Source organism: Thunnus thynnus, chromosome 8 (genome assembly GCF_963924715.1).
Source record: "Thunnus thynnus chromosome 8, fThuThy2.1, whole genome shotgun sequence".
NCBI lineage: Eukaryota > Metazoa > Chordata > Actinopteri > Scombriformes > Scombridae > Thunnus > Thunnus thynnus.
This window is the reverse complement of record NC_089524.1, coordinates 17,413,939-17,558,117: the sequence shown is the minus strand read 5'-3', so window position 1 is coordinate 17,558,117 and position 144,179 is coordinate 17,413,939. Positions and strand designations below refer to the sequence as shown.

Below are 144,179 nucleotides of genomic sequence, written 5' to 3'. Positions count from 1 at the left end.
TATAGTCTAAGTGCTTAGTGTACATCCTCATTACAGCATGATCGTGTATCTGAATTTAAAAAAAAAAAAAAAAAGATAATAATGCTTAATTTTGTAGTATATACTTTCATTGTCAGTAACCTTTACAAAAGAGCTCAGGTATCATGGTAGGCGTAAATGTGAAATTACACAAATCAAAGCAGCAGCAAATGTTAACTTTGCAAGAGAAAAAAAAGAAAGAAAAACAATGAATCAAAGACATGAGTGCCTAAAGTCAGCCCTTTTCTCAAGTGGAAGATTGTGTTCTTTTACTGCGGGATACAAGTGCACACATGATCCACTCCTCATCCTGCACTGCAGTTCCCTGGCCAAGTTCTCTGAATCTAACCCGCTACAGTGTCAAATGAGACCAATTACGTCTCCCACCAATCAATCATTCCCAGCAACTGAACCAACATCAAACTCATTGATTGAGAACAAGGCCCCGGTCGACGTAAGGTGATCAACCCCTCACAACTGCTCTCAGCCACATTGATTTTTTTGCCACTGCTCTCTGGGCAGATAAATAGATATTGTTAGATAAAGTACAGTAGATAACACTTACTGTTATCTGTAACTTCAGACTTTTTTTTACATAACTTCTAGGAAAATTACTTTTGAGAAAAAAAGTTGGACCATTCCCAGGAAAGTCTTATGAGATGAGATTAAAGACAGACGGACTACAAAGTATGATTTTGCATTCAGCATGATGTTGCTACATGTTGCTATTGACCTACACACCAAAAAGAATATATAAAACCATACCAGGTTTCATTTTAGATACTTATCTCATGCTTTAAAACAAAAACAACAAAAAAAAAAAAACTAATGATCCTCAACCAAAAGAAGTTTTACTAATTTGATGCTGAAATTAACCACTGTAAAAATCATTTTAAATGGCAAATAGACAGACAGAGCAAAAAATAAATGTTGTAGTGTGGTGTTTGATAAAGAAATAAGAGTCAAAGGGGGAAAAAAAGTTAAAAGTTTATCTGAAAGCTGAGATGATCTACAAGTGGAGAAGAAATGGTGGGCGAAGGGATGTGGGAGAAGGCTATATGAAAAATGTTCCCTCATTTCCTAAGCTTAATAAGTTTCAAAGATACATGAGAAGTATTGTTTTATCATTTTCACCAGGCTCCAGTATGTGTTTTTGTTTTGTTGTTGAAGATTAATCCAATTTCTGATTGATAAGTAGATTACAGATACCGTAGGCACACCCGCTTCTCCCTAAGCTGCTTACTTAGTGGATTCAGCAAGTCAACAGTTACAATGATAATAGGTCTGGTAGCTAATAGTGAAAGGGTTAACCGTTGAATTATTATGTGCACACAAACACAATAAGTAGGCTACAATACAGAGACTATTAAATATTATGCATGTGTATTAGAATTTCATATACCCAATAACATTTCATTGCATTGTGTAATGATGGTATGAATCATTTTTCCTGCATCCTGGATGGCAGATGATTGTATTAAATACATCTATTGTTACCTTAAAATATTTTCTACCCTCTAATGTCTCGCTCCATTGATCTTTCACTTCTTTCAAAAGTAATAGTTAATAATGCACTCAGAGAATTGTCAGCCTTGTCACTCAAAAGAATCGCAGTGACTGTCTACAACCAGAGTAAATTTTTTTCTGCTTTGCATCATACGGACTCAGGAAACAAATCTCTTGCCCTTGTTGACGTTCAAGGACACACAATGCTGTGTGACCAGTATTATCAAATTGTTACAAAGACAAACCTTGAGAGCCTCAGGCTACAGCTGCCTGGGTAAGTGTTTTGAATTTTTTATGAAGCGTACCTGACACAGAGTGCTGGATTCTGTGATAGTGTCACAATCATAGGTGGGTGCCAAATAACTATAACTGCTATATTACTTTAATTATAAGTAATTTTACTCAACTGCTATTGTGCAGTAGTAGTTGACATTGATTTTTCAGACTGGAATACTCAGCTATATTTTATGTCCAATTTATGGAGATTTACTGTGGAATATCATGTCGCATTGCCACTAGGATAATATATATTTAAATACTTAATTTGTGTATCCCTTTTTGAAAACTCAGGAGAGAAATTCCTGGAAAATTCTTTCCAGGATGCTTGTCAAAGAGATAAAACATGTTGACGTATTGATATAATTACTATTTCTAATTGTCACTTCAAAATGTTTCATAAGGTTAAAAAAATGCTACTGTACTGTATAAAAGACAAAGTTTCAAATTACTGTTGTGGTTGACATAAATTCGAGATGACCGCAGCTGCAGTTTTTTGATAATAAATCCACCTTTTTACAGCGAGTATTATATATTCAAAAGATTTTCGGTAGATTATCACTTCATACTAAACAGTAGAGACAATTCTATACCCATGCTAGTTGGGATGGTTTTTAGGTCACACTTACATTGCATTTTGAGGACATACCACTTCCTGAAATTGGTAATATGTATCTCATGTTAAAACAGGATCTTGGAGTGGAACATAACACAAGGAGAGCAAAAGAGAAAAGTTGATTTATTTTATGGGAGGAGAAGAGAGGTGGAATTGCTAAAAAAAAAAGATGTATGTGATTTTAAAAAAAAATGTAATCAGCATTTAATCGATCTGTATAATAGCAATTCTGAAAACACAGGCAGTTGGAGCAAAAGAACAAACATATCATTAATAATACTGTACAACATAATGATACAACCCCTCCTGTCTCACTGGACCAATATTACAAGGAGATGACTTTCCTATTATAATAAATCATGTATATCACAGATACAGCATACATCATGCATTTATCTACATGCATTTTATTAAAGACTTGTTTCCTATCTTTCTTAATGCCCTCTTAATTATGAGGATTTATATTGTTCTGAATGAGTTTTTTGTAGGTTACGTCCATCAGCACAGCTTCACAGTACTATTAGAGATAAGCAACATATTCAAGGGAATTACAGCTGTAATGTATATACTATGGCACAGAAAATCTGAAAATAAGATGAAACACTTCTCTTAATTGTATATCTTTCATGGCTCTGTAAATGAATGTGGTGTACTTTTTGAAAGAGGGAATTCTGCTCTTGCATTTTTCTTTGAAACGCAGAGGAGACATATGGAGGCAAAGTGGTGGAATCTAATCCAAGACTAGTTAATGAGCACATGTTGCTCCAGAGGTGGTAGACTGAAACACTGAAACATCTCCTTAGTACACAAGATGCCTGATATCACATCATACAGATGTGAACAATAAAGTAAACATCTGTAAGAGATATTCGTCCATCTTAAATTTCCATACTGCAAACAGACTCTTCACTGTTAGACCAAACAAAACTTGCAGAACTTCCTTCCTGGCCTTTTTTTTTTTTGCCATGGACCATTATCTGTTTTAAATGCACTTCCAATTGAGCCTGGAAGCTGTAAAACTGGAGTCTGGCTGAGTGGATATTCTGGGACTGATCTTAGAAACAGTCAGGTTTTCCTTTAAAATCTGCATCTAGTGGTCCACTAAGGTGGCCTGAAATACAGCTCTCATGCATGGTAATTAGATAAAAAGGTTCAGAAAATGTTGGAAACCATGTGATGACCATTTTATAACAGATAAACCAGATGATACAATGAGACGAAATTGTCTGTAATAACAGGAAGGAAAATGTTGGACTAACAAATGTCAGATGAATGTGTGGCATTAATCCCCTTCCTAAACCAAAGTTAAATCCTGTGTTAAAATATGTATAATCCCCTAAAATTGCAATAAGCTTACTTTTTGCTAGATTAAACCTACTTATTCTACAAAGTCACAATAAGGAACAGACATTTGTTAGGGTATTGTCTAAAGTATAATCTTTTGATAATTATCAGTTGTAACTTATGGACACTTCTTTGGATCACAGAGACTTTTATGGAAACACTGTTTATGAGTTTTTGTTAATGCCAAGCACTAACTGTCAAGTTCTCACTTTCAGTCAGGTTATAGATTAGATATTGGTTTTATTTCTTCTTTTTTTGTAAATGTGTGTTTAAGATTTAAATGTTCAAATATCATATCATACAGACAATGAAGAGGCAAATACAATAATGATATATGTTTAATTTTAAGTGAGAAAGACCTCTAGCAGCCGTAGGAATTATTACTCTTGTCCATTGGGAGTAAATGACGGGGCAGGGTGATGTTGTTATAAAGCCACAACTTCCAAAGGAGGATGTGAAGGTGGATGGGTGGATCGAGAAAAAAATCTAACCTTGACACGAGGGACTGAAGTTGGTTTCCATGATGTTTCTGTTCCCAGCTGGAATCAAACAGTGGACATTGCAGTTATGTGGTATGCGCTTTAACCTTTCTGCTATCAGGACAGTCAAGTAGTCATTATTTAACCATGGATATGAAGTTCTACTAACCTTAACAAAGCAGCTATTTAACCCAGACAATGATCTTTCCCAAACCTTAACCAAGTGGTTTTTATGAGTGATAGTCATAGAGTGTCAGATGAGATCAGAAAACATTTGTATTTTTGCAACAGTGCTTTGAAACGATTTTGGAAGGCTTCTTTGGTATCATAGTAAAGTACATTCTGATAATTAACTCTATAGCATCAGCCACCTTTTTGTTTTTCTGGCATCTCTGTTCAAGACAGAGTTAATTGATTGGATGGCGAAGGGCGTAGCATGTTGGAATATGAGAACCAATTAAAACTCTTGCTTTAATACTGCACAATAAATTGTGATTACCCAGACTAAATGGAAACAACATGCTGTGCCATGCACTTAGTGTTAGCCAGACAGTTAAATGAATTAAACTGAATGAATTTGAATCACTGTCACAGACATTAAAGTCACGATATTGAACTTTGAATGGCTGACAAAACCAACTTCTCTAATTCAAATGTGGTGAATCTGATTAGAGGCTTTTCATGGTGCATGCTGCAGACAAGCCTAACTGGAAAGAATTTGGTAATTGTTTAGTGTAAGGAGCCAATTGAGGCCAAATGTAGTTGTGATATGTGTATTTGACTAAGTCTGACTTCAAGCACATAAGTAAAATCAAAATTTTGACCATTGCTCACATTAGATTTTTAAGTCTTGGTTCAGAGGAACAAAATATCTACATGCAACTCACTGAATCTTTCCCAGAGATCCCCCCGCTGATAGTGCTTAAACATAGTCTTGGCACATATAAAAATACTTTTTTCTGTGCCCAGAAGATGAGTTGAGGGCACATTCTTGGCTAAGTTGGTGGGCATCATGAAAAAATGCACAGTGGCTGTTTAGAATGGTATAATGCCCCCTTTGTAGATAAGGAATTAAATAAATCAGTGGTGAAGAGATAAATGAATTTGGGTGATAGGAACGATTTATCTTCACTGCTTCACTGCACTTATTTACCAAATCTTTGCTCTTACAAAGGGCTGCAACGTGGCCTTTAACCAAGAAGGACATGTCAGTGTGGCTTCGGTGGCAGCTGTGGTCATCAGTCATCTCAGCTGGATTTAAATACTTCAGACAAACCCATACATCTGAAACGGTTCAGGGCAGATGCTCATGGTGCCTTACAACATATGTTATTTACACACAATTATGGGAATGAACTCATGTCTGGTGACTGTTTTTCCATACACACAACATTTAAACATTTATAAGGAAAATATCTGCATTTCAGTGAGCAACATACTGTACATTACACTGACTGAACCACAGATCCACAGATCTGAAAAAAAAAATAGTTTCAGTAAAAGGGACTGTTTGAATGGTCTTTTAACACTCTCCTCTCTCAGTTGTCTAATTTGTTCTGGCGTAAGGGTAGTGGATAATTTAACTAAATTAATTCGATTCAGAAACAGGCTCTGGGACTGGCAGTGGAAACTGTTCTGGCATTCTGATGTAGAAATACTTAGAGATCAAACAGGATGAAGAAATATGAAATGAAACAGGTTGTTTAAGCACTGGATGGAGCAGATTTGAAATAATGAATACCAACAAGTGATAACCAAAGTATTCTTATTACTGCAGTTTAAGTGAGCATCAAAGTAAAAGCAAACTTAACTCTTTTGTTACATATAAATTTATGTACAGCATTTACTTGAATTTTGAACAAGATAATAGTTTTCAGCTATGGGACACTGCATGTCAAAACTAAAAAGCCTCATTGGAGTACTGTCTCATTTTTTAAAAGATGATTTTGAGGCATTTTTGCATTTAATTGATAGTATATATACAGTAGTTGAGACATACACAAAAAATGTGAGGGGGAGATAACATGCAACAAAGGTCCCCAGTCAGATTTTAACCAGGGGCGTTGCACTTTATGTGAAATGTGTCATAACCACTGTTATTCCTGATGTTACGGTGTATTTATAATCTTCATTGTTTTATTTTTTAATTAATTGTCCTTTCAGTAAAGAGAATCCCAGCTGTCATCACAATGGGTCAGCTCAGTGTATCAAAATGAACCCCTCTGATGAGTAACCTGAGTGTGTGTCCAATGCGCTACTTGAAAGAACAACCACATGTGAGGGCGTTAGTCTTATCAAAGATCTATTGATCACTTTGTGTGGACATTTTTCAGCCAAGAACAGCAGCATGCCAGCGCTTCACCTCCTGCTGCTGACAACACAACTTCAGCAGCACCACCTCCTCATTAATGGATGATTTTTTTTCCATTTAAAGTTGACCAGGCTCCCCACATTCTCAACCATAAATCCTGCCCGGGTTTTCTACACCCATTTGTTCAGAGGCCTCCCCGGAGCAGCGCTGGCAGGGGCCCAGTCCTGGGGGTTCGATCGCCCTCGCCAGACAGATGGCCCTCGTGCTGTAATGGCAAAGTTCTTAACAGAGCCTTAAGCTTCCATCAACAAGGCCTTGACTGATGAAGACACTCATTATTCCAGGTTTGGGGCCATTAGTCTAAGATCATGCCATCTATCTTATCTTGTATATGGCTGCATATTTCAGAATGATGTCTTGTGTTTTCATACACAGATTTTTAAGTGTTCTTGGCAACCACAAATAATCTTGCAAATGAGATCATCCACCCTGAGAGAATGCATGCAAATCATCCACTATATCTATTTATATAGTAAACACTTAGCAGAACCCTGACTTTTCACTAAAAAGGACTTGACAGATGAAAATACTCAGCTTTCCACTTTAAGCAGCCTTTGATCTGGTCTCATTTTCTTGTGTTCTTCAGGTGCAGTGAAGATCGAAGCTGAAATACAGCATTTCATAAGAAAGGCTTTTGCTGACTTTAATGATAAAAGGAAAGTATAGTTTATTTTCTACACACATTCACGTAGTATATATTTGTTGCAGTGTGTGTTTAAGGTGGATAAGATGTGTCTGTAAACAAACCTAGTATATGGCTGGACTGTGTATGCTAGATGCTAGATGTGGTGACATGTGGCAACCAAGCCCCCAGGAGGTGTGCTGGGCTTTGACGGAAGCCAATGTGACATAGAGCCTTTCTCAATACTGAGTCCACCAAGTTCAGATTTGTGTACTTGCTAGTTCAGACTTGGCAAGTTTGACTCAGGAGTACAAACTTCCGAGGACGGGAGGACGCTATACGATCACTCTGCAACTGGAACAGCAGCGTACCTGCTGACAGCAGCAACTCAGCTTCAACATAACGACCTGACTATACTGTGATAAAATAATCTCAACTCAAAGCTCCAATAACAATCCCCCCCCCAAAAAAAAAATACATTCATATGTATTAAATGTGGTGATATCGGTACTTATAGAGCCAGAGAGGCAGTGCTGTTGTTCTGTCCAGTAAAAACATGAAGCTTCACTTTACATTCAGACAAACTAATGTGGCAGCTACAATTGTTAGATTTCATCTGTGAGACCAAATCCTCCAAAAGGAATTATATCATATATCAAAATGCTACAGAAACATTGGAGCCAGTGGTAAATTAACAAAGAGCTGCACAGATCAGTTCATCGGATAATATGAACTGGGCCTTGTACAGAGTCAAGCTGTAGATACAGAAGAGAAGAAGGTAACTTTCATTAAATGAAATCACCATACAGAAATATAAGCCTAGAAAAGGTAAACCTCGAATGCCAGTATAATGGGACATAGGACTCAGCAGGCAGACAGCCGATGGGAATGGATTGGGAATCAAGTAAACAACCAAACAAAAATAAAGGTAAAATAACAGAAAACCAATGGCTGGCCTGGTCTCATTTGAGAAAACAAACAAAGCACATACGTTGCCAGCCCCAATGTTATAATGTGTAAAATATTGCACATATTTAAAAGATGAAGAAGATAATAAAATATGCATGCAGCAAAGTCAAAGAGGTCTCTACTGAGACTGGTAAATTTTTATCACTTCATGATTACCTGCTGGTAATGTGACTATGCATGTGCACCATTCACCTAGATTCCCACATTAATAAAGCGACGTGTTAACCATCCTACGGTGAAAATCACGACAGCAGTTGGTGTGAAATGCACTCTGGGATACTTGGCTGTCCCAAGCTTTAGCAGCATTCAGAGCCTTCATCCGACCAATGGTGTAACTTCATCACTCAGTCAGTTACTCAGTCACAGACATTCATGTTTATAGGGCAGGCCCTTCTGTTGTGGTCCAACCAAAAAAGATCACTGAATGATTTGCGTAAAATTCATCATCTTTCCAGATTCAATGGTTTTCATTATGGTCTTGCACCAAAGGGTTTGACAGACATTTTGTCACATAGACAACTTTAAGATGGTGAAACTCCAACATGCTATTTTTGTACTTGTGGCTTTTCCTGCTCATCCTGCTTTTCCTGCTTATCTAGATAAAGCAGATTACAGTAAGGCCCAGCATTAATCTTGCTGAATCTCTGCAGGAGTGAGGCTAGCAACACCAGGTCAGAAGGTTACATTAGTTGTTGATTTCTGTGGGAGCAGTGAGGGATTTTGTCAAATTTTAATGAAAGCTCAGGTCATGTCAAGTCATGACTTAAGTCATCTGACCTGCACATAAATCTAAATTATCATTCAGCTTTTATCTGTCAGATACGCTAGGGTTTTAGATATAGCATTCATACTCTATGACATAACATCAAAGTGGATTTGCAGCCAAGAATTAAAATAGAGAACACACCACTTACCAGAAAAATAGACTCAAAGAATAAAACCAAAATACTTGCAATCCCATACCATGAACTCATTTAGGTAATAGAGAAGCTGCAAAATCAGTAAGACCTTGGAGTTGTCACCCCATAACTACAACATAATTAAATGAAGATTACAAAGCAAGTCAAGAGTTGATCATCAGAGGGTTATGGGCTAATTTAAGTCATTGACTGATGAATATCTATCAAGATACAGAAAGAAAACAACATGCCTCTCTTGATCATTCTGAAACTTTTGGCAGAAGTTGAAAGTCTCAGTAAAAACTGCGGACTCCTCTTGATCACTCTGTGGTTTGCTTAGGGATGCCAATGTTTACAGAGAGGAGTCTGATGAAAAACCTTTGATTGCATGATGAGCATCCGCATACTCACTCTCTCAGTGTTTTGGCACTTCATATACTATATCTCTAACTTCATACCATCAAATGACTGTCCAAAAATGAACTAAAAATCATGAGGGATTCCTTTCTAGCTTTCCTGATTAGTGGTTGACAAACCCAAGCGCTTAAACCAAACAGCACCTTTTGTGGTATGAAAATCATACTGAGCTGACTTGGCAAGTTGTTTATCTTCTATTTCCCTTTGTGCCATGACATCACTGGAAGAGACGCTAACAAACGAAGTCTTTGTTCAAAAAGCATTCTTTTATATTTTCAAAATCAGATACTACCACAAGACTGCATATTCCAATTTTCTTTAAAATGACAAAAACATTTTTTTTCCAGGTGATGTATAATGTTCACATTCTAAGTGATATACAGTACATTGACTGTGTACTGCCTCTTCACAAAGTTTAAGACAGATGTATAAAAGATGAATGCACAGATTAAATAAAAAGCATGAAAAGGTGTATACACATCTTAAAAAGTTGCTGCACCTTTGGGAGTGTGAAATAAAGGGCTGGCTGCACAGTGGAACCAGAGTAGCACTGCAGTGCTGAATCAAGAAAATCTAAACAACTTTGTGCTTATTGGAAGTGGAAGTCTAGTGTAGCCTGTTTACAGCATCACAGTTCCAATAATAGATAGTAAAGAGGAAATGTCACACAGAAAACAAACAACAAAGTAAATTAAATTTCATCCAGCTGTTGTAACTAAGGTGAATATGTATATGACAGAAGACAATCATATTTAATCTCCTCTTTACATACTTAACAAGAATCCTCTGATTTATTTTGTTCGTTTTTTTTCCTGTTCTGTCCTCTACTCTTTAGGTATTTTGCCTCTTTTTGATGAGAGTGCATCTTTTAAAATGCTTTCAGAAGCAGAAAATGATGCCATGTACAGGTGTACACAATGAAGAAATATAGCTGAAATTTTAACTTAAAGACTCTCTTTTCCTGAAAAGGGGTTCAAATGCACCTGTATGTAAGTCTAAACTGTTGGCACAATCATGTATGCATGTGTTAAAAAAAAAAGAAAAAAAAAGAAAGAGAGTTTCCCAATGAAGAGTCCAGGTACGGTCTTTCAGAGAAAACTGCCACAGCATCTCAAACAAACAAATATACAGCCCCCTAAACATGTTTCCAATGACAGATGATGTCCCTTTTGTTTCAGGAAACACTGAATTCCCTGTCTGTGTGTAATGATGCACACAAAACCTTGCAGTTGTGTTTGCGTGAGTTGCATGAGTTGCATCTGCATAAACTCAACCATAAGCAAGTTTGCTCTGAGCCATGAAAATAACAGATGCAAATGCAAAACATGGATTTGCACCTGGGAAACATAGTACTGCAACTGTGTATGTGGTAATCTTCCTTATTATTTGCATGAAAATAGAGCCCTCAGTACAGTACAACATTTTTTCAAACCAAGGACCCCTAAACTAACACACATTAGACCACGGTCCCCCATCTGATAAGATGTTTGCTTTTAGATGTTTTATTACAGAAAGAGTATGAAACCCATGACTAAAATAGTCATACATTCTGTCATTGTGTTACTTATAGATAGAATTATAGTGTAGTGCTAGTTTGTGTGCGTGTGTGTATGTGCATGTTTCATTATGGCTAAAAAGAGAAAAAACAAGTTTATCTTACCAGATATTGCATATATTATAAATAATGTGACAAAAAAATATGAAAATGTCTTAAATTGAGTGAAATAGGTTGTGAAATTATTTTAATTTTCAATTTAGACAGTTGCAAGTCTCATTGGAGACACTTCAATAGCAACTGTAACAAGATATTCTTTAATGCATGACTGGTCCTATTCTCCAAATGGAATATAAAGTGGTTCAAATGCCTGAACACACCATTTGCTGTTGGCAAAAGCAGACACTCCTACCAATACCTGGGTATTTACGGGTCACCTCCTGATTAGCTTCCATCGTCATTAATGATCCCTTCATCTGAAATATCATTTCAAGACTTTGACAGTGTGTGCACCAATTTTCAACACGTTGTTAGGGGCACTGTCGAAACAGAAATGAATGACTTTCACGGTTCCCCCAAAGCAAATGGCACCACAAGTCATGTTAGACTTGTGAGGCCCAAATGACTGACTGAGTGAAGGAAGGACTGCAGGAGAGAGTCATTATTTTTAAGCCTCTGGATCTGAGCCCAGATATTTTGAATTGGTGCCTAACAGGAGATTAGGACAAAACCTACGAAGGACTTGTCATTTCACAGAACTTTTTATGAGGCTCTGCAATGTATGGTGAGTGATGAGCAACTTTAACTGTGGCCTAACTGCGTGTCAGACTGGACCATGTTTTATCTTAGCATGACAAGCACCTGCCTGCATACAGATGTTACTGGCAATATTTAACATCATCTCTGGCTTTGACTTTGACATAGCAGATTTTCCAGTTTGACAAATGCAAATTCCTAACACCCTGTCCTCAACCACAAGTGTAACTGGGGATCATTAACCGCACTCCGCATCATTTAGTGCTTTCCGAAAAGTCTTGCCATTTTAAAACTCCCTGCTTTCAGGCACATACATCTCTCCATATGTTGGAGGCCATTTGCTGGGATCGCCTGAGGGCTCTTAGAGAAATGCAGCACCGGCCAGAACTCTCCCTTGCAGTCAGGAAAAGAGGGGTCAAATCTGTTAATGATTGGCCCATTTCGCTGGACGAGGTGTGCAACTGGCCCCGCTGCCCCCCATGCTCCCTTGTTTTTCAATTTGCTGTCCATCTGGCTGAACCGCTCAAAGACTTTCCACCAGGAATGCGGGTTATACTTATGTTAGGAACAGAAGAGTGGATCATTGTTCAGATCTCTGCATCACAAACCTCAGATGGAAATAATTTCTTTTTAAGCTGGTATAAGCTGCTAAAGATATTGTTATGAATCACACTTTGATACGCAAACACTTCTTTGAAAGTTTTGAACATCAAAATACATACGGTATAAATGTGCATATATTCTATTAAGAATTACACCAGCTAATTCACAGGATAATGAATATAAAAGCAAATATTCTCAGACAATAAAGGTCTGTGATTCCTGTGAAGCGGAAACTCCAGGCATACTGAAGTCTGCACAAACAGTCCTCCCTTTGACGAGGAAAACACTGCTTTGTGTTTGATACGAATTATAGCCTAATCCCTACTCTACTCCATCCCTGTTTTCAAGACAGATATACCAATATTCACACACATGGGTGGATCCAACACGGAACAAATGAGACACAACAAAAACATGATGATTATGTTGTTTTTTTCCCCCCATCACATTGAATTACATCTTTCATGCCTCCACTTCAGCTCCCAAATGTATCCAATCCAAGTTTCTCCCCGTCAAAGTCGTATATCCATTGCTCTTCTCATGTGTGATGGACAATGTTTACCATGGCCATGATAAACTATTTCCTCATAAACGATTTTGTCACGGCCTTCTGCTGGCTGTCATGTGGGATTCCGCCTGCAGACTAAAACAACCATAATTCACTGGGTGTATTTACCTCCTCAGAGGACAGAAGCTTGACAGATGATAAATGGCCACTGCTGACAATCATCAACACATACCACCCTGTGTTTGCCTTGAGTATAAGTGGCGCCAGGACATGGAAATAAGACTTTGACATATCACACATGTGGAGAGAGACATGGAGAGAGGGAAAGAAAGAGAGAACAAGAAAAGAGAAAGAGAAACCGAGACAAAGAGCTGGGGAGCCAAGGCTCTATTAGAGACTGGGAGAAATCTCTGATATGTATATTGGGCATGTTTGTTTCTCTGTTTCCATGCGTGTTGACTGTGTAATATTTTCCTGCTGTGAATGGATTGATGCTGTACATGCAAACCCAGCAGGGGAGATGCACATCTGTAAATTGAAGATGTTTTTTTCTCCCTGTTGCTTCTGTGCAGTGTAGTCTCACAGCATATGAGCGAATGGCTCAGAAGATAAGACAGTCAGGGTGATGAATGTGCATCTCCTTACAGCATATTTTTGTATAAAAAACATTTCCACATGTCCTAATGGTATGTAGAGAAGTCACATGCTGCACAGACTGTGCAATCTTTTATGTTTTTCCGCTACATTTCTGTGCTTGTTGACAGTGTACATACTGTATGACAGCTCTGTGTGTGACAGGGTGATGGTGACTCCTGTAACTGAAAGCTCTCTACAACAGTCAATGTGTCCATCAACTTCCATATGTCCTTGAAAAATACCATCAAATTCCTTACAGTACCTCCTTGGTTGGTAGAAGTTACTCAAAATAAAATCTTCACAAACAAGGAAGAGTCTGCAGTCACGTCAGGGGCTCTATGAGGCTGTGCTGCTAACATGCTCCAATGACAATGTTAACATGCTGATGTTAAGTAGATGTAGTGCTTACCATCTTAATTTAACATGTTAACATGCTAACATGTGCTGCTGTAATTCTCACTGAACACAAAGTGCAACTGAGGCTGATAGGAATGTCATATTTGGTCACAAACCAAAGTTTTGGACGAAGGGATCATAAAAGTTGTCACACATCATCCTGAGGGGAACATGAATATCTGCACCAAATTCCACAGTAATACATCACCAAAGTAATTAGGAAACACTGACCATGACTGTCTGCAAAAAACTTTGTGGCAATCCATAAAGGATAGCTTCACATTTTTCAGGTCTATCTTAATTCAATATACTCGTGCCCATATGTACATACTAATAGGTCATCTTATAGTAAAAAGACTAAAACTTTGACAAGTCATTGTGCGTCTAATTTAGATTGCTGAAGCCTCATATTGTCTTAAGCTGTACTTTTGACTGCATTTTACATAGAAAGAAGACTTTGGATTTTGCCCCCTATCACATATGTGTTAGGATGGGATTTCTTCAGGGCCAGCATGGATAGGAGGAACAATTACAGCAACCAAAGAATCTTTCAATGTGCATACGGGCGTGTGAGTATTGTTTCATGAGAGACTTGAATAAATGTTAGCTTAACCTTTAAGTTGATGTGGATATGTAAATGCTTTGACTTGCTGGTGGAGCTAGACGAAAAGTCAGAGGATCACCGAAATCAGTAAGATTCCCCTTCTGGGGATCATAAATGTCTGAGTGTGAATTATACAATGAGGGGGTCAACTTTTTCTCCAGGGCATAAAGGGAGCCCAGTACAGCGCAGGCGTGTGCTTCAGTGAACTGAAGTCTTGCAATCCTTACAGTATCTTGCATATATAATGTAATGTCTGCAGTCTGTACATAATGATAAATCAAATCCATTACACCAACTCATGGGGCATGTACCACACAACAACTTTTCTTTTCCACTCAAACACAGACCCACAGAATGCTGTATCAGAATGAAGATTATAATATTGTAACCCTAGTTCTATAGGCACAGGCAGAGCTCCCTACTGGACTCTATGGGTAATACTCTCTTCCAATCAAACGTACGCAATCACCCACTGAAATTTGCATGTACATAGCCGGCCAATCAGGACACACCTACCGATTATGTGTGTCTCGCACACTATATAAGCGGTATCTCAACGCTGCTCGCTATCCAGAACCACTTCAGTGGACGGCTTCAGAGCGGCAGGGTCCATAGGTAGAGGGCTCCGCCTGTGCTTATCAAACTAGGGTTACAATATCGTAAACTTTGTTCTATCTCACACAGGATCCACCCTCTACTGGACTCTATGGGTAAAGTAGGCAGAGCCCGATGAATGTTCGCCCTGCTGACAACGTTATTCAGTGCTGTTACGTTGGGTGAGGTGTGGTTTCCGACAGCATCACACCGACCATTACGTACATGAACCGGCACAGCGCCGTGATGTCTCTGGACATCACTGCCTAGGCTGGCACAAGTGTTGTGCAACACTGGCCAGCTGTGACACGCTGTGTGATTTATTCAGTACTGTTACATCGGGTAATGTGTATTTTCTAACAGCATCGCACTGACTGTAACGTACACACACTGGCACAGTGCCATGATGTCTCTGGACATCACTGCCTAAACTGGCACAAGTGCCCCGGCCCTCCGCCTCCTTCGCAGGAGGAGGGCAGGGTCAACATCTGTGTGTGTTGTACAACACTGGACAGCCATAACACATCATGTGAAATGGAATGAACTGAATTCACCTTGGCAGCATGGAGAATCGCGGAGGTGGGGAGAGTGTGGGAACTTGCTCTGTTAGAAATGTATTATCTTAATCAAAACATTGTAACAGGCAAAGATCACATCATGAACAGCATAATGGAAGGGGGAGGGAAAAACCTCGCCGTCATGACGCAGGGGTGCTGGGAAAGCCCTCACCATCGGGACGCGCACTTCTGCGCTGTCGTGGAGCCCCATCCATGCTCTGCACCCATAGTGCTGCGGTGCCTCCTTCGGCGTAGCCTGAGAAGAGGGGGTGGCAGGAGCTATTGGTGCTCTGTTCCAACGCCACTCTCTCCTTCTCTCTGTCATGCTGTTATGCCTCGCTTCATCCCTGGGCAAGTGGCCGATGACTGCTAAGCTGTGACTACTCCTAGTCGTTCGAGGAGCTGAGTAACCAACAGTCGGAATAGTGGTGGTGGGGGGGCGTTTTACTGTGAAGACGCCAGCGAAAAGCCCAGCACACCCAAACTGTTGGCTGTTGCAGTAGCTGTGTGCTCCGCTGGAGAATCTTGTCAAATATTCCAGTGTCTCCTTGCCACACAGTAGCAATTCTAGTGGCTTCATGCTCGCTAACCAGCCAGCCGACTGTGTAACCAGGTGGGCAGCGAGGGCTGCATCGAGGGGGGCACACCAGGGGAAAGTAGCATCCATGCAGTCCTACACCGTGAGAAATCCTGCCAAAACCTGCGACTGGGGCTTTTGTCTAAAATGGCTGCTGCTAGGATGCCTCCACACACTTCCAGATGTCTGGGAGGGTAGGCAAGACAAATGCTGCCTGAGCCAGGTGAGACTCTCCATAGAAACCCTCACAAAGACGGCTCAGCAGCTTGGGTGGAAGTGGGGTGGGGCATTGAGATAGAACCAAAGACACTATCAACATGCTAGAGTTAGGCAGTTGTGTTCCTACCATACAGCATCTAGGCCTGTGCCTAACTAACATTAAAGGCATAGACCTCTCAATAATATAAATTTGTCATCTGTTTCCTTACTTTGAAAATAGTGTAGTAAAAAAAAAATCAACATTCCACATTTGATTTCCTGTACCGTACACAATATCAAAATGAATGGATAAGATAGGACTCAGTCTGTAGGCTCAAAAGCCTAAGCTAGAGTAACTCATATTTTTTTCCATTAATTCAGAAGTGAGAAACATATGGCTCGTATGGAAATTGATCCTGTAGAACATGGGTTTATTTTTTTCTATTAGACTATTTTCGAGGTAAGAAAACAGCTGACAAAATTTAATTTTTGGGTGGTCTATGCCTTTAAGTAGTAGCTAGGCTAATTTTTCAGTCTTCAAAGTAGCCTAATGCAAAAGATTCGATCAAATCAGTCATTGTCTTTCTGATCAAATCAGAAAGACAATGGCCAGCTTTCAACCAAGATGTCACAAATGGAGTAGGGTCAAAGATCTCCAAAGGTAGTCCATTGATGTCCACAAAAAGAAGAGAGGACAGACTAGCTAGCTACTGACATTAACCTACAGCATCTCCATTGGCTTGCACGATGCACACGAGCACAGACTTTAACAAGGACGCGAGCCACTGCGGTGATGGGAGTGAGGCAGGCAGACTAACTAACGTCAAGGTTAAGAAATAGTATGGTCCTCTTTAGGGGTGTCTGAAATTGTATTACAAGATTCTTCCAGGCATTATTATGGGAAATATATTGTAATATTTAGGATTACAGATAAGAAGGACATATAAATGTTTCGACCCCCCTGCCCCCTCCGACATGTTGTGTTTACCTCTTTTGGGGGATCAAAGTCAAAAGTCAAAATTGAGTGACTGATCGACATTGCCATCCATAGAGCCACACTGCTAGCTTGGCTAAAAAATGTAAAAATTATTTTGTCTTTCTATGTGCTTACAACTGTAACTTCAGATACCTGATGCAAAAGAAGCACTACTCAGCCATACTTAAACCATGACACAACAATTTTAAATGCAGGCCTACTTTTTACCTTCAAACGGCTCCTTTTAAATGTAGCACAAAAACGGTTTTTTTTCTGCCAATAAACATGGCTGTGCAACATATTTTGAATGCACCTCCATCCCCTCACCGCATAAAACAAGGATAATTCCCAATCATCAAGCCTTTCATCCAGGTAAAGTGCACCCCTGAACACAATATTAATTAGCACCAAGTCTTTGATCTTCTTCTAACAAGGAAGTGTATAGTGTTAAGAGTCTTGCATAAAGTGTAGAAAAACACCACTTTTTATGGATTGAGGTCTTTTCTATTTTCCTCAAACTTCACTGTCTCATTGCAGCTGATGCTTACCCCAGTGTTTTATGTTAAGTTACATCTGTGGATGGTACTATTCTTGGTAACCTTGTCCAAAGATGTTTTGCTGCATCTCGGATAGACCAATATGGCCTTGGATGTCATTTAGCCTTTCGTTACAAAAAAAGACTATTATAGTTCTCATCTGTGCAACACTAAAGCTATTGGAGTGCTTTGTACCCCATCCTCCTTCCTCCTCTATGTGCCACACATTATCTATTTGTCAGAGAATTAGGAGATTAGTCATGTCAGACCTTGCTTCCTTTGTGAGCTATCTCTGAATTAGGCTCTGTGAAGGACGTTTTTGCCAGCCAGCAGTGAAAGGATCCTTCATGTTTGCATATATTTCCCACACACATACTTTGCTTGCTAGTTGGGCACACACAGGGATCCTACAGCTGTTCCCTACTCTCAGTCCTGCCAGCAATCGTTACGATGGATCTGTAACCTAGCACTTTGGTTGCATTAGGCTTACACAAGATGCAATGTATTCCTTGTTTATTTAAGTCTAACAAATACAGAACCATTAACATGGTGTGCTTTTAACTTCCAAACTTCACAAGAGAAGGCAATTCACCCACAAAATTGAACTTTTCCACCAAATGAAACTCAATCTATCCCTTTAGACAGTTTCAACAGGGTCAAAGTCAACAGCATGACATGTGGAGGCACTTCTGCAGAAAGTTAGTGATGCATCTCATATCCAAATAGTTTGAAAAGGGCTCTGAGGATTTAGATCAGTGTCTAGATACAGTATATTTGATTTGTTCAATTTCACCCCTGTGAAAATCCAAAGAACAGGCTGTTTTCAGAATGTCAATGTTGTGTATCATAGCCATCATAATGCTCACATATCCTGCGTCAGGACTCTAAGGTCTCTTCACAATCCCGTGCACACAGTGAAACGGATGATTCCCAGAGATATCCTGAGGATATTGGATTTCCCCAGCAGATGAAACTATTTGTGACCAATATGTCAATTTTTTCCAGTCTGTTTGCAAGGGGCAAGGAAAGCAGGTTCTGACTTCTCTTAGCCTGAGCAGACACATGTTCTGCTGACCAGCAAAAGCTCCACATCTAGATGTGGGGAGATTGCTCTGTGGCAATTTATTAACATCCTGCCCAGGTGACAGGGTCAGCTCAAGACCTGGCTCACATTTGGAGCAAATTTAAGCGTGGCACTGCTCCCTGCCATCAAATTTGCAGCAAAACCCCACTACAGTATTTTAAATATTATGCTAATTGTGATTAATATGTATGAGATACAATTTAAAAAGACTTCTTATGAAACTGAAATGCACTCAACTATCTCAGGTCAGTTTTATATTTGCCGAGATTCAATTTCAGTCAGGCAAGATATGAAGGATGTTCCAGATTTCATTAAGGTATTATAATAATAATTTAAAAAATACAGACAAAAATAGCTGCCTCCAGATAAATCACCCAACATTTCCAGATCGATCAGTGCTGGCAGCAGCCCAACACTCAGTGAGCGTATCTACTTTTCACAAGGCATTTCTGTTCAGACTGATGTACATAATATAGGAGCAGGCAGGCAGATGCAGTCATTCTCAGTTCCTCTGTCTGACCTGAGAAAAAACAGTGTCTCCATAAAATGAAATCACTTGCTTGTGACACAAGTGTGCCTCCTAGAATTTGTTTATTGTGCCAAGTTTCATTAAATTCCCCTTTTTAAAAACTAAAAGGATACCAGCAGTGTTCCTGTTTAGTCACATCACTTAAATTGGTGAAATGTTGAAAAGCGATGCCTGCAACTGCAACTATGCTATGACTATACTAAACTATTGTAGTGGTCCAGCTCACTGTCAGTGTTAATTTTACACAAGTCTCTTATTTATTCTAAATCTAGACAAATCATCACCACTTAAAATGAGCTCCTAAGCATGCCACTATTTAGCATAGTAACATAAACATGTTTTATTCAAATGACAAGTGATAAGAGCACGGGAGGAAGCCATACTCCCCATAGTGCCAGCAGGCAGGCACGTAGATAGATCTAGCCTTGCTGACTAAATTGTGCTTTTTTCCTGAAAATTGGCAAGCTCTGGCTCACTAGAGGCACACTATGGTGTTGTCAGTAACAATGACTGCCTGTGGCTTATTTATTTTCTTATCAGCTTTAATCAGTCTGTGTTGACAGTGACATCTGTGCTCAGCAATATCCAAATGCTACCAGTTAAGATCCATGTATATTTGTGTTGTTTTGTGTTATGTGGCTGTAGTTTATAATTGGACATGTGTGTTTGAAGATACAATTGACCCTCTAATTTTGGGCATAGTCACATATGGTCTTATGTTGAGAGTATAGTAAGTGTTGGAATTTGCCTTTAACCACTGCGACACAAAATATAGGACAAGCATCACAAAGTAAATGAACCTATAAATATACATACATTTTTATGTTTGTCTACTAAATCCTTTTTTGTCTTTTATCTTGTGTCTATTTTTTGGTGTAAAATCATATCTTGAATGAGACTATTCTCTCCTTTATTTATGAGGGCTTTTTATATCCAGTTATTTTCATTGAAACTCAGAATGATAAAAAGGTTACTCACTTTAGATTTATAGTTGACGAATGAGTGAAAGTTGAATAAAAAGACTCTGGCCTTTTGCCCTCTAGTCTCTCACTAAACAGATAGCTGCTGCTTTTGGACAGCTGTATGACTGACTGCATCTCCACTGAGGAGCACATTTTTCCACTTTTCTGCCCGTCTCAACTGCCGGGTATGTCGAGAGGCGTTTGCCTGTCTGGAGAAGCGACGCTGGACTTGTGGGCAAATGTGTGTGTGTGCGTGTGTGTGTGTGTGCATGTACGGATCTGTGTAGTGTATGTCTATCGTCCATGTCTACCTCTCTCACTTGCTGAAACATATCCGTCCAAATTTGACAGCGCTGGGGCAGACAGCCATGTTGCAGAATTCTGATCATTTAAATGCTCAGAGGCCTGCTTGAATAGCAGACGTGTTAAAAAAAAAAAGAAAGACACGCAAAGAGAAAGATAGAGAGCAGCCCTTCACATGCCTTCATATCACATAAGGGACTGCCTGCCACTTTCCTGTGAAAAATAATGCTCACTTGTCAATCTTCCAAGAGCCAGTCAGATAGCCGCCAGTCCCACAGAGACCTATTGAGGTGTATGCTTTGTTTCATCTGGGGCATGCCTCAGAGGAGATCGGGACTGTTGTATCTACCAATTGCCTTCAAAATATAGGGTCGGGAAAAAAGGGCACATTTGGCACAACCCTTGAGTTGATGTGCTATCTCACTTCAGCACAGAAACTGAACCAGAATTTTAATTAATTTGCCTAAACAGTAAGAGAAATAAAGAGACAAATACATGTGATATATATTTGAAATAAAGCTGGTTTTGATATTTATTTCCAATGATGGCGGCACCACACCTGAAACGAAAAAAGATAAAGGGTTAAAGATAAATAGTGTTTACACCCTGCAGATCCTGCTGCACATTGTATAAAACACAATTTCAACTCCTGTTCAATAGCACTATTGCCCATGAACCTTTTTAAAAAATTAGATTTATCACTGCCCTAATTACTTAAATTACTGTCTCATGAGAAATCGGCTAGCACACAGCTATGTACACAAAGGTGCTGCATTCCTTCAGAAAAAAACAATTCTCTGTAGTCCATAAGACAAACTATAAAGGTGTCAAGTGATTTATCTATGCGGCAATGCAAATAAAGAAAAACATACCCAGCAGCTTGAGGACGAGGTCTGCATATCTGTCCACACAAACATTTCCATGTCATTATGAAATACACTTTCTATTACAGTTTCATGATACATAGCACTGATGCGAAAGCGAAAAAAACCTTACTTGTGTAGCTGTGGGAAACATAACTTTTCACAAGAGAGGTGTATTTTTTTTCTAAATAAAGTTAACAGCTGATGACATTGCTCTAACAAGTCCAGAGCAGCCGACCGTGCCTTCAGCCTACAGCGACCGTGTTGAAAGAGATTCTGTCCTAAACATCCCGGGTCGTCTTAAATGAGGAGGTTTATATCAGTCTATCTCGCACAGAGAGAGAGATTGAATGTTTTGCAAATTATTCACAGGGATTATAAATCACAGCGGTGTCAGTGTTTCCAATGATGGGAGAGGATGCTTCCTCATTCCTTAATACAAATGACACGGAAAACAACAGCTGCAGCAATAAAACTCTCTGCCATAAAAAAGGATAAATAAATGTACAAAAAGGAAAAGCTGGGGCTCATGTCTTTGTGTATTTCAATGTCATCTCAATAACTTGACGCCTGTTTTATTGCTGTTGTGTTTGCTTGTTCCTGTCTCGTGTAGCCCATTGTCTAATTCATTTATCTCATTCATGTCCTTTTTATGTTTATCTTATTCGATTTTAATTGTTATTGTTTTCCTGTCTGTAAAGCACTTTCTCAGTCTTTTGAAAGTGGTCTTTACCTTGCCTTGCGGGATGTGCAACCTAAAACTGATGGAGTAGATTTCAGCATCTTGATATTGGTCAGTCAACAAAATGCACTGCAGTATGTGACAGCTTCATATTTCTCATGCATCCAGGTGTCATAAAGTGACACATTTTAATAATGATGATGTTTTCATATACTGCATATTCCCAGATATACTCAGAAAGACACATTGACATGATACTTTACCACAAGCTGCCGGCAGATGAAAGACTATCTTCAAAAAGTTGAATGTAGGGTTTAGAAAGAAATGTATGGATTTCCATAGAGGTATAAGAAAAAACTAGTTCAAACAAGAAGTGCCTGCTTTAGCCTACCTGTTAAGGAGGGACCACCATGAACAGTAAAGCACAAAATCAAACACTTAAACAATATTGTTGACACAGCTGCAGTGAAAAAATTACATTATGGTCAAAGGAAATTTGAGAATTTAGCAAGCATTTGATTGGACATGAAAAAATGCCAAGATGTCCTCCCAATTAAATAACAAAATACGTTTCATCTCCCGGTTGGTGACAGGAAACGAACAGTGATCTCCCATGTTAAAGTCTGATGTTTTGTTGACCTCCGGAAAGCTGGAAAACAGGAAAACACCTTGCGCCAGTTGCCAGTCCATCGCAGGGTGTTATCATCTAAGTCATACAAACACATTAAAAGTTGCAACTACAAGTAGTTTACCAATTTCACAAACTTCTTGTCTTTAGAGCATCAGTTGACTCAGAGAAAAACACCACTGAGCCACCACAAACTATCATACCATATTTTAGATCTCAGTCTGAACAAAAATGCTGCTTTATTATTTCAAAATATATGTTTCTACAGCAAGTACAGTGTGACCTTAATTCTCAAGTTCAAATCATAACATAACTAGAAGAGTGCACTCAGTAGAGTGCAGATCTCCTCCAGGTGTGTACAGTCAAGATGGTGGCAAAGATAACAAAAACAGAGATTTATTCATGTGGTATCTTACCTAACTTTAGTGGATCATAACATTTTGGGAATGAAATTAATTTGCAGATGCTCCAGTTTAAGATGAGATCAAACTTTTCTATGAATGTCATTTTTTGCACCATGACAAAGGCCAAAATGTGACCCACAACAGACTAGGTAAGCCTTGTTTTCAGCATAGCCGATTGCTGGAGCCTTTTGCTATGTCATAACACTTATCGTAAAATGGTGAGGACTGCTGAAAAGGCGAAATTCAAAGCTATACGATAGGCTCATAAGGAATGGCATTATAAAATAGGTTTTTCAAAAACTGTGAATCACTGCAACCATGAGAGGTACTTGTCATAAATGTGCACCACAAATATTAGGCTGATGGGTCCAGTAGTAGACAGATAAACACATGGACATGCACACACACACACACACACACACACACACACGACCAAACGCATGATCCCCTCTAGGTTTACAATTGGCAAAGATAAAAAACTCCAAGAACTAAAGTTACTACTTTTTTTTCTGACAGCGATGATGAAATGGCTAATAAATGACTGATGAGGGACTATGTTCCCCAACAGTCACTCCCTGCCAAGGCGAGTGTCACCCTGTTTCTCTTACCATTTACTGCACTTTGTCATTATGCGAGGAGGCAGCTGAGGTGGTTAACTACACTAAGTCCGGGTGAGAATGTGTGGTGACTCAGGCTAATGAAGGTGAAACACAATGACACTCTATTTCCACATTAGCCTCCCCCTTTTCCCTCTTCACTTTTCTCTGTGGGTTCGCAGTGACCCGATCCTCCCTGCTCATCTGTGCTCTGTGACCGCTCCAAACACAGGGACACACACACTTGTGTTTTTATTCATGTTCTTGTGAGGACTGATTATATTCTTTTCCTAGCATGGAAGCCTTACATTCCTGCAGACATCTGCAGCTGAAACAAATTGCAAGTTAAATCCTAAGTCAGCGACTTCCTCTTGAGTGTTAAAAACATTTTGACGAGTTGCGTTGCAGCAATGTTACACAGAAGCAGCAATTCAACACCAACTCACTTTGCAAGGCAAAGCTGTGCAGCATGTGTGATATTTTTAAAATTCAAATGAAAATCAATGATGGTTGACACTTTCACTTGGGGCTTTCAATGCATTCAAATATCTGCACATATGGTAACTTTAACTATTGGCCCCTAACCTCAGCTTTAACCTTAGCTTTAAGCCTATACACTAACCCCATGTTAATTGTAACCTTACAGGAACAGTTTTGAAGAGCTAATATTTTTTCGTACTTACCCATAGTAATGCACTTATCTCTGTATATACACTTCTTTTATGTCTCTCTTTACATTTTGAAGTTATGTGCAATGGTATGATTACCTGGGATGTTTATCTAATTAGCAGCTCCTTTAAATGTAATAATATAAAGATGGATGCCTTAACTTTATACCAAAATTCCTGCCCTCTTTTTCATTCCTGGTCTGTTTTCTTTTAGATTTAATTTCTATATCTTGTGAGAGAAGAGTTTTCTTAGCAAAGCTTACTTGAAGCCACAGTACTTGGGTAGTCATATTGCCACAGGTCTTTGATAACAAAGACAGTGACTGAAAGACACTGAAGAAACTGGTGGTTTGGGAGGGAGGGCAGAGATGTAGGGTGAATGACCCAGAAGAGCTACCTGTGGCAGTTGACAAAGTCAAATCTGAGTGAAACTGATGTGCACGTGTGCAGGTTGTTAACTCACTGTGTAAGTTGGGTTTTGGTCGATGGTAGTACTTAGGTTGGAGTTTGGGATAGAGCCATGGGAGGACACTGCACTTTTGAATGTAATACAAAATGTTCTCATTCTGTTACCCTAATATTCATTGGTCCTCACAAAAATAGGACAGGAATACACACAAACACAGCTGAGGTCTATATTTTTAACGCTGGTTGGGAACAGGCATATTAGTCAGCCTCAACATTAATATTGTACAGTTGAGATGTTGTACATATTTGCTCTGTTGGTCAGAATATTTTTCCGGTGCCAGGTATTGATAGTTCTCCACCCACCAGAAATGTCCAATTGAATGTAAAAATACAAATATAAAGTGTTTCCCAAGCAACAGCAATGAGTGCTCTGTCTAGAGATGGCCAAAGTCCCAAACATCTGGACAAACTTTTTGTCTCTTGTCCCAGAGCTGCAGTATTGCTTACAGATTAATGTTCATTATACATTTGCACAAAAAATAGACAAGGAAGACAGGATAACAGAAAAGCTTAAGTATCAACTTAGTACATGGTATGAATTAAAAGCTGAAATAGGCTTGTGATGTGTAACTTTGCTTTTACTGTAATCCACTATGACCAGTTTAAACTTGATAGGAATGAGTTGTGAGAGCATCTTGTCACCTGTTCGCTCCATTGCAAGATTAACTTCCTAATCCCTACTAATTCTTTCGCTTGCAAACACTTTAAGACAGCCAAGTGGCTAGCACACTGCATGGCGGTACTAATATTAACTGACTGCTGTCAACTTTTTGTAAGTGATGTAATGGACTCACCGGCTTGACCATGTACGTGTTATTGTAAAAGCTGTGGAATTAAGCATAGGGTATATGACCCCAATTAGTACTTATCTCCATTACTTGGAGTGCTGCAGTCCCGTCAGGCGGATTTAAAACGATCATTGTCAGTCAGTATGAGATGTCAAAGAACTTTGAGAATGACAGCATCTCAGTCCATCAACTTTATCTTGAGAGATTTGGCTTACTCCTTATAAAAAGTGTTTTTTGTATGCAGAGAAATATGGTGTTACTATGAAAGGACAAGTCAGCAGTTTTTCACTGGGTTGTGGCTTAATAACACTGACTTGCTGCTGAGGGTGTTGATTAGATGCAAAGGTGAAAATCTAAGATGCTGGAGAAACTAACAAACCAATATATATTCATGAGGTTAATTACAGGATGTGCTAAAATGATACCTTTTCATTATTATGCCTATTGTCAAATAGCAACTAGCGCTGAAAGGTGTCAGATTACAAATCAGGGCCAATTATATAGAAATTATGAGTCAATGCTTTTTCTTAGGCTGGCAGATTTGTGCTGTTGTTGAACTGTTGAGCTTTACAAGTACAGTAAATTGTTTTGAGTATGCTGTCAGAGAGTGTTTTTATTTACTGTTTGTTACATTTTTATGAATCAGCTTGCTTAAAAGATAAAATTAGTTGTGGGGACAGCTGTTGGGTAAAGGTGATTTGTAATAGTCACTGTGAACTGTGGAGCAGTTTTCAGTGGCTAATATTATGTTACTAGACAGAATAATAACAGGAGGAAGAGCCCCCCTTGATCATTTATAAAATTAGTACTTAAGAATATAGCTGACAATTATTCACATTTCATAAATCATGCAATGATAATCATAGTTTGTTGGAAATAATGACGCTGCTAAACCATTTTGTGATTTTTTTAAAATCTGAGATATCATTCATATTACATTTAGGGGGGCACTCAAAAGATTTATTTGTTGAAAAAAAAACAAAGTTAATGGTGCAGCAATTTGGGCATATTTGTTGATTATTTAAAAATTAAGTACACAGTGAATCAAAAACTAACATGGTTTCCTTTAGCTTCATTTCTAGCGATTCTGATTTCTTGCAGATGCTGAATTAAACCATTAATCAAATCATGTTTTTTGTAGAAGGTGCAAAATTTAAAGTAAATAAAACACACTGATTGCTCACTGATTTACTATTGTGTTTCACAATTGGTGTTGTTATATCACTTTCAACCAACAAGTGGCTTGTAAACCAGCTCATGCCAAGAATCAGGAACAAGAGCGGTGTTTCAATGCTGTATAATCACCTTGCTTATTATTCAGAGTAGTCTATCCAGTGTTGATTAATGCCTCTGAGCAAATATGTACAGAGGGTCTGGTTAATCTGCAGGGTTGTTTTAATCAAGTGGACCTTTGTTTTGTCCAGCTGCATAGTTTGTCCACCAGACGTGCACTTTCGCATGGTCATTTTGTATTGATCACCATGTGAGTGAGAAATTCTGTAGAGAAGAAATTCTGTTAGACTTGACTTGTCTACCTCCACCCACTCTCCTCTGCAACATCACCTTTTACCTCTTTCCTCACTCATCTGTCTCAACATCTTTCCTTCCAACGGTAGAATTCAGAGTCTATCTATAAATCCTCTGAGCATTTTATCATGCAGTGGCGACAGTGGGCACCCCTGTCAGCTGCCCTGACCCCAGCGGACCTCTGCCACTATCGACCAAGTGACCCAGTGTACTGTTAAGGGAAAACAACATTTTCTGCAACCGCGGCAAGGTCCCTGAACAGCGAGAGAGAAACTGACAATATGACTGACACCGGGTGACAAACACTTTGAACTCAGACAACAGGAAATTAATGCAGGGAGTGCAGCTCAAGGCACAACACATTGCATGTGGCACACTTAAATTGACACGTCTATCCAGATGACACATGTTGATACCTTGGCTGTGGCTTCAGTTCCACTTGTGATTCTCTGCATCTGGTTGTCCACAAATGCTGCTTGCACACTGGCCATATAAAGATAGACCCTGCAGAAACTGGAGCTGCACTTTGAATATAAATGTAAGTAGCTCAGCTTTTACATCCCAAAACAAATTTTAACATGGCATCAGCAGCTACACAAAATGTAATGCAAAAGGAGGATCAGCTGTGCTACAAGATGACCCAGTTTAAAATAATTAAAAACACAGTTTGCACTTAGCCAGGAACATTATATGCCCATTACTCTATGCTTTTCATGTGGGAAGTGGTGGCCATTGGAATTCAAGTGCCAAACCCTGGATGCCTATTGAGCTACATAACTGTTAATCCTTTTTTCATATTTTGTTTCTGCCCTACCCCCATTAACCACTTAAAAACAACCTATAGTTTTTATATGAATATTTGATTTCAAACATAGTTTCTCCCAGTTTGTATTGTACCAACAGATTTTACAACTCACAGAAATATGGCAACCCTACGGTTCTTCCAAATATCTCCCAAAGATCTCATTTCACTGATCTGCCAGCCACAGCTGTAAGCTATCACATCAAAGTGAGTCGTAATGTGGCTCTTGCTTGATATCTCACCTTCAAGCTGAAAAGCCCCCCGACGTACTCAAGACAAAACTACCATTCAGCATCTGTTGGGATCCCCCTGGCTCTGCTTTAATGCATTTGAACCATTATGCATTGAATTGCAAAGTCGGGCCACAGTCTGTCATTAAGAATGCTATCCCAGTAAGGACATCTGCAGTGGAGGCCAGACTTGTGCTGTACATAAATGGTGAAACTGATCAATCAAGCGGCAGTGCCACCATAATCCATTTCACTCAACGTTATTGAAATACATTCAAATTAAAAGTCTATTTCCAGGGCTTCTGCTGGAACATGTAATGGGCACCATTCATAGCGCTGAGTGTCAATACTATGATTATCACAAATAAGCTCAAAGCAATTTACTCTTCTGTATTAACAGAGAAATGGCTTGGAAGGCGGAAGCATGCCTGACATTAGACCATCCGATCATTTAAATCTACTTTTGATTGTTGGAGATATGAAACCCCAGCTCAGATATCATTAATTGCTTGTCCACCCTTTTTCAGTCAACATAATGCTTTTCCCTCTTCCTCTCTGCAATGTGATCCATTGAATTTGAGATGTAATTTGCATGATTGGCAAGACATCTTATTGTCATTTGTGAGACATCAGACATAAAACGTTTAAGGAGGAAGCTTTAAAGGTCATGCCAGTAATTTCATCAGCTAGGAAATTTACTGTAGACAGATTTCAGGGCTTTCCTCTAACAATGAAATAATGGCGCTGCACTGTCATACTCCCTTGTAGCACTGAAATAAGATGTTAAATTCATATTTATATGTTATTATGTTACTTTGCTGGTAATTTATATTTTCTAAACCATCATACTTAGGAAGACACATGGATTTATTCAGGTTTGCTTAAAAATACAGGAACTACTTGGACAAATCCTTTATTCACAGCAATTTATGATCAATATTTGAACCTTCTATAAAGTTGCATCTTGTTTCTATATTTTCCTAGTTGGTTATTCAAACCAAATTTGCAGACCTGCAATGTGTATTTACAAATTGTCAGCCAACAAATCAGTGATGTGTGCCGGTACTGCTGGCCATGGATGAAAAAATAAACTGTTGATATGAATCAAAAACGTGCAATTGATTCCACAAAATGCATTCTCATTTTAATAAAATGAAATCAGATTAGATCTCACAACACTTCACTCATGCTATATTGAAACTGACCTGGAGTTCAGTAGACATTAAATTATACGCCATAATATGTATTCTTTTGTCTTTGCTTTCTCACATGTTTCATCGCTCTAGGTCTGGGTATAATATATAAATGCATTTGAGCATGTGAAGCAGATGATTATTCATTAATAATACAAGTGATCTGAACTAAAAACCTTTCATAAACAAGGGGACATATTTGTAATTTTTAACACTTGTTGATTCTTTCCTAACATTTGAAAGGATACTGTTTCTGTACCTTTGCATTTGAGAAGAGAACTGGAGCACGCTGTGCATTTTGGTGTCTTAACCAGTTATTTGACTAAGACAAAGCACTATACAAATAGGACAATGATACCACAAAGGCAATGCAAGTAATATAACAAAGATCACACACAAAAAACGTTCCTGGAGATGTATGCTTGCTCACAGTTCCTGGGCCCTGTGGGACCACTTGGCCAAGATTAGCATGACAAGGTTCCTCTGCATAGGCCCCTCTGAATCTTAATGAGAAACTATAGTCCAACAGAGACATTCATAATATATTTCATATCTTGTCTTCATAGTCTCCTTTCACCTTCGCCACCAGCAAGGAAACTCTGAATCAATATTCAACTGCAATGCACACCTGTACTCAAGGTTGCAACTTATCAATTATAAACACAGCACTGGGCCCATTGCCTGCTTTATGGATCCCATTTATGTCCCACTGTGAATGATTGTGGTTCCCAGGGAACGTGTTTTGATGATACACAGTCCAATCGATAGATCTTGATGCCTTAATCATTTTAAAAAAGAAAACTGAATGAATATTTTTGCATACAGAATCCACAAATTATTACAATTTTTCAAATTATTACAATCAGTTAAATGTTTTCAGTCATACATTACACTAGTATGCAATGGTGTGTTCCTCATGGAAATAAAAAGACCACTGAGCTTCAAATAATTTATGATTTGTTCCTGGAGCATACAGTATGAGCAGGTTTTACATATTATTAATTCCTTTTTATATGGCTAAAGCATTGACAAGATATACTGTAGAGAGCAGGGGAATACAGAAGTGTTTCCCTGGTGCTTTAAACTCAGAAAGTGACCTTCAAAGAGCTCTCTTTTCCATTTCTGAAGACAAACCAAATATGTATAAGGAACTGCTGGTGGTCAGTATCCATTCACATAACCTTCATATGATTCTGAATCACATTCATTTTTTAAATAAACGTTTTAAGCATTACCTGCTCTTATAATCTTGCTCAAAGTTATTTTGAGTGGAGGGAATGACTGCTGAAGGACAGTCACTCTCGCCTTTTATCCACCCTGCAGCTGGCACGATGATGTCTTGCCACAAGGAAAAGTAACACACTTTGGCTGTGTTGTGATAGGTTTTGTTTAAATGTAGATATTTTAGATAACTACCCTGCTCTAGTTTGAGAGCTTGAGAGTGTGTTTTTCTCATACCTAAAAACCTACATATTACAATAACAGTGCTTTGAGTGTAAAGATAGAAGCAGTTACCCTTAAGAAGCAAATAATGTAGGTGAGAGGCCATTAAGTTGTTACATATTCCCTCTCCTCTTGCTGAATGATGAATAGAGATGTTGATGCTGTGTGAATACAGCAGCATAATGGATTAATTTGCATGAGCCTCAGCATACAGTAGGTGTAGTGTGAGTGGGAGTTATCTATATTGGGCCGCAGAAGCTTGTACACGGCAGGGGATCCCATAGTTATTGCCTGAGGCTTCCCTTCGGCGAGTGCCAATGAGTTTATCAGACGAATGTTAGATTTACTGATGAGAGTCTGAACATAAGAAGTAAAAAATGCACTGTGCCTGTTTACTGTAAAACAATATGATAACTCATACCATTACATAAGGGAATCGTGTTATACTATCGATTAAACGCATTGTGAGCTGGATGTTTTTTGATGTTTTATGTACTGCATGCATTAGTCATAAATATTACTGACATAATTGCATCAGTAAATAATATTAGACAGCAGGAGATAATTTAAAACATTAACTGACTAATTATTAGATATAAAAAATGAATATCCAGTTTCTAAATGATCAAAATACTTTCAGTTTGGTTCCTGTCAGACAGTAGAGAGATTTGCATCTTCATGTATCTCAATTACATATTAGACACAAGATGAAAATGTGTTTATCTTACAGGATGATTTAAATGGTTTGTCCTCCAGTTTGGTGGAAACCAGAACCTCCATTAGCTTCGTATAATTTGAGAAAGAAGAGGAATCAATGTCTTTTGTTTTGTTTGCTACAGCAGCTAAGGGTTTTAACATCTAGTGAGCCTACAGCTCAGATCTCATTGAGTATTGAGATGAAAGAGCTTGCACTAAGGGCAATGCAAGACACAGTAGCTCTTTGAGAAAAATAAGAGTCAGAGGATCAATAGGTGACATCCCCATGTGATGTGTGTTATTTTTCAGTAGAATGGATTTTTATTTTTCCAAGTACTTATGCTAGACGGCTGGAGCAACATTCATAATTACTTTTAAATGGATGAGTAAATGATGCATCAAACCTCATACATTTTTTCACTGTTTGAATACTTTAAATATAATAAATCCCACCTACATTACATACTTTCCTCCAAATACAGTAACTTACTGTGGCCCATTGTCTAGTGTTATTCTAGTTTGAACAATCTGAAGAGGGCAGAAATATTCCAAAACACATCTGTGTTTTTAAATGTTTTCTTTCCCTCCTGAATCAAGGGTTTTAATACTTGTAGCTCATTCAATTTTTTAAACCGTTCTCTTGAGCATTTGTGGAGCACCAACAGAGCTCCCAAAGTACTCACAGTGCCACTGTTTTTAATCTAGTCCTGTATGGTTGACTTATACTGTCACTTCAAAAGTCTAAATTCATAACATGCAAGGGTCTATCCATTAATCTCAATGGCTATTTCAAGATCCAACCATCTTCATGTTTTTGTTAGGATATTTCTTATTCTGATTACAAGGGCTTTTGCAGGTCTCACCTTCAAACCCAGTCATAAGAATTAGCTGTTCCCCCTTGAGGTAAATTGGAACTGTATACTGGCATGGAATGGTTTATTTCATCTTTTTTTTCTGAGCCAGTCGCTCTCATCCTTTTTTCATTTGAAATCCTGCATCTGGTAATTTCATAATTATGGGAGGGGATTATAACGAAGGCAGCTGGAGCTGCAGGTTAATTGGATTTTTCACCTCGACGGGACCGGATCTAAGTCGCCCATGGGCCGCAAATCTGCACATTTGAAGTTGGGGACAGGACAAAAGAGGCTGGGGGAAGAAAAGAGTGTGCAGTTAAAGGGTCCCCTTTGACTTCAAGAGTTTGGGAAGTTACTTTTGCACTGCCAGTCACTGTTTGTGGCTTGAGAGGTTTTCCTTTGCTTGTACACAATCACTTTCATCCACGTTGATAATATAATTGGCACTGTGTTTTCCGTTCACAGGAGTTACTGCAGCAGTTGCCATTGCAGTGGCTATTGATAACCTCACAGAAATCCTTAAGGATTTGAAATTTAACTTTTTAAAATGAACTTTGAATAAATACATGAATATAGACTTGAAAAAATGGTCATAGTCCTCTATATTTTATAATAAAATATTGAATTATTTGGGCTTACAAAATATATATAAACATTCATTTTATATGTTAAGGTAGGGATGTGGAATTAAAAAGTCACATACGTAGTAATGATCTGTAATTAAAGTTGATGAAGCTCATCACAGTTGATCCTAAACAGATGATCAATTAATTAAATGTTCATCAAATCTCTGTGTGACCAAAATACCAAGTGCTTATAGGAAAGGTCTCATTGTTTTCTGCCTCCCAGTGAGGACACAGAAATGTGGGAGACTTCTAGTACATTCTGGGAATTTGGAAAAAAAAATATACACACACATTTATAAAATCTTTCATCAACTGGAAAATGTCTTTCATGCAATTTCATCATATCCAACAGAGATTCCTTAGATCCTGAATATTACCTCTGACTCGACAATCACAAATATCCATGTTTGGTCACACATTAGTCTCATTCCACTGTTTACTCAATAACACATCCGTCTTTAGCAGTTTCACCCCAATTCTGCTGACAGTATTCTCTACCTCTGTTTCCAGGGGCCGACTCGCTCCTCTGTGGGAGCAACCAAGCTCTCAGCCCCATGGCTCCTGGCCTACTTCTGAATCAATGTTTGACAAAGGGTGAGTCTCTCCCAGAGCAAAAGACGGGGAATTAGTGAGGCTCTTGCATGGTGAGAAGGCCACACGCAAAGCTGGAGGGTGCCGCATTCACATTCCCTGTCACAGACAAATAGCCAATGCAAGATCATATTTCCCTGCCCTTAATAATGAAAATAAACTTGCTTACTGGCAAAGTTTATCCATGTCTAAGGTCACTGTGCTAGGATAAACAAACTGCAGTTAGGGAGAGGGGTGAAGAAAGGTTTGGCTATTATTTGTTTGTCTGCGTTGACATTGTGACTTCCTTCTCTTCGTGGTAAAGATTCTGCCGTTAATGTTTGCTTTATTTTACAGTTTAGGCAGAATCTTGCACTAAAGAGTTGTCTTTTTTTATTTCAGGAGGACAGAAAATGCTGGTGATCTATGCTCACAACAATGAACAAAGACAGACTTGTTTGATGGGATAACTTTTAACAAGGGGACACTGCTATTATTTAGTGGTTACTCCAATGAAAATGTAAAAGTTGAACAGAGCATTATGTATATAAAAAAAGTCTCTGTGAGATCAGCCGTCTTAGGTTCTTCTACAACAATCTTTATAATTACTTTTGTTAAAATTGTACAAGTTGTTACTGTCTAACAGCATATTTCCAAATTCTATTAGTTGTATTTATTTTAATTTTTACACAAAAGAAACATTGTCTATCTGAGCTTTTAAGGCTCTCTTACACAATAGAGATCAATATGATTTTTGTCCTCATTATTATGCACGCCATTATGCCTGCCATTTCAACAGTCAACAATCTCCTCAACACTTGATTCCTAACTGACATTCAAGGGGTCTGTACAAAAGATCACAAAAAAGAACATCATTCCTCTATGACAGTTTGTAGCCTCACATAATTGCACAAAATGTCACATAATTGTGGATAAAGTCAAAACAACACGCAGCCCACACAGCATTATGCGCACCAGCTCTGACATAAAGTGCATTTTTGCTAAGTTCTGAGTCATTTCCTTCAATGCCAAATGGTAAACAGTGCAATTTCCAGCTACCCCGCTGAGAGCTGTCACTCTGCCTAAACTGGTGTTATATTAAAATGCTTCGTAAATTAGCATTACCTGAGGCATAAAGCGTACAGGAACTGACTGTGGGCTTCGGCGGCAGCAGCAGACATTAATTAGAGCAAGTGTGTGTCATACTCGGACATATTATGTATAATATATTTCTACAACCACAGCCAAGTGTAGCACAGGCCCCTTGTTAGGTCCATGGACACGTTTCTACTCCCACACAGCATTAAAAGCCAACATCTCACAGGATAACCCTAGTGCTGAGCTCTTAAGTGGTGCCAAAACTGGTGCTCATTCAATAATATACTAAGTGGACAATACTGTGAACCAGTGTCATTTTCGAACCTTTATTAGTGTTACAACCACACAGAGGAACATTTACAATGCAATTTTCCTACCTGAGTTTCTCATCTTTGAATCACATGGAAAGATTTGGCTTCTCTAACACATACGGTGAAATGAGCTCTCTCTACACTGCAGTGATTGAAGAAAAAGCAGAACAAAAAGCAAATAAATCCCATAGAAAACAAATTCACCAATTTACCGTTCAAGGTGCTCGGGACTTACTTATAACCTGAGTCAAAAGTGTATTTTATCCATACCAAAACAATTAAAACGGTTTTCTCAAATAGTACCAAAAACACAAACCATTAAAAAGCAACTGGCATTTGACAAAAAATCTCACATTTATTTTATTTGTTAAACAAGTGTTGAACTTTACATCAGTCTTAAGTGATGAGCCCCTTGGTAACATGTTTACATAAAAAACATGAGCTACAGTACAGCATGTATACCAGTGCTGGAAAATATTCATACATTTCCCATTTATTTTTTGGAAAGATTTTAATAAATAAAATGTCCAAACCCAGGCGGAAGAACTACATTTATGATAGAAACTTTATTGTCAAAAGTTGGTTTCATTTCGGTTGCGCTTGCCCATCACCCTGACCCTGCCATGACTGTTAAAAAGATCTATTTAATTCGGAATTACACAAAAAACTGTGTAATAAATAAATCACTTTAACTGGGTTGTTTGTATTCCCATTCTACTAAAGTAATGCCACTTGGGCAAAATCAAATAAACATATTTCAATGGGCGATATCAATGGAACTCATTAAGCAAAAACACTGTTCACAGGTGGGAAATGTGATAATGCATCTTTGTAATTTGTTGAATCCTCCTTTCTTTTCATAAGCCTTTACGTTCAAACTTACTACCATGAATGAAGTGCTGGAACCATAAACACACTGTATAACATATGTGCAACTTCTACACAATAGTCTCTCAAACGTTAAATTTTGCAATTAAAAGGTTTCTTCATATTTACGGTTTCCCATGAATTTTTATTTTACACTAGCAATACAACAAAATATATATTTTAGCCATTTTCCTTGACAACAGTTCAATGTACAGTTGAGAAAATATAAGGCCAGGGGCTTGATTGCTAGTGGTTATACAATCCAAACTTCATGGTGATGGATAGCGACCAGGACCTTATATTCCTTTTCAAACAGTCTGCACAGGAACATTTTACAAACGGAGTCCATGTCCTGGTCTAGGGGTGTTTTGTTCACAATAAAAAAACAGGTTTCAACAAGGATGTTGGGGAGTGTATGTACAACCTTTTGATTGGGAAATTGCTGATCTGATGTAGCCAGTAATGTTTCCTTTTGGTTTTTTTTTTGTCTTTTTTTATTTCTGTACCTTAAATTTTTCTCAATTATTCAACAGCAGCAGCACATTTAAATACATAGTTGGCTTGTCTCTTAAAATTGAAATTTGACTCTGCATTTTATGTACAGTCTCATTTAAACGTTGCACTGCCATTGCTGTGCACCAAGTCTGTTGCTCTGCAGGGAAGGTGGGAAGAGTGGCATGTTTGGGGGTAAAGGAGATGGTAATGCAGATGGGGGAGGGGAGGTTTGTAAATGGCTAGTGTGTATGACGGGGCTTCAAGGCTCTCTTCAAAAATAAAGCAAAGACTTCCCTTCCCTTCACTAGTGGGTCCTCCAAGAGGTGAGGGCTGCAAAAGGGCAGGAAGAGGTTTGGGGATGATTTAAATACATTTAAAGGCTTGTGACTAACTGCATCTGTCCTTCCCGCACATCGCCTTCAGGGATGCAGCCCTCTTTAGTAATAGGAATAATATAACCATCACTGTTCCCTCGGCCTATCGAGTAATAGGCCTGGAGCTGGTTGCCAGCTCCTAAGTTAGGCATGCTCTTGTAGTAAACGTCCTCATTCTCGCTCCTCTTGGAGGGGGACAGGTCCTCCACCACATCAGGGCTGCTCTCGGGGTATGGAGAGTCCCTCAGATTAGGCATACTAGTGTACAAGGAGTCTCTGTTTGGTGACTGCAGACTATCGTCAGGGTTGGTGGGTGTCAGCTGGCTGACAAAGGTCTCAACTCCCCCATCGGTCCTCACCTTCTTCTGGGGTGCATACAGAAGCGAGTGAGTCCGCTGGGGGATGAGCGGTGCCTCCAGCTCCTGCTGATGGTGCAGCTCGAGGCCCACTGTGTCACCCATGTGCACCAAAGACGAAGCATCAGCTACGATAGCGTCGTCTTCACTGCTGCTGCCACCTACCACTGTCACCTTGGGCGGAGCCCGCTCCGCGTGGTGGTGATGATGGTGGTACTGCGGCGGCTGCTGGTGGTGGGGCTGATGATGTAAACTGGGGTGCTGCTGCTGTTGCTGTTGGTGGCTTTTGTTACAGGCACGCAGGTTGTTGTGTACTAGCTCAGAGATGATCATTTTCTCGAAGGCAGCATCGTCCAGACTGAGGCCGCAGTCTACTACCTGCACACTGTCGCCAAAGTCCCCATTGCGGAGCGAGTAGCTATTGTTAAAGTTACCATTTAGCGGTAGTGTATCCATTGCACTTGTATCCCTCACCGCATTGTTCAGTGAGTGCCCTATAAAGAGAAGAGAACGTGAGGGGATTTTACATTAGTCAGCACAGATGAATTGCAGAAAAAAAAAGTTTAATGCTGTTTAGGATGCAGTTTCACATAAAAAACTCAAGTCAAATTAAGCCATGCCGTAAATCCGTTAGTTAGGCACAATCCTTAACATACAATATATAGGCATGCATTATTTGCAATGAGAAATCATTTTACTTTCTCACATATACATTTTGACTTTCCCTTACAAATAATTTCTTTGAAATAAGCGGAGCATTGTGCGTTTTAGTCTGCCACAAAAGTGACAAAGCAATGAAAAAGATCCCAAACAACATTAAGAAACAAACTGAAACAGTAATCACCATCACAACACACTGGGCAAAAGTAGATGTCCACAAGTATGAAGCCACAAACGGGCAAGCTACAACACTTACAGGTTTTCTAGCAACTAATAGGTTGGATGTGCCAAGGGAAAGAAAAGGACAGAGATGGGAAAAGATGACATAGACAGAAAGGGAAAGTAGTCATGTATCAACATGGGACAGCCATCTTTGTTCTCACTACAAGGGGAGCCCACAAGCAGCACTCCACCATCACCACACACAGCAGGTGAAAAGACTCACTTTAGACAACTCACATCATGTCTGTCTGCTCAGGCTATCTGGTCTAAGAGCAGCTGATGTACAAAAGAAAGTAAAATGATTTATTGTAACATGAAGGAGAATCACTCAAAAGAACAACAAAACATAAAGTAAAAATCTTAACTGCAACTTAGCAAGAGCAAGGGTTCAGCAAATGAAATAAACAAGCATCAAACAGCTTTTACTTTTACGAATTAAATGCCAACAGATAATTTTCTTTTTTTTTCTTTATGTTGGTACACTTTCTGTCCATTAGTTGGCAGCTTGTGTACCCAAAGCTGGCAAAGGTCAGAGCTTGCCCGCAGCCCAGCACTTGGCATCCGTCACAGTGACAGTTCCCAGTGAGACCCCGGTCACTAGCAGCACAGCTCAAGAATAACACAGCCGCTGCAGAGGTCAGATGCAGTCATGTTAGGAATTTCTCAAAGCATGGAGGTCATGGAAAGCAGCAGCAAAAAGGATAAATATTAGTTATTCTATGATTGAGAGAGGAGATAAAGGAAAAATGTGCTCTGCTATGCTTAACATGCCTCAACAGATCTAGAAATGAAGATGAAGACTAATGGCGGTATCTTACGGCAACATTTGTCTTTGTCCAAAAAAAAGGGAGTAGCTATGATTGTGTTATAAGGTGAAATTTTGCAGAGCTTATTGGAGAGAAATGACAAGAAATAGAAAATAAGAGAATACGGGGAAAATTAAACAGCTGCTGCCATGGCATCTGTGTGTTTATGCCTGCTAGGAGGCAATTTAGTGTCCAGACAGGTGTTGTCTGGAAAGGTGTGAGGGGAATACTACTGGACACTGAGACTGCTGAATGCCACAGGAGGACAGACGTTTTTTTGGGAGAAAAGAGAAGAAAAAAAGAAAAAAAAAGAAATTTTTCTGATAAATGCTCCTTTCTGCCAGAGAAGAGCAACACATTTTTTGGTCAGTTAAAAATCACAAATTAAGCAGAAGAGAGAGAAGCAGAGCAATGGGCCTTTGCGATAAAGCCGTCTTTTATTTCTGTCCAGATTAGAGTTGAATTTGGGTAGATAATTTTGTGAACCACTTGCTCACTGAGTGTGTGTTAATGGCCTAAAGTAAACCAGTGACTGTGCCAGGGTTTTGGTTGTTTTTAATAAGCATGCTGAAAAAAATTTACATTTGATAGGCAAAGTTAAGTTTTACTCCCATACTTGTCTCTCTGTAGGTCACTAGAGGGAAGCACAAGGGAAAAGCACAAAACATGACAAAAGATGCCATTTCAGTTTCAAAATAGAATAGCACACAATCACAGCACAGTCTTCACAGTCTGATATAAGCTTAAATGCCATGTGCATTTGAGATATAGTGATTTTATCAGCTATTACCAAATATATCTATACACAGACAACTTAATGCAAAAGTTGCATCAAGGACATAGATTTTGCTAGCAGTTTAATATGTTTTAAGGGGAAAACTCCCTCTAAAACACACAAAAAGATAACAAATCACCTGATAAACTCAGGAGCATAAATCTTAATTATCATGCAGTTTATACTACAGCTTCATGTCTATGCTGCTGTTTACATTATCTCAAGGCAGGACATATAGTATCTCATTCCCATCTTAATCATTATGTCCCATTCAGAGTTTGGATAAGAGAAATATGAGAACACAGATGGTGGATCGTGACGAACCACAAAAATCCCTGTCCAAGATGAAAACGTGCATTTTCGCACACAGTATGTACTGTATCAAGCATTTGGGAGACAATGATTCAGAAGGAAATGCGATACTGGAGAACTTCCTGCCTTTCATTTGGCCTGCTGTACATTCTGAACAGACAAAAGAAGGAGAGAAGGAAAAGAGGCAAAGAGAGAAGAAAAGAAGAAAAGCCTGAATGTAGGTGAAAGTATTAAGTAAGCACACCTGGCGAGTTAAACACTGGAGCCGTGGGGGTGTTACATACGACTGTCTCAGCCAGTAAGGTGTTATAAGGGTTGTTAGTGCCTTGTGGTCGAAGAAGAGGATTTGTTAGTAGATAATTCCCGGTCATTCCTGGAGTGGCAAGACAAAAGAAGAGCAGATAAAGTAATTGAAAGTGTCATGAAAGACAGAAATGAAAGGAATTTTTCAGAAAGTTTGTGTTATGAGGCATGTGGTGTCACCCAGGGCGTTTGCCACAATCTGAAACTAGGGTGTTTATTTGCAGAATAAAGTTTGCGAAGCCATTAGGGAGATGGAAGCAACCAGCTACTCCTGCATGAGCCGAAAATACTTTTTCTGGCCTTCTTCACTTTATACAACTCTAGGTAGCAGTTTTTCTTTTCAACTTTCAAGTTCATTTGTCGCATGTGTTGCAGGTCATACAGAAGACCACCAATTTTCGACCCAGCGTGCTCATTATTGCATCCTGTCATCAGTGCTTTTCACAAGTTATTTTTTGTTATCATCTTGAGCATATATCATTTTTCAAAAATAGCACCCTCCATTTCTGTGATTGTGCAAAGGTTTTCCCGCTTGATTCAGGTGCAAATATAAAATCTTCCCTATGACAAAGAATAGAATCCTTCCAAGTTTTAATATCAAAATCTTTATTTAGACCAGCTATTTTTTTTTATTTAAATTGGCTATTTTCTCCCAAACCTCATCTTCCTTTCAGTGTTTTTGTGTTGTAAGGATCTGAGGTATTTCCAATGCCATTTATCACCTGTGTTAAATGCCATCTGTCATGTTGGGAAGTCTCCAGGGATGTTCTTAATGACAGGGAAGTACTTTCAGGAGATAGAGCCCTGCTTTAGTGCACTTACTCTCTAGGGTAACTAGGCTACTACACCCTGGAGTGATCAATATCCAACCTTTACATTAACATCTTCAGGAAACGGTCCTGTAGGAAGAACAGTCTTACTTCTAAATTGCTACTGATGTATCAGCGAGTCAAACTGTGCTTCCAAGTCCTAGGTGTAATGTTTTACCTTGTGGGAAGTGGTGGCAAAAAAGAAAGAGAAGGCAAATAGCGGCAGCGACAGGAGTCAGAGGAAGGGAGAGGAGGGAGTGAAGTTAAACTACTTCAGTGTAAACCCTCTTCTCCCTCGCATGCTTGGAAAGCCATTTCAGAGGCAGCAGAAAGCCTACCAACACACTAAGCACTCCAGGTCAACCAGAGTTGAACATCATCTTCTCATCATCATATTTGTGCTCAAGCTAAATAATAAATGACAGTTTTTTTTTTCCCCTCGCCCTCGTAAATCCCCCTGTAAAGTAACAGCCTAATATACCAGGCAACAAATGGCCTCTTTCTGCGTGTTAAGATTTTCCTAAAATAAAACTTTTCTCTCCCCCCCTGTTTTTAGTTTTGCCTATATTTCCCCTGAGTCTGGGTATGAACTTTGGACAGCCAGCACTTAAATAAAAAAGGTTCTAGCCTTGCCCCAATTTGAGACTGACGTTACTGGCCAGAATGACAGCGCACAGAGTATTTGAGGACGGATTTTTGTAATCCTTCGCTGGCAGAAGAGGGAGACTTGACTAAAGACCTAGATCTTTTTTTTCTTCCTTTTTTTTTTTTTTAACCGTACTGCTCTGTCTTTTCAAACTGAAGGCATTTATTATGATTACCAGAGTAGGATTCTGTATGGCGGTGTGAGATCATTGGAACTTGAAGGAGGTATTTTTAGCTGGATGATGAAATGTGTGCATAGGTGTGCATGTGGAGAGAAATGAGGTGTGAACTGACCTTGGTTAAGGGTTGAGGTGCTGTTGATGTCACCTGAGATAAAGGAGGACTCAGATTGCTTTCTTACGGTGTCATTCCACATTCTCCTGATACGACTCTGTCAGGTCAACAAGGGACAGTCATTAGGACTTTAAACAAGCCCGCTCACCTTTCAGATCAACTTTCATTTATTTTCTATGTACTATCACTCCTCACATACATTCTAATATGCAGTGAAGCGAGGGCAGTACTAATGCTCATTTCCACTGTGTGTGTCTAACTCTATTTCACTCAACTTTTGAATGACTTCAGCGACAGTCATTGATCTCTTGAATAAAGAGTGACAGGGATGATTCGGTTTAGGTACAGTATATCTGGAGGTATTGTCTATAAGGTCTATGAGCCTTTAATAAGAAAGGAATAAAGAAAATATGTTGGGTTTTTTTTTGCAATTTTGGCTTTCCCCACATTAAAATGTGCTTGCAATACTCTTTAAATAGTGCAGTACTATTTCACATGCACATGACGTTAGTGAGAAAAAAGATAAAGCAAGTGCTAAAGGGGGAAGAACAGAAGAAAGGTACTCATGCAGTACAGCAGATGCTGCTTGTAAAATGCGGCATAATGTTTGTGTCTCTTGATCTACCTCTGAAGCTAAAATGCGTAATGTGCATTTTTCGGTGCAATATCTACATGCTCATGATGAAAGTAGATTCTCTGTGTTCAGTGCTGTGTTCTTCTCTCTTTTGACAGTGAGTCTTTGACTGTATGAAGTTGCTGGTCTACCTGTGTACCAGAGGAGTAGCGTGCGCTGGTCCGTGTGGTGGAAGTCTTTGCAGAACCGTGTGAGCTCTCAGTTGGCAGCCCTCCGCAGCAGTACGTGTGGCGGAAGCACTTGCTGTACTCTTTGCGGACCTGCGTGAGCAAACAGCCGAGTGTTTACATACAATGTTGACTTTACATATGACTTAACCGAGATCTTCAAGCAAGCAGTGTTTGTTCTTTATATCAGCATGTGGCGCTCTGTGAATTCTGCATGCCGGTGCAAAGGTTCGGCCTTGACTGTTCACCTTGAAAAGAAAATCACTGTCTCTGAGCACTGCAGGCGACAGGAAACTTACTTTTTTCTGGAGAAGGCAATGGAAGATGAAGATAAACATTCCTTGGAAGGTGTTGAATATGGTGAAGAGGTACGCCATGACAATCGAGGCCTCGTTGATGAAGAAGAGACCAAAGGACCACGTCAGACCCAGAAGACACAGCAGAGCGAAGGCGCCCATGACCCAGGATCTGAAGGACAGCGAAAGCAAACACAAGCAGAGAACAAACCCAGCATGAGAAGCGTTCACTGGTCTGGGAAAATAATGAGTGGGATTTATAATCACCAACACTATGAAAGACTAGGGTAAAGCTGTAAACCAGGTGAGAAGAAAACAATAAAATGACAAACATTTTAACAACCCCTCCACACACACACACACACACACACACACACACACACTCTCAAACTCAAATGCAGTTCCTGCCTTTAAACAGACAAGAAGGAAGCAAAACCTTGATCCTGTTTTCTGTAAATAACTTCTTATGTGTTAGAACACACAGTACAGCACAACCAGAGGACACAGCATGTAAAAAAAAAAAAAAAAAAAAACTATTGTTATTACATATATGGTTATCTGGCTGAACCTTACACTAATTTTTACAAGTCTATACACTGAAATGTTTGTCTAGCGAGTGCGTTATCAGATCTGGAGAACTAGGCAGATTTGGAAAGAGTTCAAGGAAAAGGGAGATAACCCGTTTCATGTGTGAAGGTCCTGTGGAACCTTCAGACACCGACAGTGGTCACAGTTCAACGCTCAAACACACAACAACAACACCAACACTAGATTTCAAGATGATGGACACGGTGACAGTGAACAGTCACAAGGACAGTGGATGAGTAGTTTTCAAGCGGCAGTTTGGGAGAGGGTGAACCGGCAAAAAAATGAAAATGGAAGAAAGAAAGAAAGAAAGAAAGAAAGGAATAAACGAGGAAAGAGAATAAACTACAAGCTGAAGAGTTCTGGGCAACATGTCCTTACTTGATAAACCGTTTATTATCTTCATAGCTAGAGAGCATGATAAGCAGGAAAAGAGAAACACAATTAGATCAGAGCGCACAACAGCGTGGGTTAGTCGGCATTAGAGTAAGATATCGTAAACTTTGATCCAAGGGAAATCACGGGAATCAATGGAATTAACAAGAACTGAGTCTAACAAAGACTGAGAATTGTATGTTTTGCTGTTGATGATGACAATTACAAAACTCTGTGTAGACTACATTGTCTGTGGTTGAATTTACATTTGAATGCGTGGGTGGTGTTGTGTGGGTAAAATTATCTGAGGTGTATAGTAAAAGCTTACCCAGGCAAATCTGTATTATAGTAGCCATCACAAACGCGATAATTACTGGTGTGGATCGCAGAACAGAGAGAGGAGGAGAATGATAGGAAAAGAGAAAGGAGAGGGTGTGTGTTAACTTTGCTTTTACATGCAACATGCAATGATATTGGCGCTAATACTGACTTTCAGAGACTTTGGCACGAAAAACACAAAGAAAAAGATCACAGGGAAACAGCTATTAATACACAACATATTTTTGCAATATAAACACGCTTAAGAGAAAGCATTTCAAGTACAAATGCGCACCAATCTGTGTGCCACCATGTTCAGTAAATGTGCTGTGTTGTGGTTTCCTTGATAAGGGAGTAGTCCATCTCAAATAAACCAAGATGTCTGAATAAGCCCTTTTCTGACTATTCTTCCTGATTGCAGTTTTACCACAGTGCTGTAATGTTGCACACATTCATTAAGGAAAAATGAAAAATAACAAACACTGGATAAAAATAGGAAAACCGCTGCTCCTAAACAGAGTTGAAGTTGAAATACGTAATGTAATGGTGCAAAGTGACATGGAGCTGTGCTACTGAGAGCGGCAAAACCATATAACCAAAAATGGAAGAAGTCCCTGAAATTCAGCCTGCAGTAAAACAGCAATAAATATTGTTTTCACAGAAGTGCAAAAAACAAAACAATTAGTGCTTCAGAAAACATTGCTTTCCTTCCCAAAGCAAAACACATCATAAATGTTGAGGCAACTACGAAAGCCTAAACTAGAAGAGGATGGCTGGGTGGGGTGGTGGTCGGGTGGCGGTGGCTGTGTTAGGAAGGATTTTTTTTTTTTCTTTTCTCGGATTAGAAGCTGGGATCTATAAAGAAAAAAAGGTCCGACATGTTCCAGTGGCAAACACACATGGTAGCTTTTCCACTCTACCCCACCCTACCAGAGCTAACAGCGCATAGTTAAGTTGCAGCCTTAGAGTGATGTGTGTCATGCCAATGCAATTCTGTGGCTAGTGGTTTGGAGCAAAACAACAAGGGACAAAAAGACGACTCACAAAGTCAGTGTGTAGTCGTCATTACAGTCAAGACATGCCAAAAGTCTAATTCAAACACTGTGTAACATTTTGAAATCTCAAAATGAATTCCTCTGGTAAATGTTCCATCTGGATAATTTCAAAAATTGGCCAAAAAAAAAAAAAAAATTAATTTTACATTCTAATGTTACTTGCTAGTCAAGCACTGTAATTTGGCTCGGAGGTAAGAGAGGTAATGCATTTTTTCCTGAAACATTATTAAGTAAAAAAAAAAAAAGAAAAAATCATTACCTCAAGAGTAACAGAGCCTTACTTTTCCTGGGGGTAGTGGCAGAATAGCACCAGTGTTATATTGCTGATAAGCAGGATGCGGGTGTTCAGCAAATGATGCTTTACTTACTTTATATTCTCCAGTCGGCTAGAGTCTGGTTTCAGGGTGGTAGAGTGCTTCACCATTTTGTACATAGTGATGACCAGGAAGATGAGATTGAGCTGTCAAAACAGAGTAATGACAGTGTTAATACATGGAGATGTATGACTCAAGATACAGTAGACAAAGAGAAAAAGAACTGTTAATTTGTCTATAAGTATTAAAAGAGGAGAGCCTTCAAATCTCTGCATGTCCACAGACTAATCCAATAAACATCTATCATTCCAGCCGGGCTAAGTTAAAATTTAGTGTCATTCTGTATCAATAAGAGCATGGAAATGCATTAAAATCCATCACAGTGAAAAAAAAAAATAAAAAGAAAGAAACAGCCACACAGCAGCGGTGTGGTGAAGTCGGAAGGGAATGAAAAGTAGCAGGAGGAATAAGAGACCTGCTTGTTGTCCAAAACAACTGCATATCATTTTATGCACACAGTGAAATATTATAAGGTGTAACCAGCAACAAAAGGCTTGAGGGAACATGGTATATTTTGTTCGATTCCTGTGTGTGGACAGATGAAGAGAGAGAGAAAGCGAAAGAAAGACAAAGAGGGAGAAGGAGAGAGAGAGAAAGAGAGAGAGAGAGAGAGAGATGGTGTTTGCTTGCTTGTTTTAATGTATTAAATCTTAAGGGAGCCAGTGGCACATATCAGGTTGAGACAAGGATACTATGTGCTGTGTTTCTGAGCGTATCATTCGGTACCTTAAAAATCAATACCGTGATTTAGAGACACAAAGGCTGGATGGGCCAGCAAGGAGCCGCTCCAAATAATTTACTTCAAAAACATTTATTCTGGGGCAAACTAGTCCCTGACACAGCATGTACATGCACTCACAGCGGACGAACCAGACTGTGTTTGTACTGCAAGCCAGGCATGTATAAATAATGTCAAGGAATACCTGAGAAAGAAAAATTGAAATGTGTGTCTCCAATAGTGCACATCAAAAGCTCTGACAAATATAAAAATGCAGCAGACAAATATGTGTAAGCTACTGTATCATGTATGCGCGTAACCACAAAAAAAATACAAACAAACACATTTGCACAAAACATGACACAAGCCTTCTAAAGAGTGCATTTCAGTGTTATGATGTTATCTTTAGAACAAAAAAAAAAAAAAAAAAAACATTGGCGAGAGAAAAATGGAGACGCATTGCCAGCATGAGGGCATGAAATAAATGAATGACCTTTGTGAGCTGGACTCAGACCACGGCCATTCACTCAACACAGACATTTTCTGTGTTCTGGTGCACGCTGCTATCAAAAGACTGCCTGTGATCAATACATCACCCCTCCACATGCAATCAACTCATGGAGCTGCTCACAATAACCGAGGCAGTAAAAGAAAGGGACGACTGGAAAAAAAAGAGAGAAAAAAAAAATCCTTAATCGTGAACCTTCTTTTATATCACAGACGGCACTGAAACTATGTTTTGTTTCGCAGCTATCAGCCATTATTTCTATCAGCCGCCTGCATGAGTCAGACAGTGGGGGAGGAGAGGAGGGGCAGGAGGGACAGGACTTCTGAAAACCCTTTCACACAGCCTGGAGTGGTGACATGGATCCAATGAGACAGAGGAGAGGGACACAGTATTTTAAAGTAATCTAGCAGCACGGCACATGTTCCCACCCCCACCGACATGCTTTCGCAGCCCTTCCCGGGGGATCCCCGTTGCTAGAACGGAGCTGTCTTGCCTCTATCCTTCACTCTGTCTCTGAATCATCACTGCAAGCCATGCAGAAGCACCTCGCCACACTGGGACTGAGGAGAAAGCTTTTTCTGAAGTGGACTGTGTGTGTACACACTGAACTCCAAATGAACTGCTGGGGATAAAATATTAAAGGTGCAGATGGAGCTGTCCAGATGATAAGAACTGCTCACGACGTGTCATGATCCAAGAGGCCTTGTGTTGAAGCTATCTCAAGCATACTAATGGCTCCCCCCTCCACTCATTACTTCCATGTTCCCCTTTCATGGAGCTAATACCCCCTGTGCCCAGAGACAGGGCAACCTCTGCTTAAGAACAAGGATCTAAATGCCTTCCACTGGCTTTTGTTTTCAGGCTGGTATTTAGGGCCTGTTTCAGTCAGGAGCAAAAAGAAAAAGAAAAAAAAAAAAGGAAAAGCAAAAAAAAAAAAAAGTAGGAGAAGAAACAAAGGGAAGAAAAAGCATGACCACCCTGGGTCAAAACCAATGTTACTTGGCACAAACATGGTTTGGGTGGCGGGTAGGGATCCAGACATGAGCCAAAGCAACACTGTTTTCCCTCCTTTTCTCTTGCCCATGTGCCTTTTCTCCTCTCCCTCTTGACAAGGACAAAGCCAATTTGTAGAGAAACCAGGGTCACGGATGGTGTAGACAAATCTTGCTCTTGCATGCTCCCCTGAGATGCCCCTTTCCACAGTACTTTGTCTTTTTGAGTCAATTGTTGCACAGAATCAGAGAAGCAGTGCGCAATGCCCGAGCCAATGCTGCAAAACCTCATTCCTGTCATACATTAGCTCTGCTACAATACATTAACTCCTCACAGGGTCATGGTTCTATCTCTCCGGTCATCACCACCGGGATCCTGATCATCATTTCCACCGCAGACGCATTTTTCATGCAAATCATTATGGAAGCACACACACAATTGGAAAACAATGAGGGCTCAATTTAGGGAAAGGAAACACATTCCTGTGTGGCTGACAGAGCATTTGCTGAGACAGGGAGAAATGCATGCTTGTTTTAATACAATGTTAGCTTTTCTTCAATTATTAACTCACACATTCAAAGCGGGTGCTGAGAGGAAAAAAAAAAAAAATCAATGAAAACAAAAAGAGAAAAACAGGTATTTTACAATTTACTCAAAGACATTTCGAAAACAGACTTTTGCAAGGTCTCCTGTATACTTCCTCCTCCATTTTTAAATGCTACATCAAGAGGCAATGTCTCTCTTTGAGAAAACTGTGAAATACAGTTCAGTGAGTAGATTCTTTTTTTTTTTTATTTTGTTACCACACAGACAAAGAACTGCACTATATCTTTACTTTGAAAGCTCCTAGCGGTCTGCCGATGGTATACAGAGACTCGCTGGAATTTGACATGGGTGCCCCCTCTCTGCAGTATATTTTCAGTGTCAGTTTGATGTTCAACAGAGGTCACTGCATCTGTAGATACAGTACCAACTATTATGCTGGATAATGAACACAGTACTGAACAAATACAACCCGTCCTCCCTGCACAGCAGCAAGACAGGTTTGCAAAGCTTCCTCATCCCTTGGTGTGCATGAGGGCAAAGCAATATATGGTGTGGTAGCCTGAGAGGATATATCTGAGGAATACCACCTGCTATTTCTTTTTTTTGCACAGGGAGGTAAGACTCCCTACGGTCTCATTCTTCTGAGCCTCTCTGATGGAGCGGGAGATAATAATGTCATGACCAGTAAATAATTGCATGCCTCAATGGGACATATGTCAATATGATATTCTATATGTCCTTCACCCCTGATGGTCCTTGACCAAACAGAGAGGTGCCTTTGCTTTTCTTCCTCTCCCTGACACTGTCATGCGCTATTTACTACTGCCACACATACACACAAGGAGGCTGGTGCAGAGGAGGAACATAAGGAGCTATAAAATGTAATGGTGCCAACCTACTGTATGTGCTGTAAAATGCACACCTTTGGTGCTATTTTTCAACCCTTTCTTCCTTTATCATAAAAAAGTGTAACTTGAAGACCATTACATCTGTAATGTGAGACTTCATGGGAGTTGTGTAGATTCGAGGTTAAAGTACACTATCAAATCCTTGTCTTTGTCAGCTAGTGAGAGGTGAGAGAGAATTGTTGGATGCCTCAAAATCTGTCTTTGGCACAAAATTAACCTGTCATCACTGAGGAGACTTGGAGCAAAAATCCTGCTGATATTTTCCCTCAGTTCAACCATCTCACTTCCTTTATCTCTCCCCTGCATCTCTTTCATCTCACTCTCTCAGTCCCTTCCTCACTCTGTCAGTCTCAGTATTCAAAAAAAAAAAAAAAAAACGGCTTACCATGATGATAAAGGTGACAGGTCCTATAAAACTCCATATGAAATGATTATCCACACTTAGCCAGCACCTATAGCAAGGAAACAAACACTTAAACTTGGGGCAGCACACACAAGATAAAACAATATCAGCATTGTCTTCATGCTCCTGTGGCCAAATATTAATGCAAAGAAATTATTTTTTGGTTACTTGAGCTGATGACATAGAGTTCATAATTTCTAGTCAATATTTAACTTGGAGCGCATTAAAACACTCCTTTCACAGGTTGAACATTAATACAGTTGTACAAAACAGAGGGAAGACCCAGAGTAGCCTCACTTGATAGTCTTAGCTGAGATATGGCCATTAATCTACGTAAAAGGCTTTTTCTGCACAGTGCTCCTCTCTTTAAGAGAGCATTTACAAACAAGAGGTCACAGGAGGGTCTTTGAGTAGAAAGGCATTAATGTAGCTGCACCCCCCTGAAACCACAGTGTTGAGTCTGTCAGCCACTTTCAAATGACATGAAAAATTGAACAGCTGCCCATCCCTGGCAAAAGGAGCTCAAATGTTTTGGTGTAGTCTCCAGGGATGTGCATAAGGCACTGGCAGAAATGATGAGTAGATTTCTTTTCAAAAGCTGCCACATACAGACACAGCAGGTGAGCCTCACATAGTGTAGCATCCAGCGTGTCTGCTCTGCATTTCCAAGGATTTGTTCAGAAAGCTGCACTTACGCTTTCTTGGTCCCATAGCTCCTGTAGTCAATAGCTGCTGAGACGCCGACCACGATGGCAGGAAAGAGGTAACCAGATACGTAGTAGTACTTTTTCCGTGAGTATTCACTTTCAAAGACCTCCACGAGCATGAGGTACAGCTGGACACCCTCAAGACACATCCAGGAGAAGGAAGCCAGGAAGAAGAAATGAAGGATCCCCGCAATGATGGCGCATCCAATCTGAGTCAGAACAATGACCAATGAAGACAATTAGGGATTAAGGAATTAACAATATGATCACAGTTTCCATAAAATAGGAAGATTTTTGAGATTAACTTGTAGTACAAATGTGATTTAAACATGACAAGAGGTATCTCCATAGCACTTTCTTTATTGCATATTGTATATCATACACCCCATCTTTTATTAAAACCCATTGAAAAGACGACATTCAACTTGCTGCCTCCCATTCAGTGGAACACATATCAGTGAAACTGATGAATAAAAGGTAATGAATATTCATTCACCACATGGGCTCTGTCGATGCACAGGTTTAGCTTTCCATCAGCATGGTAGAGATTTAAATGCTATTCTTATTAGAAGGTTAGAGTTAGTAGATTTAATCATACAGCTCAGCATTTGAAGCTTCAATTCCCAGCTGTATGCAGTTTTTGTGCCCCTGCCCCCTTGAAGTGAAAATGTAGGTGAAAAAAAAAAAGTTAAAAATGGAATGGATGCAGACTCAGCCATAGCAACTGTGACTTTAAGTGAAAGAGGAAAAAAGACCTGTCAAGTGGGGGACATGGCCCCTTAGTAATCTATATTAATGGTTCTGTCCCACTCATGTCATGTCAGGGACAAGCTGAGAAGGTTAGAAACAAACAATGCTTAAAGTCTCATCCATTTTACTCTGAACGGGTCTTTTGTTTTGTTTTGGGGGTGTGAGGAGATAAAGTGAGAGGGAATGAATCAAAACCAAATCAATGGGGTGCAATCGTTCCGGCTTACCCTAGGTTCCGTCATATCGATACCAATTAGGAATATTAACTCGGCAATGAAGAGATTGATGCACAAGTTCTTGTGGATGGTGTTGCGATCGCTCTGCAGGCCTCGGAAGAAGCAGAAAGTGAAGATACTGATGGTGAGACAGACGAGGGACACCACGATCCCAACACGAGTGATGACAGTCAGGAGCAGCTCGTGCACTCTGTCGTTAACCTGGGAGACATAAAAGGTCAAATTAGAAAATGTGTTTGTCATTATAAAAAACATCAACATGTGTTGCAGCTTTGTGAAGAAAGTTTAAGATCATACGTGACGTAAATTCAACCCCTTTCAGATATTATAATGAATGAGTGATTATGAACAACTAGGGAAAATAATATTTAAGCTTAAAGCTTAAAAAAAAAAAAAAACTAAGTTTCTTATTTGCTTTATATTGCTACATAACTGTAGGAAATTGGAAAAAAACACCAGCACACAGAGCAGCACATTAACCAATTTTAAATTTTAAAATATTCCCTGTCCCTATTTTTGCACAAAACTTTTTATGAATCAAAGTACCTTAAAGGAAAGGTTCACATTTGTTCAAAGACCATTGTAATACAATACTCACGTGGCCATTTGTACACTGAAAGCATTATTGGTCGCTAAAATTATTCCTCCTGTCCATGATTATCAAAAAAGAGATTCTTTCTTAAAGCAATTTCAGTCCTTTTTCTGTGCAAATTTCAGAATGCATTTTCACACAAAAGGACAAGGACTGTGGATTTTGTCCTCCATCTCTTACACTGAAATTGCCTCAGGAAGGGATTTCTTTTCACCAAGTGTGGACAGAGGGAACAATTACAGAGACCAAAAACTGTCTAAATGTACATACAGTTATGTCAGTATTGCTTTAAGACAGAAAAAAAATGTCAACCTATAATTTAAGTCTTGAAATTTTAACAAAGTGTAGACACTACTAAGCATTTCACTTTTTTTTTTTTTTAACCAAACCTGACCTGGCTTAATTTTTAGCCAATGCCTCTGCTTTGCTGAGATGGGGGATGTTTTTCAAAAACAATATTGTAAATATTATAAAAATATTTATACAAAATTAAATAACCAATAAATAAAGCAGTAGAGTTAAAACACACTGCATCAACAGTAAACATGTATTTACTTCCTCAGCCTCACTGTGACTTTTATAATCTTGTAATATTGCTATTTAAACCCACAAGAAAGAATGTTTGAGTTTGCAGATAATGTAGAAGAAGTTTTAAACAGTGTAGATACGTTTGAAAGAAAACTCAGTTTGAGGTGGATATAAGAAGTAGGACGTGACATACCGAGATTTCACGGTGCGCCATGAGGACGGCGAAGTTGGTGAGGTGGCTGCAGGAGCAGGTGGTGTGTGTTTTATTGGAGTCCAGGAGTTTGCAGCCTTGGGTGGACCAGTAGCCCATCATACTCCTCTCAGAGTAATTCCAGAAGGAGCAATTGGAGTTGAAGTAGTTCTCCATCTGCAGATAACAAGAGATATGGTTAAGTGTCCAAATAATTGACTGCCTGAAATTGAAGTACATGTAGAACACAGAGGCCATTTACCCCCTACTCATACAAAGTATTTTTCCGCACTGATATGGATGAGGATTTTTCACTTCACAGCTCTTATGAAGCAATTCATATGTTGTATCTCATTTGGCACATGCTTGCCAAATCAACCGAAGCATGGTTGGGTATATGAGGCCTTAATAACAGAGAAGCATAATTGTTTGACAGCATGTCTTTGGAATTGCACAATTTCTCTGATAAAGAATGGAGTCACGCATGGCCCTCTGGGAACTCTAGTGACAACTTTAAAAGACGGAAGATAATTGGTGCTCCAGTAATTTCATCCTAGATTGTACGGCTAATCTAGGAGTTAATTTCCCCCACTATAAAAGAAAATGGGTATCATTTATATCCCAATGTTGATTAAAGAATTAGTTTTCATTAAGAATTCACTTAGGTTCTAAAGACTCCTTTAATTTGATGTTCAATGACTTAAATAAACTGCCGACTGACCTAGCCAGACATTTACAATTCAAATTGCAGATCTCTGTCTGCTCTAGATGTTCCCTCCTGGTGTTTTTTAATATGACCTCTCCATTCATTCCAGCAGGGACACTCACGTCAATGTGCTCCAGGGTAAAAACCACCGGGTCATTAATGAATACACGACTGGATTCTTTGTTGATCGAGGCAGCGATGATGTCAGAGTTGACGGCCACTGACACGTTGCGGCCGTAAGCCTCGTTGGCCATCTTGATGGTGTTATTTTCTGTACTGAGGAATTGGCCCAGATTTTTGTAGAGCACAAACACCAGCTTAGCAACTCCTGTAAAGAGAAAGATGTAGACAGACATCAGAGAATGAGTAAAAAAAAATCAAGCTTCCAGGACAATTCAGACTGTATGCAGAGAAAAAACTGTGAAAAATAGGCACAAAAAAAGAGGACTTAAAATATTAAAGCATTCCAGTTCAATTTAATTCAATTTAAAAGATTCAAACAAATGAGAGACAGATAAGTGAGGGGTGAAGAAAGAGGATTTTAAATTTGGTCTCTCATTTTTTCAGCCAGTATCACAGTGCTTGAGGTTTTTGAGATAAACTCCTTCATGGTGCCCCTGAACAAACACAGACTTCATATTTTCCCAGAAAAAAAAGTACTGGAGAAAAAGTCAAACACACACATGCGTACATCTCACAGTTTCTCACACATGAATATGCACATCATTACACTTTGAGTTACAAGAATTACCATGACCAAGTTTCGCTTTCTTCTTTTTTGGTGTGTTTGAGAGAGCTTACCATTCCGACTGTTGAGCTTGACGGTATTGGCCGAGAGCTGGATTGAGATACCGCCCTTGCTGGATTGTGGAAATTTAAAATCCTGGACCTGGCCATCCGTGCTGAGTACATACACATCTAGGACTACCAGGTGCAGAGAGGCAGAGGGTGAGTTAGAGAAAAACGAAAAAGGAAGGGGAAAAGGAGGGGAAAAAGAATGAGATTTAAGTCATTACACGTACTGTCTGACTTAGATACAAGGACATAAAAATGAAACAATGGAGTATATTGTTGCCAAAGTGTTCTTCCTGAAATTTTACACAGACCAAAGGACACATCAATGACTCAAACGCTAAATATTTGTGACAGTGAGCTACACAATAAAAACGTCAATCACAGAGGAATCATTCCATCCCAGCGAGACTCTTACTAACATGAATAAATGCAGCAGAACAAAAAAGAAAAAAAAAGAAAAAGCTGTCCTTGTATGCTCTAACAGCTGAAGCAAATGAGGGGAGGAGGAGGAGGAAGAGGCTGTGGATAAACAATGTACTTTTTTCTGACTCCACAGCAGGCTAATGTTCACATTAATGTATAGAGTTACAAGGTCTAGACGCATACATTTATAAACTAAGCGTGCGCAATCAGAGAATCCAGTCTATTTAATTGTCTGATATTCATCACTTTGTCAGTAAGCGACTCGTTAAACCTAATATGCGTTGTTTTTCTGTTCCCCCGAGGTTTAAGCGCTTATTATGAAAACAAAGTCCTTTTTTATGTGGCGGCCTTGTTTCCCTATCACAAGAGTTACTCTCTCAATGAATTGAAAGTAATCGAATTTACTAAGCTTGCATCAATTGAGAGCGCTTGTCTTTGCTTACCACAAATTCTTTTTACTTACTTATATTGTCTGCAGGAACTTTGACGATGGCAGGTTCCATGAGGTTGTCGGCAAGGACAAAGGCCCCTTCCTCCAAAGTATCTAGTAACATGGTGGCGGCGTGTGTTTGCTCTGTGCTGTTCATGTCTTGCCAAGACTTTAAAGCCTCTGGTCGTAGAAGGTTATCTACCGTGTCCACAATGGCCTGTGTCGAACCAGACAAAAGACAGACAAATAAAAAACAGATACTTTTAGAAAAAAAAGTAAAGGTCATAAGAATAAGCAGTGACATGCACACACTGAAATTAAATGATTAAAATGCTGTGCTGAAGCATCACTTCTGCAGGGATTAACATGATCACAATGAGGAAAAATAAAGAGGCTAATTATTGTTTTCGTTGTATATATATTACAGACATGTAACGAATGTAAAAGACATGGCTGCAGAGGGAAGGGAAGAACAGAGGCATCACTGGAGATGGTGCAGATTCAGTTTCTTTTTCAAGGACGTTTCATCGGGGCACACACTTGGGGTCACAGTGTATTGAGCAGGTCTGATCCGATAACAGGATATTAGAGAGAGCCTGATGAAAGTCAAAGTACAAAAACCCTTCCTCAATTAAAATTCTCTAATTGCAAAATTCAGTGTTCACTACCGTATGTGGAAACTTTCACTTTTTTTTTTTTTTATTGTGGACCCGCAGTATTCTCATGCACCTCATACTCAGGTGCAAATACACTAGTCAACCCGGAAAAGCTTAAAAAACAAAAAACAAAAAAAAAAACTGCACATTTTGGAAAACAACCAAATAATATGTTATATTAAATTGTTTAATTGAACTGCAACCTTCATGCAGACATTTCTACTACACTACTCACATTTTCTGTCACCTGAACCGCTCTGGACAGACAGCGGGTAAATTAGGCGTAGGATCCAGACGACGCTGGGTTTTCTTCAGGAAATAATCAAATCAATGAGTCTAATCAGGTAATCAATGCCGGCGACGGCTGGTGGGAAGGGTGGAGGGCAGCTAATGTGATGTTGCGTCAAGTATGGCAGATGTCAGATACTGCTGACTCAACAGTGTCTGATCCTCTCATGCTGTCATTAGTCAAATAAATGCTGCCATTTACATCAACACAAATCCTCTACCCTTGTCACTACCTCTGACTTGAAATCACATGTTTGCGACATAAAAAAAAGCACAATGATGAGGTGACATTTTTGAAGAGGTGGTGTAACTACATACATGTATTTTTCCCCTTTCTCTCCTTCTTTTTTACGAGTGCACGGTCATTGACTAGCTAATTAGCTCGATCCATTTTAATACCCTCCCGAAGGAGAGATCTGGATTGAGGGGGGTGACTTTGGTGGCAGGTAGAGGACACTGATCTCCCTAATGGTGGAGGGATATACATGGCCAAAATATTTGATGCACTAACTCAACCTGATAGCATTCAAAGAAAAGGAAAAAAAAATGGCTTGACCTGACTAACCCTATTATCCAGATAGAGCGAAACATTTGCACCTTTAATTTACGAAACGAATGACTTCAATGACCTAAAACCTGTGTCCTTGTGAAACAAGAGCCACATTTTTTACATTGCAAACTGTAAAAGGTCCGGTGATGGTCCTTGAAAAAAAATGTTTGAATAAATCACAAGTATACTGTGTTTGATGCAATATTCAGAAGTGTTTTATACTGAAGGGAGTTTTCATATAAAAGCAAAAACTGTTACAAAGCAACAAATCCTTCAGCAAATGGATGATGAGCAGGATGTAAGAACGGGATGTTTGCTTGAGCTGTGGTGTTATGCATCCAGACGTGCAATCTTGAGTAAATACTAAGAAAACATACAACAGGGAAAAACATTATGAAAAATAAAATACACCATCACTGTCAAATGTAAAGAGGGGGAAAAAAACAACACAGAGACACATACACATCCATAAAAAGAAGCCACCTTCGTAATTGGAGATGACTTCTCTTTGACTTCGATTTGGTTGTGTGTAAGGCAATTACTCAAAAAAGCAGGAAGCACAGGGAGAAGGGAGTACATGACAGTGCAGAGGGTACATGCTGCTGAGCTTGAGCTCGGGCGTATAGCACAGAAATAAAGGAGGGGACGGCAGCAAGCAGAGCGGGCAATAGCATTGCTCCAGTACCTTCATGTATGCCCTGCATGTCCTTTCTCGTTTTTGAAGCTTTTTTATTAGAAAAGAAAAAGAACAGATAAAAAAAATAGAGACACATAATTTGCAAAAGTTCATGAGTTCATTACGCTTGGCAGAGCCAAATTATGGTCATTACCGCAAATGTACAAATCTCTGTTATGGGTCAGAGTCTAAAATAATCTGATTCGTTTTTGTTTTGTCTGTCTCATATCTTTCTTGTCTTTAAAAAGAAAGGCAGACTCCATGTGAAAAATGAACAACCACACGTTACTGTATTATTTTGGGGATTCTCTCCTGCATTTGTCATGTAGAAGTATTAATTTGTCAGTAAAACACCTAAACCATGTCATTTTGTAGAGTGATTCAGGAAGTTAGAGTTGATGAGAAAATGGTGGCAGTATTTACCTCAATATTTTGCATTAAATGATAAAACAAGAGAGGCATTTTGTTACTTGTGGTGGACGTGGTTACCTTGTTGAAGCTCCGTCCTGCAGAATCCTTCTCGCTGGGTCTGAGCTCCTGGAGCTGAGCATCCAGGATGTCCACCAGCTGCTCCATCAGGCGCACTGATGAGCTGACGTCCCCGGCAAAGATGGGGCCTTTGGTGTGCTTGGCTAACTCGTTGGCCAAGTTAGCTGCATTTTCACCGCTGCGGATCTGCAGGGGAGAGAATGAGTAATGTTCAGAAGAATGCAAGAAGACAGATTTGGAGGGTTTTTTACATCCCAGTTTCTGACGTCAAATCACACTTGAACGAGTCCTTGAAATGCCAGTTATGAAAAGGGGGCTTAATGTTTTCTTCACATAGGAGAAGTTGCCATGGAGGCAGTTTTTTACTGTGTGGTTAGTTTGAAAAAAACAGATACATTGAGAGCTCCGTGCTACAACTGCTGTTAAATCTACGGCACACATCTGACAAAGGGTAGAGGAATATTGTTAACATTTCATGTAGGAGGCCTTTAACTTCAAGGCAACTAAAATCACTGCTACAAAAATGGGTCATATTAAGTAGTATTTATAAATATACAGTAACAGTCAAAAGTTTGGACACACTTTCTCATTCATGTGAATGAGAAGATGTATCCAAACTTTTGACTGGTACTGTATATTTATGCACAGTTTGTATCTCTCGTTTCACTGTGCATTATGCTCTTTTTTTATGTTTATCTGTATTTGCTAAATAATGTGGTTTTAAAACAGATGCTTTTTTAGTTTTTTTCTTTTATAAACACACATATCAAAGACCCAATTGCCAGATCGCGTTTAAAGTTGACAGATGCTGCTTTTTTAATCTGACCCAGCTTTCTGGCCAACTTTGTAACTGTGAGTACATTAACTCAGTGTTGAAATCCTGTACAAGGAGGTGTTTTCATTATTTTGTCTACTCCCTCTCTGTTTTTAAGAAACACATTCCACTTAGACGGAAAACAGCGAGACAGAGCTCATACAAACCTTCTGGGCTACTTGGTTGACCCAGTGGGAGGTACAGTTGCTGAGATCAGGGCCCTTCGGGTGCCAGGCCCCAGTGGAAAGGACACATAAATAAGAGGCTGTGCCTGACAGGAAAAACAAGAACAGAATAGTCAAGTTCAATCAAGTCAAATCAAATTTATATTCCCACAAAGTCCTTTATAGGGCAACAAAGGACAAGGATACAGATAAACAGAGGAGACATGCACACAAACAACAGATCAACAAACATGCAAATTCCTACATTTTAAATGGATATGAAGTCAGAGAATTCTTCCACACAGAAATATCAGCCCTGGTAGCTATTTTGTCTTTTTAGTGTGCTAATCTGGTACAGTAAAACAGAAGAACTAAAGTGAAATTGTTGGATACAGTGAACTCCAAACACGTAGAGCCATTTTGTTCCTGCAAAATGATTTCTCAAAATATTTTCAACAGCTCCTGCCTGTTTTTGTTACAAAGTGGTACCAATTTTCTTTCCGTTCTAATTAGCCTTGTGTCTGATGAACTCTGAGTGCTAATATGATTTCACACACAATCAAATGAGGGATGCACGTCGCCATGCAAGCTCCAGGAGAAACAGCTGAGCCTGTTCCTCTGCAACACAGCCGTTACAGATAGCTTAATCATGTTTTGACCTGGAATGACACAGCAAAAGCCTAACACCATTACAAACTGTCTTCACAGATTCCCTCTGCACCCACTGAAGTGGGCACTCTTTATAGATAAAACAATTACTGTATGTAAGAATATCAGACAGATCTAACAAACTCAGCCTACATCCAAACTAATACATTTTCATTTTAAAATAGTGTTTTGAAATCAAAATGATGAGCATTTTAGCATTTTTAGAAATAATCTCCATCCATACTAACACGCCTGAAACACATATCACATGACTATTCATGTACACTGGGCATGTGCATGCTGGTATAAACAGGAAGGAGATTGTGAACTTTGTGGTTGGTTGCTTAGTTGCAGAAAATACTACAGAGGAAGAACAGCAGTGGCAAAAAGTAAGACCAGAGATGTCTTTGCTTGGACTGACGACGAGGTGGAAAAGTAACACGAGTATAAGGTGGTCAAGGTGGCAGAAAACACAGATTGGGAGTCGTCACGTGATAGGGGCGTGACGAATCAGGGAAGGACACATCGTGACTGATTAGACCCAATTACAAAGTGAACGTGGGTGTCTGCGTCATTGTTTTTCAAAAATTGCCGTTTCTACCTGTCCAGACTAAAACACAATCCACGAGTTTTCAAACCGAAATGGGGTCAGCGGCGTTTTAAAAAGTCTCCATTTTGGAGGTTTGAAAATACCAGAGTAGTGTGGATGCTACGTGTAAGCCTAGAAAAAGTTATGCATTTTAAAATGAAAACATATTAGTGTGGATGTAGCCTCAGGGATGTTCTCTTGGGACGCTTCGGGTCATATTGAAAGCCGTGAGCACATGGCCCTGAGGTAAGAGGGAGGCCTGTTTACCTCGTGTTCCCTTGGGGCAAGGTCGCTCTACAAGCATGCCCCTCTGGGTCTGAGGCCACATTATGTCTCTTCTCTCGGTGGCCTCACAGAAGCGCTCGGGTAAAGGGAAGGACTCCAGGGGTGGAGGGGAAGTAGTGAGTGGAATCACAGGAGGCGGCTTGGGTGCTCCCTTGTTGCCTTCCTTGAGCCCTGTTGTGGTGGTAGTGTTGGCCACACCCCAGTGCACTGTGGTTGTTGTGGTGGTGGTTGTAGTTCTCAGAGGCTGAGGGGACACGGTGGCTTCTGACAGTGGCGGAGCTGTGAAGAGAGAGAGGGTAAAGAGGCATTATGTTTGGGTGGAGCACTCTTACAGTATGTCATGGTGTGCAGCCCAGTTGGGAAAACATTAACACTTGTATGATTTAGGGAGTTTGAATATCACTGGGACACATATTCATCAATCTGTATAAAAACATGATGCAGCACTGTGGATGAAAATAAAAAGCAAATGGTAGTTTGACCTGTGGTTGCAGTGACAGGGCAGCTCATTAGTCTGGCACCCCAGGGGCACATAATGTGGAGTATATCAACTGTTTTGCTAAGAATACTTTGGCAAGTATTCAAAGCTTGACCTTCTGGTGGGCAGATGCCCTCATGTACCACTAAACCTTAATGGCGTCCCCTGTAAGTAACATTCCTAATTTTTTTTTTCTCAACATGTTCAACACTGTAATGCTTATACATCTAAGTATCCTGTTGTGTAAATTGCTGCTAAGTGCTTTGTGCAACAAGCGTATTTGCCTTCCCGTTGACTATGGCTTATCCAAGGCACTCAGTCTGCAACGAACAAGACAATAATTACAGTAACATCCTCCTGCCTGGCAATCATTCTTGCCTGGGAGATTTTGTGGCATGGCTGATTAAATTTCACTAGAGCAACACAGAACCTGTACGTGTAGTCGTGGTGCCTGAAAATTCATTCTACAGTTGTTTCTGCCTACAACTCATACTCTGATAAAACAGGTGTGCAGTAACTCATGCAATGCCCCGGGCAGAAACAATATGTTTCAGTCCTGGGAAAGGAGAAAATAGTGCACTCTTTACATTTAACATGAGCCACTAAGGAAAAACTATGAAGACATTTTTCATGTGATACGCCAGAGAAGTGTGAGTAGCAGTGTAATTACATTTCATAAAAGTCGAACATAAGGGAGTTTCATAGATGAAATGTTGATAAACTAACTATATGATATAAATCTGCTCCGCATCTCCAAGTACAAAAAAAACACATCCCCATCTCCAAAAAAAATATTTGTTGGTTGAATTCAAAAGGGTAAGCTATATCAATCAAAGGAGCTCTGATTGGAATGCAATGTGCATACTGAATCTAATCGCATTTGAGTACTTTGATTTCCTCCATTAGGCTGCCTGTAGAGCATGTAGAGAATGTGAAGTGGTGCTGTTACACTGCTTGAGCTGAGTCGTTCTCAGTAGTACAACCAGTAGTGAAAACATTGATGAGACAGGGCGACAGAGAGTCAAAGAGAGGAGGGAGTCAAAGGCAGGATGAGGGGGAATAGAGATGAGGGGGAGGGGATGTTGGAAAATAGACACACATATACAAGACGATGACAGGAACATTCAGAAACAATGTGGCCAAGTTAGAGAATGAGACGACAGTTTCTGTCTTCCAGTGGAGGCAGCCAGACCCCAGGCAGCAACACCTCCATATCTATTGACTCCATTGGATAATGGGTCTGGCTGATAGCCCCCCCCCACCCCCCCCCCGCAACACACACACAAATCGCTACCACTATCAACATAGGCCCCACGGTGTGGATGAGAGGCTTCAGCACAGTCGGGCTGAAGGGAAATCGCCTTTGAGGCTGGCTGCTACCTGGGACGAATTAGGATCTATTGACCAGAGGAGATGACTCTGTGTGCTCCCTCCTGGTGGGGGCTATAGAACGACATACACACAAACGCACGCACACACAAGCAGGTGACATGAAGGTGTACACAGCCGACTGGCTGTTTTGACACTGAGCTGAAGGCAGATTTGGCTGGCTGGCTTCATCCCAGCCTCCTCTTCTCTCGTCCCTCCTCCCCTACCTGTATCCTTTTACTCAACACAGTGAAATTCTCGGCTGCACAGCCTGTCACAGCGGTTGAGAGACAACCTGTGCTTAGCGTCCTTTCAGCACTAGCATTTAGCTGGCTGGGAGAAATGCCTGTCTCTGTTCTGCACCGATACCCTTTTATTGCTATAACCCTTGTTTTTTCATGACTCACTGAGAAGACTCACAGAGGTGAAAGCAATCGTCGCAAAAAAAAAAAAAAAGATAGATTTGCAAATTTCTGGTTAACAACAGCTTGTATTGTTGCAGCTCCAACTTGAGAAAATGAATGTGTATCAATGTGGTGTGTATATTATCATTGTTTCTTTTTAAACATCTGGGTCAGGGTTGCTTGGCGAACTCCCAGAAGATTCCCAAGAAACTATGGGGCCCTTTATAGGTTTCTCATTTCCAAAATATGAAAGATGATAATGATAAGATCCCAGTCTCCGTTGGTGGGGAGTTTAGAATTTAGACAGAAATAAAATGAAACTGAATCACAGTTCGGCAGCATGATTTAAGTTAAAGGGCTTGCAACTACAGCCAATAAATCAAACAGGCATCTGCTGTAATCCAAGCACATTCCTTTAGCATGTCAACTAACAACTGTATCTTGTCTACACCCCTCACTCAAGAGGGCTCCTTGTCATGGCTCACTGGGATTTTGAGCTGCGTGCTCTAGTTACAACATGTACAATTAAATCTCTTTGAAGTTTTTTTTTTTCATTTTTCATCTCTACCTGCTATCAGCAGTGAAACTGTGAGTGTAATTAATGTGGGCTGTGTTAATACTAGGCTACAACTAATGGGTTTGGCTCTCCTCAAGCGTTCCATTGGAGAGGGATTGCCCCATAGCAAACTGGATGGCTTTGACTTTGGGAAAGGGGTGTGAGGTGGGTTTCCTGAGCCAATGCCTGTGCTGCACAAGGCAGAAAAGCTGTGCTGGCATTGCTAAAAATTGTTGTTCTCAGTGTGCACCGTCACAGCAGAGGCTTCATTAACAAGAAACAGAATGAAAAGGACATAAGTAAAAGGGCTAAAATAATCCTGTTGGGAGGTTTCATTTTGTGTTTATGATGAAAACTAATCCTCTTTCCTGTGTGAAAAAGAGGCTAATGTGAATGTAGGCTATTCTTCCCAGAGAGATTCGTGCATAAGCAATGCCGCCTCTCTGACCACTGCTGTTCCTGTGTACATAGCGTGTCAGTTCGTAATCCTTCCAGCAGCACAATAATCTTATTACCTTTATGCCATAGCTAGGTTTAATTTAATCCAATGAAAGCTGGGAGGAATTAACCCATAGGTATTAAAATGGACACTCCTCTCAGACAGTCACTTCTTCACAGAGATGTCTAAGTGGACAAGTTTATAAGTAGCCACTGTGAGGGATGGGCATCAATTCGGTGGTAGTGCTGCGGCAGCCTTTTCCACATCTTTCGCCATAACACGGACCAACTATTTCTGTTTTCTACTCTGATAGCACATGTCTGACACCATTGAATGCCTTCCCTATGCAATATTCCTTTGATTATGACAAAAGAATCAAATCCCACTTTTGGGCTATATAGCGAAACCAGGACAGGATCCTTGATTATTATGTCTTTGCTGCACTCAGCCCAAGGGGAATCTTCAATTAGCTGTCATAGAGTGTGAGTGTATGGAGTAATATTCTCCAAAGAACCTCCAATAGTCAGGACAGACTTATTCATAACTGTTTTGTGTGATTCGACGCCCACACATTGTTGCACTTGAATGTATCTCAGTGGTTCCTTTATTACCACTGGGTTTATAGGTCTGCGATTGATGACAAACAATGAGACAGGAATCCAGGAGAGGAAGAGAGGAGAGGAGCACGGTTTGTCGAGTGTTGTCAGGGCATCTGCATACACGCAAGCACTCAGGAACACACACTCACAAAAACCCACACTCACACACATACACAAAGAGCCCAGATGAGACTTTAGGACTCAGTAGTCATGCCGGGGTGACAAATGAAAACCGACGGCGTGTGTGTCTTTTATATTATGCTTAATGGCTTCACTTTCAGTAGGCACTGCATGGCTGTTCATCAGGGTAATGTTTCATACACATTATCAGGTGCTGTTTATCTTGCAAGGGAGAGAAAAAAATGGCAAAGGAACACACATTTAGCATTTGTTTCAGTTAATTTGCCATATAAAAAGTTACAAGAATTATTAGATCTCCCTCCTCTATCTTTTTCTCTGTCATGGCATAATCTCATGATGATATGAAGCGAGGCTGCTTCGGAGATTTACCTCTTTGTTCCCATTTTGAGGGAGATTTGCTTCTTGCTAAGGTAAAAGAATCATGTCTTTTTGTACACTCTGAAATATGCCTCTTGGGTGGTAATTGCTTCCTCATGGAGGAAGGATTGCAAAAGTTAACAAGTCAAAGGAAGCTCAAACAAATCAAAGTCTGTTTCTGCCATCGGGAGGGAGCCACACTCGGTTGTTGTGAAGGGACCACGAGAATCCAGAGGATGGAAAATAAATGAATAACCCATCAGCTTTCAAGTCATTCTGCATAGAGCACAGGTTAATTGAAATAAGGTGTTGAACAGTGAAAAACAACGTGTAAATTATTTCCTGTGTTATTGCTGCCATTGAAATATCTTTTTGTTCAAACATGCATTTCACTCAGTCCTCTCTGGATGCAGCCTTGCTTGTATGTTCAAATGGAAATGGAGCTGTTCTTGAGTATGAAATAGTGTGATGATTTATAATACGTTTGTGATGCATTTTGATATCTACCAATAATAACAATAATACACAAAGGAAATTGGATTACACGTCTTTCACTCTGCACTGCATTTGTAGCTGTGGAGGGAAACATAGTGTTTGATTGCTTGTGTATCAGCAGTAAATATGAAGAAAGCTGAGTGAAAATTCATATAATTTCCCATGAGTCATGTCCTTGTGAGAGTGTGTACAGTATATGTCCATGTCTTAGGGAACAAAACCTAATAGCTGGATTATGTTATTTACTACTGTCTCCAATATTTCCCACAATACAAATGCATTGATTTATATGGACACAGACAGGCAGACAGAGTGCCCACACAAACACACACACAGGCGCAGACACGCTTATAACACATGTACACCCTCACACACAAAATAACACCAAAGTATAGAGAACAGACATAGCAACTGCCAGACTACAGCCTGCTTTTTTTCCCCCCTTGCAGCTTTCTCTGTACTGTACGTGCCTCAAATTTCAAGCATTAACTCTAAGTGTGCCGAGTAGACTGATATTTAATGCTGTGCACACAAGGGGGTGTCTATTTCAGGGGTTCTCACACACACACACATACGTGGACATATACAGATACACATCCAAACAGATTCACATTATTAAGCATGTATGCACATACACACATAAACACAAAAAGTCATGCACATACACATTTACACAGATTAGAGGAACACAGACACACATAGACACAATAATCAGGCCTGTGTGAAATAAATCTCCTCAAAGGCGTGTGTCAGGGAGTGATGGGGGACCATTGTGATGTCTGAGTAATAATTCTTTTAATACGCCTTGTTTCACAGTCAAACTGTAATCAAACAAGAGACTGTGGATCCCCTTGGCTATAGGGCTCAGTGTAACCATAATCACTCCCCCCACCCCTCTCTTTTATGTAAAACAACTCTTTGTGACATTCTAAATCATAACCCCAGGTTTGCTGTAGCCTTGTACTTGTATGTTGTCAGCAAAGATCATTTGGCCACACTGTGTGCAGTAGTTTAACATCAGCGGGTAAGACATTCCAAGAGAAGTGTAACTAGCAACTTGGGAGTAAGAGAAAACATAATCTAGAGGTGGGTTTTTTTGGGGATGAGGAGTGAAACAGTCTTCCTAGCCTGGCGACAACTGGCCCTCGTGTCTTACGATGTTCAGTGCTGGAGAAGCAGCAGAGATGATGATCAGATTTCAGAGGAAACAGGTAACCCCCTGACCTCGTGTTGAAAAGGCTTCATTGCCACCAGACACTGGGTGGTTAGGTATTATCCCACGATGTAATATCAGAGACATTGTGAACAGCGCTGTAAATCCTCATTGTGGGACTTCTTCCCTTTCATCGCTGCAGTTAAATTCACTCCTATATCGTAACCAAGAATGAGACCAGTGGGTCATGATGTCGACAGAATAACGTCACAGTATGTCGTAAAAATCATGGGAGGAATAAAGAATGGAAGGTGGAAGCCATAAGTTTAAGGCTAGCTCACTTTGGGGGATTTTTACTCCAAATCTGAGCTGTTTTCTGCAGGTTGTCGTGTACAGTGAGGTATTTGTTTTGGTCTGATTCTGGCAGGCCAGGCTTGTGTAGTCAAGTCAACATCAGGGTGGATCCTGATGACAACCGATAGTTAAGTCAACAAGGAAGAACACATAAGAGAACCAAAAAGAAGTTTCCTGTGACAACAACTTTCATTAAAATAGGTAGTTTACATAAGAAGCAATTCTCAACTTCACTAAGCAAGAAGACTGGGTCAATCCAAAATGTTTTCAATTACAACTAAGGCAAAATGAGTTTCATGCAAAATTTTTCATCAGCCTTTTTGGTGCAATAATGTCCCTTAAATCTAAAATGTGCTCCCTATAAAGCTGTTCCACCAGCGGATAAATATTTCTGAATGACAAACCTAGATGTACATGACAGCCATCTTTGTACAGTCTCCCAAAAGCACAGCAAAGGATTTACTTAAATCCTGTCATTTAGTCTGCGCTGCTCTCATTGGGCATGATTTGAACAGTCTGACCTAGGCTTTAGATTGACTTCAGGAAGAATGCCAAACAAATAGAAGAAGAAGGAGCACTTTATCGATCCCCGTGGGGAAACTGATCCTCTGCATTTGACCCATACACACACACTAGGAGCACTGGGCAGCCGCAGTGCAGCACCCGGGGACCAACTCCAGTTCTTTTGCCAGTGCCTTGGTCAGGGGCCCTGACAGGAGTATTAACCCTAACATACATGTTTTTGATGGTGGGAGGAAATTGGAGCACCTGGAAGAAACCCACACAAACGTGCAAAGAACAAGAACTGCACAAGAACGTGCAAACTCAACAAACTCCACCCAGGTTCCCAGGACCTTCTTGCTGTGAGGCAACCCTGCTAACCACTGAGCCACCATGCTGCCCTCATACACCCAAATACACACGCTGACAAAAGTGTATGGTCATATGTACACATGCATGCACAGAAATGCAAGTGTTTGGATTTAAGGAGGAAGATCATGGAAAAGGAGGACTAAGAATAGTAATAGACAGTCTACAGGCAAGGAAAAATAAAAGGAAAAATAAGGAGAGTGAAAACAGAAAGACAGAGAGAAACAGCAAGACCAAATGCAATAGAGAGATAATGAAAGAGAGAGACAATAAGATGGAAGTAGACAGATAAAGAAACAACGAGAACAAGAACATGACAGGAGGACAGAAAAACAAAAACAAAAAGGATAATTTTCCACATCAATACCCTCTCCTTTCACACCGCTGTGTCCACTTGGGCAGCTGACAGGGGGTTGGAACAGGGAGGGGGGAGTTGTTGTCAAGGCAAACAAACAAATTGGCCATTTTTAACACATCCTGATCCCTGGTCCTGTACCATTGGTGAGCATATAGGAGACAGAAGTCTCTGCCATTTTATCTAAGCACCTCAGATGGCTGTGAAAGCTTGTTGTTGACCTTGAAAGTATCCATATTTCTCTATTACTCTCTGTGTCTCATTCTTCCTGGCTTTCTCTCTAAATGTTGCCATGCACATGTTGACCTCTATGTAAGCACTGCAGAAGACAGGAATGAATCATAAAGGTGCTTATTAAAGAGCTGTACATTCATCAGGCTATAAGAGGTAGGCTCTCTGGGGTGACTGCTAATGCATATGACTCACAAGCATCTGTAACAGTGGAGCATTTTTGCGTTGTAAAGCACTTTGATAACACACAAACTACAGGGCATTGTTTTGACCACATGCAGAGTTTTGTAAGCTAATTGGCAAGTTGCGTCGGTGAGCCATACCTTATAATTTCAAACAAATTGGGTCATTCTCTTCCTTACAATCCCCACTTGTAAATGTATAATTTGAGAGTGCAGCAAAAATTGAAACAGTATGCAAATGTATTGACATTTGAACAATTAAAGAGGAGGTCTTGATTTGTGTGGGTGTTAACTGCAGCACTGTGGGCTCTTATGTGGAAGTGATTCAGAATCTAATTTTGCAATATGGGATAAATAAAAGGTTTCCGAAGCTCACCTGTGTCCCATTGAGGCAGTGAATATAGCCTGTTTGTGCCTACTTCTAGTAAAAGATAGCTTTTGATATGCTTAATCAGTGGTTTGAGGCTACATATCAGAGCTTGGCATGATTTAACAGTCCTTAGAAATGGGTATATAATGAGTTTTCTGTGGGAATAGTACATTTAAATCAATTTAATCATCTCACTTACAAGAAGTGACAAAGGAATATGTCTTTTTATGAGTTCCTATATGCAAGAAGGAAAACAGGCATGGGGCCATGGGTAAATGAGTGGATTATGGCGCTGTTGGTAAAAGCCAAGAGAGGGACTTACTGACCCATTTAATGTCCACTTCCAGTGGAGCCGCTTGTTGGATGTGACCCCATCCACTCCCCCATAATCCTACAAGAGATGTTCTTGCCTCGACATAAGCAACGTTATTGGACTTGACAAGAACCCAACTGTCTGCCACACAGGGTCTCAACATCACTTTGATGTAATTGCACTCCATGACGGGGTGAATCATGTGACAGAGTTGTTTGTGCACTTGAGAAATATGGGAAAAAAGGAAGTATGAAGTGCAGTGTTGAGTGGTAAATGCATACAGAATCACCCTCACTCCCTGCACTGACGTTGTCAACTCTTCCTTTTAAAGAAGTCTTTGATTAAAAATAACCTTTTTTCCATTTTAAAGAAAAAAGTCAACAGCTCTAGCATCTACATTAATAATCAGCTATGTTCTGTTATACAAACAATGATTTCTGCACAATTAGATGCTTCTGTGTGTGCATTTGCTAAGCTTTCACCTGTGCTTGTGATGAGATGAGCAAAGCTTAAATGTTATTTTCACTTTGAGTCCTATTTCCTGTTTTTTGCAGAGCACTGCTCATAACACGTACCTTCAACTTTTACCATCATAAAAGCTTGTTTCAGTGCCTAGTGAAGCAGGCACTGAAACGAGCATCAAGATATCACAGAGGGCGTCCAGTGACAGCCAGAAAAAAGTGCCATCATTTACGTGTCAACATCAGCCATGTGGGAGGACAAGTTTATTGACATCTTGATGATCATCCTAGACCATTCTCCCTTGCGCTCATCGACTGCAACTAAACATACATTAGTCAGCAGCAGGGCTAGGCGCATGTTTCATTGTCAAGAAGAGGGAACAAATTCTTCATTGACATTAAAACACAGATGTGAGAATGCAGAAGTCCCGAGGAGCAAATACAGTATGTTAGGTGTTTTGCCAAACATACACTACAGGAAGGGAAGTGGGTTTCTGTGGTTCTTTGACGGTCTGTGAATTAACACATGTAAATAAACACTTGTAAAGTATGCGCCTTACACACATACAGTATGCACACAGGCACAAAGACAAACACCTATTACTACAATGTAGTCTTATGTCAGGGAGGATCCTGTTAAAGACCCTGATTTCTCGATCGGTAATGAGTGTACATTCAACAAATGATAAATCGATCGGGTGTGCAGTCTGTCTATACACAGCTTATTCCAAGAATCCATAACAGCTAAATTGAAAATAGGCTGTTGTGGAGGCTGTTTCTTGACTGTCTAATAATCAGTTTACTTAACATAAACACATAATGCCATGTAAAGACATGCTTCAAGTTATTCTTATTACATTACAGAAAAGGTGACATTATGGCCACTTTTACTGCAGCTGTCTGCAAATGTAAGGGTCTGTTTGAGGGGCAGCTTATTTTAAATTCTCCATATGAGTGTGTGAAACTATTTTTGGACATTACTAAAATAAGAACATATTTTGACTGTGGCCTCTTCCTCAATTGCTCCAAATTTACTTGTACTGTGCAAATATTTAATTAAAAAATCCCTTGGTATCTTTCTTGTGGGCAGTGAAGAAACTTCACTCTTGTTATTCAGAGTTGGAAAAACATTTTTTTTGTTCCTCATGATTGTTGAAGTATTCTACTAAGTACACCCTCTGTATATGAATTATGATTTCAAACCAGGACAACGTTCTTCGTTACAGCAAGGTTTGCCTTGGTCTGGCTAGATTGATGCTCTTCCATTTGCTGAACCCAATTTAGCAGCCCCAGACCAAGTCTTATCAATACAAAAGTGGACAAGCAAACACATTAATAAATATTGAGCTCTCGGATAATCTGTGGAAAAGTTGCTTGACCTCCATGGCTCATCACTGACTGTGCTGAGCATTACGTGGATTTAGGACTCTGGGTGTGGAGCGGATTAGGATAATTACTGTTATTATATTCTCAGTGTAAGGACTATCGCAGGCCTAGGCTAGCCTTGCCTCAGCTCTTGACAGCTAAATTAAAAGCATGTGCTACTGATGTGACCGTGGATGATTGATCCTCTCCCATGTGTCTACCATCTCTTTCTCACATAGGCAGAACCTTGAATCCTTACACTCAGCCTACAGAGAGTGAAGGTTTTTTTTTTTGTTTTTTTTAAGGGCCAATGGAGATTTGGAGTTTCAGCATCACTTGGGGAATGATCTAACCTTGCCCCAGGCCAGTCTTTGCACCTGTCCAGGCATGTATGTTTCCAGAGGTGAGAGTATATCTTTCTCTCCCTGTCTTACTCTAAAAAAAGGAATATGCTAGCAGGGGTCCCTTGAGCCTTAGCACTAGGGACTCAGGGAACGCCCGGATGGTAAACCTCCCTAAATCCCCTAGATACTGATCCCTTATGATATGGTAACTGGCTTTGAGGTGTTGTTTACCACAGAGCCCCACTCACTTCACCCCCCGAGATGCTTTCCTACACTCCAAAGCTTCCGTAACATATCTAGCACATATTAGATTCTAAATTAAAAATCAGTCAGCTGTGACACTTGATACATAGATGGGGAATAACAAAGGAATATCAAAGAGCAGTTGACAGCAACTAAAATCACAATTTCAGGAATGCAATTTGACATTATTGTCTGCAGAAGAAATGATTGGGGGGCAGGGTTCTTACCATGAGCTGGATCAGGAGGACCAAACACCAGATTGTATCTCAGGATGTAAAAATTATTCCACACATAGAGCTGGTTATCTCGCGGATTGTAATCCACAGCTGCAATGTACTGGTACTGGTTGGGAAAGTGGATATCAACATATTCCCCACGGTTCTGTTTGGTATTGTAAATGTAATCGATCAGGCTCTTGCTGACCTCGCTCTCATTGTCTTCATAGGTGGAGCGGACCACATACAGTACTCCACAGACCATGAAGGCATTGGAGGCTGAGCGCTTATCATAGGCCGTGTCCCAGGTAGCCTCAAAACGTAGCGTGTAGGGGTTCAACTGGCTGATTACCATCATGCCGTTGTTCTGTTCTGTGGCGTAGATCACCCACAGCCCGTTCTCATCTACCGCCAGGTCAATGTCTGTTTTACCACCCCACTTGTAGGGCGAGGTGTCGTGGTAGTTGGCGTTATTGATGATGGCTTCCCCACTTTTGATTCGAGTTCGCAGGTCAAACTTCACAATGTTGCGGGTACGCTCCTTGTTGAAAAACACGGCTCCATCGTAGACCACGAATCCAGTCCCATCCACCCGGTGGGGCAGCTTGTAGGTGACGGTTTGTCGGGCGTTTTGGAAGTCATCCAGGGAGGAATACTCAATGAGAGTGTCTGTCCTATAAGGAGTCCAAGGCATAAAATAGATTTTGTCGCCAGCTTGCAGTGGGTCTTTGCACCAGGCACCAGCTTGTTGCTCCGCTTCAAATAGAAAGGAAGGGTCACCGACAGCTTTCAGAGTCCCAGGACAAAGAAAAACTAATAATGGAAGAAGAGTAGAATAAAAAAAACAGACACTGGTTAACATATGAAAAATAAAACCATACAAAGCTACATGTAATGTCAATATAATATTTAACATTTTCATTTTGTTTTACGGGTTGTCCACGAGGAGTGGGGACAGACACACATTAAAGAGTGGCCAAAGGACAACTAACAGCTATAGCCAATATTCACAAGCAGTATAAGGATTTTGGTTTTGTGCATAGAAAGAAAAAAAGGAATAGGAAAGTTATTAAGCATAATGTTTAGATATATAAAGTAGTCTGAAACAAAAGGAAGCTTTGCCTCATAGACATTTACTGTTGGGAGTAGAACACAAATGAGGGGAAATAGAACAGAAACAAAACTTAAAGAAACAATTGGTCCTGTAAACAAAAAAAATGCAGCCAACTAAAGTCACTTGGCAACAGACGGGAGAGGTTATGAGAGAGCAGGAGTCAGCAGAGTCTGCAAAATGTTTGTGTGTACTTAGATGTGTCTCAGTTACATCACCTTTTATACGGTATATACCTGAGACGCTTGTCATTACGAAGTGGTGCAAATGTCACAACCATTAAAATTTAGGGAACTTTCCGTAAGGGTTTCTTGAGGTGTTTGCTTATTGCTCTGAGGCATAGGTGGCATAAGAATTAACAGAGAAAAGAGCAGCAAGTGGTCAGGTGAGAATAATGGGAAGAGTGAGAAAGAGGGGGGCTTTGAGAGAAAAGGGACAGTAGAAAGCAATAGTTTAAAAAAAGGGCCAAGAAACACTGTTACCATGGCATGCTATGGAAAAGGGGTTGAAAGCCAGGCAATATGAAATTCTGCTGAGTAGCAAAAGCACCCAGGGAGAATGAGGACAGGAAGCCCCTATAGATTGCAGCTAATATGCCCCCATTAACATCTTTTGGCTGCTTTTGTGCCGGTCAGCCTCACTTCCCTTGTTACACTACATTGGCCGTTAACATTAGAGTTAGGGGGACTCTGAAGATTACGTCTAAGATGGGTTTGCAGGGGCCACCACAGGAAATTAGGTAATTTACAACCAGATGCCACAAAACAAGGAGCTAGGGTTTGGATCGTGTCTGTTATTTACCTTTTTGCTCCACTTCTATTTTAAGCGTTGGAAGAGAGAATGAAAGGGGTGCAAGGGGAAAAAAAGAGATTAATATGAATTAACTGTCATCGCTACGATTACATATGCAGAAACAGCTTATGAGACATGGACAAAGATGGGTAGACCTATTCAGAGAAAGCAGGAAAGTTGTGAGAAAGGTGACACCGCCGTCAAGGTCCTGTCTTAGAAAAGGAGTTAGATTACAACATCAAGAATGGTCTGATCACGTTTGTGATCATGACCAACTGTTACAGCTGCGTTATAGCAGAGTGGTGGGTGGATTTTTTTATTTAACAGGCTGCCAATTACCTGTGACACTTGCTATCACTGATGTCATAACTTCAATCAGGTTCAACTTCTAACATTCATAGATAAAAAATCGTTTTGTTTTTGTTTGATAGGTAGGCAAGCAATTCTGGAATTGAAATTGAAATGGCAGGCAGGTCAGGAGAATGATCTCCAATATGCACTGAGCCATTTAGTTCAAATATTGTAAAAATTATTATAGGTTAATGAACACTCAAAGCCACTGTGGCCTCATCCAGTGGAAACTGCAGTAGTAAAGTGCCATTTATTGCATCAGTTTATTGATGTCTGTAAATTGCATTTAGATTTTACATTACATGAGTCTGGTCATGTTGGAAAGTAAAAACACATTTCTTTAAAAATGTGGTCTCTATTTATCCACCCACCACTATAAACCAAGCCTAAGAGAAAATACAATTTAATTTTTAAAAGAAAATTAAATAGTAGCTACCACTTTGCTTTATCTTTAAAATAGAGTTTAATACAATAAAGATGCCATTTTACCATTCTGGATAATTTTACATCTGACTAATATCATATGTATAAAGGTCTTTGCATAACACTACAAACATACTTTACCATTTAAAATTTTAAAGCCATATATAAACAAGAAAACAATAATTGAGGCCTTATCAAGGAATCAGGTAATCAACGTAAATCACTTGAACAAATATATTAATATAGTTTATGTGCACTGACTATTAAAACATGTTTTTAATTCCACAATACAACACTGTGCTTAATTTGTGGAGTCATTTGTGTGCTTTCCAATACAAGTCCGCTATACATAGGCTATATAATATGTAAATTAGCCAGCATGGGCACATTCAAGGCACTCTGAAGGCATCTGTTCTAAGAGGCATAACCCAGTTTGTTAATCTGAGATGTCAATGCCTGATATAAAACATATCACAATACTTAAAAAGGAATATCTCGTACGTTTAATGCATAAAAAAAACCAAAAAACACTAGCTTATTTTTAACTCTAACAGCAAGAAGACATGTTGTTTAAAAGCATTTAACAGATGACAAATTTACATAAATACAAACTGTTCCTCAGAAAAGACACGTTCCTCAGGTTAGCCCAAAGCCTAGGTCAGACTACAAGACTGTTCAAATTATGTCTTTCCAAACTGTGTCAGTTCAACTGAACAACTGGTCTGCATACTGTTTGATTAGCAAGTTGTTTAAAAAATGTCATGTTCAATGACACTCAGTCTTACTATTATTTATCATTATATATCATTTGTACAGAATAGCTCAAGAAAAATATAATTACTAAAATGTTTTATCAGCGTCTATTATACAGAACTGAAGCTACAGTTTGTATTTAACAAAAATTATTTAATTTCATTTTTATGAGATTTCTTTCACTTAAAAGGTCATTTCTATTGATGTGGACTGATTCAGACACACTTATATTTGATGCCATTGCTATTTGATATGATTTAATATGAGTGAATATGAATGAATGTGAATGTAAGAAATACAGACTGAACATGTCAGTTCTCCTGTTTTTTGGCTTTCTTAGATTTCAGTCAATACACAGGCTCAATCAGAGCAGGGCTGACTGAATCAATGTATTTGAAATGACAGCAGCAGGCAAAATGCTAGATGTGCAAAACATTTTGGGCCAATTTGCAGTATGGGATAATCTGCAAAATCTAGGCTTTCCTTGTATCCCGCAACCCTCCAGCTCCAATTAGTGGAGGTTCATATCAGGATTTGAATCTGTTATCATTGTCTAGTCTGACCTAGACTTCAGTGAAAATAAAAGCAGTGACAATTAAAGCTGCAAGCGGTGATGAACGGGCCCTCGCGCCCCATGCACATTGGGCTGTGACGTGGTCGGTGGGTCTGCACGTGTACTTCTTCATACGCAGGCGTTTTTTGGACAGCGCATGAAGTGGTGAAGCTATTTGGAGCTAGAAAATCCATCCACAAAGTAACAAACACACCTGCGAAATAAAGGCATGGTGTAGTTTATGTTGTTGAGAACATACTATGTAATATCATGCAAACCTGATGATGTGTGTTGTGAGGCAGACTTCCTGTGCACAGTAGGTGGCACTATGAGAAAGAGACAATATGGAGGCATAGTGAGTTTGTGTCTAAAACAAATTAATTTCCTAATTTTCATCGAGTCTATTTTTAGAAAAGTAAAGACTTTTAACCCACATGGCCTGGTCAAAGTTTGATTGACATGTGTCATGCATATATGTCTCATATATTTGAATGGAGAGTGTGAGCGAACTCACACCTTTTTGAACATTTACTGCTTCCACATAGATTTAGATACAAACTTCATTTGAACTTTAAATGAGTCACAAGACTTTGACCTACAAAACCTGAATTTACATGGTTTTTCTATCTTTTACTGTTTTTGGGATATTAGAGTGTGAGTTTTAAAGTATTTTCTTGCTCCTCCTGTGATTTTATAATGAGTGTGTATTGCGAAATGTGTCACAGCACTGATGGGGTGACATGATGAGGATCAGTTGGAGAGGAGAATTTTAGAGTACACTTCTGGTGAAATATCCTCAAAAATCCCATTACTTAGGCCAAATCTTACATCAAAAATCATATTTTTGTAGGAAATTTCACGGCGAATCCATTGATACAGGTTTCAAAGTGGTCAGACTTACAGTTTAGATGTCAGAAGCCTCTGTTTGACACAAAGCCCATGCCTCCTCCATTGTTTTCAACACAGTGCCATAAGTCATCTATTTAAGTTTGAAGCTGATACCATTAACGCCCTCAGAGGAGATAGCGTTTGTTCGGGAGCCAAAATTGAGGAAAAGTCTTATTTTGAAAGGCTAATTGAGGACTTCCTGTTGGATTTAGGTCAGAGGTGTCAGCGTATGATTTGTAGGTCTTGATGAGACGAATAATTGAGTTTTGGTTTGATCTCTCTACAACATTCCTACGGGTCGTGGCGGCCATTTTAGTTACATAGGTGGCGCTAGAAAGCACATTTTGGCACTTTGGGGGTTAATTTTTACACCCCATTTTTTTCACCAGACCTGATGTGTGTGCCAAATTTGGTGAGTTTTTGAGCATGTTTAGGGGGTCAAATTTAGGGTTTGAGTGGCTTAATAATAAAGAAAGAAACAAACACACGAAATACAATAGGGCCTTCGCCCCTTTGGGGCTCGGGCCCTAACTAGAGTCTCAGAAGGATCCATGAATGCACGACATTCTGCAGAAAAAATTCAAGTGTGTTGCGGCTAACTTAGAGGACAAACACAGAGAAGAGGCAGACACATTAACAACAGTTGAGTTCTCAGAAGCTGCCTCAGCCACATAAAACAGAAGGTGAGAAGAAGACAGAGAAAGATGGCGTGAAGGAAATCTGGAAAGAAAAAGAGACACATGACGGAAGACCTGATGATGTTAGTTAGAAATATAAAAGTAGAAATATCAATCAGTGTGATCAAAAATCAGTCAGTAGATGAAGAGAGTGAGTCAGATAGCCGAGGAGATTTCCTGCAGATTGCACAGGGGAAGGGAAGAGAGTCAGTCACTTTTAATAAAGCAACACAAAAACATGAGACACATTCCAACCCAAACCAACCCCCAAGACCGTGAACTATTTCCAATCGACATTATAAGCTTTCTAGTAATTCTACTGTCATATCAGCTATTACTAATCATATGATGACTAATAACCACTGTTAATAATCAGGTGTTGCTTCTTGGTGGCTTCAGTATTAATTACAGATATCAAATCAGAGCATCATGCCAACTACATTTATAAGGGGAAATAACTGGGTAACAAAGAATACCAAAGCTTAAGTTTAATTTTCATAATCTGCCCATCATTGTCATATCAAGATGAGGGTTTACTGGCATTAGCATGTGATGATAAATGGGAATATTAGCACTGAGGACTGTTTATGCCTACTGGTACAGCTCTACAGTTTTACAAGTTAGAATAGTGATGGCAACTTTTTCTACTTTTTTCTTTCACCATTTCAAAATAGTTCGCACAGAAGCGGTCTTAATAAAGAGACGCCTTAGCTTTTATGTTGCTCGATTCAAGCAATTAGTAGAGCCAATTCAGAGAGTGACTCAGTGCCAGGTGAAGGCAAAATTTACATCCTTGGCTCGAACATGAGGATAATATTGCTAATGAGGGCAGTTCATGACAAGAACCAAATTATGAAGCCAAAATGATGGAAATGGTGGAAATGTAGGTAACTTGTTGCAAAGGCCACTTGCACTGAAATGAAATATCCAAAATTGCTTGTGTGATTATACAAAGGCTTTGACAATAGAATTAATTGATTAAATACCGCATTATATTCAGTTGGTGTTAGGGCCAAAAAAATCCAACAATTTATTGTAAAACTTATTTCATGGGACAGAGAGCTTTTCAGGGACTGCAGTTACTATGATCAAAATGAGGACACTGTCCACGGTCCTGTCGTTGATCAGCTTAATGGGGATTTAATACTTTGTCTTGCAAATCAACTTCTCAAGTCTTGTATTCCAGCAAATCCAGGGCATCCTAAGCTCCTGAACGACTGCAATGTTTTTAATCACTAATCTTGATATTTGGCATATGAACTGCATCGTCTGAAAACTGTAGAGAACTATATTGAGATATTTGCTATCCCATCTGAAAACTGTAGTAAGGTTTTTGCTCTGGTGTGGAAAAGCTCAGTAAATCTTCCCTTATGATTACCTTTATCTGCATTAGTCTGACTCTACAAAACGATCTGGTGTATATGGATCTTATCAAGGGGAAGAGGAGGATTGATAAGAGGAAAGCAACAAAACACGAAACTTGTCTATGAATCACAATCTATCACAATTTACAACAGACGAGTTGGGCTTGAGTGGGAAAAGCTGGACTGGGCTTGTGTGGACTGGATCAGACTGGGAGAACACTAAGCACTTACCAGGGCAGTTGCGATAGGATACATTCTGTGTTCTTGGTCCTATTCTGGTTGGGCATGGACCTTGAGAAGCAAAAAGATGGGGCTACAGACATGCATGTTTGAAACTGCTTAGAGTGAACAGAGGACCTGCTTGGAATGTTTTTGTTAGATAGACTTTGCGAGGACCGAGAGTCCTTGGGTAGAAATTTGTTTTTCACCACACTACATCTTGTCTTGACTGCTTCCTCTGTGCAAGAAGGAGGCTAAAGACAATCATAACAGTGGGTGGACATGAGTGCACCTTGAGGCTAATCCTACTATTAAAGTTTGAGGTAACACAGCAAGACAGGATCAATACTTCACTTAACTATGAGGCAAGTAAAAAAAACAAAAAAAGCAGAATCAAAAAACAAACAGGTGTTTAAAGTAAAAGCTACAGGATTTGGCCGTGCTCAATAAGCTGGACTCAAATACTCATTATTGCTTACTCCATTTTTAATTACAGGTCCTCAAAGCCTCGGAGAGGTTAACCTGTAATGAGTTTCACCATCTAATGATGTTCACTAATGCATTCTGATTCCACCCTAAGGGGAACAGCTTGGACATGTATACTGGTAATGAGCAATGTAGAACTGATGTATTGAATATAAAATGTACTGTAGGATAAGAGTATATCATTTATATTTGGGTTAAATGTCCTTCTTCAGCTGATTCAATACTGAAACACATCTAAAGACGTCGCTGTACAAAATAGTCATTTGAATCTAAAACAGCTGCCAAATACTATCTTCCTATCAGTCACCCTCTAATTATTTCAGTTCCACCTGATTAGTGATTCTGGCAATTCATCTAAATCTTTGTCATTAATCAGTTTGTAAAGGTTACATGGGGGAATTTCCTTCACAAATTGCAAATGAACATGGCAGCTTAAAGGACAAAGGGGAATTTTAATGCAAAGGGCAATCTAAATTTTGTTTGGCAGCTGAATGGCAATGAATATTTTAGCATCCAAGAAGCAGTCAAAATGTTAACACTATCATCTTCAGATGAAATATTACCTTGTTGACTTACGAGTGGAGCCATTCTGTTCTGTTACATAATGAAACATCTGTTAACATATTTCAACACCTGTTGTATTGATGTATATTAAGCCATCAAGGTGAGCTGTTTTTTTGTCTGATAGACTTCTCCGCACAAGACTTGTCTAATGAAACCTTCGCTTGCCATCATGGAGAGTCAGCATGACTTCCTCAACCCCCCCCCCCTCTATTCTGCTACCTCATAACCAGCCTTGTCAATCCACTTGAAACACGGTGAGCACATCAATAATAAAGGTAGTACAGAAGAGGGCAAAAGGGTTTTACAGGTCATATTTCATGAAAAGTTCATGGTGTGACACAAATGGAAGAAGAGACAGAGGAAAAGGGTGCTGAAAGGCGTTGCGGACAAAGAGAGCGTACTGTCTGGTCGAGGCGGGAAGAAATGGGAGGAAGAAAAGGAACAGGATATGTTATGACACAGGGGAGAGAGAGAGGGCAGAGAAGAAGAAACAAACCAAGGATGGGAGGGTGTGGGTAAAGGGAGAGTTTTCAATTCATGACAGAAGGGTCATACTTACTGTAGGGCACACACTCATACTGGACCTCCAGGTACTTGTAGGTCCCTGGGCAGGGGTCAGGGAAGACATCTGAACCTGTGATCACAATGCACTGGGTCCGATTGTTGCATCTGTCAGGAATACACAAACAGAAGGTAATAATTAGCAACAGTAACTTATGTACATATGAAAGGAATCCATGCGGTTCTTTTCAAGCAGTAAAGTAAATAATTAAAGGTATCAAATAAATGTAACTGTGTAGAAGTGAAACAAACTCTCCTCAAAAGATAACTCATGCTGAAGCTGTGTAATACTCAACCTCCGACAAAGAAGTTAATTAGATAACGCTCAGCAAAATGAATGGTGAACTGCCTTCACCAGGTTGCAATGCTATTTAGTCTGTTATCAATAAAGTCAGGGCCAGCTCCATTGCTTCTCACTCAGCGCTTGCCTATTGGATCGTCTCTGCTATGTGTATGATTTAAAAGAGGTCCTTTGTGCGCTGTACTGTTCCATATGTCCTTTTCAAGAGCTTGGATAATCTGTCTGAATGGGTATAGACCAAAGAAAGAACTCAAATGCAATATATTGTCAATAACTGGCCAACAGTATATTACACTCCCAGTATTCTGAATGAATCTTTCAGTTATACACAGCTATGTCTTTTCTTTAACTTTGTTCCTGCTGGTTGTGATCAAATCATATGTGGCTCCTCTCTCTCTCTATGTGTGTGTGTGTGTGTGTGTGTGTGTGTGTGTGTGTGTGTGTGTGTGTGTGTATGTGTGTGTGTGTGTGTGTGTGTGTGTGTTTGTTAGAACTTGGAATTAAATTGAATGTACATAGACAGCACAAATCAATGCAATAAAATCAATGCAAAGAGGTAAAATCCTTTTCACACTGGCATACAATTACATAGGGACCTCGTGTGATTTTGGAATTTACCCCCCACATTGGTGTTCGGTGGCGCACATTTGCATGGGATAAACAAAGTCTGTGTTTCACTCAAATGTCCCGACTTATTGATTTGAGCTTGCTCCTTCTCTGAATGGGTCTCCATGCTGAGTAGCTAGTTGAGCCTCTTGAATTTGCACCCAAAATGCCATCAAAGGTCTCATTAATGATTTCCACTGCAGCCTCCATAAGTCTCGACCCGGAAGAGCATAAAATACTAAGTCTAAAATCTTTGCAAAAAACCCCCCCAAAAAACTACTCTGTTTAGCAAAATGTGATATGTCATTTATGTCATTTTTTTCTGGGACACAGACAACCTATGGGAGATCTGTGGCAATACTTGGATGCAAATAGGGCATTTTTTTCCCCCCATTTCACCAGCCCTTCACAGCAGTGTCAAAAGTTAATTTTGGTTACTGCCTTTAACATCTGGAGAGCAGACATTCTAATTGAGCCCTTGCTGTGCTCTAGAAAAATTGCAGGTGACCACCCTTTTGCTGTACTGAAATCATGATAATGATCTCAATAACCCAAGCAAGCCATCTTTGCTACCACAGGGATTTAAAATTCTATTGGCAATGGAGGAGCCAGATCAATAACACTGTTCTGCTGATTTAGCAGGGACCAGAGATAATATTTGTTTCTTCTTATCACAGACCAGTGCGCCCATTTACAGCAGATCATTGGAAAATGTATTACTGGTTGCACTGTATTGTGCTTTGGGTTTTGGTTTTGTTTTGAGCTGCTGAAGTAATCACTGCTCTGTGTCTAAATGTTATTAATATATTAGGCAGCGCAGTGAAACAATTGAGAGTTGGTTACTGTTGAGGTGTATAGCGTTAAACAAACACAGGAGGCTGGAAATTGGTGCTGTTTTGGTTTCAGATTGAAAACAAGCACATTTTAGCTGCATACCGTGAATGCACGCAGGATAGTGTGGTTTACAACCATATGCAGAACAAAAATATATTCAGCAACTTAAACAAACGGCTCCTGTGTTCAAATGTAAAAACCCACTAAATCACAATAACTGCAGAGAATGGAAATAGCCATTACCCCTTTTTTTTCCCTTTCTCTTTGTTTAAACTAAGCACAAAAGCAATTCATCTCCTTCTTCCTACTGTTCTATTTTTCTATTTTTTTTATCAGCATGTATGCCAATTAAAATAGTTCACACATTGTTTTCAAATACATTTGATGGAGAGTACTTTTTTTATATTTCACCAAAAGAGAAAAAAGGATTTTTTTTTTTTCATTTTTGGCAATGTTAAAACAAACTATTTAACAAACTATATTAATAAATATTTGTGTCTACACGTGTGTGTGCGTCTGTATTTAGTGGCGGTCTCAAGGGGCATTTCACTTTATTGATGACCTTCACGTGTGATAAGAGATGATAATATCAGAATATTGTATTTGTTTTTATGGAAATGAATTACTGTTTTGGAATTAAAACGTGCACCCCATGCTGGGCCCATAATACGCCGCTTGTTTTTGTGGGTAATATTTCATGACTCTGCAGCACTTTCCATATATTATATGGTCACTTTGATGATTCTTTCCCCTTTGCTCATGCATAAGCATATCATGCAGGAGCAATATAAATTACAGTGCTTTATCTAACAGATTCCAGTGAGACCGGGAAATGAATGCCTGGTTTATATTAGGCATATGAAACAGAGTGATATCAAAAATAAAATTCATGACACTAATGAGACATAGTCCTGCCATCGTTTCTCAGGAAAATGTATTGAACAACAGGACATAGGCAGTGGAAAAAAAAACAAAACTCATATTTCTTTTGAAACAATGTTGACATAAGTGTTGATAGCTCTTTCTGATGTATTGCCCTAATTTTAGAGCTGTGGAGCAGGGGCGCCCTGATCTATGGGATTGTGTGACTCTGACTCCATCTCATCTGTGAAACCTCGGGCATCTCCTGAGACCAATTGAAAAAGCCCTAATGACTTCTTCTATGCATAGTCCTAGCCCTCAATTTCAGAAAGAGCATGTAATTGAAATTCCTCCCATAAAAAGTTCAGCATTTGGGCCTGCCAGGGCACAGGTCTCAAAGTGCACACTAATTAAATACATGTAAAATATGATATCTCTGACTATCTTTTGATAGTCTGAGGCTATATAGTAATTAATCATGTACATAATGAATATTAAGTCAAAGGAAGCTTTCCTCCACTTTCCTCCAGAGTGAGACATTCTATTTCTATAAATACCTTGATTGCTCAACAGAATTTTACTGAAAAGTGGAAAGAGTATTAATTTATTTCATCCGAGTAATGCAAGAGAAAAAAAAAATTGAAGCTCAATAAAATGAAGAAGGAGCCAAAATCGTTGAATCTTTTTTTATTTTTGGCAGGGATATTATCTAATCGTTTGGTGGTGTTTCAGTTGAATCTCATATCCCAAAAAAAATACCGTTCTTTCTGTGTGGGAGTTAAAAGAGAATTATTTACTTCTATTCATTTATTTTTAATTTGAGATATTAGTATGTCTAACACATCCGTGACATGTTTTAACAAAGTGTTGTCCAGTTTAAAAATAAAAAAGATTTCCAGTGCTCCACATTTTAAACATGACAAGATAAATAGGACATAGGGTTTAAAGTCCAGAGGCAAAAATCTGGAAGCTGACTCTATCTATCCAATTATAATGTTATGCTTTAATTATTTAAAATACTAAGGGGTATACAATTGTCAAAATGCTCTCAGTCAAGAATACTTCTAACATGTTTTTTTCTTGAAGTGAAATTAACATAAATGCAGGACAGAGTTACTTTCTACTACGAATGCCCCCATTTCCCCACTCGGCCTGTTAATCACACTGAAGTATTCCAAATGTAATCCCATCACATCTCTGACCTTTTGGGAGTGGCAGACATCAATACAATTAGAGTGACACACAAAATGCTACTTGGATTTAATGCAAATCTCCTTTAAAAATGAGCACTCCCCGCTGACAGCGGGAACGGGTGCGATAAGATGCCAACAAGGTGTAACTGATGACACTCCTGATACCATATGTATCCACATGCAATTTAACCTTTTCCATTGCCGTCATTAAAGCATGTCAGAGGAATAATTGGACAGAGAGATAATGGAATAATTAAGTGAAAAAAATGTTACAATCTGTATTTTGATCAAAAAATGTAGTCCGAGGTGTTACTTAGGTCTAAAGTATGCTTCAAACAATAAATGACTGCAATTAGATCAGTTTTTCACTCATCCATCTCTCAGAACAGATGATGCCATTTTAATCAATGAGCGTAGGCTTGTATGTCAGCTCTGCTTATGCGCACTACTCTGACCTGCTCTGTATTTTTAAGACCCCCTGCTTTTAGTGCACTGAATGAATATATTTAGTAAAGCAGATATACTGGCTGACATTATCTTATCACAGATATATTTTTAGATATATAAGTAACAGAAAACATTGTGTACAGAAATGCCAAAGATGTTTGTGCTAAAATTATAAACACTGCCACCATTTAAGGGAACCTTATCAAAATTGTTTGTTTATGTTATGTGTTGATTAAAAAATAATGAAAATGCGCTGATAAATCACCTTTAAAATTATAGTTTAGTAGGTAAATCTTTGGTCTTTTGCAAACAGACAGATTAAAAAAATACCTCACTCAGTTGTTTACATGTAAATTATTAAATTACTTTATATTGTTGATCACATAAGTACGTAAATATTCAATGGGAAAGAAATAAAAATAGTCTTCAATGCACAACTTCTAAATAAAAACTTTAAAATGACACCAGTATGGACAGTCATGGAAGTCTTTCATAACCATTTAATGCTGCTCATGTGCCTCTTGTGTGACAAATCCAGTTTAGATATGGGTAAGATGTTCCTTAATTGCTGAATCCTAGATTGTTTTATCCCCACTGTTCCAGTTTTCCATCCTTCAACAGTCCCTTCCATTCATGAGGCCTAAGCAGCCATTAGGAATTCACGACGTAAGAAATAGCAGCAGCAGCGAAAACAATCGCTGTGTAACTGGAGGAGAAAGGCGACATGAGTGAGGGGAGCACATTACAGAAAAAGGCACAATCTACTTCCTGGTGCTCCCAGTTTGAATTTCAATCAAATTAGCGTCTCTTAAACTCAAAGTGACCCGTCTAGCTCCATTTCATCTGAAATGCTGATGAGGTTCATGGCACAATTATCAAGGCAGACATCTCTCTCAAGAGGCAAGCCTGTTGATAGCAGACAGGCCATTGAAAAATTAAATCATTTCCAGGGCCACAGAATGGCAGCAAAAGAAACAATCGGATGCAAACAAGACATGAAACACACACACACACACACACACCACACACACTTTAGATGTGTAATCACTTCAAATATCAGTATATTTAGACCATTTTCTAAGGGGGTGGCCCAATAATGTTTCAGGAAATTGGTTGTTAGAAATTAACCATTAGCATCCTGCTTTCAACTTGAGGTCTGACCCAATATCCGGGTAAGACATTCCAGAAACTTGTAATTACTGTCATATGCTTGTGTTTATGCTATATTTACTGGAGCTGCCAATGGTGCTCAACAGGGGGATTCCAGGATCTTACAGAGTCAGGAGGAATGCTGTCTGACTCACATCCGTCCATCTCAACTATTGATTTTTAAACCAGCAAAGCTACATCATCATGCCACTGAAGTCAATGGGAATACTGTTGTGACATTCTGCAGCTCTCTCTACATGTGACCTTTCACAAGACAGAATGCAATGCTGTTGAGCACACTCGATGGTGATGTTTGGTGTCCAATTCATCTGAAAATTCTGAAACCGTGAGCACCGTGACAGATTAAGTATTTAAAAATACGAGTGGAAGAAACTGCATTTCACAAACATTACTGACACTAATGTTGTCAAGTAGAGGTCATCTTTTATCACGATATAAACTCAATTTTATTACGCAATATTGATATATATATATTATGATGTAGTAAAACTCAAACTGTCAAAATAACCGGACAAGCATGACAATTAAATACTCGAAAAATCAAGGTGCTTTATTTAATAAAAAAAATAAAGCAGTCTTGCTCATTGAATTGCAGCATTGCCCACAATGATCTAATGCATCCAGAAATGTTTAAGTGATAGCAACCACAGTAAAAATGGTATGGCAAATATGGTATGATATGACTGTATATATTTTTATATCAGCCAGCCCTGTTGTCATAGTGATATAATGTAATATAACATTAATTTTGATAAACCAACCAAAATCCGTTTCCCTAGCTTTTAATGTGAGAAGCTATTTTTTATACATATTATTTTTCCTTCCATGAGTGTTATTCGTTGGTATTAGTATTTTTTTTGGTTAATGATGATGACGGTTCACTTTTTAATTTAGCACATCATCACTAATATAGTCTTGAGTACAGAGCAGTTTCATGGCTCATGAACTTGTGTACACCCCTCTGAAACGCCCAAGCTGAATCTGGATCTTTATGAAATCTTAATCTGCTGTGCTTTAAATAACACTAACACTGTATGCACAGAGAAGAGGAACAAGGCAGTGTGCTGTCAGGCAGCAACAATGAAGCTCCTCGGAGAGCCTTCCAAGCAGTGCTGTCACTGATATAAATAGTGTAAGCAGTATCATTGAGTCTCCAGAAATGCCTTACATTTACTGACAAGAACTTGGAAAATACTAATGATTACACACTAATATTACTGGGTCATTTCAAGATTACAAGTCAGCTGTTAAGGCCCATATAAATATAATAATGTCTGTAAAAAGCTGTCACATCATCCAAGCTATTGATATGTGATTTAAAAATACATTTTTCAAATACCTAATGGTGAATGGTAATGATCATTTTCATGATAATTATTGATGATTATCAACTCAGTCTAACTCATAACTGTCCCGTAATCCCACTGATGAATTCCATGTCCTCTGTTAGAGAGCTATCTGCATTGATCACTCTTGTCAATGATACGCTCCTTGGAAAACCCATAATCCACAGGCACGGCAGGACCCAGCCATGTTATGTTACAGCAATCAATGACCTTGTTATCGAATACTTACAATGAAGCTCATTAGTCAAAAAGAAATCAATAGATGTAAGCCACTTATTCATATTGTATATCTTAATATGTTCTTTTTTGTGTGCGATCGGTCGACTCGTCATCTTGACTATTCCTCAAGCTATTGTGATAAGGACTGGTGTCTAGATATACATCAGTAAAAGATGGTACATTTATGTACAACTGCATGTATTACGAAATAATATTTAAATATATTTGTTTTGCAGTCCGGTAGATATCATTTGTGTGGTAAGAATTTGTTGTAGTTGCGACCATTATCATCAGTACAGTTGAAGAAAATTTAATTATTAAAAACTAAAACCCTGAAAAGAAGAACAAGAAAAAATCCCCTCGCTGAATATTATTATCAATGAATTAATTATTTCAAACTGTACTGCCATGCAGTTTCACATCTGCTGGGGAGGTGTCCACGTGAAAAATTCCTGTACAGATTATCACCCACTTGAGTCGACTAATTGCTTGCAGCTGAATGTTCTAATTGAGCCACAACAGTCCTAAGGCTATTTTCATAAAATCATTGTGCTCATGAATATAATATGCCAGCCAGATATAAAAACAACTTGGAGAGCCAACAGGATCTATCAAACTCGGTGAAGCCTCAATCCAATTCTCCACACTTCAGGACCACATCAATTTGGGATGTTTATAAAAGTGAACACAGTTTTCCACACAAGTGCTAATGTGATTTTTCCCACATACTTAAATTAGTAGGCCAGGGTAATTATGGCAACAAATATTTTTGGCTCTTCAGTCCTTTATTGATGGAGGCTGTAGAGTAGAAAATACTATTTCTTTCAGTGGGTTGCCCCATATATGGAAAATTTCAGCTGGGTTAGAGCACAATCCAGAGTTTTGACTTGTGGAAAAGTGAAGGGCTCAGATCTTATAGCTATAAAACAAACATCACATTCCAAATAGGCAAAAATCACCACATTTCTCATTTGAGGGTAATTGTTTTTGGCAGCAGAGGCATTGTTTCATTACGTTTTCTTCCTATTTTAGTCTATTTCTGTATATAAATGGACAAAAAATAAAATCACTAATTAGTCCCACATGTAATCTTTGGCGACTGTCAAGCTGTCCTTGAACCTATTTTCATGACAGTGGACTGTTTTAAGTTTCTGCACTGATTACGCAAACACTGCTTTTATGATTTATAGACTACTTCGGAAATAAATTGTGCATATTAAACCCTATGGCTCATTTTCACATAAATAATAAAAAATAAATAAATAAAAAATCTAGTCTCACACATTCCATTTTGATATATATCAAAGATCTATTTCACAAGAATTTGCACACAGCCAAAACTATGATATATGGATGACACTTTATGTAAATAAGTCTTTTTTTTTTTTTTGGCCTCTTTTGGATTTCTTCCTATCTTTCCTTGTTTCAGATATAAACTCTTCAGAGATTGTTGTGTAATTTTTGAACCCACACACCTCAGAGAGACCCTTCTGTATCACAGGACTTTCTCTTAGAACGCACACATTTCTGACTTTGTTCTGAGTACAATAGCTCAGCAGTGACACTGAAATGCTAAAAACACATTTAAAATAACATCTGAACTACGGCCTCTGGCATTCTCAGGATATGCATATAAGGAATGAATCTGAGTCCTCTAAAGACGCTGGTGGGGAGCGTTTCGACGAGACTGTTTGGGATTTGTTGTCAGGCAGCTCCTGCTGGGTCAGTATTTGTGCTTCAGTGGACTGTTCTTGTTCGAGCGAGGCTGAGGCCAGCGTAATACACAGGGCCGCAAGCAGGGAGCAGGCAGGCTGCAACCTTTCAAGACACACAATGTGAGTCAGCTATCTGACTTCATCAAACAGGGCTTGACAATAAACCCCCTGAATACAAGGGCTCAACTGTTTTATTTCATTATTTTTTTATTTCCCAAGGCGGCTTGCCAGAGTTGCTGACAGTCTCATACAGTCCAATATCTCTCTCTGTGGCCCTCATATGTCATTCCATCCTGTGCACTTTGGCTCAGATGGCATCCCTATGTGACAACTGGTCTCATGTATAAGGTCTCACGTATACAGTGTTGCCAGTGGAACCCTGCTGAGTTGCATGTGTGCGCACAAGAACATGCACCTCCACGGGTTTGTTTCAACACTAAATCATCCGTCTTTGCACGTGGACGATAGTTGCAGAGACACATGTCTTTAAAATGGCGGACATCTCTGTGGTCAGTCATCAATCAGTTTAGGAGATACAGAGCATCTTTAAGTCGGTCCTGCCAAGAACCTGCCCTTAATCTGACCAACAGGATTTGCCAAAGGGCCAAAACAGAAGAGTAGTATGTTAAAGTTGAAGAAATGCCAGTGGTAGAAAGAGGATTCAGATAATTTACTTAAGTAAACATAGTAATACCACACTATAAAAATACACAGTTGCTATCGAAAATGTATTTTTTTAAAGTACTCATTATGCAGATTTGTCCCAGTCAGTGTATTATTTTTACATTATTGTGCATTTTTATTTATGCATTAATATGGAAGCGGTATTTTACTGTTGTCGTTGGTCGAGGTGGAGCACATTTTTTTTAACTATTTTACATACTGTTGGGCAGTTTAATCTCTAACACTGCATCATATTTTATAAACTGATCAAATGTTTTGTAAAATTAAATTGCAGTGTAGCAGCAATATAAGTCTTTTTTTTACATTGATTAAAAAATGTTTAAATGTTCTGCATTAAACAAAAGACAATATTTGAAAATCATGTTTGATTTACAAGACTTATAGAAACTAAAGTAGATTGAAAAGCTTTTTATATCAATCAAGGCACAAGCCAGAGAGTTTGTTATTTAGCTTTTGGTGGCAACAAAATATAGCTGTATTATACCAAGTTATTTTAAACCAAAAGTGGTTAAACCTATTTTATTAAACACAGGTGAACCCCTCACCTGGGACACTTGCCAGGTAATGTATTTATCAGACTAAATTACAACAGACATAATAATTACCTCCTGTAAGTAAAATTTGTTCTGTTGTTATTTTGAGATGTGAACTTGATGTCCATTGTGAATTTATTACTGTGCTCACTGATTTATTTTCATTTTTATTTAAATCTGTTCTCTTCAGCACCCAAGTTCTGATGAAGTTTCTAATTCTTTTTGGCTCGTGTTCAGTTGTCTCAGTATTGGTGCTAACATTAATGTCTTGCAGGTTATTGATGCTGAAAGGCTACTGTTGCTTTTTTTCTTTTTCTACTCCACAGTTACATTCACTTTTGCTATTTTTTCGAAGGAGCAAATAAATCCGATGGCAGCCCTGATATTCTGCTTGGCAGAAGATTTTACTCCAAAGGCCAGGGATGCAGAGAATTTTCTTAAAATAGGAAAAACGGATGCCAACAGGGGCAACCAGACAAAATGAAATGGTTGATAGTGGTCCAGTTCTGGTTGCTCAGGGTAACTAGCAACCGTTACTGTAAGCCAATTATTTTCTAAGGGTCCTGTAACTTTGGCAGATGCCTCATTTTGGCATAATTTATTTATTTTTGATACTGCACAGAGCTGTCTGCAGTTTTACCTTTGTGACATTATCTTGTAGGCATCTGGAAGATAGCAGTTGATGTTCTCCATCTGGAAAGGGTCGGCATCGCAGATCTTGTCATCTGTTCGGCCATAGTTGGCACTTTCAATCATTATGACATCACTTCCTGGACACCGCAGATCGATGGGGTAACCCTCACAAGACAGCTCTCTCCGTACTAAGCCAAATGGCAGGGCAGCCCGACTAAACCCTGAGGGAGAAGAGAGAGAGAGAGCTCTATCAGTGCAAAATGAAGGGAGATGTATAGTTAGGCTGTCACAGAGGAAGATGATGTAACAGGCAGAAGACACAGAATATCAGAGCTGGATGTGCTGGATATAAACAAAGGTAGCATCTTCATGAATGTTCTTTCTTATTCTATTCGAAAGGCTATAACAGTTGAGCAATATGAATCATACTGATATGTGAACAGTGAACTTTGGATTGGCCTGACAGTATATTGAGTGAAGTCAGATCTCAACTGCACCAGTGAGCTAATGGTGTTAGTATGTCATCCACATGCCTTAACTGGTCCTGGAAAAAAAAATCAATAATTGTCATTAAAGTCAGTTTGTATGTCAGGAGGATTGTAACCCCTTATGATTGCCTATGTAAGGACATACACTAACATACAAACACTAATCTCTGACAGCTTGCATGGTGGTTAAAAAAAAAAAAAAAAACTCCAACAAGAATTTATTTTGTAATGGATTTTTCTGCAACTGTTTTTTTTTTCTTTGCCCAACTGCTGTCCTGTGTTTCATTTTAATATGGGAGCACACTGTCATCACGCAGTCTATCACCCGAGACTTGTGGTTTACTTGCAATGCTCATTTTTCTATCCAAAATGAAAAAGCACAACAAGCATCTGTACATGAGTGTAATTTAATCCACTTTGCAGGACTGACAATCGAAGGCAGGGCTATTGGGATGCTGGAAAAAAAAGGGGAGAGTTTGTGTGTTTGTGTTTGTGTGTGTCTGTCAGGGAGGGTGCGGGGGTAGGAAAAATAGAAAAGAAATCAATATTATGGCTTCGTGTTCTGTAAATGTGAACAATGCCAAAAGCCATACTTAAACTAAAAGCAAGCTACATACATAAACTATACCAATTCAAATGCCGGATATTTTTGGTCAGGGCAGCTTCCTCCTGCTATGACATGTCAAGTATTAGAGGGAAGTGGCATAAAGCTTGAAAAGATTGCCAGCTGCCTCTCTGTTCACTTTGACTAAACCACTGGCTGCACTGAATAATAACTTTTTCTGGTATCCAGCAGTGACTTTGTCACCTCTTTTAGTCTTAACAGCGTTGTTATCAGCAACTTGACTCATAGCTATGTTGTTAGCATTTCCAAAGCCTCTACTTCACTAATGAGGTTTAGTCCACTGACTGGCTGCAGAAAAAAAAAATCGTTACTTCGTAACTTTCATGCACTAATTTGTTTGGCACCTGGACAACTCAGATCAATCCATATGTGCAGTTTATAATCGCAAAGCACATTTTCTTTTCATGAGTTGCTCAGTGAGATGTTCTTTGTGTGGCAACAGTTTACTTAAAGCCACTGACTTCAGCTCTGCTCAACTGGCCTGGAAAGGCTGAGTTCATTGTGCCCTATTGGATGCCTCATCAATTAACTACCAATACAATTATCTTTGTCTGATTAAATGCTATGCTACAATGGAAGGGATTAGTATTCTGTGTTGTGCCCTCACCAGAAAATGCTACTGTGGTATTTTACAAAGGAAGATAAATGTCAGTTAGTATTGTTTGGTCCTCCGTTTGTGCACCAATCAGGTGAAAATCCTACTTCTCAGGTACTCAGTGAAGAGCTCAGGGTGAACAAAAAATATATCTGTATAGCCCCTTTTACACATGTACTGCAACCCTGAAACTTTCCGGACATTATCCGGAGGAGCTGTATGTGTGAGCGCAAATGTCCACTCAGTTGGACCAGACATTAAACCAACTTTACCGTGCCAGCTCACTAGTATATAGTCCGTGTAATATCTGATTGAACCCATGTGTGAATACAGCAGTTAATTTTCCAGAGAATTCACAGTGAGCAAGTAGGCGTGTTGATGACGTTTCTATCACGCGGCTGGCACTGGATCAACACAGCAGGCCAGCTTTTGACTGGGCCTGAACACTGTGCTGTGAAGCTAGCGCCAATGGGACAGAGAACTTCCTGTGATTTCTCGTAAAATAAAAGCTGTTTTATTTCTGGTGAAAAGCTTAAAAATGCCAAATTACAACCACAGCATACTTTTTGTGTCATGTCTGCCTCCTGCATACCTTACCCAGGCGCCATCCCTTGCCTAAACCAAATGGAGTATTTCCATTAGGTGAGAATGCGTCTGACACAGACACAGATTTCTTGTTGTGTGCTACATGTGTGAAAGGGCAATTCCAGACCTTCATATATATTTATACATTCATAGGTGAAAACGGCTTATGAAGGAGGGCAGCTGCCCTGACCTATCTAACCTCTATAAGACTTTATTTGTTTGGGAGCACACAATCATCAGGGAAGGATCTTTTTTTCCTTTACGTGCGCTTTCTGACAGCAAACTTTCTCATGTGACCAATAGGCATGAAAAAGTAAAGGCTTTCAAATATGATAGGTTTCAGCCATATTTCATTTTTGCAGCCCTTTTCTCTCTGGAGTCAAAAAGAAACGCTTAAGGTGATAAACAATTTATCAGAGATGTTGGCTTGAAAGAAAAAGCCCAAGTGGAAAAAATGAAAACACGGCATGTTAGGAACAGGACTTGACAGCCAATCTCGAGTTCATGTCAGTGCTCTCCAGCATAGCTCCATCAAAAGTCAGCAATACAATGTATAGTAACTATACGAACCAATGTAAAACATCAGTCAATGCCACATTACAATTTTTATACTCAAACCATGACTTGAAAAGGGCAAATGTATAATGGAGACACGTCTATTGCTTTTCTCTATGTATTGTCTTATCATAAGAAAAAAGACAGGCTTCAGATGGGCCACATTTGGTGCATCTGAGATACTTTAAAAGCTTTTTTTTAATTGAGGAAAAGGTTTAAGAATTGAAAAGGTTCCTCAGTCTATACTATAAGCAAAAACAATGATTAATCCAATATATGAATATGTTAAAAGTACATTTAACACATGAAAGAAACAATACAATTCTTTCTGTGAATTTGCTGAGACTGGACTGAATTCTGGTTTGTCTTACTATGGAGGTCACATAGACTTCACACGGATCAATTGGGCAGCATGTCATGTATGGCTGGGTGGGACACATTAGCTTGCACTGCATGGCCTACTTTGTGGCTGGAAGTGATCTGGGTCTTTGGCCATGTGCAAGACCTCTGAGTTTGATCTCCAAATCTGCAGCCAAACCCAGTGATGCTCTGCGTCCCAGGAACACTGCTAAAACACTTAAATCACTCTGCAGAGCCTTTACAATCTCTGCTTCTGGTTTTATGATTTAGAACTGATGCAGTCTCTCTGCTTAAGTAGGAAAACAGAGGCTGGAGCAACAAAGAGATACATGTGAGCTTAAGAACACTGCAAGACTCCCTCTGATATATACCAGAAACTTTTTTTTTTCAACCAGGCTGATGACAGGCCCTGTAATAATGCTACATTTTCATGTTCAAATCTCTGGGAGTTCAACAAAATTGCCATCCTCGAGGCATACTTTATTTGCTAGCTGGGTTTGTGCTTCATGGGCCAAAAGCATGGCCGTAAACAACCTCGAAAAGCCTCTCTCCATTGATTAGGCCTGAGGCTGAACTACTTTCTCACTCTGGTGTCAGATGGTATTTTTGTATAGGGGAGATTAGTGACAAAGACAACTCAATATGTGGACACCCAATAGTCCAGCAATTTCAGCGCAATAGATGTGAGTCCTTATTTGAATGTTTACAATAAAGTCATTAATGGTCTGATGTATCCTCTTGTGTTCTGTATAATTTATTTTGTTTGATTTTGCTTCAGTTCAGTCCTTGACATTACAAATTTCTTACTGTGGTGTGTGTGATCCTTCAAACTAATTCGACTACAGTGTTCATATACAAATATACATTGGTCAAAACAAGCTAAAGGAATAATTGCTCGACTGACTTATCAAAATATGTTCCTTGCATAATTGTTTTGTAGAAGTTATTTTACATCATATAATGGAGTTTGGGTTTATGTGCCTATACTTCAAATCTCTGTTTATACAGATTATGAGACACCAAAACACCATCAATCATACTCTGCCACGACCATGCATTGCAACAGAATAATATGATCACAGCGGATCTAACATAAACAAAATCCAATGCTTACTGTCTCACTTAACTAAATAATTTAATTATTCAAATGAGCTAGAAAAGTAATAATTATTTTGCTCATGGCATCATTAGCATAATTATTGAGGGAATGCATGATATGAAAATTATTCACTCTCCATATGGAAACAGTGAACCATGTTAGGAATATCAATGTCTTAGATGTTAAAAAATTGTTCTATATTGTAAGGCAGCTACATTCGTTTCCTCCCCTTGTCTCTCTTTGCTTTGTGATTTTCATGATAATTCTTCTGAAATCACATCTAGAAAGATCTTAGCAGTTTATTGGAGCAGCTGAGAGCACTTGTTGCTATATTGTGTTTCAGGGGCTTTTTTACTTCTGAACTTTCTGTGGTTGGGAAGAGGCTGCTGAGCCAACAACATGTTGCCACATGTGGCGTATGCCACTGGTGCATTAGTTGCAAACAAGGAGCCACATGATGATGGCAACTGAGGGGAATTTTTTTAGTTGTGTTCATCTTAGGTTGTCAGACACACATACACACACTCTTCACACTCAAAGGGAAACTCAGCACCCTCTTCTTCACGGGTAGCACACACTTCAGACACCTCCTCAAAATATGAGATGTTATTTTACTAGCTTTGATGTACTTTCATTCTGTGATGGTGCATCCAAACCTTTACATGGCAAGGAAAAATGTTGATTGAATTAGAGATGCCTATCAATCAACACCTAAAAGGAGTTATAAATTAACTGCACTAATTCAACTGCAAGAAGCAAAGGATCGAGGCATAGTCAATAAAATATTATGTGGAAAGCTCAATCCTGTGACCATGGCAACATCATGCAGCAGAGACATAACTGGCTAGATCCTTATCATGGCCTTGTTGACACGCTTCCTAATCAGGTATTCTGGTCAACCATCCACCCTACTACCACCACCACTAGAAAAGCATTACAATTCCTCTTAATCAGCTATGTAGCAAGCATTGAAATCAGCACTGATCAGTGTCATTGTACAAGAGTGGACTAAAATTAAACTGTAAGCCTTGAAAATATTGCATATTTTATCACTAACAAGTAGAAATAAGCAGCAGAGCCATTTTTCCACTAGAAAACAGCTGTTTATCTCCTTTTTAATATATGATTACTAAATCTTTTGACATCTGCTTGTTGTACATGTTGTTATAACATGCTAGTAATTGATTTTGATTGGTGCACAGGACCTCTATTTCCATGGGTTATGGCACTTTATTACACCAACGAGGAACCTCTATTTAAAGCCTCCCAGGCTGGCATTTACTACCATATGTAACCTTTGTGGTGACATTAGGCCAATACAGAATCTGCTGCTAAAGAACTGTGAGAAACCCCCGTATTATGCACGCAGTCTCTGTGGTGCTATAATACAATAATTCTTTCTTTTTTTTTTTCACAGATGAGCCAAATCATTTGGAAAGTGACCATCTGGTAGGATATGAGTGTCACTGAAGCAGAGGTAATGAACAAAATGTCTTCCTATTTCACAGGAACAGAGAGTCATTAGGATCTTCATCAACCATTTAGGGACATTCTACTGCATAGTCCCATGAAGCTAAACATTACCATGATCAAACATATGGACACATGTATTCAGGATGTACAGTACATTTACAGTATACTCAGCTAAAATGCAAACTCCGAGACAGATGTATGTTTAATGAAGGTAACCAACTTGATTCTCTCATTGAGAAAGAAATTATTCCACTATTGCTTGGTAGTGATTATGCAGCACAAATGACAAAGCAACTATACTGCTTTTCATCAGGGCTATCTTGCATCCAGTAAATGGTTTTCATATTAAAATGACCCTTTGTAACTTGAGTTACACATGCTTCCAGTGTTAGTCCAGGGGCAAAGCAGAGGCTGATCAAAAGGCCTATTCAGCCACTTACGCTGCCATCATTGTGGCCAGAGCACAAAAGGTCTCCAGATTATTTTGATGTGAAACCAGATAATTTTTCTGTCTAGAGCCAATGAGAAGTGTGACGAGGACGCTCCCGATGCTTGTCGTCTACCGTTAGTGCAGCCCTTTGATTTTCCTCACTGTTCTGATGAGAGCTAAACAGCTGCTTGTAAATGAGCTAGCATCTCTGCTTGGTTTGCCATTATTCTGCACTCCCGAGCCGACAAGGTCGCTTGCTGGGGGGATTTGGGGTGAAAGAAAAGTGTGGCCTATAGCATTAGCTTGGAGCCACAGGAAACACAGCTTGAGTCCTCCAGGTTCTGCCACCCCATCCCTTCCCCCTCCTCTCTATGGTACAAGCAAAGGAAGTCTGTGAAGGAAAAGAAACCTTTAAGTCAAGACTCTTCCCACAGTGCTGATTCTATAATCCAGAGATATCCTTTACAACAGCATGTATTCTTAAGAAGTCAGGTCCACACAGGGGAGGAGAAGAAAGAAAATATTGCATATATCCTGCAAACAGCAGGGTATGAGGTAGACTGCTGACTCTGTGTGGCCATTGTAAAAAAAAGAATTACGCTACTGGTTTGACAGATATTAACATTCTTTTGAATTTCTTCACATTAACTTTAACTCAAGACTGTGTTTCTCTTTTTTCCGCTCTGTGTGCTGAAAGCTGATGTCATGTTTGGGCATGGCTAACAGCAAATGACAGTCACTTATACAGAGGTTTTTGTAATTCTGCCCGTAACATCTGTGGATTATTAAGCTCTTTGACAACTGATGTTGAAACTATGACTTATGTGGCACAGAATACACTGACACGACATCTTAGCTCATATTTATATCGGAGATGATCAGCAAGAGCCCAAAGTTATTCTGCAGGGGAAAAACCATTGATTTTTCTGTTCTTATTTCATCCATCTATCAGCACGACGCACAGTGCCTGACTGGTGAAAAAACAGGAATGTGCACGTATCCATAGTGGTCTTGCTTAAAAAGTCAAACAGATCCAAACGCATTTTAGAAATATTAAATGTAAAAAGAACTAAATCTTGCATGATATTATGCAGTGTCAAAATATGTGGAATACTGCTTAATGTTAGGTCTTTGAAACCTACTTGCACAGAGAGGGGGAGACAGAAACAGAGAACGATATTGGGAGAAGAAGAAGAGGCAAAGAGCAGCAGGGGAACGAGCCTTTCAACCTCATTTGTATTCTCCACCATCCAATTCACTCCAGTTCATTTACATCTCCGCTACTTCCATAGCAACAGCAGGGGGGCTATCAGGAGCATCTTTGATATAGGTACATGACTCTGAAAAGGATCTTGTCATTTCTCTCTGAATAGACAACATGAAAAAAAGTCTCAGATTTTTTCCCCCTTTTGGTGTTAAGGTGGCCTTCTTTAAACAGAAATTTACCCTGTCAGACTTTTTATATTTACTCTATTCCTCATCTCCGACTGGCACTTGTAGACACATAAGCCTACAGAGGAAATGCCATCATATCACAAAAAATATCTGAGCCTCTATATCTTAATACTTTATGTTTTTTTCTGTTTTCAGACAAAGGGACATTAAGGGACACTAAGACTGGTAACAGAGAAAAGTCCATGTTTTCTTTCTGTTACATTCCAGACAAATTTGAACAGATAAAGGGCATCAAGTGTTGCCACCAGACAAAATGAAAATGCACTGCACCAGCAGGAAAACACAGCCTCATCAAATTCCATGTACACTTGTATGTAAATCAACCTTTAGGCCTAATTAAGCTCTATGGGGCTCATCAAGGTCATAAATCCCCTTTTTTCATAATGCATTATTGACTTCACATCATCTGCACATGTCGGCTGACTGCACTCGCACAAGCACACAATGTCATCTCACTGTCTAATATCGGATAGCCCTGGGGCCAGGCGGTGTGTGTGTGTGTGTGTGTGTGTATTTGTGTGTGTGTGTGTGTGTGTGAGAGAAGGGGTGAGTGCTTTTTAGGTCACACAAAAAAGCAAGGACATCTTCTTGTAATGAAATGGCTGCTATGACCATCAAACAGTAAATTTTGTCCCGTGGTCCTTAACAAATGATCACTGGCAGATTTGAGCCTTAAATTACAATACTTCTTAAGATTGTCAAAGATAGGTCAAGAGTTTTTCCTATTTTACTATGACACCTCAGGTAAATTAAAGGCAAATTTAAAAATTCAGGAAGTGCAAGTCATTCTTACCTATTCTTAAGTTTTAAATTGTGCAAACTGAAAGTGAGCTGATTGCTTTTTTTGTTGCTGCTGTTTTGTTTGATTAGTGGTGGATAAGCAGCAACCTCCAGGGCTGAAAAATGAAGCAAATGTGCAAGTGCCAAAAACTGCAGTTCCTCGAATGGCCACTTGAGGCTGGCTCCCCATAGACCCCCATGTTAGAATGCCCAACTTTACAGCAGAAATAAACATGTTTACAGCCTGGTAGAAAAAACAGTTTTGGTCTATATAGTTAATTTCCCCATTCATGACAACTGTACAGGGGGTAAATTTTTATATAACTCACTTGTTTAAATTTTTATTAAAGCTTTAAGTGATGCATAATTAAGATCGTGGCTGCTTTGAGTGACAGGTGCTACCACGGCATCAACGTTGGTTAGGTAACCATGGTGTAACCCCAGATTAACAGAGTATAGGCGTAGCTGTAGCTGTCACTATTTCAGTGTGTTTTCAGTTCATGAAAGTTAATTGTAACGTTTTAGTCGCATAAAAATGTCTTATTCAGCAGCTAGCAGCTAACAGCTAGCCACTAGTGTTAGGATAAGCTCCACCTTCTCCTTCAAATACGGTCACTTCAAATAATCCAAGATGGCGACAGTAAAAATACAAACTCAAGACTTCAAAACACAGTCCACAAACCAATGGGTGACGTCAGTGCTATGTCTATTATTTTTTTACGGTTTATGGTAGTGGACTGATCCTATGAGTCATTCTCTAAGAGAATTGATAATGGGCTGTTCCTGCTAAGAGTCATGGTGCCTTTTAGTGAGAGCAAGCTCTTTGGAACTCATTACTCAGGCTTATCAGTGACAATATTTCAGATGATATTAAGTGATCCTGAGTTTAAATGTGATAAGGATGTGAGTCATATTTTTCACGCAAGACCTTTCAAACTGGATTTGCTATGTGTTTGTCAGCTCTTGCCCCGGTGTATATCATTTCCACAGTTTCCATTACAAATGATGAAAAAAATGGACTCAGATACATTGGGTAGCCCAGACTTCCTTCTCTGCTCCAATGAAGCGTTTGATGCTCCTCGATTCAATAAGGAAGCATTTCCCAATGGGTCACCAGTGGCAGTACACACAAATGAGAAGGGTCCATCTGCTTGGTTTGCATTCCCAAAGTGCACTTCCTCAAGCAGACCACAGCAGTGGTTCCTTTTCTTGAGACTAGGCTCTCATGTGTATGCATTTGTGCCACATTATTCAGCTAGTGCTGCAACTGACCCCCACCTGGCATTTAAATTCCCTGACCAACCGGGTTGTCATGCCCTGATGACACGACTGCTGCTCCATCTGAATTCTTTATGCAGCTCTTATTCAGACTAGACTGCAGACTTGTCGCCTTCTAGGTTAGGCGGATTGTTATGTGACACAATGCTATTTTACTCAGATACACTAGCCTCCTAGGCTTTTCTTTCTTGACTCACTCAAGGTTATGCACATATTCTGCCCACCTACGGACTACTTCTCTGGCAAATGCAACACAATGGAAACAATAATATTTATTTATTTATTATTTCTCTATGAGGGTATTCTTTTAATCAGGGGAATATTATCTTTAGATTTCATGCGGTTCAAGGATTTCATCTCATAACAGCTGAAGAGAAAGCAGGCCAAGCTAAAATTGAATTTTACTCTCGTTTCAATTCATCAAGGATTTATTGGCTACTATTCATTATAATCCAGAGGCTGAATATTATCTTGATGACCTTCCATCTCATATGTATTTTTCTCTCCAGTGAACTGATGGTTATAATGTTCAAAAGAAGGTTCTCCCCAACATTTTTTTTTTATTAGAAACTTTTAGATTTGGATTAACCTCATTTGAATCAAGTCCACAGACTAAGACCGGTTCCTAACATTCTCAGTCCTCCATCTGTTTCCAGCCCTCACACTGTCACAGCAGGGGCACTTTGAAGTTCTCATTTAAGGATTTATCAGATGTCTCTCATGCTTATCGGCCTTAATTATTGCTTGTTGGCTATTTAAAATAATTTGGGAGCTTGTAGGGGGGTTGTGTGTGTGATGGAAATTAGGGTACAAGAGCAACTATTAAGCGAGAGGCAATGATCCAGCTGAGCTGAGTCAGTAGCCCATTTTAAACAGAAATCCCACAATATTGCCGTAAAGAAGATCTCTCATTATACTTTGCTTTTTTACACTAAACCAAACAAAGCCGGCATAATGCCGCCCCCGTGTGTGAGTTTAGATAGCATGCCGGCGTTCCAGAATCAGAGGCGTGACTTGTAACATAACAACGTCAGCGTCTAGAGAGTGTAATCCCACCATGCTGGCTGTCCCTTTTACACAGATGTCGATTCATCAATGTGACTACCTCCGCTAACGGCTTAATGGCGGAATGATAATGCCCCCCCATTCCATGTTTGTAAGTTTTATACAGAACGGCAAGGCAAAATAACAGCACAACATTCCCGCCTTGAAAAGGCTGTGTAAAAGGGGCTAGTATTACAAAAGATGCCCTTATATACTAAGAGGGGTTGATTTAAAATGTCATTTCATTTGACATTGATTTGTATTGTTTCCGCATGGGGAATCTGTCTTCGATGACTGTTTTCTTCAGCCTGTCATTTATTTGAGAGTGGGGCTTAAGAGCACTGGCCCAAGCCCTTGACATACGGATGCACTCAGAGGTCATAATGACTCACAAGGTCAAAAGCCAAGTCACATGAGGTCAAGTCGTAGTGAACTGCCAGAGAACAAATGGCCTGAGTCGACGTATGTTATGTTTGACAGCAAGTAAACCAGCAATTCCTGACTTCTTCCCTCTAAATGATGACCTACAAAAATGAGGCAATGAGCTTAAACTTTATTATTGACTGACAGCATATTTTAGTGGTCTGCCTTTGGTCAAGCAGGTCTTGGACAAGCTTTACTATGAAGAAAGGGTTATAAGAACAAAAGAGGAAAACACTGGATGTACCAGTGAAACTCTGTACGTTAACAAGCTTCATAAATGGGCACTCAGAGTTCCTCCAAAAGGCCCTGGTTCTAAATCCTTTATATTTATGGGCGTAGTTTCACCACCCCTCGTTTACAGGAGCCTCTTCAGGATTTACAGCGGCTCTAAATCAGGACTGAAAGCAAGAGGACAAAGAGGATTCCACTAAGGGCAAGCAGGAATATCTTGCATCTGACTCTTGAGAGTGAACTGTAAAATCTGTGAAATCATAAGCCTTTGGATATATTATGTTCACTTAAGAGAATGTGCCATTACATGTTCTGCAATCAGTTTTCAATGCATGATATCCAACCCATAACCACACTTTCCTGTGCTTCAGTGAACATGCCTTTCAACAGCGTCTTCACAATGAAAACGTGATTACATACCCCCTGAACACCTGCAGATTGTTGTTGTTTACATTAGGTATTTCAGCTGATATGCAATGGAAAACTCACGGGCATGAGTCAATGGTTTCATAAATAGCAGTTCTCATAAGAGCACTTGAATGCATTCATCCCCCAGTTGCTGCTGTTGCTCAAATCAGAAGGTGCAGAGGGACTAAATTGCTCACACTGACAAATATATGTAATTCACTATATGAAGGAAAACTGCACAGTATGCACTGTAACAGTTTATTCATAACAGTTGGCATCAGTCTCTAACACACTCAGGACTATATACTGTAGACAAAGAGTGAATATTGCAATGCTGCACTCCATGTGACCTAAACACAGCAGTCTAATTACCTTAAAATTCCAGTAGATTACAGTAGCAAACAGGAAACCAAGCTACATTTGCCCTTTGACCAGCAGAGCTGGTTCATTTGTCTGGCGCGAGGTGTACATGCTGGTTCCTGTTTGAAATACCATCTACACTGGATAATCAAAAACATTCTCCTCATCCGCCCCTTCCAGACAGTACTTCATCAGCAGTCCTTGCGTGAGGTCTGTCTGCAGCCCTTGATGTCCACTACACAGGCTCCAGCAACATAAAAATATTAAAGAACTAAAGAGCCTGTGCTATTTCTGTTATCATCCGGGTAGCTTTAGGTATTTTCTCACCAGGCATTTTTTTTTTTGTTGCTACATATACCAGAGCCTTTAACATCAAATCCTGCAGACAACCCAAGTTAAAGCCAGATCTCTGTTCTAACACAAGTAACAAATATATGACACTGAAGAAAACAAAAACACAACTTTTAAAATGGAAGCATATCTCTGACAAATTGAAGCCTGCTTATACAAAGATGCCCACATACTGTTAGTCACATCTGCTGTGGCTTGATCAGAGGCAACCAACAAAAGCACTAAACAACAAATGTTCCATGAATAATAGGTCTTTGGTTATAGACCACTGCACTGGAGATTGATAAGTCATATTTGTTTTCCCGTATTTGGGATTCAGAGAGGAGACTCGATGGGTTATCAGAACATGTTTTGTAGATTGTCTGAGATATACTTGTTAGGGACCCACATGATTCTACCTGGGCAAGAACAAAGTAAGACAAAGCATGACGGTAAAATACAAGGCAGATAGGGACATGTGGGTAGATGACTAATCTTGAGTGCCTGAGGTCCCACCCAGCAAGAGCCTCATGAGACCTGTGTGAATACTCATTATCCACAAAGATCAGCACTGAGAATGATGGGAGAAGGTAGGTTTCACACTACACATGCTCTGAAGCTCCGTCACGCTGAACCACTCTCCTAGACAAGTCAGAAACCCAATTAAGGACCATGTTGGAGGTTGAGCAACATGTTGAGGAACACACTCCTGCAGTTTTGTGTGAGACCTCCGCAAGACTTGTGACCTAATTAAACAAATATAGACATATCTCCTCAAAAGAAAAACTCTTTGCTTAGGTTTAAAAGGGAAAAAAACCTGAAATAAGTGAGAAGTTAAGCGATAAATAGCTTCATAAAAGAACATTTTCAGTGTCCCTGCCATAACTGACACATGGAGGAGAGCAACTGGAGTTGAAACAAGGCATTGTGTCTCCGGGCTGAACTGCCGCATCGGTGTCACGGCTGAGATCTTGGCATGAGTTATGGACAGCGACAGCAAACAACAAACTAATGATGCTTCCCAAGGTTATTTCTGCATAAATAACCATTAAGAAAAATGCTGACGCAGCAGCCCAAACCCACAGACACTACCACAGGCCACTAGAACAGCGTTAAAAAATCCTTGGCAAGGGCAGAGAGTTAATAATTATGAGTTTCATACATTTTGGGGTTAGTGGAACATCTTTTAACTGCCTCACTGGCCAGGTGAAGGGAGGGTCTGTGTTTGGGTGGGAGGGAGGAGGGTGGCAAGATGTCAGAGCTCCGCCATGCTCTTGCATGACAAACACCAACCTGGAGCCAGCTGTGACAAAGCCCTAATCCAGAAAATCCCTCCTTCCTTTGCTGAAAATCCTAATGAGGATTTGAAGTGCTCGGCAGGGAGGAGACCCAGGGGCTGTGGTTACACCTTGCCACTGCTTGCTCTCCCAGTCATTGTCTCCTTATCTCCTTATTGGCCAAGCCTGGCTGGCGATGAAAGAGACATGACAGCGTGGTGGGCCTTCGTACACAGGCCCCACGCCTGCCTGGCTCCATGGGAAGCCAGATTCCGCAGTCTGCTGCAAACAACCAGGATGACATCAAGCAGGAGGAGGAAAGACAAAACCAACAGAAGTTGTTTACTAAAGACACATGAGATAAAGGGAAAATTCACCTCTTTAGCTGTAAATGTTTAAGTCCAGTTTCCAATATGAAATAAGTTGGAATCGGTTCATAAGCATTTCAGAAAATAATTATCTAAGAAATGATTTGTTTCAATTAACATATTAGCTATGGGCCAGCCTTTTTCAAAGTCTTAAATACCAAATTAAGTGGTCAGGGAACAGGAGTGTGGCGACGCAGTGGGGTACTATTTTTTTCAATGGACACAAACTCTAGGACAAATTAGTACTTCAAAAGACCAGGCCTACTGCCCGTGGTTCCACAATGCTTACTTTACACATAGTATTTTGATTTTTTTTCTTTGTAAGATAACATGCACAAATGAGGCTGCTGAGAAGGAGGCCCCGAGTGGAGAGAATGAAAAGCAGATTATCTGTACAGAAACAGTAGAGTACATAGTACCTCTTAAAATGCATACATCATCTGGGTTTTTACTTTACTTGATTCTATTTTACATGTTAGATGCATTTCAAAATCTTCTTATAACCAATATCCGCCTATCACTATCAGGAAAAAAAACAAAACTGAATGACCAGCCATCTTTGTGGGGTTATGTAAATATGCTTTCATGGTTACAAGAAAAGGCTAACCAGAGCAAATAGGTGGTGCCACAGTACTGGGAGGTGATGGATCCTGTTCTTGCAGGTTCTGGCTCATATTAAGCCCTGGGCTTTTACTTCCAGTAATTACATTTCAGAACACCTTGATTGTCTATTTCACTCAATTCACTTTGAGATTAAGGCTTAAAGTCTCTCCTCTTTTCCTTTCACATGGTACAAAAAGAGGACTTTTAAAGGTGCCCTTCCCTGTTGCCCTTGAGAAATCTCAAGTACTTGAAACATTTCAAGCTTTGCCAAGAAACAAGAGCATGGTTTCAGGGTGTATGGAGGGAAAAGACATTCTCAGTGTCAAGCTTGCTCACACAAGTTCTGCCATTGAAACAGCTTTTACATCATGGCATACTCTTTATGTACCCTTCACCTCATAAGCAGCAAAGGCCTCATAGTAATGGAATGACGACATGCAATCTAGAAAAAACAATTGCTAAATCATTGTTGTATAAACTCCCTATGACCTACTTCACATTGCTTTGCTTTCATTATGCTTCTACAAATCATATTTTATGTATTTTAAGTTTGTGGACTATAAAGCCACAAATGTCACATGTTAAAGAAAAAAAAGATTACAATTCCTAAAAAGCATCCACTGTGTCAACACAGTGATGTTATTTATTAATTGGTCATATTTTTTTGATTGCTGACCATTAAAAAAAAAAGTTGCTCACAATAACAGTAGATGCATCACCAGAGAAATAATATGTCTCTGATTTTACAGGAGAAATCTAACACGGACAAATTTTCTCCTGAAATTTTCTTGGCACTCTAACAGGTTGCAAACATTGCCCTCTCTACCTTTTGACACAGAAGCCTTGCTCTGCTCTCTAATTCTGCCTCACCATAATTCTATCAATCTTTGGAAAAGCCTTTGAAGAGAGCGCGTGTCTGAGCTGGGTGTGAATTGTTATTCTGTCACTGATACAGACAAATCCTTTCAACCCCACCAGACTTGACTAAATTATTTTGGAAGACATGTGAGCCAATTTAATCATGTGTTGTGAGGGGAAATCATCATTTTTTTTTATATTTTGCAAAAAACATTATTACTTCATAAGTTACACCTTCACCTCAGTTCTGCTAGGTTGCTATGGTGACGTTGGCCGAGGACACTGGTAGGACAAAGGAAATAAACCTGCAGCTTCAAAGAAGATCACTCCAAATGCCAGAGGACAAACTTGTGTTGATGCAAAACAATATCAAAGCAGGTCAAAGTGAAGCATACAAATTAAAGTGATAGACAGAGCTGTCTGTTACTTGGTCATCTGAATTAAAAATGACTGAATACAAAAATGTTGTGTTGGGTGTTAAATACAACCCAGTTCAATATCAACTCCCTTATTCAAAACTATGCAAAGCAAAGCTGGTCAATATGGAAAAAAAAATCCAATATTACACTACTTTTGAATGACAACAACAATACTGAGGCAATAATTTAACTATAAGTGGTTTCATCAAAACTGAGTGGGCTCATAAGTAATGAGACTTAAAGAGGCACTCCAGAAATTCAGTATTTCACTTCCATGGATTTGAGGGACATAAGAGATCCAAATTCTTAAAAGAATGGTCAAATATGATGCAACAAAGGCTGGGACTTTTAGTCCCAAGAATGGGTCAAGCTCCAAAAACATTCATCTCCACCCCACCCTCACTGCATCTCTATTGTGTCTTTTGTTAGACCCTTCATGCCCAGTAAACGCCCATGCCAATCAAAGTCCACACCCCAGTTTGTAATGAAGACTTTCTGTTAAAAATTTTTTAGTCTCAATCCCAATCCCAAATAACCCTAATGGGTTATTTTCTCAGATTTTAGAAAGCTCCCTCCACAGCCACAGAGGACATCATAAAACTATTTTCACATGCTTGTGCCACTGCTTGTGATGAGTAAACTAAACTTAAATCGGTTGTTTAGCCCTTTAATTATATGTAGGCTAAACTGTAAAAGCTAAATGTGATGAGTCTTTGAGACTGGAAAAAAGTTCTACGTCATGATGAAAAAAAATCCCAAATGATTTTAGTTTCATAGGATTGTGTCATTGATATTGATATTGATATCAAATACCTTATCTGTGTCACAACAAGGCCCTTCTTGGCTTTTTATAGGATTATGGACATACTCTGAGCACTGGATCAAAAATATGTTGCAATTATGATAGTTATAGTAGTTGGATCATGACTAACTGTAAACAATACTGCACTGAAAGAGTAGCTGTTCTCAAGAGGGACAAAAAAAATACAAATGATACCCTCAGTAGATTTTTTTGTACTGATGTTAATAACATACAGCAGAGTATAACATGGTTAATTCCATATCATTAGGTTTAGAAGCTCCTGGCCCCAGGGTTCCTTTGATATGTATGACACTATGCCATATATATATATAGCATAATCAAAATAATAAGACAAATCAATTTCAAAAACCAATGTCACTGACTAGGCTGCATATGAGCAATTTTCCAGGGTTAGGATGCGAAAAATAAGCAAAATGGGAGATGAAAGTCTCAGAATGACATATAGATGTGGTGACAAATCCAACCTATGCAGTCAAATGTGGAGGATGAGACAAGTGTTATATAGAAGGAGGTCAGAGGAAAATACAGTCCCCCACAGCTACAGTATCAGTCTTGGATATTTGTACTTCAAAAGTCAAAACAATGAGGTGAAAAAAACACCCTTTAAACTATTTACAGCATTCCACTAACCCATTTAATTCAATTATAAAAATGCATTAAAAAGATATTACGGGTAGACGCAGTTTAATGAAGCATGTTTACTTGCGGATATTGTTTGTAATGAACTGTTTCTGGGCTGATCTCTGCGGCTGAAATGGGAAATGGGAGGGAGGTGAGGGGGGAGGGGAATCAACAAGAGGAAAAGGTGAATGACAAATGTCATCAATAAATGCACTTATTCCTTTAATTGCATTTACCCACTCTTTCTCTCAATCATGAATAGGCATTTCCCCATGTCCTATGGACTGTCATGTGTCACTTCCAGTCCACCTCCAAGGAGGTTCATAACATGTCCGAAGGTTCTCTCTATAACACTCCCTTTGTCAAATGCACCAAACAAGAGGACTTAGTAGTGCAGCATTAAGATCCCTCACTGGCTTCCCACCTTCCAAACACTGCCAATTGGGTTCTATTGAGCGCAGGGTGAAACCAGAGGCACTGCAATCAGGTGCAAAACCTCTCTATGGTGGCAACTACCTTTCTCATCCCCAAATAGGTTTACTCACACATATCTAGGTCTAGAAATTGCAAACGTTTATCAACACATACAGTTTATAAAACTATATGTCAGAGCACCAACATATATGAAATACATGTGATTGTGTTTCTGTGATTCTCTGTGTTTGCTAAATCCACTGAAGCCCACAGAGACCACACACTACTCATATTTCATACCTCTTATATGAAAGTTAAAATCGAAGCCAGATGATACGTAAGAAACACATATGGTATCATACAGCTGTGTCACTGTGACTTTGCTACGGTGTAAATTAAGCATCTTGAGAAATAATTAGCTTACAGACTTCAATCTATAATCCTACATTATTGAGATTTTTTAAAAATCAGTAAAGCAGGTATAGTGAACAGTTGGCTAGAGCTTCAACAGTTGGCACCAACAAGCCAAATCTGTAATGGCTCTTTTGATATATTGCACTGAAAAGACGCCAATTTTGGCTTATTCTAAATCCAATCATCAAACATCTAAAGTAATGCACCAGTATTCTTGTGAGTAAACACTAATAAGTACAGGATACAGTTTATGAGATGTAGTTTGGATGCATAAATCTTGTCATTATGATACAACTGAGAGTGATTTAATCAAAGCTAAATGCACTATGATTAAAACACATTCAAGCTTTATATTTTTTTCAAGGTGTGAAATCTGTGTGCGCCTGCCATGAGACAGAAAATTTTAGCGAGGAATGTACAAATGGATCCAGCTCTGATGCCACTGGGAACAACTGGCGCTTTCAAGCAGAAAATCTCAGACAAATCACAATTTACCAACTAATGAAACCACTCAAGATTATCCCCCATCCGCCTGTGCCCACTGTCCTCTGAGCTGCATTACTTACACAAGCACTGCCTGCACTCAGAGGAGCAGCTTTGGCTTAAGTCACCATTTTCACGTGCCATTGTGGTGGCTGTTTACACCCCTCCCCTCTGCCAACCCGACGTTGGCGTGTAACGTCATTCACACCACCATAGCTCGACTCCAGACTCAACATGCAAGTGCCCTTATCACAATCTCAAGTGACTTCAACCACTTCACCATGGCAACAACCCTGCCCAACTTGACCCAGTATGTGAGCTGTTCAACCAGAGAGGAGAGGAACCTGGACTTGCTGTGTGCTAATGTCAAGGATGCATACAGCTCTTTTTCCCTCCCCCGGGGTAGGTCAGACCTCAACTATGTGGACTTCAACCCCTGCTGTGTGCCTCTGGTGAAAGGTCAGCCTGAGAGAGGTCTGGAGTGGCATGAAGACCATCACAGACCGGTGGCACTGACCTCCAACATCATGAAGACCTTGGAGAGACTTGTTCTGGAGAAGCTCCCTCCAGTTTACCTACCGGCCCTGACTGGGAGTTGAGGATGCCATCATTTACCTGCTAAACCATGCCTACGCCCACCTGGACAAACCGGCAAGCACTGTGAGGGTCATATTTTTTGACTTCTGGATTGGATTGTCAACTACCTGACTGGCAGACCACAGTACGTGCACTTGCAACACTGTGTCGGACAGAGTGGTGAGCAACATTGGGGCCCTGCAGGGGACAGTCCTTTCTCCCTGTCTCTTCACCCTCCACACCACGGACTTCAACTACCAAACAGAATCCTGCTATCTTCAGATGTTCTCTGATGACTCTGCTATAGTTGGATGTATCAGCAAGGGTGAGGAGGCTGAGTATAGGCCTGTGGTGGAAAACTTTGTCACATAGTGTGAGCAGAACCATCTGCAGTTCAACATGGCAAAGACAAAGAAGCTGGTTGTGGATCTGAGGAGGGCCAAGGCACTGGTGACCCCTGTTTCCATCCAGGAGGTCAGTGTGGATATTGTGGAGCACTACAAGTACCTGGGAGTGTATAGCAACAATAAACTAGACAGGGCTAAGAACACTGAAGAAGAAGGGCCAGAGCCATCTCTACTTTCTGAGGAGGCTGAGGTCCTTCAACATCCGCCAGACAATGCTGAGGATGTTTTATGAGTCTGTGGTGGCCAATGCTCTCCTGTTTGCTGTTGTGTGCTCAGGCAGCAGATAGATAGACTCACAGGTCAGTCTCTAAACGCTTCGCTCATAGAGACTGAGGAAAATCTCCCAGGTTTTGTTGTCAAAACTGGATGGAATAAGATAGTTTAAAAAAACTCAGTCTATATATATATATAATGGGGTGATGACATGCAGTTCACTACAGAGGAGAATGGGAGGAGAGCATAATTTCTGGTAAGGCATGTCCTTGATTAAATGTAAGGGGCGTAGGATTGTTAGCGGCCGTTCTCACCACCATTCAAGCAACTACCATGCATTTAGAAATCCACACACTTCAGTAGGTGGAGATCTCTGATTGTCTGGTATCACGAGACTAGAGGGTAGCAGCCGCCAACAGGCTCAACAAACTGATCCATAAGGCCAGGGACATTGTGTGGGTGGAGCTAGACTCTCTGGTGGCAGTGCCAGAGAGGAGATTGCTGTCCAAGTTATGTGTCATTTTGGACAATGGCTCCCACCAACTCCATGACGTGCTGGTCAAGCACAGGAGTACATTCAGTGCAAGACTCTTTCCACCGAGATGCACCACAGAGCGACACAGCAAGTCATTCCTGCCTGTGGCCATCAAACTTTTCAACTCCTGTGTCAGACACTCTGAGTCAATAGACTGGCCCTTGGACTTATTTCACCCTTGTCAGCAGCTTAATAACCCCAAAATTTATAATTTATATTTTCAACCATGCAATACTGATTTAACAGCACAATTATTTTGTGCAATAATTCAACTATGCAATACTCTGATGTGTATTTATATTGCATTAATACTTCATTTATACTGTATACTTCAACTAATATTTTATATTATTTATACTATTCTGCTTTTTGACACATTTATAGATCCCATTTATCATCCTTATTATTAACACTGTTCTATCTTTCTCATAATTACTCTATGCTTATATATATTTCTCTTCTAGAACATGAGCAACTGAAACCCAATTTCCCCTAAATAAAGCATTTCTGATTCTGATTCTGATTCATTGCTCATGTTATATTTTAAATAAGACAATAACAAATAACATTTTTCTGGCGTTGGCTGTCATTGCGCCTGAAACAATGCTTGTCCAAAAGATGCTATAAAAATACTAGTATGAAAACAAATCAGTATGCGTTTAGGGAAACAAAGATATATGTACTTACCCTGTGTGGAGTGAACTTGAGCTAGTGTGATGATAAACCAGCAGAAGGTGTGCAGTTTCCACAGGGAGCATGCCATGGCGCCTGGTGTTGATGGTCTGTGGCAGGTTTGTGTTGTGACTAAAACGTTCTGATTAAAAAAGTCCAAGCCAAGTGGTCTCAGAGATGCTCATCATTGATCCTCTTACCTGTGGAGCAGACCAAGAGAGACATTCAGTTCAAGGATGAAATTTATTCCACGTGCAGACTCTGTCCCTGTGTGATTTCACAGAGGAATTCACCCTGTCACACTCTTATCACAAGGCACTTGATGCTGCATATACATTCCACTGCAGAAATGTGACAAACCTTAATCTGTGAAATGCTACAAACCCACGCAAGCCACCAAAATAAGCCCAGAAGGTCAATAATCCTGAGAAAGGAAATCCCTTAATGGCAACTGAACGCTGACCATTTCACTGGCAGGGAGGGGGAGTAGGGTGGGACTGGCGCTGTTATCAAACAGATAAGGCCCGCCTTGTCCATCTCTTCATGACCCATAGGCAAGGGATGCTAACCTTATCAGTACTGTGTCAAATTATATTTTCTGTACCTTTTGCAAAGAGGTATCTTTCAGCATTTTAAATCTCTAACTTTAAACTATCTAGCATTTTACTGTCCCATAGCACAAAGGAGCATATCATAGGGATTTGAAAGTGATGTTGATTTGTAGCAGTAACTCACTGATTCCCATGTGCTGAGACTTCTCATTTTAGAAGTTCTCTCTTCGTTGTGCAACAAAAGCTCCCCACAGATTAAAACTTTAAATCAACCCCAGAATAAAAATGCTGTAGACTCACCAGAAGAGTTGCATCAGCAACTGGCCAACTGTAAACTGACACCAAAATCAAAAACTCTACAACCATGTGGCGGAAATGTTAAATTAACTGTCATTAACATTAAATGCTAAAATTATCCATGGTAATAGCTTGGTGAACATTAACCAAAAGGCTTTCCATCCTGCTACAGTATAATTGTTTTGCATTAGCTTGGTTGTTGTCTGAGTAATCAATGGGAAAAAAAACTATGTCATAATAGAGGTGGATATACTATGTCTTGATTAGTCAAATACTGATGTTATTTTAACATTAAGCTATTTTTAGAAAGTCTACAGAGCCAATTAATCATCAAACATATTTTACAATACACAGATGTATGTAACCATGTCTATTTTTAGTGGCTCAGTCAGATTTCCTTGAGTATATTTTAAATTGGCCACTTGATATTGTTTCCTATGAAAAATTTTCTGCTTCTGACATTTTATTTCTACTTTAGCAAGTAGAGCAAGTTAAGAAGTAACAGTGCTTCTATTTGACTGATATTTTCTTTCCACCCCCACGCTTCCAGCCAAACAAACAAATAAAGAAACACTACCAAACAAATGGTCACTTCTCTTTGTTGTGACTGACCACAAACTTATCTCTCCAGCCCCCTCCCTCCCCTCCCTTTCCCTTACATCTCTTCAAACCAGAATCCCTCTCTCCCCACCTCATCCATACCTGTCCCACTAGCACTATGTTTGAATGTTTGTTTTTGCTCTCTTTCGCTACAAAAGCAAATGGCCTCCTCCCTGTCATAGATACAGTTCTGGAGCTGTGTAGGGTGAAACCTAATGCCTACCTGCGCGCCCAGGCATGCGTTTCACACTACTAACGGCTCCCTTTTGTCTGTGTGTTTACCCTGCTCAGCTAAGCTCAGTCCTCTCACTCCCATGAACCATTAGCACATTCACCCTGGGATATGGCATCACTCAGGCAACAAGGCACATAGGACCCCATTAGAAACTGTTTTTTTTTTTCTTCTTTTTAGCTGATTCAAAAACAACATTCCATTTTTTTCTGTGTCTACAGCCTGCAATTGTTTGTTAAGATTCAAGGGACAGAATGTTCTCCATCATACTCGCAGCTAACAAGAGAACACACTGAAAAGACGGTGAGGAATTCTGTTTGTCATGAACAGTCTGCTGCTCGGCTGTCGGCTGGCTGCTCCTCACTGGAGAATATCCCCGGCCTGAAGAGTCTTTGATCTATTTTGTCTGAGTTCTCAGACAGTGTAATAATTCATCACCGAGAAAACATGCGGAGCGCACGCATTAGCCAACAAAGTTATAATTAAGCCTGCCATAATCAGCTCATCTAGTATGACATTACGCCTCACCTGAGACCTCTAATTTTAGAGCCATTTAAAAGAGGTTAACAGGAGCACAGTACACGCAGCCACAGTGTATTTAATTTCAATGGAATAATATCCAGTCATGAGACTCAACAAATGAAAGTTGATCACACAGCCCAAAGATACAGGATTCCAACAAAACCTTGACCCTTGTTTTTTAGCTAATAAGTACATAAGACACCAATTAAATTTATCAAGCAAATGTATTTGTGTAATCAGCCTATACTCAAGGTCCATTCAGTATAACAAGACCTTAAGCAGATTGTCTCCACAATAAAGCTGTACAGTGAGTATATAAGCTTAAGGATTGAAGTCTAAGCTCTTACGGTTTTGTCCACTTAGTGAGACAGATACTAGTACTGGTACTATACTAATACTTAAATCACACACATTTACATGTGCTGAGATGTAAGTGATGATGATTCCATCACTATTCGCTACGTTAAGCACAAACAAACAAAATGTGAATTTCAGATAACAGTTTGATTTAGGTGTTTACATGGTTCACAATAAACCGATTTCCCTGATAATAATGACATGAGCTTACATGTTTAATTGTTACATTAAGGAAAGATGGATGTGTGGTAGCTTATAGGCCGACAGAAAAGAGAAATAAAATGAGAGACTGAATAGATTTCTTTGGTGTTAATTGTTTTTAACATCACATTTTACAAAGCAGATTCACACTTTCCCTTGAGGTGTTCGTTATAAAAAAAACAAAAAAGAGTTTTATTTTCCATACACTCTGGGACATATGTGCCAAGTGCAATTTCAAAGTCCTACACCTACTCAGTTTACAACTTTGACATGAATAAGATAACCTGGTTAAGGTGTTTATATGATAGTTGCAGTAATTGGTGTATTGCCTTACTCAGGTTATAATCGTATGAACTGAGTGCATGCAAACACACTGATTTTCTCTTCACAGTTGAGATTAAATGTTGTGGATTAAGTGCTGTACTGTCTGTCAAATCACATTGCCTCCTTTACCCCCAAACTATTAAGTCTAAGTAATTTATTCCTCATTTTTGATTCAGTCTGTATATTTAAGTGAAATTAATACCATAGACCTGAGCACCATATTAATAACCTTTAGAGCAAGTTACACTCACGTCTCTTGGTGGCTGCGGTTGCTTGTGTTTACATATGTAAACAAACTATTGTAAGTCTCAGCCTGAGATGACAGTGTTGTATCAATATGATTATTTTTGCTTCCCTGTCATCATTGCTTAGTGTAAAAAGAAAGAGGCAGCATGCTCAACAGACCTCCTGTGTCAGAATGTGAAGACAAAGACAAGATGCCTTTAAACAGTTTTGCCTCCAAGGCAGTCGAGACCCCCTGCCACGAAAAAAGATGCAGAATGTAGATCCCTAGTACATGGGGATGGGTGTTCTGTAAATCGATGATAACAGTCCTATACTTTAATATATTTTGTATCATGCTGTGAGTGTTTAACATGCTGAGACACCAAAGGCACAGACTAGGGGGAGACTGCCTCACTGCCGTTCTCCTCATTAGACGTGCTGAGGTCTCCCCTCTCAGCTGGGGGTTTCTTTTCTCTCTTCGCCTTGTAACAGAGAAACCGCCAGTGATCATACCTTACTGTTTTCTTAAATAGCCCTCCAATCAGATGTGATCTCACAACAGGTTTTTAGTATCTTCAACAATGTGTTGTGCTGGGGTTTAGACCTTGTATGGGGGACGGACAGATGATGAAGAGCAATGTCACCGACATGGCTTTTTCGAATTCGCAAGACAAATGATCAAGGCATTATTGTGTGATTGTTAAGCACAGATTGCTAAAATGTCAACAGGCATCACACTGTTTTGGCTAAATATGAAGTCACTGCAGACAGATGTTTAAATACTCTGAGAAATGGAGAAGCCACAGGGGCGTGGGCCCAGAGACTTTTAACATATGCGTACTTGATATATTTGCAGCACAACCGAACGTTTTACAATCGACAACTGAGTTAAAATATTGTGAATTGCAGGAGCCCAGTTGGTCTTCTTAGAACAAAAAAATAAAAGGCTTAGTAATAGGGAGGAAGGGGGTTATTAGAAGGGAGGGGAGGTGGGGGGTTGATTGAAAAGGGCAGTTTGAAATTTGAATGGAGCAGGGGTCTGAAAACAAGAGGCAGATGTGAAAGAATGCATGGCTTCTTTTAGACAAAGCTTCTGGTTGTCCCTCTCTGGCTGTTAGAGGGCCACAGGAGAATAGAAGAAGAGTTGGGCTTTTCTATAAAATGAGGTCTGGGAGAATAGGGGGGCGGGGGGGCAGAATAAAGAACCTGAGTGGGGGAGGGGGACTCCAGTTACAATAAAAGATTGACAGCTTGCAAGTCTTGCTTGACCCTTGAATTAGCCCCTGAGCTTTCAACAAACTCCAAGAAAGAGTTGGGATGTTAATTGTCACGGAACATCACAGGGATGCAAAGGAAGGGAAATATGGGGCCGGAGATTCACTGAAATGTAAATCAGAACCAACAGACCACCACATGTTGAATGGGGGGGGTGGACACATTTGGTTTCTATTGGGTTTTTCCCAACAGCATCCTCATACATGAATTCATACATACTATAAGACTCCTCTTATCTCTGTTTCTCTTACCCACTTTGAAGGAAAATCTGAACTACCTGGGGACACAGAGCTCAGTCACAGAACACTCAGCCACAGCTGTGGAGGAAATATATTCCCAAAAGAGATTGCGTTCCTGCTTTGACACTGCTGAAGATGTACAATTTGCAAGCGTAAATCAGAAAATTCGCACTCCAGAGAGAAGAGATCGGGCTGGTGATCGGATGAGTCTGGAGCCCCACTGAGTCAGATACGGGGCAGGGAGGAATCAGGAGCTGACCCCTCTGCTGAGGGAATGATTGAGAGCAGCACAGGGTTAGAGGAGCTGAATGACACCCAACCAAACACTGTGTGACTGCTGGTGCCCCAAACACAGGCCCTGACCCTGACAGGAGCTCAGCCAGTGAAATACCAGGTCAAACATGCACGCTGCGCAACAGGACAGCCTGGATACTTTCGGGGGGGGGAAGTTGAGGGTGGGGTGATGTAGAAGGCAGGGGGGTAGAAGGGGGAGTAGATGGTGGAGGGAGAAGGAAAACAAAGCAAAGCATGAGAGTTTTTCTGGTTGGGGTATTTTCTGTTTAAGCAGTGATATAACATTTCATGAGAATGCCAAAAAACATTATCTCACATAGTTCAAACTTATTATGGCCAGAGATGTCTAATTAGGAGAGTTATTCCACTGGGACTTTTCACATCTCTAGTTATACTGTACTGCAGGTTCACAGTTACTTATCTTTTATAGGTATTATGCAACCCATTTCATCCTCTGAAAGTACATAAAAACCATTGTTTTTGAATCTGTGGACCATAATGTTTGGATTAAATGAATCATTATCCAAGCCACATTTGCACAGAAAATACAGTAGCATGCAAGAGCCAGAGCGTGTGACATAAGCGGTGCTTGTCATGCTCATTGCTCTTAGTGTTTGCACCATTCATCATTTTTACGAGCCACTCAATTAATCGATTAGAGTACTCCCCACTGGTCAGGACATATGGCTACTAAATAAAGCAATCATGGGCCAAACCCTGGAACAATCCAACTCATCAATACATTTATGGAGACAAAAACGGCAGCAATGTCAAATCCATTGCAGGTTTTAAACATGAGAAAGCCACATTTATCAGTGAATATTCCCTCATTTTAAAATGCCCATATAAAAAATGTTTTTTATGAGTCTCCTGTGTTATTTTTTAACTGTATCCCTAGGCGCTGAGTGCTACACTGACCTCTGCCTGAATATATATTAAATCCATAGCCTCATAATCACTTTAGCAATGCAACAAAAATCCTATTAGTGCTGAAAGATACCTACACCTGTCTGTCGACATGGATTATAGAAAGATGATTTGCCACGGTAACAAAGTTTTAATACAGGTTCCATACATTTTTAGTTGTAATTTTGATATTTTACTGGGAAGTGAAGTGGATTATCTCGAATGAAATTTCAAAATGTCATTTCCACTTGCTGATAGCACAAAACTATTCCTTTCAGGTCTGTTGAGATAAGAATGATTCACCCAGGGCCGTTAAACGGTGTCTTTGCCAAATGTTCCTCCGCTTAGGAATTAATAGGCTGACATTAATACAGCAAGATAAATAGGAAGGTCAGGAATGGGAGCCCTGCCATTATATGGGCATCTCATGATAGTAACTGCCAATCAAGTCCAATAAGTCCTTGACACGGCACAATTCACCTTGGAATACACACAGAGTACGTGCGATATGTAGTGTACACTCCCCTGTCCAGAAACCCAATCCAATTAGTATGTCCACATAAATACTTTGCAGGGTTGTTGCTCAGAAAGTACATTAGGACACTGTAAAAGGAACATTTGGTGTGTGATCCAGTTTGCCATGGCTAAATTAGTCAAAACAAATCTGGGATTATACAAACTGAGCGCAGCAGTTGGCCCTGACACTCTCCCGAACTCATCTTCTCAATTTCAGCGTGAGGACATCATTGTTGCATTCATGCAAAAATAATACAATGCAGTGTAGCTAAGCATAGTCAAGCAGCGGGGACAAAAACATGAACAGATGCACATTCCCAGCCACACACAGCCACTGGGTGTAAGGTGAAAAGTCGCTCACGTTGGCATGCTTGAAACTGTAACTGAACTATGGTGCGCAAATAAAAAGTCAAGGCCGGGCGTTTCCTAATTGTGGTCACATTCACTGAAGAACTGTGATAGAGTTCTTATGATTTATTTTTGTGTCACCACTCATCTAAGAGCATGTTTGTTTGCAGAAAAGGGATCAAGCCTTTTGGATACAGAAGGCCTGGCTTTAGTCTATGACAATAATGTGCTGTATTTACTCAGATATGCACCAGTAAGCAGCTTTTGTGACCCTCCTGCTCCCTCCTCTTTCAAAATGAGCAGCTGAATGGTTAAAAACCCTGCTCCGTCCCTCTATTAAGGACCTCACCATCAATAATGCACTGTGATCGTGAGGCGTTATTAAACAGGATGATTAATTTTTAAGGTAGTGGGCAGCAACACAAAACATAGGTAGCAGAGAAGATGACTTGTAAGAGACACATTTAAAATGGAAGCGAAGCAAATGGCAAAATAAGCCACTTAACCATCTAAGAGAAACTGCACAATCATCTTTGAAACCAAAAAAGGAGGGGGGATGTTATAACTCCACCCTGAATGAAAGATGTGTCATTAAGTAAATCTTTGGCTTACACTGAAAGTGAAATCCTGATTGAGTCTTGAGTCTTAGTCCATTTTGACAATCCACATCTCAATTGTCTAAAAGCTGCAAAATCCTTTTTTTCCCTTTGTTTGCTTTGCTTGTTGAGCTACGTCTCCTTTTTGCGACTGGTATATTTAACAATGGCTTAATAATAGCTTTTACCTGGATTCACCTCATCATTGCACTTAAGCATTAATAATATATTTTTCTTTCAGCGTTTCTAAAAGAAAGCATCATTCAAGACACTCTGTCTTCCTAAAATTACTTTCAAAATCCACAAAATGCACAGGCTTGGAAAGCGAGAGTGACTGTTGTGTTTCTTGAATGGTAGATATTTTCATTTTTGAAGGGTGCTAATTCTTTCAGATTAGAGGCATTGTGCATAATGTGGCCGACCTTGGCTCGGTCTCTAATTGAGGCTTTTAACCTTTCTGTGGCTCAGAGGAAGGACAAACACAGCCAAAATAAGGGACGCCACATAATCTCAGACCTCACTAAAATAGAAAACAGCACAAGGACCTTGCCCTTATAGCAGAAGCAATACTATACAAATTATTTCAGCAGTGGCGTGGATCTACTGTAGCCTACTTCATCCTCAACACATTTCTATCCCAGTGCTGCCGCATCTATTTTCAATCTAAAGGATGGCATGAATGCCTTTGTCAGACAGGGGAAGCGGTGTATGTCAACCTAAAACAAGGTATAGCGCTGTGTCTCATCAGGAAGCTCAGACAAAAGAAGTGGGTGTAGCCTTTCCTGAATGCAATCACTTGTCAGCCCTAAATCTTCTCTCAGTACTGCCCTGACAGGTAATGGTGCTTGTTAAACCTGATGAAGGTATATTAGCCTTTTTTTTTTCAAAGACAGAAAAATTCTAAAAGGCATTTAGCTGCTGCTCAGAAATGAATTCTTTACACGCTTGGCTTCACAATAACATGAAAAATATTCTCAACAAAAATGAAAGAAAAGGGGGGGAAATTGTAGCTGAGTAAAAAAAAAAAACAGCTAGCATCTAATACCACATATATACACAAGCAACATGACAAAAAAAGAGTAATTTAAGTTGCTTTGAATTTTCAGGGTGTATCATTAGGTTTGCTTGTGCAGTTTCAGTGTCACCTCTCCCCACCCTCAGCTGTGAAAGAGAGAGGACAGTTTTGGGGCTGAGCCTTCTCCTCCGTGTTCATTAGCATAACATCAGCACAGTGTGGGGGATTGTGATGCAAACAAGCTCAGATTGGGTTATTCCAACCCCCCTATTTTAATAAAGAAGGTGCTACAGGATCTCACTCCTGTCTGCTCACTGTACAATGGATGAGCCTATTTGGGACTGAGAGAGAGAGAAAAGATTCTTAAAAATAAGAAAAGTTGCAACTTCAGTTTGGATGAGAGAGATGTCGTCCAGCAAACACTTGGCTTACATTCATTAGATAAAAGAGGTGTTGCTGTACTTTGCTTTTGTCCCAGTCTGAACATATGGCATATCACTGTAAAAGAAGGTAAGAGTAAAATATTAGTATAATAATGTTCAGCGTCTTTTATTAAATAGAAAAAAAATCTCGTTTCAAAAATATACCCCACTTCCAACATGATTCAGGCTTGACATGATTTTTAAAAAATTATGTAAATGGCTCTGTGGCTTATGTTATCGTCCCCTGCCACCCACAGCAGGACAGCAGATACAGCAATCACTGCTTCTGCACCTTGTGTATGTTTAATATGTGTTTGCTCTTTTGTGATAACAAAAGGGGGGGGGGGGGGGGGGGGACAAATAGGGTTTTCTTTTCTTCTTCTTTTTTTTTCTCCTCTGAATAACTGGACCAAAGTCAGGGAATCTAAAGACACAAGGAGAGAGAGCAGCAGATACAGGAGACTGTCAAGCGGACTGCGATAAAACATTCACTAGGAAATTATCTCCCTGTCATAAGGCCCTCCTGTTTTGAATACCAAAGGGATTCAAATTCCCAAACAAACTCTGAAAGGTTGACCAATTTCGTGCTCTGCCAAACGATAGCATATTGCAGTACAGGTCGCACCTTTGAACCACTGCGCTGGAGGTAGTATGAAGCAGAGATTTTAATCTCTGTATCTCTGCATAGGTAATCCACTGAAGTGTAATTGCTACAGCTCTAAGTTATACAAAATAATGACAGGAGAATAAGACTCACTATGAATATGAAGTGAGTGTGATAACAAAGTCCCATGGTGGGAGAGAAGGTAATACTTTGACAAGGGCCCTTGCTGGGGAGGAAAATTCTTCTCTGAACAACAACAAGCGCCTCTGAGGTGGTTTCTTAACAAGATGCACCATTCAGAGCAACATAATACACTGAGCCGCGTAGATGAAAGATGATGTTTTATTGACTAAAATGGCTGGTAGATTATAGTTTTTTTTGCTGTTAGCAAAATCAACCATTATTGTCTTTGTGTTTAATCTGAATCTGGAGTGACCTGATGAGCACAAATATTTCGCCCTCTTCAGCAGCAAGAAAATATTTGTAAATCCATCCTTGCAAAACACATAAGAAGCGCCAGGTAGTGAAGTGTGATACCACTGGGTTTATGCTTCATTACAATCACATTATTATACTTCATTTTCAACCAGGGCAAGTGTGTACCAATAATTCATGCAAAGCCAATCAGCAGTTCCCAATATGGAGAGCATATTTTCTGTTTTACAGTATTCCACCACATAAATTTACATATTAATGATTACTGATTTCAAAAAAATAAAATAAAACCTGAACAGATACCATCTTTAAAAGAAATGAACTGATTTACATTACGTGAAGTTTACTACCTTCAGGTGACTGAACAATAAAGGAATAACAACCACAGGTTAAAAGCAGTAACACACTGTAACTTAAAAGGAGACATTCTTGTCTAGCAAATAAATATTCAGCCCTGAATATTTTCCATCTCTGTCATCCTTCTACATTAAAATATCCAGAGCGTCAATTAGCACTTTTGTTAGGGGCTATTACTGCATGCTCCAGTTGTATGAATCGTGTTATGAAAGCTTCATTACACATTTCTGTCCTGGCGCAAAATGTTTAACTTCTGCTAAAGTTTAAATACCAAGTATGCAGCTGAGAGAATCCTGTGGCACTGACTACAGAATATTGTTGCACTGTCCCCAAGTAATGTCCCGACACCCCTCCCTCTGCTACACGACCTCCATTATGCACAGGAACCTGCGAGCCTTTTCAGGTGAGAGAATAAAAGATCCCTTTTTTGGCCCTTACAGTAGGCATTGCGGTGACTGCAACATTCACCATCTCTCGCTGATTGTTAGGCTCAGCGTCAGTGTCTGGTAGCTACATTTCAGCACTGCCATTTACAAGGCAAAAGTTCCTGGGGTTGATCATAGGCAGATCTTTTAGAACCATGCTAAACATCTAAACAATATGTACTACCCCATCTCCATACATCTGAGTGATGTTACCAGGCACAACACAGCAAACTTTTCCATCCTTTGAGCAGCTCTCAGCCTCTTCAAGCTGCAGCTCCTCGTCTACCCCCGGGCCTGCTGGACCTATTTCTGATGGTATTGGCTGCGGGAGCCGCACCCTGTCAGCTCACTCCAGACTCACTAGTAATCAGCTTGGCTTGATGAATGACAGAAATGCTACTGGCTCCACTTTTTACAACGACACAAATGCAACCCCCTCCCCTCGTTTAACTGTCCTCTTTACACTGCTTTTTTTCCCCCCATTTCTATCAACTACTACAGAATAGCACTCATCACATTGGTTCAGCTGCTGATGCTGGAGTTGAGAACTCGAGCAGCTTGCTAAGGGCTTTCTGTCTGGTCATCATTTAACCTTGCGATGAATGCAATTTATCAGAGGGTGATTCATACAGAAAAAAACATATGCTCAGTTTAATGTTCCTAGTTGTTATTTTTTATACAAGCACCAACACAGATATAGTATAGATTAAAATTTTTACATTAGTTTGCCGATGGCAGATTTTCAGCTTTTATTAATTAGCCGATGGCAACCAATCTGTGTCATCTATCTCCAACATGATGGCGGTTCCTCAAAAAATAATTTCAGGTTTTATAGACTGTTTTTATGTAGTAGCTGCTACATAAAACAGTCTGTAAAACCTGAAGTGAGCTTTTTTTTACACAAATTACAGTAAGATTTATTTGTTTTTTAGTAAAAGAAAATCCACAAATTTCACATACTGCTCAATAAATTGGTCACTGTGTAAAAGAAGTGATTAAACACCTAAAATTTGTATCATAATAAATAGTCTGACAAACCGCGGGGCGGTAAAATGTCCCGTCTTCGCTAGCCGAGGAAAAGCTTGTATCTCCGAATTTGGTAATTTTGAATTTTTTAAATAAAATGAAGGATTAAATGTTACAGACTGAGAAATTAACCATTCTGATATTAGCCATAAACAAATATTTTAGTCTGGCCATCAAAATACATGTGCTGTCCTGATTTGGAGGAATCTATAACGATATCTACTCAACTAGATTGTCATTTCATTGCTAATTCCACTTTTTTTCTTGCTCATCCATGCCTATGTGTCTCTCTTCCAGTGATAACACACCACGTGTGAAGTAGGAGCTGCAAATCCCACACTCAGCTTAATTACTAAAACCAGTTTGGTTAGACAGTGAATAGCTGTATTAAACAAGCAGGTCGCTCTAATGGATAAAGCAGTCAGGGTATGTGTGATTTATAGCAGAATTCACACAACCAGAGCCGCCTCACACCTCATTTAGAAGGAGGCATGATGAATTATTAGGGCAGCCTGTATATGTATTTTTCCTGTGCAAATGCCAAAAAGATCAAATCATACAGAGACACACTGAGGTGTCAATATTAAGCATTCCAGTTTTCATAATAAATACATGAATAATTTCACATCTCCATCTACACACACACACACACACACACACATTCAGGAGCTGAACTTATCTGCAGCATTTAAGATGTTCATTACCTAACCCCCCGGCAGTGGAGGAGGAGTTGGATCCAACAGGCAGCAGTGAATGCCAGGCCTGGCACAGCTGTACAAGCAAAGCTGTAAAGGGAAGTCACCGGCCACTGTCGCTCAATCTTCCCCAGTGTTAATCCCACACTATCTGCATTCACGTCAGCTCCACTCCTCGTGTCCCTGCATTGCTTTTCACATTTCTAAGTTCAATTTGGCAGGAAAGTGGACATGTTGCATCACTCCTCCTGGCTGAAAATCCTCTCGGCATTGTTCCCCTCCAATAATCTTTTTTCTAAGACAGCATGATGGCTGTGTTATGGTGTACAATTGATCTGATAGTCATTTCTGCAAGATATTTCTTCTGTCTTGTTTCGTGCTTTGCCTTTTTTCAGGTATTTCGCTGAGCCATGTAAACTGTGTGTAAAAATGTAGGTTAAGTTATGTTATTCCAGATGCTACTGTAGCACTATGACTTTTAACAGCAACGTAGCAAATATGAGCACATATGAGATTTAAAAGCCTTTAATGCTCCCGAATCTCTTCTTAGCTGATCAGATCATCTTCTGAATGGCCTCAATACACAAGCAGGGAGTGTGTGTGTGTGTGTGTGTGTACAGAAGAGTCAGTTCAATGTATTTGTATTTATCATTTACAATATTATGTATAGGCAACTTGCTGTCATACTGTATCCCTGACTGTTACTGTTGCTGGACAAAAGCGCTATAGGAGGAGCAGAATGAACACTCAAGTGGTGGTCAGGTTTTACTAAGCCAGCGCTCTTAAACTCCTCTATGTTTTACAGGCGGAAATTTTATACCCAAGCGCCAACAGAACTAAATCCTGGCCCTAAGGGCAGAAATTTTATTTTAACATCTCTTTTCAGGACTGACATTTTGTCCCCTGTTTTCAAATGTTTTCCCAAGAAGCTTCTCTCCAGTTGACCCAAGCAGAGACCATTGCCTCTGGCTTGTCACGAAGAGAAGAGTGATGCGGTTCTATGGGCAACAGAGAGGGAGGCTCTGTACTGAGACAGCAGCAGGTGCAGCTGTGACAGTTGCCGTGTTGTTGCTAGCCCCACACTGTAGTCAAGATGAGGTTCACAGATGTAGCCACTCAGTGCAGTGGTTTATTGGCTGCCTGAAACAATGCATCTCTGTCAAGAACAACTCCTCCTAAGGCCATTTCAGTCTAAGAGTGCTCTGTATGAAACAAGGCGTAGAAAAACCTCATTCTGACACACAAGGTCAATTCTGCTCAACAGCAACACAATCAAAGCTCCCCCTGCTCTGCCAAACAACAAAACAAATTCCAACCTGAAGCAATCATTCTGAAATATGAAGGTTTGAGCCATATGTACATATCAAGGGATCAGTATGTCTTATGCATTTCATTCTTAGTTAATAATAATAATAATAATTATTATTATTATTATTATTATTATTATTATTATTATTATTATTATTATTATTATTTAATAAATGAAAATAATAATAAATGTCAATATATGACAGTTATAAGTGCATGTAAATATATTATTCATAATTAAATTATTATTAGTAGTAGTAGCAATTATATAATTTTGTCCTAATTATTGTACAAGCATTGTCTGTCGAAACATATTTCTAGTTAATTATTGCCAAGACTCTCCGCAAATTCTGCATGCATGCTTCTCAAGTCATCAACCACCAAAGGTTGCACTTTACCCCAGGTACATCTAGCAAGACATGCGACCCTTTCTAGAAAATTAATGGCACTCATTCTGCTGTGGCATTTTTCTTTTCTTTTTTTTTTTTTTTTTTGGAAAGAAAGCAAACCTGATTCCTTTCTTCAATTCAGACCCTCGAAGTAGTCCGCAGATTCCAATCCAAGGTAGTGTTTTGTTGAATCTCAGAGTAGTCGAGATCTGAGATAATATGACTATTGTTTTCCTGTAAAGCACCCAGTCTCTGCTTGTTCAATTACTGGAAGGAACCTCAACGAGGGCGGTTAAATCATTTGCAGACACATTATCTACGCAGAGAGAGAGAAAGACAGAGAAAGAGAGAGAGAGAGAGAGAGAGAGAGAGAGAAAGAGGAAAGGGAGGGAGGGAGGGAGGGAGGGAGAGAGTGAGAGAGAGTGAGAAAGAGAGAGAGAGGAAAGCAGACATAAGGGCCAAACTTTTTAGTCTGTAGAGGAAACAGAAACATTTTCTGTGGACCACACATGGAGGTTACTGCGAAGATAAAAGCAGCAGGATTCATGATTCACTGCAGGAAATTAATAGACTAATACTGTTCTCTCTGTTTCAATGCCAAAAACCACATAATAAGATAAAATTGTTTTCATTACAGGTGATGATGGATATCTATGTAGATTACAAAAATGTACACAGAATTTATAACCGAGCGACCACAAACGTCATTCTTCCTCACATATGTCTCCTACAAACAAAACCAGCCCACAACCGCTCATCTGTCAGCGTGAGCAATCATTAAGAGATAATTTGATTGTTTTTTCAACCTCGGCTGTGTTTGATGTGTCTGGCATGAAAGCAATTGAACAGACAATTATTTTGTTGATTAGCTTAGTTTTTAGCAACTTACCATGCCTGTGATATTCCTCTGAAACTCCCAGACCAGACGCTCAACTCCATCTGACTTGGCAACCACATTACAAGAACAAAGCTTCCACACTCCCAACTAAATACTGTACAATAAAATAGCATTTACCAAAGCCTCACACTTCCACATTGACTTGATAAGTATATAGAATGTGTGGCAATGTATATACTTAAAAAAGTGAGCACAGTAATTCGTATCTGGCAGGATTTCAACCGCAAATTAGCACAGTACTTTTTTTATTTTTTTATTTGCATGTCTCATATTTTATCACAGCTTGACGTCATTGTTTGGTGTATTTGATCATCAATAAGCAACGCTGCTTTGAAAACTGCAATCCAACAAACAGGCTTCAGTTGAGGTCAGGATCTACTGTAGTTTAATGTATGGAAGCGCTCTCAGTATGTGAATATGCACACACATAAGAAGAACCGGCTATTTTGACTGAATTATAACCTGTTGTTAGTTCAAATGTGTATTCAGATGTGTAAATTTGTATTCTGGGAGAGTATCATAGTTCACTTAATTGCAAAATAGTATGTAACTCAACAACAATTGGTATGTAAATAATTAGATTTTAAAAAATGATATTCTCATGTTGAACACTGCTTAACACTTTTGCGCTTTGCTGGAATAATGCCAGTCTGAATAGACTGAGAAACGCCCACAGCCCAACATGAAATTATTTTTGAAAAAAAAAAAAAGGCACAGGGAGCAAAACTTTTCTCACTTGCAATGAGTCACCATTGTCAAGGACAACAGCAGCCTATATGGAGGAAATATATTGCTCTCTGGCGTGTTTACCCACACCATCCCTAAATAACAGCCCTGTCTTGTTGGAAAAGGGGCTTTTAAGTGTGGATGTGCTTCGCTCTCCTATAATCCAGCCGAGACATTACTCCTTCCCCTGGCAGACGTCCGCAGATCCCCCCTCTCTCCCAGCCAGGCCTTGCTCTCGGCTGCTATGGCAGAGCCGCAATAACTGCTGTTTGCTTAGAGCCTTGCCTCCCAGGTTCTCCTCTGTCACACAGAAATTGAATATTTTCCCAAATAGTGTTGCAGCTGTGCACAGATAAGGACAAGTCCTGTTCACATAGCAGAAGAATGAGACAGGGTGTGTGTGTGTGTGTGTGTGTGTGTGCGTGTGTGTGTGTGTGTGTGTTGTCTATATACTTAGTCTTCATTAAATTATGAACAGAAAAAATATAATAAATTCAACGAGAACATGAAAAATAACTATAATGTATTAAATGTAATTATGAAAATTCAAATAGAAAAAAAAGAATAAATTTTTCTGTAATTTCCTAATTATCTTTCAATTATGCAAGTGATGAAAATGAATAGTTTTGTTCTAATGTGACGGTTTAAAAAAAATCCAACTATGGTGGTAAATTCCTGTATTGTTTTTTTTGCACATTTTATGTTTATTGACATTTCCTGACTGTGACCTATGCTCACACTGCTAATAGCCCACAGCATATCTTATCTGAAACCCAAGGAGTGTTTGCCACATGATGTAAAATGGGTGAGCCGTGATCAGAAACCAGGCCAATGTGTTACACCCAAAAAACCCAGTTTTGCACTTTGCACTTCCTTTCTTCAAAAACACCTTTCACAGATGCACAAAATGGGTGAGGCAATGAGATGCCAGATAAGCTCAGACAGGCTGCCACTTAAACCATTGCACAGAGAACCATATGAGAGCCATCGGCTAATATCCATGTTGCTTCTTGTCACCAGAGTTTGAATTGACCCTTACTTTCCTCCGCCTATGTCCTTGCTGTGTAATGTTCTGCTAGGAAATTATTTAGGCAAGCAGAAAGTTTCACCTGCCATTTCAGGGGCACCGAATCCCCCTGCTGCACCAGAGGCCTTTGGCAAGTGGAAACAAATGTTTCACAAAATGGCAGGGAGGGGAACACACTGGCGCACAGTGTTTTACTGATTGCCAATCGTAAAATAAAATCAGTCATGAAAGGGGAGGCATTTTGGCCCACCAAAGGCCAACACGTTACATCAAATTTGCCATAGCTTTCTTTTACAGCCTTGTTTATTCCCTTTAATGGCGAGCAGTTATCCGCACAGTACGGCTCCACGTAGGTGGTTTAGCAACAGAAAAGATTGCATCTGAAAACACAAACCCACAATTTACACGCTAAATAAGCAATGGGATGTAAATCTTATTGCTTTAACTCCCTGCTATCCTCTACTTCCGACGCATTCACGACCTCCATCATTTGCCAGGTTTTTGCTATGGAGTAAGCTAACAGACCCAATTGCAAGTTGACATTGCTCCTCGCTCCTTACACACTGTTGGACAAAAAAAAAAAAAAAAAAGACTGTGACGCCCGTAATGAACAAAAAGAAATGCGCTTTTATTCGGTCGTGTTCGGTGTGGATAAAAGCTCGACATCCCTTTGGTGTAACGCTGGCACAACCAATCCATTCAGCCACAACGCAGCCTTTAAATCAGACCTATGGACTCGCCAATCGCTGCTAAGACAAAAGACAACAGGCTGATATCCACGCTTGTGAGAGAAGTGAGTGAGAAAACGTTGCCACCGGTCAGTGTGTGCACCATTCATATTAAATCAATAACAAATTACCTTAATAAAGCCAAAGTGGAAGTGCCGTGACTTGTTGGTATAATCTAAAAATCCGGAGAGGCTATGAAAGCTGAGTTATGATGTGTTTAATGTTGAGTTAAATATCCGTACACAACCTCAGCTGCTGTTTGTGTGTTCTAAGGGAGAGAAAATATCCCAGAAGAAAATGAAGCAGCAACAGTCCGTAATGTCACAAATTTTTGATGCGTTCACACCCACTCGCTCATTCACACCCGCTGGCTTTAAGAGACTCGTGTGCAGCGAGAGTGCGATACAAAGAGTTGAGAATAGAGTGATACATAGCACTTTGTCTCCCCCAAACCCCATATAGAAGTGTGCTGGGCCGTATTGATCTGCAAGCAGTGATGAACGCAGAAGCAAAGAGAGGCAATCTGGTGTTCTGTCAGATCAAGAGCAGCTGCAGTTCTTTGAAACCGGACGCACTTCCACTGAAATTAGGCTGTAGACTGAAAAAGGTAGTCTCCACTGTAAAATGCTCGTAATGGCATGCTCGGGATAAAGACATCCATCAGAATATAGTTTCATTCTTTCATTTGCATTCACATGTAGTTTGTATTAAACAGCTGCTGACAAGCCGAACAACAATGTCTAAAATATTGTTGCCGTGTTAAGTAGAGATTCCAAAAAGTAACGCTTTGCAATAAAGCATTTTTGAGATTTTTTTTATCGCATGCTGTCTCCCTACTTTGACCTAAATATTTTTTTCTGACATTACACCATTTACTCTTTGTGAGTCGCTGTACACTTATCCTGCAGTGTGAAAGTGTCTATCATGCAATCACACAAACAAGGGCAAGTGAGATTACGTTATACATGTAGATGTCATAAGGAAGTACTTACAAGAGAAGGGGGGAAATACACAAGTCTTTCTGTTTTACCAGTTCTCACACTCTCTCAGGCTCAGCCTGGTGGCGAAAAATACAACTCCTTCCATTGTGTAAGGGCTCTGACCACTTTGATATGCTAATACGCTCCTTCCAAACAGCTGGAATTTGCACTTGCATTAATTCAAACATTTTTTTTTTACACACAAACACATGAAAATGGAGTTCCCCAATAAGAAGGCTTGGAGGAGCAGCTCCTGTGGCCTGATTAAGCGCATATTTCTTACACACTCCTTCCAAAATCAACACTTTCACAAATAAGCTGCCTTTGCGTTTCACTGGATGTCACTTTCTTATGTGTGATATGGGAGATTAAGTCACTTTATCCTCCAAACACTTGGTTTATTCTCTTGTTTTTCTATCATCTCAAGAATATAGTCTACAAAAAGGTTATGCAGCACTGCCTGTTCGGTCATTTTGCTGTATGATATCACTTAAATCCATATTGTTTTTTGTTGTTTTTTAAACACAACAAATGTCACATTATGATCCACTTATGACCAGCTAAGATAAATGTATTCTACAGAGCCATTAAAGACCAAACATAGAAATGAGTCACATTCACAGACTAATCCAGGCAGGAATTCGTAGCTCTCTTTCTCTTGAGATCAGACGCACAACCAGAAACGAAAAAAAAAACTGAGGGTGTATGTGAGGACTGGAGCTAAATTTAACCCAATCGATCACACTGAGGATTGCTGCTCTGCTGCGGGGTGCCATGCATCACCGGCTGGTACGTTTCGCCGTGTTTCTCGGGCCAGGAGAGGCGCACACCGCACCGCATGTGCGCTCCTGCTGCCTCCTCTTCAACACATGGTTGACAAGATGCGTTCGGAATCGGTAGGCCTAAATAATAAATGTGCAGTAAAAGGATCTAATTTTACTGCCACTCTGCGCTGACTGGGTCTGAGTTAAGCCCAAAGAGCCAAATCTGTCCCCTTTTATGTATGTTTTCATTTTTATTTCTCCCTTTGATTGATTCCAATGACATTTATTACGCTTGTAGCCCATTGCATAATAATCTATCTCTGGCCAAAAGTAATTATTACATCGGTAGGCGAGGACTGACTGTTTTTTTTTCTTCTTTTTCTCTTCTCTTTCTATTCTTTTCTCTCTTCGGACAAATAGCCTAGCCCCAATTATAATGGATTAGCCTCTGAATGCTCTCAAGAATCACACCGACGTCGCATTTTCAGGTCTCAGCTCCGGCAGAAATCCCTATTCAAAGCAACAACACCGTCAGTGGAGGTTTAAAAGCCCTCGGTAGAACCACCACCACCAAACTCCACTTCAACTTTAGAAGCATAAATCCCAATTAAATGGCGCTTTACATGTTCTGGTTCACATAAATGCGCTGCCCCTCCACTTTTTAATAGTTTCCATTCAGCCAAACTCTACAGCCGAACAAATCAATCCACATCTGGTTATGTTTTGATTAACAATTTTTCAATTAACCATGATACCCCTCCGGACAATTTCAACTACTGCAAACAGGGCTGTTCTTTTTCAAAGACTCGCTTATTGTTAAAAACTAATTATGTATCTCCTCTATAAAATCTGACTTTTGTTACTTTTTTTTTTTTAAAGTAGCTAAACACACTGTAAAACTTGAGCCCTCATAGCAAAACTCTGACGTGACCCGAGCAAAGAAAGAAAAGTTACTCCACATCAAACTTGTCAAAATGCTGCTTAGGCTCTGATTTATAAAGTGGCGATGAGACTAATGTGCAAGTGAAAAGTTAAAAAGAAAAAAAAAACTACTCTTACCTTTCTGGAAAAGCAGTGAAGCCGAACAGGCTTATATGAAGTCAGTGTGGAGGAAATTGTGAATTGTTTAAAAAAAAAAAAAATGTCAGATTGTGGAAAGACAGTCTGATGGGAACTCCTCTGCAGCGAAGAGAGTGAGTCTGCAGGTCTGAGGCATGCTCCCCTTATCTGGGACAGAGGCTGTGCTATCAGGCGGCGGGTCCCCCTCTCAGCCCGTACATCCCCCTGTGCTCCGGACACACACTTCCATGGCAAGCAAAGGTGTTGTGTCTCTGCGCTCAGTCCTAACTCATCAACACCTCATTCGCCTTCTCTGTGCATCTATTCTTCCTGTGCGCCTTCACTCACCGAGCAGCAACAAGAAGACAGAGAGAGGAGAAGCGGAGCTCGGGGACCCCCCCAAAAAAAAGAGTTGACTGAGAGGGACAGACTGAGTGGGGCTTTCAGTGTCTGATGAAGAAGAGGGAGAAGACGAAGACCTCTCCGCTACTCTCCGCCACTTTGGACGCCGATGTCTCTCCTTTGCTCCTCTGAATGGGGCTGTGAAGAGTTTTTTTTTTTTTTTTTCAGCGGCTCGCCTCTGGAAAAGATCCCGCTCACAGTGTTGAGACACTTGGTGGAAGCAGCGCGGAGCGGGCTTCCAGTAAACAGCGCCAGTGCAGTGGAGAGCAGGCTGCCGTCTGCAGAAGCCGTCTGAGCCGAGGACTCCACCAAAACCTGACATGGACTCCAGATCCACGCTGGATCGGAGTCTAGACTTGTGCAGCAGCAACAGCAGCAGCAGCAGCAGTGACAGCAGAAACTAATCACATCAACTTATTACTATGCCAGACAAGACTCAGCTTTTTTCTTTTTTTTTTTTAAACTTATAGAAGATTCAACTACATCATCCAGAAAGGGAGGAGGTTATCGATAAATTCTGCCCCCTCTCATTTTGGCCCCTTTTCTGCTTTGAGATGCACCACTGCGTTCCTTTTGGGCATGAGAGGCCCCATGCACTGTCACAGTAGGCAGTCCAGCCTATTCAACCAATGACAGAGGACTTATTCTACTGTAATACTACCAAGCATCAAAAGGATCATGGAAGAACAGGGAGACTTTTTTCTCCCCCCCTTCACTCCAACTGGCCCCACAGGATAACACACTGGCCCGAGCAGCAGCGGTCAAGCTGCTGCTGGTGCGGCTGGTGTGTAGAGCCAAGCGAGTGTGGAGCCAAGAAGTTTTTCAAACCGAGAATCTCTTCTCAACTGTGAGTGGATTTTTTTTTTTTCCCCTGCACTTTTCTTACATGATTCATGACACCATTCAGCAGTTAAGGGAATTTTGTTGGGTTGCTGCGGATTTGACCCTTGCTCTCCTTACTGTGTACTAGCTGCATGTTATGTTTGCATTTTTTGTATAATGCAGATGATTAGCAGCTCAATCTGTGCAAGATTTCTAAGTGAAATTCATGTTGAAATGATGGTGAGCTCTTTTGATTTTCATTAAAACCCTCATAAGAAAGTCAACTAAATTCCTGCAAGGGAAAAATTCATTTTCAATGCAGCTGCGGGGCTTTATATATTCATTAGGACCGCTATCTTTAAATCAGAAAATCTACAAATAAATAAAACATGCAGGTCACAACTGTTTCATGTTTATTTCTGCATTTGGTGAGAGCTTGGAACATGTTATGATCTGGTTGAGGAATTCTGTCCAGAAACATTATCAAGCAGGACGTGGGTACGCACCTGGCTTCAATAAAAACTGTCTTTCACCCGCTATAGGGAAATGTGAAGTTGAGTCATGCTTGCCAGGTGAACGTGAACGCAGGAGAAGGGCAGACTTATGTTTTCATGAGCATAATTTTACATAATAATGCAGCAATTTTTTTTTTTTTTGCAAGGGACAAAAAAAGAGAAAACAGATGTATAAAAAGGTCACCCAGTGGCAGGCAACCATATCTGGAGAAATGTTTATTTATAAGTGGAGACTAAAAACACATGTGGTGTCTTCATGGCCGTGTTGAACAGCTTAAACTGCCATTTTGCATTCATTTGAGTCTGCTCCCTCATATTGTCAACAGAGGGCATTACACTTATTGCTATTCTTCTGAATAAACATAATTTTATTGAATTGTTAAACAGATAAAATAGAAACAGGTGAAGACATCAGAGATCAGTGTGAATCACATAGTTCTAATTAAACTTTTTGTTAATTATAGACCACCTTGTGTATGTGACCCCAGCTTGTGCAGTCATGTCTTTCACGAGTAACAGCGGTTGCACATAAATTGTTTATGTGCAAGTGTTTATAATAAACTGTAATATAATCATGTCTTGCAAAGGCAGCACAGTATTGCTTGTAATCACTCACTAAATAGTGCATGATGCTGGCTTTGTTACGTATCCCAAAAAATATTCACAAAGTGGAAACAAGGACAGAAATTATGATGGAATTTTAAAATATGAAATATATGTAAATAAAACTAAACATGTGTATGTTTGCATACTAGTGAAGACGTGAATTGCAGCCTTTTTTCTGTCTTCATATCAGTCGAAGATGATGGGAGATGCTTTAGAAAGACCTCAGTCATCCATGGTGAGGGCAAACATGTCTCCCCATTTCCCATGTGGCTCCAAGCCTGGCTCTTAAGTTTCAATTGTTCACCTAACAATGCTTATTGGTTCCTTCCCAAAATATTTGCACATGATTGACATCTCAGGCACACATGACCAGTCACAGGACTGCTCCTGACCCCAAAAATCAGCGTCCTTTCGCTGATGACGGACAAAGATTTGGTCAGGTTTTATGCTTCAGAGCACAATTAACAAAGCCACGTCTAACCTCAACCACTAAATCGTTTTGTGATTTTTAACCTTTTTTGTTTTCTCATTTTATACTATTTATCTGACGGTGTTTGTTTGCATCATGTAGTCGTGACCACAAAATCAAAGTGAAGTGGACTTTTTGTGTGAGACATCACTAAAGCTTTACAACATGTTCACTTAATTGTTTAATGCAAAGTGCAGATAAATGAATCATCTTTAACACTGAGATAACACTGCGTGTCAGCCACTATAGAGCAAAAGTTAAAATTGAAGCTTCAAGATTGTGAACTGTCAACTTCTTGACGGTTCTTTCTTTGCCTCGTTTGCATGAAATCCAGCAGCTTGATCTGCTCCAAACCAAGTCTAACTTCTACACATCACAACTACACAGATTCTCTTGGTATTCTCTCATCAATTTTTTCAGGCTGGCCTTAGTGGTCTCCTTGGATATCAAACTCTCGGAGCAGACTCATAATCAAAGAAGGCCTCTCTACACATTGGAGACTCAGTTAATATTTATGTAGCCATGGGCAACCATGCAGCTTGGAGTTTTGACCTCACTTCCACAGAACCTCGAGGAGCTGCCCCGTTTCTGCTCTGGTTGAACTGGGCACAGGGCTTATTCAGGAAAGCAACAGGGTGTGTATAGGCTTATTTAGAAAACTGATACACTAGTTTTCGCAAGTTTTAATCCTTGCAAAGACGTTTTTTTTACTAAATTTTGTGTATGAGGATTTTTAATTAGAACCTGTGGCTGATAATGTGATAAATGATATATCATTTAAAGCTCTCTACTACAATTTGGTTCTTATTCTTACTTGTACATGTGAATTCTGGCATGAAAGAACACATAAATGCTTTCATGCTAGAAGCTGTATTACATATTCTCTTTTAAAGTCATATCTTAATGTAAATGTCCGCATATTTGTATCTGAACTGCTGCTAGAAAAAGTCAAACAACACTATCAGTCATCATAATTTTCACATATCTTCAAATGAGACGGAGTGCAGTTTGACACATATTATTTTGCTTTTGCTTTTAGTTTGCTGTTGGGGTTAATTAAGAATGAATGAATTACCATATGTTAATGAAAGCCTGTTTTTATGTGTTTTTAATTCGCTGCTGACCACTGAAGCGTTTTTCTTATTATTTTGTGTTAAATACAACACCAATGGGGTATTTACACCAGCATGCGCCTGACCCCAAATCAATAATGGATAAAAGAGTAAGACTGTCTTAAGCCTCTTTAAATCAATACAGTGTTCTTTGCCTTTCTCTTCCCCTTTTTTCATTAAATAAGCCAAAGAAAGGCAGCTCAAGAAATCAACTTCTGTCTGAATCAACATGTGTATGCAGTGAGCTGGCAGACCAAGTAAAATATTATCAAATCAAGTACCAATGAATGATCTCATCATTCTGCTCGAATTTCAGTTATTTAATCACTCTGTCTGTTCAAAAATGCTGCTATGGTCAGCCCCCCCCACCAAAAGGAACCCAGGACTTAATTGACCCAGCAGACAGGAAGCAATTAAAAAGAAGTCAAACACATGAGGGACTTTGAGATCAAATTTGAAAAAAGCAAGGGCCAGTGTTGCCATGTTGGGCTCTGGCTTGCACAACTGTCAAATAAGTTGACTGTTAAAAGACTGCACCACATAAACAAATCATTTTAAGCAAACTGTGTCATGGTGTAAACATTAAGAATCTTAGCACTAGACTGCGTTCTATAATCAAACCTGTTGAGAAATACACTGTCTGGTACAAAACTAGCCTTTTGCTCTTTTTGAGGTTTGATGTATGAGACATATGTTGGTTTAAACAAGACCAGGGGTGCAACAGATATAGGTGAAGAATCTCTATTCAAATATTTTGTATGGAAACTTAGCCAAGTGGAAACAGATGTGCTTCACTTGTGACCTATAAAGAAATGATATATGGTCACCAGTAATATGGTTCAGCAGAGGCCAACAGTTCCAATTTGCTTCACTTTGCCGTGTTGTACTCTGTGTTGTGTAAATGTGGACATATTTTTCAAACAAAAGATGTGGCATTTTCAGTGTAAACCTAGCAGATGCTCAGTATGTACTTTGAAATGACTTGGTTGAAAGAAAGATACATTTATTCATGATTGTAACACATTTGAAACCAAAGGTTTTCTGTCAAGCATAATGTTATCACGATTATAATTCATCAAGTTGATCTATTATAATAAGAAAACATAAAAACATTATTCAGCAACAGAGAACATCTGTGTCCCTTTTTTTTAATCACTTATAAGTGTTTCGAGGAACTCTGAAATAATAAACCATCACATTTTTTGCAATGTAATTATTCTTCAATTGTCTCCCATAGACTCAAAGTTAATATACAGTATCCCCGAACATTACCACAGGACTGGGGAAAGTGTAGGACTCCAGATGTGTTATGCCAATTGCAATAATGCATCAATCAGATGTACTAAATGGAAAAACAAATATGTCTTGCTCCTCAGTTTAGCCAAAAAAAAAGGCTTCATAGCCTAATTAACTTTTCAAGAGAGTGGCTGTGAACAGTTTACTTTTCAATAAAACTCTGCATTAATTTCCATTAAACAGTCATTGAAAGTATGCAGAATAACTAGACTTTTTCTCCCAAAAAGTCCCAGTCTAAAAATCTTGTAGAGATGACTTTCTAGCAGTACAAAACAACACATATTCAGACATCTACACACTGACACCATAAAAATAACTTTCCTGTGTCTGATGAAAGGACAAAAAAGTCTGGAAAGCATTAATGGAGAGGAGGAGTAGGTCAGTGTGAAAGAGGCGATGCTTCAAAATCTCCCTTTACCTGGACAGACAATAATAGAAATCAACTTTATTAGTGAACTGTGCAGAGGATAATCTGTCTGTGTTAATACCTTCTAGTGTGAGCGGAAGACGCCTTCAATTGTTCTCTCTAATGAAGATGAATACTATACTGCAAAGACAGAGGAAAATATGTGACCTCACCAGTCCCTTTAGAGGTCAATAATCTTTTAGAATAATTGCCTGAAATTTTAATTGAGGCAAAATCTTACTTAAGCATTCATCATTGTGGACAGACATTCTTCCCTTTAATTTTGCATTCCGATTAATTCTACTAATTTAAAAGTAACTGCTTTGTGCTGGTATAAAGGAACACAATTATAAGTTTTAAATACATATAGCTTATTTCCATAAAACATTAATGTTTTAAATACAGAGGCTGCTCACTAAGGCATAAAAAAACTGGCTAAATTCATACTGGCTATTGCTGTAGATGCTTAAACTTATTACCAAGTCAACAACAATCTTTGAAGGTTTTTCAATTTGTCAAAACTTGCACATATGACTAAACAAAGTGCTCTTGAAGGGTGATTACTTTTTTAGAGGTATGCTCCCAGCCACACGCTTCAGGAAGCAAAGACTGGGCAAATGTGCAAGGTCGTATGTAAATACCGCCAATACCAAAAGCACATTCTTAAATACACATTATTTAATAGGTCTGGAATTCCACTCATCCCAATCATTTGATACAACTGTTTATTAAGGTAAATTAGTCTGAAAGAAATCTTTCCAAGCCAATCAAATGGTTTGCTTGATTAGTGGTGTGTTCTTCCTGGCACACTGAAGAACACATTAATCCAATAGGGGAAAAAGACAAGGAAAGGAAGGGCAACTCTAATTTCTGAGGACAATGAACTAAATTGTTCTGTCCCAATTTCTCAAGAGATACTTTGTAATCATGGATAATTATTGTTGCATTGTAAAGTGGGAAAGGAACCATAGTCGCTGTTAAAGACTTTCCTTGAGGTTGTAAAATAAAGAGATGTTTTGGGAAAAAAAGCAAAATCTCCATTACTGAACACCTGAGACTGTCACAAGTTTAACACTGCAGAGGACAAGATAAAAACAAATCTGCATGGATTTGTTAATTGTCTCAGCTTTTTATAGTTCAAACAACACACGTTGGAAATATAAGTAAAAGTATGCAAGTGTTATTAGCAAAATATACTTGAAGTATCAAAAGTAAAAGGACTTACAATGCAGAAGTGTTATACTATGCTGTATATATTATATTGCTGGAATTTTATTACTGATCCATTAATGTGTAAGACGCATTTTACAGCTTTAATATGTCAGTGTAGAGCTAATTTGATATACTGTAACATACTGTTATTCAAAGGGACTATTTTATATACTGTTTTCATATATACTGTTGGGTAGTTTTTATTTATCTGATTTTTTTAAGATCATCATTTGTTTTGTATCTAAAATATTAATCTGTAACCTAACTAGTAACTAAAGCTATGGGGTATAAGTATAAAATAGTATGAAATGGGAACACTCAGATAAAGTGCAAATACCTCAAATTTGTACTTGAGTACAGTACTCGTATATGAATTAATTTACATTCCACCACTGCCAGTATGAAATGTTGATAAGGATACAGTGCTTTTTGGTCCATCAGACAAAGTTGACCCCTTTTTGTCACAAGTTTCTGTCAATCTGATGCAAAAGAAAACCTATGGATCAAAGATAAATGTCTAACCTATGCTTTGACCTGCTTGCAGCATTGAATTTTCTTCAGACAGCTTTTGTTATAAACCCCGTGTGGGCGTTTCTAACAAATTTTCCCAGTAGCAACCCCTCTGAGAAGCAAAATCAAATAACCTTTACATAAATACCACTTGGGTTGTATTTGACAATTTCTTCAACATTAGCTACCTCAAATTTGTCTGCATTAGGGTTCAAAGAGAGGAAATTAGTCAAAGATGTCAGGACTAACATAAATACCTTTATGAAAGAAGCAGAATAAATAGGGGTCAACATAATAAATGCAATAAATGTTCTACAGGCAAAGGGAAATGGAAAAATGGAAATGTGCAATGGATCCCATCCATATTTCAGATGATGGGATAGGCTTGCCATGTTTAACCTAACGCTGGGATGTTTGATTAACTGTGTTAATCATTTCCCATCTGCACTGGGCCCCTGTCTCTGCCTTTTGATTAAATTCCGACTAGTCTTGCATTGTTCATTATGTGTACTTGTCAAATAATTGACTGCTTGCAGGCAAAAAAAAAAAAAAATGTACGCCTTTCAATCTTGATGAGGAAGTGCTTTAATATCATGTCATTCACTTTGCAAGGCATGTCCAAGAGACGAGTGGAAGACTCGGGGAGAAGTACCTCCCCAGCACAACCTCAGGGGGGAGAGGTTATCATGAATTTGGCCCATCTGCTTCTCAACAAGCTTTCTCTCCCCAAGGTTCATGTTCAGGGTCTAATACACTGACTTTTGCCCCAACTAATTCAGAGTATGTATGGAGGACACATGACTGGAATTCAGTGCACAATATGATTTCCAATGATGATGGTGTGATAGAAAGAGGAGAATTTTAATGTCTTTAAAAAGGTAATTGAATGCAGTATGATTAAATACATGCTGTGTGCCTTTACTGTAAAAAGGTTTATAGGTTCATCAACATAAAGTCTGGGATTATTTCAAACACTTCAAATATAATATTTCCAATAATACCATTTCAGGTGTCTGCCCTTTATATTTGAAAATGCATGCTACCCTCCTTTTTAATTACTTCACAGCACAAGTGAATCAAATCATAAAGCTGCTAAGAACTCAGACCTGCCGCGATAATGATACCTGACTGAAATGACAGCTCCATGCTGTGTTATTCCTGGGGTTATGGGCGTGTAACTCCAGGCTCTTCAGCATCGTCTTTGCTCCCGGCTCTTAATACAGTCTTGTTTGTATAGTCCTTAATAAAGAAACACGCCACTGTGTATGCATATGCAGCGGGCTGACAGACGCTCTTTCCCTCCTCAAGGATAAACGGGTACCAAACATTCAACATGATTAGCCATGTAGCAGTGTAACTCAGATGCGGTAAATGCGGAATAAAAGACAGTAAGAAGGGTTTATGGTCATGTGAGGCTCTGTTTTGCAACTCTGTTATGAGCCAAGATCACCATATCTGTGTGAATAATTTATATGTAAAAAGCATGTTTCCAGCAGTTCCAATCAAATCTCCTCTGTGTGGAGATAAAATAGAATTTACTTGCATGGTTCCACAAGAAATGGCTAATGATGGACTTTTAATATTATGGCTGCCTATTGTCACCACCCTACTCACTGTCAAATCTACAAAAGAGGCTGGATTTAATTAAACAACTACTTGTGCATTTCATCTCAATTGCTATGGCAACATCCTAACTTCTCTTGCCAGGCTGCAGGTTTGTACTACATCACATGTCTCCCTTTCAGCTTTACACATACTGCAGCCATGAAGATCATAGAGGAGCCATTTTCAGTTAGAACTAGTGCATTTTATGAGCAATGATATTATGTAGTTGACTGAAAAAGAGCCCACAATTTCATCCTTGTTAATTTGACTATGTTAAAGAAAGATTTGTAATTTTCCATTTCAGACATTCTTATCTCTCGAAATGAAGGTAAAAAATAGAGTTTAAACCAGAATTTGTGTCAGATCTTTGTAAATGTCCTTGTTAGGTTACAGAGACACAAAAAAAGACAGTGAGGCAGATTAAATGGAGCTGCAGAACGAGAAATGGCTGAATATTTGTGTGTGTGCGTGTGTGTGGGAGGTTCTCCCCAAATTACTAGAGTGAACCCATAGGTCACTGGTTTGTCATGGTAAACATAAGCCGTTGGAATTGAGTTCAGGAGCTTTCCCACCATCGCTCCGAGGTGGCAAAGGCTCAGCCACCGCTGCATTCTTGTGTGTCTTACCATTAAGACCCAGTGAATACCTTGGCGACAATGGTCATGTGGTCAATGAGGAGGCTGCAGTGGAAGCAGCTCAGACTTGGGCAAAGGGTGAGCACTTTGGAATGGACTCATTAAGTCACAGCTGTTGTGTTCAGAACAATGAGGCTGGGACTCTTCTGAAACCTCTCCAGCACCCAAACATTAAAACCTTGGCAGAAGATGTGCTGTAGAGTGGGGGAGGATTGCAATGGATGGAGACCTGACAGCAAGCAATCGTATCTTAACTTTGTCTCTGAGGACTTTGTAAATATTTATGGGTTTTTGTGTCCAAGTTTGAGAGACATTAGAAAGAGGAAGGTCTTATTTGAATAGGCTTCCTCTTGTCCAACAGATAAAAACGCTCTTGTTTATTTGTGATATCTTTGTTGCTGCACAAAGTACAAAATCACACTCTACTAAAACTGTAGAAAACAGTTTTTTATACATATATATATATATTTATTTTTTAGTCTTATTTCCCATCTGGATATGACAAGTAATTCAAAACTAACCTTGCCTTTGAATTCACAATCCCACTCGATCCCACACCTCATGTCGACACAGTAAGAGGAAGCCAGAAAAGCAAAGCCAGTGACCCCTCCATGGTTTGGGGTTCTCAAAATTATAACACCCATCCTCTCCTCACAAAGCAGTTCCCTGCTGCTGCAGCCTTGGTACTGCAGTTCCAACACCATTGCACTAGATTGGATTAAAGAGACAGCTAACTGTGAGATGGAGCCCAGGCTCACCACCAGTTCCATTTCTCATGTAAATGCCACAACAGTTCATGGTGCCCGACATAATAGAATGGATACAACATGGTAAAAGGTTCCTTTGTCCTCAAAATTACAAACGGTGACATCAGTTGGTGAGGATCTTTTTTTTTTTTTTTTTCACTTTTGTAAATCTCTCAGAGCGCCTGGGAAATAACCAGAGGAGTGAGTCCCTGACTCATGTCATAGAGTATTACTCTGCTCGAAGTTTTCTTGGAGCGCTGAACCCGGGATTTGTTCTGTTTCCTTTTTCCTTTCCGTCCTGGAGTCGGCGGTGTTTGCTTTGGAGCTGACAGTTGACGTTTTAGGATTCCGGAAGCCAGCCCACCAGCAGTCATGAAATTTTAACCTGTAACAACAAAGTCGGTACGATCCAACATTTATACCATGGGCAACAATGACAACCTCACCTGCAAATGCTAAAAACATGTTGAAAAGTGTAAACCTGTCTTTCATCTTCATTAGGAAAGTGTTTTACAGCAGTAAATGAGACATGAAATGCAAATATATTTTAAAAATATGATTAAAAAAAAAACACAGGGAGTGAGAGCAGAAAGAGCCAGAGAGGCTCAAGTGCAGGTCATCAAATCTAAGAATTCACACTTTGTCACTTCAGAAGCCATGAGTCAACTAAACTAGTGTCCAGGTGACTTCCACTTAAATATTTATTTGAGTTTAGGTGTATGCCAATACCTCCTGTTTCTTTCCTGACCGGTTTGTGTGAGATCACAATGGCACATCTTCACATGACCCCTCGTCACTGTAGACCTTTCTCGCATTTTCGTAATAAGGTTCACCTGGATCCTATCACCAGAAGTCACCAGAGCAGTTTGTCTGGACGAAATGTAATTAAAGTTAGTGGTTTCACATGTAATTATCATAACAAAGTCTGGGCCTTGTGCGCCTTGAGTACTTTGTTGAAAAAAGAAACCAATGTTTGTGTTTATCTTTTCGAATTAGCTGGAACCTACTTTAAAATTAAGTTGGATCTCTAAGGGATCCGTCACAAATCCCCTCTAACACATGCGTTCATGCTTCGTCACATGCCTGTACTGAAGCCTTTCTAAATCCTCACAAACTTGTAGTTTGTTTAAA

The 144,179-nt window shown here is 39.6% G+C and overlaps 1 protein-coding gene across 24 annotated transcripts; it reads right to left on the bottom strand.

Annotated features, from left to right (window-relative positions):
• Positions 1–35,279: 35,279 nt before the first annotated feature.
• Positions 35,280–133,291, bottom strand: adgrl2a (adhesion G protein-coupled receptor L2a). Of its 24 annotated transcripts, none has more exons than XM_067596819.1 (24): positions 132,713–133,291; positions 112,387–112,571; positions 91,177–91,390; positions 80,626–80,735; positions 71,898–72,698; positions 60,575–60,871; positions 59,074–59,177; positions 58,093–58,278; positions 57,613–57,651; positions 55,467–55,650; positions 54,587–54,709; positions 53,908–54,113; positions 53,083–53,256; positions 51,761–51,970; positions 50,772–50,992; positions 50,059–50,125; positions 45,995–46,086; positions 43,297–43,465; positions 42,962–43,090; positions 42,197–42,293; positions 40,390–40,518; positions 39,675–39,692; positions 38,476–38,528; positions 37,724–37,864 (listed from the first exon to the last, which is right to left on the bottom strand). In XM_067596819.1, exons 2-23 carry the CDS (start codon positions 112,460–112,462, stop codon positions 38,491–38,493), a joined length of 3,684 nt encoding a protein of 1,227 aa, XP_067452920.1. In that variant the 5' UTR covers positions 112,463–112,571; positions 132,713–133,291; the 3' UTR covers positions 37,724–37,864; positions 38,476–38,490. The 24 variants fall into 24 exon arrangements, 23 of the variants coding, with proteins under 23 accessions (XP_067452909.1, XP_067452910.1, XP_067452913.1 ...); XM_067596820.1 differs by having other exon boundaries at positions 37,725–37,864; positions 38,490–38,528; XM_067596808.1 differs by lacking the exon at positions 38,476–38,528 and having other exon boundaries at positions 35,280–37,864; positions 132,713–133,289.
• Positions 133,292–144,179: the final 10,888 nt, after the last annotated feature.

Excerpts from the sequence above, each read along its gene's own strand:
- adgrl2a (XM_067596808.1), bottom strand. The coding sequence starts at position 112,462 with ATGGCATGCTCCCTGTGGAAACTGCACACCTTCTGCTGGTTTATCATC. Across the intron at positions 80,736-91,176 it reads TACAAGATAATGTCACAAAG|ATGCAACAATCGGACCCAGT; the intron begins GTAAAACTGCAG and ends TATTCCTGACAG. Across the intron at positions 50,126-50,771 it reads AGCTATGGGACCAAGAAAGC|GTGCTGGCTAAGTGTGGATA; the intron begins GTAAGTGCAGCT and ends TCCTTGCTATAG.